The sequence below is a fragment of the Bos indicus x Bos taurus genome, chromosome 4 (assembly GCF_003369695.1).
Source record: "Bos indicus x Bos taurus breed Angus x Brahman F1 hybrid chromosome 4, Bos_hybrid_MaternalHap_v2.0, whole genome shotgun sequence".
NCBI lineage: Eukaryota > Metazoa > Chordata > Mammalia > Artiodactyla > Bovidae > Bos > Bos indicus x Bos taurus.
This window is the reverse complement of record NC_040079.1, coordinates 65045430-65167260: the sequence shown is the minus strand read 5'-3', so window position 1 is coordinate 65167260 and position 121831 is coordinate 65045430. Positions and strand designations below refer to the sequence as shown.

The 121831-nt window shown below is 35.7% G+C and overlaps 1 protein-coding gene and 1 long non-coding RNA gene across 3 annotated transcripts; both read left to right on the top strand.

The window, feature by feature from the left end:
- Positions 1–23162: 23162 nt before the first annotated feature.
- Positions 23163–63784, top strand: PPP1R3A (protein phosphatase 1 regulatory subunit 3A). Of its 2 annotated transcripts, XM_027539577.1 has the most exons (5): positions 23177–23618; positions 23897–23979; positions 58308–58366; positions 58463–58587; positions 60503–63784. In XM_027539577.1, the coding sequence occupies exons 1-5, from the start codon at positions 23508–23510 to the stop codon at positions 62882–62884; spliced, it is 2760 nt and encodes a 919-aa protein (XP_027395378.1). In that variant the 5' UTR covers positions 23177–23507; the 3' UTR covers positions 62885–63784. The 2 variants fall into 2 exon arrangements, with proteins under 2 accessions (XP_027395377.1, XP_027395378.1); XM_027539576.1 differs by having other exon boundaries at positions 23163–23979.
- Positions 63785–105891: 42107 nt separating this feature from the next.
- Positions 105892–106800, top strand: LOC113891886. Its single transcript, XR_003510897.1, has 2 exons — positions 105892–106000; positions 106282–106800. It is a non-coding gene; the product is annotated as an uncharacterized LOC113891886 (long non-coding RNA).
- Positions 106801–121831: the final 15031 nt, after the last annotated feature.

Below are 121831 nucleotides of genomic sequence, written 5' to 3'. Positions count from 1 at the left end.
TTCTCTGAATAAACCAGAGGAGGGACCTCTTAAAGAAGACCAGATCAGCTACATAAAAAGTAAAGAAATTGTATGCTGTCTAGGAATTAAATTTTGTAACCCAGCTTCATATTTTTATTAGAAAAAAATGAAATTTATTCTCCCCAAATATTTAATTGTACATCTATTCTTTTAATATCTTTTATAGCAAATTATATATATATATATATATCTCTTTGTACTAGTCTTCAAGGCTGCTCTACAGAGTACCACAAACTGGGTGGCTTCAGGAACAGAAATTTACTTTTGCATAGCTCTAGAGCTTAGAAGTCCAAGATCAAGGTGTTAGTGGAATTGGTTTCTGGTGAGATGTCTCTCTTTGGTTAATTCTCAGTGTATTTTCAAATGAACTTTTCTTGATGTATGAGCTCTTCCGGTGTCTCTTCCTCTACTTATAAGGACACTAGTCATTTTGGGTGAGGGCCCCACCATTTTGACCTCATTTAACCAACCTAGATATCATATTCAAAAGCAGAGACATTACTTTGCCAACAAAGGTTCGTCTAGTCAAGGCTATGGTTTTTCCTGTGGTCATGTATGGATGTGAGAGTTGGACTGTGAAGAAGGCTGACCACCGAAGAATTGATGCTTTTGAACTGTGGTGTTGGAGAAGACTCTTGAGAGTACCTTGGACTGCACGGTGATCCAACCAGTCCATTCTGAAGGAAATCAGCCTTGGGATTTCTTTGGAAGGAATGATGCTAAAGCTGAAACTCTAGTACTTTGGCCACCTCATGCGAAGAGTTGACTCATTGGAAAAGACTCTGATGCTGGGAGGGATTGGGGGCAGGAGGAGAAGGGGATGACAGAGGATGAGATGGCTGGATGGCATCACTGACTCGATGGACGTGAGTCTGAGTGAACTCTGGGAGTTGGTGATGGACAGGGAGGCCTGGCGTGCTGCGATTCATGGGGTCACAAAAAGTTGGACACGAATGAGTGACTGATCTGATCTTATCTGAACCTTAATTATGGAGAAGGCAATGGCACCCCACTCCAGTACTCTTGCCTGGAGAATCCCATGGATGGAGGAGCCTGGTAGGCTAGAGTCCATGGGGTCGCTAAGAGTAGGACAGGACTGAGCGACTTCACTTTCACTTTTCACTTTCATGCATTGGAGAAGAAAATGGCAACCCACTCCAGTGTTCTTGCCTGGAGAATCCCAGGGACGGCAGAGCCTGGTGGGCTGCCGTCTCTGGGGTTGCACAGAGTTGGACACGACTGAAGCGACTTAGCAGCAGCAGCAGCAGCAGCAACCTTAATTAGCTCCCTAAAGATCATATCTCCAAAGCCAGGCAATCAATGAGGTTGCAAAGAGTCAAAAACGACTTGGTGACTGAACAACAACATTGGAGATATGGACTTTAAGAAGAAGGAAATAGCAACCCAGTTTAGTACTCTTGCCTGGAAAATCCCATAGACAGAGGAGCCTGGTAGGCTGCAGTCCATGGGGTCAGTTCGCAAAGAGTCAAACTGGACTGAGCAACTTCACTTAAAACCATTACAATATTGTAAAGTAATTAGCCTCCAATTAAAATAAATAAATTTATATTTAAAAAAAATTAAATGAGGTCATCAGGGTGGGTCTCTCATCTAAATACAATCACACTGAACAATAGGGCTTCAACATAGGCATTTGGGAGTGGGTAGGGGGAACACATTTTCCTTGGTGGCTCAGACGGTAAAGAATCTGCCTGCAATATAGGATACCTGAGTTCTATCCCTGGGTCAGGAAGATTTATCTCCGAGAGAAGAGAATGGCAATCCACTCCAGTATTCTTGCCTGGGAAATCCTGTGGACAGAGAAGTCCGGTGAGCTACAGTTCACAGGGTCACAAAGAGTCAGACATGACTGAGTTGACTTAGCATGCACTCCTGGGAGGAACACATCAAGTCTATTAATATATCAACTGAAGACAGGAACCTTATCATTATATCCCTAATCCCTAGCATGGTGACGGACACGTTTTAAGACACAGATATAAAGAACAGACTTTTGGACTCTGTGGGAGAAGGCGAGGGTGGGATGATTTGAGAGAATAGCATTGAAACATGTATATTATCATATGTGAAACAGATCACCAGTCCAAGTTCGATGCATGAAACGGGGCACTCAAAGCCAGCGCACTGGGACAACCCTGAGGGATGGGATGGAAGGAAGGTGGGAGGGGGGTTCAGGATGATCCTGATCAGGATCAGGATCATGTACATGATCAGGGTGACACATGTATACCATGGCTGACTCATGTCAATGTATGCAAAAACCACTACAATATTGTAAAGTAATTAGCCTCCAATTAAAATAAATAAATAAAAATTTAAAAAGTACTTAATGAATGAAAAATAAACACAAAAGAAAGTAATACATAAAAAATGCAGTGTAATGTGGTGATTAAGGACACAGACTTTTGAGACTTTTCTTCCAGTTATATCTTTTATTCAAACCTAGTTTTTAAATCTGTAAAATAGGCATAATAATAATAATGCCTCTCTTGAATTGTTACAATATTAAATGAGCATGTCTGGTAAGTTATAAGTGCTCAGTAAATGTTAGCTATGACTGTTATCATTCGTGCTTCATTTGACCAGCCTATTTTTCATTTGCATGTCAGCCAAAACTGACTTCATTCTTGTCTGAGAAGCAGGATCAGAGCACCCTAGGTTGTAATCAAGAGCTGCAGGCATAGGAGTAGAGGGAGCATGTCATGGAGCCATCATTCTGGGCAGTCGTTCTCCAGGGATGGTTGCTGTCTGCTTGGGGGCAATATTTTGGCTCTTGTGGTGGCTAATATTCTTAGTGTTTTCAGGCAAAGTTAGGCTAAATTAATTTTAGAACTGACCCACTTACATATTTTTAAACTTTAGACTACAGCAGCTGAACAGCTAAGTTGGACAATTTACAAACTGTATTATGGCTTTTATGGAGCAGGCCATTCTCAAAATAGGACCAAGAGGCTCGGAAGTCCAAGTGAGTGGTTCTTGACAGATTCAAGATATCATTTAAATCCTTAACGCTTAGTTGTCTGCTGGAAAGCTAACATTTTAGAAGGGGAAGAAAAGAAAACATGCTATAGGCTGTTTGAGGAATAAAAAACAAAAACAAATCAAATATAGATGTCATAGTGAAAGTCACTCAGTCATGTCTGACTCTTTATGACCCCATGGACTATACAGTCCATCGAATTCTCTAGGCCAGATTACTGGAGTGGGTAGCTTTTCCCTTCTCTAGGGGATCTTCCCAACCCAGGGATCAAACCTAGGTCTCCCTCTTTGCAGGCAGATTCTTTACCAGCTGAGTCACAAAGGGAGCCCAGATTTCATAGAACTGTTATCAAATAAATAGAAGTTTAGGAAAGTTTCAATTACATTGAACTAACTTGCCAAATTTTGATTTTAAAATTTGAATTAACTCAGTAAATGTGCAGGCTCTTCAAGTGTTCAGGGAATGGTATAAGACTGACAATGTGAAAATATCTCTATGTCCTCAAAGACCTGAGACTTATATAGAAAGTTTATCCATTCTTCTTATATTACAAAACTCATAACCATATAAACTTTACATGTATATTATCACAAAGAACTAGTATATATAGAAGGAAATTTAAAGATATTAGAATTTTGTCTCATCAACCAAACTAAAGAATAAATTTACTTCATATGCTAGGATTTATTTATTGGCAAATAGTTTCTTCTTGTCAAAATTCTATTAGGATTTGATTTTCTAAGCCTATTAAAAATAATAGGAAAATCAATAATAATTTAGTGAACAACTTATTTCTACTTCAACATCCTTCATATAAAACGAATGAGAACATTCCATTTGACTACTTATTGAAAGAGAAATAAAATCATAATCTATTGACATAGAATCAATGTCTCCTGTTTTGCCTTGGCCTTGCTGTTTTATCTAAAGCAAGTAGATACTACCTTGTGAAAATATTTTGGTTTAAGTACATCCATTTTTAAATTAATCGGTTTTTCTAGTCAACTAAATAGAGTCACAAAAGGGACACTTTAATTCTGCCAACATTTTGCTTGTAGTAAATACTGTGGCCAAAAAATTCTGGAGTTTATCAATAACACCAGATTAATAGCATCTGATTGTGGATCATATCTTGATGGTATGTTACTAGCAACAGTTGTACATAGTTCTAATACAAGGTATCACCAATTCTAAGGACATGAGTTTGAGTAAGCTCTGGAAATTGGTGATGGACAGGAAAGCCTGGTGTGTTGCTGTCCATGGGGTCACAAAGAGTCAGATATGACTGAGAGACTGAACTGAACTGAATACAAGGAATTAAAATGTTGCTTCAAGGATATGTTCATAGTTATTAAATTTATTAGCAGTTATTATCTATATTATGTGAGAAATAGTTCAAAAATACCAATATAGACTAAAATCATTAATTACTAATTATTTATGGAGCTGATTGCCTAAAAGCATTTTTCAATGACAAGACAAAAAATCTATAATTAAAAAGTGGAAGCATAAATGACATTCAAATTTAAAATTACTGAAAAATTAATATAAACACTTCTGCAAGCGGCGGCTGTTTTCATTCTTAAAGGAGAAATCGTGGGATAATAATTCACTTCTTTATTAAAATATCAGTATCCCACATCTTTTATCTCCCTTGCAAAAAATGACGTTGAAAACTAAAATCACATCACTTCTCAACTTTGTGTTTTTATAACTGTTAAAAAGAAAAGTGCTATATGACTTGTAAGTTTGATGAAAAATTTAATCTATACTAGCTGTAAAGTTGCACAAGATATTTTTATAATTTTTTTAGGTAAATGAATTAAAGGTCCAAATGGCAGAAAGTTACCTAAGGACTCTAGAACATCATCATTAAACTCTCCTCTGCCTTGAGCCCTGCCATGTTTTTAGTCCCCAACTTATTTTCAGTTCTGTCTTTGTTCTTAGGACATATTTCAAACTCTATATGAAGACCTTACAGGGAGTCCTGGCATGGAGCATGCCTTCCACATGCTGGGCAAATAGAACCCACTGTAATTATCTCTATTTTATAACGGATGAAACTGAGATGCAGAAAGGTTAAGCCATTTGTGAGAAACCACATATAAGTAAGCATTCTTTGAGATGGAGATAGAAACCTTTAATCAAGAAGAGGTTAAAATGTCACGATTCCAAATCTGAAATAGATGGTCTGAAATGGCAGATTCTTAAGAGAGAATAATTAAAGGAGTTGATGCCTCATTGTCTTTAACGATATTCCTTGCTGTTCCATCAAATCACTGAATAGATAAGAGGTGAGCAATAAGTTTCAAGCTGATCTTTTGTGTAGCCAGATAATTTAGACAAAAGCTTGTAGGGATGGTATGGAAAGTGTATTCACCTGCCTGGCTTCCAAACTCCTCAACTTTCAGTAGAGGGTGAGTGAGTGACACTTAGACACATAGAGTGGATTAAAATGACTCTGTATTTTGATTTCCTTTTTGGAATTTACAGTGTCAGGCCATAGGCCATGTATGCTGATTGTAGTCATTTGAGCCCTGGAAACAGAGATTGCTATGCCACCTCTGAATTTTAGACTGGGCAAATGAACTTTATGTATATGCTATTTTCACTTCACCTATGTTAAGAAGACTTAACCTATAATGCTACAATATAAGATGGCTAGACCTTATTCTTTGCATAGTGATTATAATTTCAGTTGTTTAAGGGTAGAAGAAAATATTACCTTCCAAGCAGGCTAGGACATTTTTATTCACACTTCTCTTCATGTCTGGGAAAGATCTGGATCAGAAACTTGTAAACCTCCCACCCCCAATTTAAATTTTGATTAGTCTCCTGGGGAAAGGAAATAGCCTAGCCCTAAATTTAAAATTTTTACAACCAGGTGGAAGTAGTGGCAGTATGTATTTTTCTAACAATTCAAAGTCTATAATATCAGTTTTTAATGGGTCATTTCCCTTATGCCTTTAAGAAAGGGAAAAGTGAAAGAGAAAGTCGCTCAGTAGTATCCAACTCTTTGCGACTGTACGGACTATACAGTCCATGGAATTCTCTAGGCCAGAATACTGGAGTCGTAGCGTTTCCCTTTTCTAGGGGATCTTCCCAACCCAGAGATAGAACCCAGGTCTCCCGCATTGCAGGTGTATTCTTTACCAACTGAGCTATGAGGGAAGCCTCTTCTGCCTTTATATTATATTTAAAATTATACTTGAAAATGATCTAATGTTAGTATACTTGTCCAAGGATTCATAACTGTTTTCTTTTGTATTCTACTGTTATTTAAAGTTTCTTTTTTTTTCTTTTGAGAAGTCTATATAATACATGATGCAAATTTATCCCTTAGGGCCTCTTACATAAGTCAGTTCAGTTCAGTTCAGTTGCTCAGTCGTGTCTAACTCTTTGCGACCCTATGAATTGCAGCACGCCAGGCCTCCCTGTCCATCACCAACTCCTGGAGTTCACTCAAACTCACGTCCATCGAGTTGGTGATGCCATCCAGCCATCTCATCCTCTGTCATCCCCTTCTCCTCCCGCCCCCAATCCCTCCCAGCATCAGAGTCTTTTCCAATGAGTCAACTCTTCACATGAGGTGGCCAAAGTACTGGAGTTTCAGCTTTAGCATCATTCCTTCCAAAGAACACCCAGGGCTGATCTCCTTCAGAATGGACTGGTTGGATCTCCTTGCAGTCCAAGGGACTCTCAGGAGCCTTTTCCAACACCACAGTTCAAAAGCATCAATTCTTCAGTGCTCAGCTTTCTTCACAGTCCAAATCTCACATCCATACATGACCACTGGAAAAACCATAGCCTTGACTAGACGAACCTTTGTTGGCAAAGTAATGTCTCTGCTTTTGAATATGCTGTCTAGGTTGGTCATAACTTTCCTTCCAAGGAGTAAGCGTCTTTTAATTTCATGGCTGCAGTCACCATCTGTAGTGATTTTGGAGCCCAGAAAAATAAAGTCTGACACTGTTTCCACTGTTTACCCATCTATTTCCTATGAAGTGATGGGACCAGATGCCATGATCTTAGTTTTCTGAATGTTGAGCTTTAAGCCAACTTTTTCACTCTCCACTTTCACTTTCATCAAGAGGCTTTTGAGTTCCTCTTCACTTTCTGCATAAGGGTGGTGTCATCTGCATATCTGAGGTTATTGATATTTCTCCAGCAATCTTGATTCCAGCTTGTGCTTCTTCCAGCCCAGCGTTTCTCATGATGTACTCTGCATAGAAGTTAAATAAGCAGGGTGACAATATACAGCCTTGATGTACTCCTTTTCCTATTTGGAACCAGTCTGTTGTTTCATGTCCAGTTCTAACTGTTGCTTCCTGACCTGCATATAGGTTTCTCAAGAGGCAGGTCAGGTGGTCTGATATTCCCATCTCTTTCAGAATTTTCCATAGTTTATTGTGATCCACACAAAGGCTTTGGCATAGTCAATAAAGCAGAAATAGATGTTTTTCTGGAACTCTCTTGCTTTTTCCATGATCCAGCAGAAGTTGGCAATTTGATCTCTGGTTCTTCTTCCTTTTCTAAAACCAGCTTGAACATCAGGAAGTTCACGGTTCACATATTGCTGAAGCCTGGCTTGGAGAATTTTGAGCATTACTTTACTAGCGTGTGAGATGAGTGCAATTGTGCAGTAGTTTGAGCATTCTTTGGCTTTGCCTTTCTTTGGGATTGGAATGAAAACTGACCTTTTCCAGTCCTGTGGCCACTGCTGAGTTTTCCAAATTTGCTGGCATACTGAGTGCAGCTCTTTCATAGCATCATCTTTCAGGATTTGAAATAGCTCCACTGGAATTCCATCACCTCCACTAGCTTTGTTCGTAGTGATGCTTTCTAAGGCCCACCTGGCTTCACATTCCAGGATGTCTGGCTTTAAAACCACTTCAGTATTCTTGCCTTGAGAACTCCATGAACAGTATGAAAAGGCAAAATGATAAGATACTGAAAGAGGAACTCCCCGGTCGGTAGGTGCCCAATATGCTACTGGAGGTCAGTGGAGAAATAATCCAGAAAGAATGAAGAGATGGAGCCAAAGCAAAAACAATACCCAGCTTTGGATGTGACTGGTGATAGAAGCAAGGTCCAATGCTGTAAAGAGCAATATTGCATAGGAACCTGGAATGTTAGGTCCTTGAATCAAGGCAAAGTGGAAGTGGTCAAACAGGACATGGCAAGAGTGAACGTTGACATTCTAGGAATCAGCGAACTAAAATGGACTAGAATGGGTGAATTTAACTCAGATGACTATTATATCTACTACTGTGGGCAGGAATCCCTCAGAAGAAATGGAGTAGCCATCATGGTCAACAAATAGTCCGAAATGCAGTACTTGGATGCAATCTCAAAAACGACAGAATGATCTCTGTTCGTTTCCAAGGCAAACCATTCAATATCACAGTAATCCAAGTCTATGCCCCAACCAGTAACGCTGAAGAAGTTGAAGTTGAATGGTTCTATGAAGACCTATGAGACCTTCTAGAACTAACACCCAAAAAAGATGTCCTTTTCATTATAGGGGACTGGAATGCAAAAGTAGGAAGTCAAGAAACATCTGGGGTAACAGACAAATTTGGCCTTGGAATACGGAATGAAGCAGAGCAAAGGCTAATAGAGTTTTGCCAAACGAATGCACTGGTCATAGCAAACACCCTCTTCCGACAACACAAGAGAAGACTCTACACATGGACATCACCAGATGGTCAACACCGAAATCAGATTGATTATATTCTTTGCAGCCAAAGATGGAGAAGCTCTATAGAGTCAGCAAAAACAAGACCAGGAGCTGATTGTGGCTCAGACCATGAACTCCTTATTGCCAAATTCAGACTTAAATTGAAGAAAGTAGGGAAAACCACTGGACTACTCAGGTATGACCTTAATCAAATCCCTTATGATTGTACAGTGGAAGTGAGAAATAGATTTGAGGGACTAGATCTGATAGAGTGCCTGATGAACTATGGAATGAGGTTCATGACATTGTACAGGAGACAGGGATCAAGACCATCCCCATGGAAAAGAAATGCAAAAAAGCAAAATGGCTGTCTGGGGAGGCCTTACAAATAGCTGAGAAAAGAAGAGAAGCAAAAAGCAAAGGAGAAAAGGAAAGATATAAGCCTCTAAATGCGGAGTTCCAAAGAATAGCAAGGAGAGATAAGAAAGCCTTTCTCAGTGATCAACGAAAAGAAATAGAGGAAAACAACAGAATGGGAAAGACTAGAGATCTCTTCAAGAAAATTAGAGATACCAAGGGAACATTTCATGCAAAGATGGGGTCGATAAAGGACAGAAATGGTATGGACCTAACAGAAGCAGAAGATGTTAAGAAGAGGTGGCAAGAATACACAGAAGAACTAAGTATGGTAAATAGCTTCATATATATGAGACTGTCTATAATGACTGATTAATACCTTGTGTGCTCAATCACTCAGTCATGTCTGACTCTTTGAGACCCCATGAACTGTAGCTGGCCAGGCTCCTCTGTCCATGTAATTTTCCAGGCAAGAACACTGGAATAGGTTGACATTTCCTTTTCCAGTGGGATTAATACTTTAACATATGTTTATTGTTGCCTCTTTTTAAAGGTTTTTTTCAGAAAGATAAAAAGTACTCTCTTTTTGACTCCAGACAGGCAGTGGAAAAATCACCTCCAAGTGGGGATAAGCAGAAAAATGACATATCACTGTTGTAGAAAACCTTTATCAATTGTGGAATCATCTTTGGATTTTCTTATTGTTATGGAATATGCTAATTATCCCAGTGTGGTTTACTTTGATTAAGAGGATAGATACCACTTCTGTTAAGGGGACTTGATTGATTCTCAGAGTTGCATTTTATAGAACATTCCTGTCTTATGTATAGATACAGTAAAAATGTCTAGAAAATAAGGGTTCAACTGCTACTGATCAGGAAGATACCTTCAGGAAGAGCAGAGAGACCCATTTCAAGCAATTTTCTTAATTATGAAGCAAGATCTACTTAGTAAGTTTGAGGGGAAAGACCACTGATTTGTGAGCCAGCCAACCCAGTGTTGGCTTTGCCTATGCTGCTAGTGCCCTCATAAAAGGAGAGGGGACATCCCTCTTTCCTACAGACCTGCTTCTTTTCACAATAAATTGAAGCAGAGAATCAAAATGCCTCTGGAATCCCTTCCAATTTAACTATGTTCTAGTACACAAACATCTTCTGGGAAGCCTGTGTACTTACAGCTGTGGGAGACGTGATACCATATAAATGCTTTTCTAGCCCTTCAATAGCTAGCTCTCACTCCATCACACGTGAAAATGACTGAGACAATTAAACTGAAATTTTGAGCGAATCCTATAATAGGAAAGGAAAGTGAAAGTGAAGTCACTAAGTCCTGTCCGACTCTTTGCGACCTCATGGACTGTAGCCTATCAGGCTCCTCCATCCATGGGATTTTCCAGGCAAGATTGCTGGAGTGGATTGCCATTTCCTTCTCCAGGGGATCTTCCTGACCCAGGAATCAAACCCGGGTCTCCCACACTGCAGGCAGACGCTTTACTGTCTGAGCCTACTATGCAAGTAAAGGAAACGAGCTCATAATACTGTCTGATCTGAATCTAGTAACAACTATGATATTACCTTCATGGTCTGTTTCTTGGGCATGCGGATTTCCTGATAAGAGTGGAACATCATTCACCACAGCAATCCAGTGTACTTCAACCTGATGCATATTTGATGTAGGTGACTTACCTAAATAATGTGCTGAAAGCTATGGACTAAGATTTTAACAATTAGAAGGAAGTCACAGGCTAATAAACTTTTAAAGAATTAAAAGGATGAACTCTAATCACTGCATACAAAATGCTTGTCTAAATTCACAATGGAGAAGTTAAGCTACATTTTCTGTGATAAATTTTGGTCCCCCTGAAGGCAAGGGAACATTCTTATTCATGCTTTCATAAGGTTAGACTATCGATGGGCTTCCCTGGTGGCTCAGATGGTATAAAATCTGCCTGCAATGCAGGAGACCTGGGTTTGATCCCTGGGTTGGGAAGATCTCCTGGAGGAGGGCATGGTAACCCACTCCAGTATTCTTGCCTGGAGAATCCCATGGACAGAGAAGCCTGGCAGGCAACAGTCCATGGAGTGACAGAGTCGGACATGACTGAGGGACTAAGCACAGAGTATGGATAAATATTTACTGAAGTAAATGTTATGAAATAGAAGTCTTAGGAGGGTCAGTCAATAGTGCCTGTCCCAGCACATGCATGTAAACATACAATGAACAAATAGTCAAAATTCAATATACAAATTTAAGCACACTGCAATAAATTTCATAGGGCATAGAGTCAGAATCAGAAAATTAAAAAGGACCTTGGAGATCAACTAATTGTTTTATGATAGTGAAATTTTGTTTTAATGAGAGAATATAACTAGGAATCATATTCTCATTCCATGGAAGCTGAGGATGAGAAATAATTTATATTTAATCTTTCTGAGGGAATTAATAAATTAAAATAAGTTTAAATTCCAGAAGTGTAAAAAGGGTAGCATCAGATCCTTCCCATCCCTACCCCTTTACACTTTAGGGCCCTAGGAACTTCTTGTGTTCTGTTGGGCTATTTCAGTGTGGTTTGAGAGTATATGTAGGTGTGTGTTTTTTAGATAAACTGATGGGATTTGGGGCTGGGAAATAGGAAGACTGAGAATTAACATCTTTAATGAAACAAGATATGATAATTACAACTCTTCATCTTCTATGGTTGTTATGTACAAGCTGAGCCTTATAAGTTACTGTCTTTAAAGGAAAGTCACACAAACAGAAATAGAATAAAATAAAAATGATAATATCTAATGAATATTGTACTTTAAAAATGTAATATTTTATACAAATTTAAAGCAACAGATTACCTTATTTTTATTTTCACAAAATTACACATCGAGGGAGAATTGATATATTTGAAAGACAGTAAAATTAACTTCCTTTTTTGTTATGATGCCATATTTATGGCACACTAATTATTCTGCCAAGGCCTAAGAGAAAGAAAAATGGATATCAGACATGGATTTAAAAATTGCTGTGAAAATAGTGCAAGATGGAAAATTTTACCAGAGAATTTCATCTTAAAAATTGAGATAAAATTCACACATCTTAATATTCACTCTTCAAAGATATGATACAGTTTTTAGTATTTTCACAGATATGCACAACATCACCATTATATAATATTTTCATCATTGCTAAAAGAAATCCATTACCTATGGGCAATCACTTCCCAATTCTCTTACCCTCAGCCTCTGACAACCACTAAGTTATTTTCTCTCTCAATGGATTTGCCTATTCTGAGCATTTCATAAAAATGGAATCATGCTGTATGTGGTCTTTTCTGTCTGCCTTCTTCCACTTAGCATAATGTTTTCAAGGTTCATCTGTACTGTAATATGTACTTCATTTTTTTCTATTGTTGAATGGCATTTCATTGTATATACCATATTTCACAAAAATATCACGGTTTGTTTAGCCATTCATCTGCTGATAAACATTTTCTTTTTCAATTTTGGGCTATTATGTATAAGCTTTTGTGTAGATAGATGTTTTCATTTCTCTTGGGTATACCTAGGAGTAAATTGCTTGTTAATATGGCAACTCATATTTAACCATTTGAGAAACTGCCAAGCTGCTTTCCAAAGTGGCCATAACATTTTACATTCCCACCAGAAATGCATGAGAATATGTATTTCTCCAAATCCTCAACAACACTTGTTATTGTCTGCTTTTTGATTATTGCCATCCTTGTGGGTATGCAGTGGTACCACATTGTGGTTTTGATTCATATTTCCTTAATTACTAATGAGGCTGAGCATATTTTCATGTACTTATTAGCTATTAATAGATTTTCTTTGGAGGAATGCCTACTCAAATCCTTTGCTGATTTTTGAATGGGGTTATCTGTCCTTTTACTGAGTTGTAAAGGCTCTTTGTGTATTTTGCATATGAGTTCTTTATACATCTATGCAAATATTTTCTCTCATTCTGTAGTCAGTCTTTGTATTTTCTTGAAAGTGTCTTTTGGAGCAAAAAGTTTTTAATTTTATGATGTCCAATTTATTTTTTTCTTTTGTCATTTGTGCTTTTGATGTCATGCTAAGAAACTATTGTCTAATCCAAGCTCACTAAGATTTATGCCTATGCTTTTGTGCAAAAGTTTTCCAGTCTAAACTCTTAAAAGTAAATGTAAGTCTTTGCTTAGTTTCTGAATTAATTTTTGTTTATTGGGAGCCAGGGTCCAGCTTAATTCTTCTGCATGTGGATACCCAGTTTGACCAAGATTAAATTTCACTCAATGGTGAAATATTGCAATCTTTACCACATAGATAAGGATTAAGAATGCTCGTTACAGCCACTACTACTGAACATTGTATGAGATTCTTTTTTTTTTTTTGCTAGTGCAATAAATCAAGAAAGAAAAAGATACAAAGATGAGAAACCAAGAAATAAACTTCCACTATTCACAGGTAACATGATACTGTACACAAAAAGCACAAAATAACCTAAATAAATTACTATAATTAATAAATGAATTTAGTAAGGTCACTAGTTACAAGGTCAGCTTATCAAAGTCAACTGCATTTCTATATACCAGTAAAAGGAAAACTAGAAAATAAAAATGAAAAAATGGAAAATTAAACATTTAGAATGATAGTATGTACACTAGCACAGAAAATTAAATATAAACAAATATAATATAAACAATTAAATATAAACAAACAAATTAAATATCAACAAATATAAACAAATTAAATATAAACAAATATAAACAAAATTAAATATAAACAAATGGATCTAGTAACACATATGAAAGAGCTCCTCACTGAAAACTACAAAGTATTATTGAGAGAAACTTTAGAAGAGCTAAAACTATAGGCCATACCATGTTTGCAGACTGGAAATCTCAGTATTGTAAAAATGTCATTTCTCTTTAAAAATCTATTCAAATAATCTATAGACTCAATGCATGCCAAATAAAATCCTAGCAGAATTTGTTTTTTGTAGAAATTAACAAACTTATTCTAAAGTTTAAATGGGGTTGCAAAGAGTTGGACACCATGGAGTAACTAAGCACATATAGAGAAAAAGAGCAACCTTTCCATAATTATGCTGTACACACTGGATATTTTTATGCAACAAAAATAAATCTTGATTATCCTACCTCATATTATATCCATAAATCAATGCCAGATAGACTGTAGATTTAAATGTGAAAGATAAATCATAAAGAATTTACCTGAAGGACTAACAAATGATTTCTACTTCTTAAATTCCATTCATTGAAAGACACCATTAAGAGTAACAGGACAGGTCACATAATGGGAGAAATAATATGCATATAGACATGCATACATGTATTTCTGGGAAAAACATTAATATCTATATATCAATTTATTGATCAATCAATTTATCTGACTTCAACAGTCACTTCACAGAACAAGACATGCATATGTTCAAAAAGTGAGAAGATGCTTAACTTTATTAGACATCAAAAAACAAAAGTAAGATACCATTTCATAATGACCATGTGACAAATAAAACTATTGACAATACCCTGGGCCTGCAAGAACTCATAGTAACTCAGATCCTCATACATTGCTATTTGGAGTGTATATTGTCCCACCACTTTGATAAATTGTTTGGTAGTAGCTTCCCTCCATGGGATTCTCCAGGCAAGAGTACTGGAGTGGATTGCCATTTTCCTTCTCCAGGGGATCTTCCTGACCCAGGGATCGAACCCAGGTCTCCCTCATTCCAGGCAGATGCTTTAACTTCTGAGCTACCAGGGAAGCCCAATAAATTAGAATATACATATACAAGTTTAGAATATATGTTCCTAAACTGTCTTTAGGGTTCATATATTAACAAACCAAAGGTCTTTCAACAGTAGAATGAATAGTAAGTTATGACCTTTTCATAAAATAGAAGAGGACATATCAAAGAGAATGGATGAATCTCACAAATATTATATTAAGCAAAAGAAACTAGACCAGAGTTTGGTTTCAGAAAAATTAAAAACAAGAAAAACTAATCAGTGGTGACGGAAGTCAAAATAGTGGTTACCTTTAAATACAGCTTTTGAGAGTGGGTATGAAGATTTCTTGCTGGAGTTGGTAATCCATTTTTCAAAGTAGTTGGTTAAGTGGCTAAGATCACTTTGGGAAAAATTCAGTGAGCTGTACATTAATGATTTGTGAGCTTTTAGTATAAATGTAATAGTTTAAAAGTTTTGCTTCAGTTGATACAAAAGACTTTGGTTAAGGCAGTAAGTTCTTATGAGGATATCAAATGCTGCTTCTGAGACAACAATAAAAATAAAACACAAAAACTAATGTAAATTAAACTATAGCACAAAATAATAGAGCTTTTATTAATTTATTCAAGTGGAATGTGATGCCTCACGAAGCAGTGAGTTTGCTGTCAATGGATTTATACAAGGTAAAGACAGAAGCATTCCTGTTTAAGGGTGGGCTTTGGATAAAATGATCTCCAAGGAGCTTTCCAATTCTAAGACAAAATAATGTCAACCTTACAGTGAAGAAACACAACCTCCCAAGTGTATATTCCAGACAATTTGCCAAACAACTGTTTATCTGTGAGAAAATCATTTAAACTATCAAGCTGACTCCACTTAGAAAATGTATTTCTCACTTCCTTATAAGTTTGACAATATTTTGTTATATAATTTAATATATATGTATATATATATATGTTATTAAGATACTGACTTAAACCATAGATTATGCCTAGATTTTTTTAATATATTTTAAGAAAAACCTAAAATAATCCAGTGACAGTTGACTACTCTATTGGTAAAAGATGATTTGCCATGGGAAAATTTAGAATGATGTCCACTATATTCACTGTACCAAGAATGCCTTATGAAAAATTAAGCAAGTTCTGTTTATTGCTCACCTAAATAGTCAGATGAGATACACATAATGTGTGTATGTTTTGATATAAACATCATCATGTATTTTTCATATTCCATAACAAAGAGATTTCTTATAAAGGATTTTGATTCAGTTTTGAATGAACTTCAAGTGCATGAGAAAGAGACTTGCAATTATTCTACTTTTAATTCACAGGACCAACTCCTTTTGGTTGTCAAATAATTATTTGCAGATATCAAAAATTGTTAAATTTTTTGGTTCAGGACTTGCAATAAAAATTGTGTATAGTCAACACAGTAAAATTTAGACATGAATAAATTTAACATATAATTTTAGAGAATTTTCAGATCCTTTGCCTTCCACCTACATATCCAGCAGTGTAACATATATCACAGGTCCTGGCCTGGTTAAATAAAATAATGTATATTTGAGACAAAATTGGCATTGTTGTTGGCTTTGTTACAATATTAAACAATAGTAGGCATCCTACTCTGCATGATATATTCAATTTGAGATTCTTTAAGTTGTTGAAGAAGCATTAAGTATTTATCATCACCCAAAATTGTGCCAAACATTGCATAAAGTATATACCTGTCTTTGAAACTTTGAGAGAAACCCATGGCTAATGCTGAATTTTTGCCTATAGTAACTCAAATAACATGACATAAAAAAGTAAGTCACATATATTAAAATTGTACCCTGTAAGTAGATTGAAAAAACTGTAGTACCTGCATGCTTATTTACGTAGGATCTCATGGTAAAATCTCAGAAACTCTTAATTTTCCAAAACTGAATTTTATATCCTTCCATGTCTTATATTGTTTCATTCTATCTTAACAATTTGTTTAATTCTGTAACAATAAGGAAGGACTAGTATGAAGTGGAGGAGAAGGCAAAAGTCTTCTACTGGTCTGAACCTATGGTGACTCAATGCAAAGAAAATATATTTATGCCTCTAAAATAATGAAGTAGGAAGTGAATCTGAAACTAATACAATTTTTTCTTATGTTTTCCCAACAGCATGCATTGTCTTTACATTTTCTTTACTATGGAAAATATTTAGCCTGAACAAAGAATAGAGTATTCTGCTTAACAAATTATTTTGGCAGATAGAGAATTGCCACATTTTCCACATATGATTAATAGTTTTTGAAAATAATTTAAAAGTTACTTCAGGATTTTACATTATATATATTGACTTTACTATATTGCAGAAGTACAGAATTAACAATAAAAAGGATATTTGAATTCCAGGAAGATGATGGCTTATGTCGAAGTCCTTCATTCTGCTTACCACTCATCCACCCATCCACCTATCTATCCATCCATGCACACACCCATTTTGTATAATATGGGATATATGGAAATACAATGGTACACAAGATGAATAATTCTGCCCATGAAGAATTATTCTTTCATGAAGAAAATTGCACAGTGACTATACTAGATGATTGGATTTAAAAAAATTAGTGCAATATAATTGACATATAATATTGTCCCAGTTTGGGGCTTCCCAGGTGCCTCAGTGGTAAAGAATTCACTTACAAATGCAGGGGACTCAGGAGATGTGGTTTGATTCCTGGATTCGGAAGATCCCCTGGAGAAGGAAATGGTAAGCCCCTCCAATATTCTTGCCTGAGATATTCCATGTACAGAGGAGCCTGGTGGGCTGCAGTCCATGGGATCACAAATAGTCGAACCCAATGGAGTGACTGCATGCACCCTTAAGATTATTAGATAATTGTTCCAGTTTAAAGTGTACAACATGTTGAGTTCATAAATTTATATTTTGAAATATGATTACCACCAAAGTGTTAGCTAACGCTTCTATCATGTTACATAATTTGGTGGTGGTGGTTTAGTTGCTAAGTCGTGTCCAACTCTTGCAATCCCATGGACTGTAGCCCACCAGGCTCCTCTGTCCATAGGATTTTCCAGGCAAGAATACTGGAGTGGGTTGCCATTTCCTTCTCCAAGGAATCTTTCTGACCCAGGGATTGAACCCAGGTCTCCTGCACTCCAGGAGCTACCGACTGAGCTACCAGGGAAGCCCCCGTCACATAATTTAGATGATGAAATTTCAAGTGATCTTTTTCCTTGTGAATTTTATAACCACCATAACTGCATGTTTTTATTTCTTCATAAGCTTTCCATTTATTAACTCATTTGATCCTGTAACAACCTTGGAGGTAGGAACTATTAGTATTGCTATTGTACAGCTGCAGAAATAAAAGCACAGAAAGGTTAAGTAATTACCTAAAGCCCCTCAGCTAATAAATAGAAGCAGGATATAAGCTATACAGTGTGTCTCTAGACACTGTTCTCAAATCCCACAGTTGTATTATCTGTCAAATAGAGGTATGTTAATATGATCAACAATACTGCAATATTATCATCATCAAGAATAACCATAATAATATATACAATTTTTATTCTTTATATAGACTTGTCACTAGGCTCCCCAGGTGGTGCTAGTGATGAAGAACCCACCTGCCAATGCAGGAGACATAAGAGTTGCAGATTTGATTCCTGGGTCAGGAAGATCCCCTGGAGGAGGGCATGGCTTAATCCTTAAAGCATGATTGAAGTAGGACCCTTTAACAGTCCTTTAAAATAATAAATATCCATATTAGCTCTAAAGAGATTATATAATTCATTTTTATAACTGAGACCAGTAATTCCCAAATAGGAGTATAACAAAGTCTGAGGAAGAGAAATAAAACAGTGTAAGATATTATATTTACCAAAGGAGCATGGGTTAAAAAAGGTTGAGAGACTCTGTCACAAAGAAAAATTATTTGGACATCTTGGGAGATCTTTCATCAAATGGAAAAAAGGAAGTTCACAAAAGTTAATTGATTATAAAAGTAAACTAAATCTAGAACAAATGAATTTTAATGACTATCTTTCAAAGAATGATTAATTTGTTAACTATGCATTATAAAACTAAAAGTTGGTGTATGGATGGTATACTATGGAGAATACTGCACTGAAAGCAGAGACATCTGAGTTTAAGTCCCAGCACTGTTCCAAATGTTGGGGTCCTTCACTGTTCTTGATTTCAGTTTTCTTATGTGAAAATGAAAGGGTAGCCCAGAAGACTGTTAAGTGCCTTAGCGTTCTGCTTCTCTATAACTCACCTAAACTTTTGTCGTTTTTTGTAAAAGTATTTTGTAGCCTCCGCATAAGAAAAAAAAAAAAAAAGATGTGATAATTGCAGGATGATAGCTATAATTCTAACTAGAACCTAAGTCCTTGACCCTAAGGCCAACAAAGTAGTAGATTATGCATTATAACCATTCTGCAAACCAGAACCACTTGTGGGGCACCAGCAACCTGGAAGCTATCACTCAGTAGATCTGACAGTGCATCTGAGCCTGTGTAGTTTGAGCATCTCACTCAGTGATTTTTGTTCTGTATCAATTGGCTTCCCTTGTGGTTCAGCTGGTAAAGAATCCACCTGCAATGCAGGAGACCTGGGTTTGATCCTTGGGTCTGGAAGATCCCCTGGAGAAGGGAAATGCTACCCACTCCAGTATTCTGGCCTGGAGAATTCCATGGACTGCATAGTCCATGGTGTCACAAAGAGTCGGAAATGACTGAGCGACCTTTACTTTCACTTGTGAATAATCATTGTTCCAGATTCTCTTTTGACAAAATGTTACTTGAGTTTAAGTTGCAGACAAAGACTTATGCTAACAAGGGAAACAAATGCAATATTATAATTAATCTCAAAAAAACACTATTTCTTTTTTAGTCATCTGTGGATAAGATCAATATTTCTTATGTGACTTGCACTGTATCAGAGCTTACAGATCTTAGATACTTGAACTTATTTTTTTGCTGTGATAATAGAAGATCAAGGAATAGAAACTCAGTTGGCATTGAGATGGAATATTCAGAAAATATATACACACACACATATGCTTAAACATAGTACATAAGCTCATAAAGATACATAAATACAAAACTTTTAATCTCCATTATCTTTTGTTTGCTCTTCCAAATTCATGCACCACTTTTTTCACCCTTTTCCATCCTGCTCTGTGCTCTGGGAGACTGACCTGAATGAACTGTAATAGTACCCATAGCCTTTGGCCAACGGGTAACTGGTAGGATACTGTATGAAAGGATAAGAGTGAATTCAGTGTGTGTTTGCCCATGGATCACTCCTGCTCATCTTCAGCTGACTGTGTCCCTTGACTAAAGATCACCGATCCCCTTCAGCCTGGTGAATAGTTTATGACACTCTGTGCTTTGAAGTTCTGATACTTGGCCCCTTTCCTCATTCCTTGAAAAACTGTAGCAGTTCTGATGCAATTGGCTCCAGTTTACTGCACAAACTCCTGTGGATTTTCTGCATTTACACTTTTAAATAGATGCTTGTAAATAAGCCCTGCTGGAATTATCAAATTTTGCGCATGACGTCTATATTTCCTATTTACAGGGATCCTGATTGAAACAGTCTTTTATGTTAAAGGTACCTTTGAAAATATTTGGTTAACACAAAAGAAGTAAATGTATGGAAACTTGAACTGAAATTTTATTAAATAAATAAACAGTCATAATGGATAAAAACAGTATACTGAAGTAATTGAGGAAAATATAAAACTCATATTATTAAAATTGAGGTAGCAGTGAATATAAGAAAATGAGACGTTGGCCTGATATGGAAAAAAAGTAAGGAGATGTGAATTTTAATTGATACAAACACCAAGTCACAAGGCTGAAACTGATAGAGCTTTCTCCATGCCCCAGAGACACTTGATCTGTGCTACGACATTCATCTAGGGGCAGCTCATTACCAGAATAATATAGGCAAGCTGGAAAGATTCATAGAGGAGTAACAAAATGATAAAAAGTGCTGAAGGATTGACCTATAAGAAGAGATTAAAAAGAGGAAATCACTCTGCTTTAGCTAAGCAGTGACTAAGGGGGAATATGTCAACCATCTATAATTATGCGAAGGTTATAAACTCCAAAAGATAGGCAGCAATTACTACAAATCTAGGGTGTAGTGCTCTGCAGAAAGATAAATTAAGAAAAGGAGATTTTAACTCAAAAAACAGGGCCATTTCCTAATGTAGAGCTATTTTATGTCTTCTAAAGCTAAGTGTTCTATAATATAGCCTTTGAAAAAGACAAAAATGAAACAAATTACAAACCATTACTTACTATTATAATATATGTAGATTCTTTACAATCTATTTCTATCTATCCTATCCACCTAACTAGCTGATCTAACTATTGGTGTGTCTCAGAAATCAACCTTTCACAAACATATATAGCTATTTATTTAGCAATATATTAAATAAATATTTATTTAGTAAGCATCTCATTTAATTGTTAACATTACATTTTAGCAATCAAAGAAAAGAAAATTTAAGCAATGTTCTGAAGGTTACCCAGCTAGTAAGTATCACAGCCAGAGTACAAACCCAGGGGTCTTTATCTCTATGTCTCTGCTTATCATCCTTGAATAGTTAAACTACTTCAGTACATTATTATATCATTTCCACAACAATTCTCCATTCTTGAACAATCCATGTGGTTATCATCCATTCTAGCCATGTGATAAAGCCTAAAGTAGTTTTTATTTCCTTATCCTAGATAGATAATACTTATTTTTAATCTTGCAAAATAATTCCTTAATTCACTATTGTACACAATTCAAGTTATTCCGTAAGTCATAATTATTTATAAAGTTTAAATTTAAGAAAGTATGCTATTGACGTCTCTTAAAAAAATAATCATCTCTCACAATTTATTTGAGTTGAAAATACATTGAAAAAAAACCGTGGTCATGGCTAGTATTTCAAATAATACAGAGACCATAAAGTGAAATGAATGAGTCCTTTTCACTTAAAACCTTCAACCTCTGTGGTTAGAGGTAACTGCTCCTAGTAGTTTCTTTTGTGTATTTCCAGGAATTTTCTATGTACGTATCTGCGCATACTTTCTTTTCTTTCCTTAGAAGTGATTTTGGTTGTCTTTCCACATCAACACATAAATTGGTACTTTATCCTTTTTAATGACTGTAAAATATTCTATTGAATGGGTGTAACATTATTTGTCAATTTCCCTGTTGATGGATATTTAGATAGCTTCTAAAATAATCAGTCCTATTATGAACATATATTTACATTCATCTTTGCAGACTTATCCCTTACTGATAGGGCAAATTTGTAGCTGGAGCATTTTCTAGGTCAAAGCATATGTATGTTTACATTTTTATAGGTATTTCCCAATTGTTATCTACAAAATAGATTTTACATTAATACAAAAATATGAGAGTCTAAACAGGCTGCTCACACTCTAAAATTCACATAGAACCCCAACATGTCATGGTATTCACTTCTGCTTTGTGAGCATAAAATGGCATTTTGCCAAACATTTTATTCTACATAAATATTTTATTCCTGGACCAGGTTTATCACTGCCTACTTATATTTCAAGTCATTAACATATTACTTGTTTATATTTTTCTGTGACTTAATTAAAAGAAACTTGCTAATGTTTGAAATAACAGATTTGACTAATTGTTTGTCTTACACCTTAACTTACACTATTTCTTCCACCTGGAAAATCTACCTCATTCTAACCCTACATGTCTATGTCCTACCTACCCTTCATGATTTCTTTCAAATGATACCTTCTCCATCTAAATCTTGTTTCTTTCCTCAGAACTCCCAGCATCTTATTTAACCATTTAGAGTTACATTATACATAAGTCCATGATCAATGGTGGCTATCATTATTATTAAATACTGGATCTTTCGAATTCTATAAATGCTCTTATTCTCTCCTGCCTTCCTTTGCCTTCTTCAATGGATGGATCGAACTCAAACTACATATTTAGTATTGTGATACTATTTTTATTCTCTTTTAAAATAAATGGTTCAATTTTTAATTTTTAATATCAACAGGTTAAAGTAATATTTTATTCTAAAGTTTCAGATTTTTGAACACAGCAGAAAATGATTTAAGATGTCTCTTTAGAACTCATAAACACACTCAATTTTAAAAATTAAGAGTTAAATCTGAAACATGCTGCCGAGAGTTAATGTGGATGCTATCATATTAAAGGCCTTTGGAGGCAAGCAAGCATAGTTTACACGCCATCAGACCTATTTATAGAGCTGACTCCTTTTTGCAATGTCAACTGTAACCTTATACTTATTTTAAGCCTCAGTGTCTCAAATATCAGCCTCTACTAGTTATACAGTTCTCCCTTATTTGATATCAGAGAGCCTAATGGAGCCTTCTGAAGAACCTAGTCAGATTAGCAAAGATAACTTTTTAGAAGTTCCTAGTTTATCTGATTCTCTTTCTGAAGATGAAGAAGTTAAAGCTACCTTCAGACCTGGATTCTCCCCACAACCTAGCAGACGAGGTTCTGAATCATCTGAAGACCTTTACCTGGACTCTCCACCATCAGGTGCAAGAAGAGTTTCATTTGCTGATACCTTTGGACTCAATCTTGTGTCTGTTAAAGAATTTGATTCCTGGGAATTACCGAGTGGTTCAGCTGATTTTGACTTAAGGCAGGACGTTTTCCACACAGAAGAATATGTTTTATCTCCACAATTTGGCTTGCCTTCTTCAAAAGAAGATCTTATGCAACAACTTCAAGTACAGAAAGCAATACTGGAATCAACCGAGTATCCTCCTGGATCTACAAGTATGAAGGGCATTATTCGAGTTTTGAATGTTTCTTTTGAGAAGTTAGTATATGTGAGAATGTCCTTAGATGACTGGCAGTCATATTATGATATATTAGCAGAATATATTCCAAATTCATGTGATGGTGAAACTGACCAGTTCTCCTTTAAGATATCATTGGTTCCTCCTTACCAAAAAGATGGCAGTAAAGTTGAGTTTTGTATACGTTATGAAACTTCTGTTGGTACATTTTGGTCAAATAATAATGGCACAAATTATGTATTGATTTGTCAAAAGAAAGAACAAGAGCCGGAGCCTGAAAAACTACAGGAAGACGTTCCTAATAGACAAATAAAAGGCTGCTTAAAGGTAAAATCAAGGTGAGGCTATATCTTACATCATTACTTTTCATAATTTTAAAGTTTTTAAAAAAAGTCATTCTTTATTTCACTACCAAGAAATAGCCATACTGTTTAAAAATATAGTCTTGTTATGTATAAAGCAATGGTGCTGGGCTTTAACAAGGTCAGTGATGTTTGGATAATAGTACTGTGTCATCTCTCCTCCAGATATAAGGAAAATATGGGTATAATGTAACAGATAGCACGGGGAGTGCAATATGTATATTTCCTACCTAATGAGCTATAAATTGCTTAAATTCAAACAATGGAATCTAGATTCTTAACATGTAAAACTGTTTATTTGCCATTTAAAGTATATTTATGTTTAATATTTTAAATACTATTGCCGTACTTAAAAACATTTCTGATGAGCATAAAACTGTGTTTCAATATGTACCTAGTGCTCAGAAATTCATAGACTTCCCCTCAAACTTTTCAATGACATTTAGTTGTATAGGGATGTCTGGAGTAACACATATTTAGTTACATTTTAAGAGCTATGATGACTTTAGTGATAAGCTAAGAGAAAGTAGTATATGAGTGGTATATGAATTATCCATAAAACTTTATAATTATAACCAAATGTAACATTATAGAACACAAAGTAGTATAATTTAGTAAAAGTAAATGGAGCAGAATAAAAAAAAATGACCCAAGTAGAAATAAGGATATTAGCTTTATAGATTAGAGATTTGGGATATGACCCTTCATTAGTAACCTTGCTCTCCTGTTAATGTAATAAAATAAAATAAAAATAAATGGGTATTCAGTTCGTTCTCTCTATTGTAGAGTTGGCTCATTTCCATGACAGTAGGTGAGTAGATAAAACATCCAGGAGGAGATGGATGTCTCCTGCTCCTCAGAGTGTCCCAAAGGAAAATCACATTGCTCTACCAGCCACAGGCAAAAGCTTGATTATTTTCTGGATGGTCCATCCTAACTGTCATTAGACCCAAAGATTCTAGTAACTGCACCAGAAATAGTGTAATATGATGAAAAGGGAACTGTTTTAGGAATCAAGACATCCAGATTCTAAGTGGAAATAAATAAAAACATAAAGAATTACACTGGAAAATTTTTAATCTTTCATGCTCTAATGCCTTGATCTATTATATGATAATAAATAATAACCACTAAATGTGCTATTCTAATGCATTAATGAACTAAATATAATGTAAGTGAAACAATTCAATCATATAAAATATTTCTGTTTTCATTATCCTTTAAAGTAATTTAAAGATTGGTTTACCTGACTTTGTGAGTTGTGCTGTCTTTCTCAGTCCAAATAAACTTTCTTAGGTTTTAACTGATGCTATTGAGAAATAATAAAATCATAATCTGTGTGCTAAAATAATTTATGTTTATGAGATCACTCAGCAACATGTTAGCTATGTAGACAAAATATGTTCAACACTATTTAATAAACTAATTTGTATACATAAACATACACATATTAAATACAAATAAAATCATCATCAGTGAATAATGTACAGGCTGCAACTTGGTCTATATATTAGAGAAAAGCAAAATTTAAAAAAGGCACAGCCGTATTGTCAAAGCTCTCATAAAAGAAGGAGTGTTTAACTCTGGATTTTTCTGCAAGTTAGAAATGCAGTTTAAAATTATAAGCATTACAAGCTGAACTATGGTAAAGATAGAGGATTCCTTTGATAGACCAAATTTGACTTGAAAATAAGGACAAAAATGGATAACTGCTAGGCCTAATCTACCCCAGTCTTGATATTATTGAAACTTCTCCTAGTCTAAGATATGTATAACTGGATATATATCCATACCCACATTTATATTCAGAACAGTAATTGTTAGGTTCATAGCGGACACCATTCAAGTTTTAATATTGCTTTGGGGAAAAACTTGAGAAGAACTAAACCACAAAATGGTCTAAAGGCCTGTAAAGTTTCCTAATGAGTTATAAAAATGGAAAAAATCTCTCTCCTTCAAAACCACAAATACATTTTCTGCACTTCTATAACTTAAAAATGACCAACATAATTCAAACCACATTTTGAAAAAAAAAAAAATGCATTTGCCTCTGGAGAAGGCCTTTTGTGCTAAGTTTCAGTCCAACATGAATTTTTACATCTGATTTATATACCACTCAAAATGGAGTGTATAAAGGAAATCCTGACAGATCCTTAGAACAGCATGTGCCATAATAGAATATTTATACAGCTTTTCCATGATATAATTTATATGCAATGGGGTTTCAAATATTCCTAAAACTCACACAAGAGAGCATTATCGAATTTCTAAATGAATATTGCAGTTGGATTTCATTGTGAAGAATTTGGTTAAGGAAAAATAGCACATCTTATTAGTGTTTCTTTACGAAATGTGTACTCGGCTAAAGCAAAAATTCACTAACACTTATTTGATCAAAAAAGTTACAGCTTCTAAAATATCTTCCTCCCTTCAAAAGTTACAGAATTTTGTAATTTAATTTGTAATTTAATTTAGCGGTCAGTTGTTTGAGAAGACAAATGCAGAAGAGAAATATATGTCAATTTTTACTTCATATATGCAGGTAGATTAATAATAGTATGTAATATAAGTCAGAGTTAGACTGAAAATAAGTCTGTCTTAACGTAGAGAGTAGCAACTAAAGTGAATTCCTCTTGATCCCAAAGTTAATTTGCTTTCAGGATCTCAGAGATTGTATCTTCTAAAAGCATCAAGAATCTCTTCTAAACAGTACAGAATGAACTGTGGGAACACATTTAGTGAGGTAGGATTTCTGTTATGTCAGTCACCCTAGGCATGATGTCTTCTCTATGGAAGATTTTTTCAGGTCAGAGTTTGCAAACCTCCACATTGATGTGGTTGTCTGATTTTTTTGTTTTTGGTTTTTCTTTATTCTTATTAATCTATCCCCTTTGGATCAAAAGAAATATCTAGTGGGGGAGGAAAAGAGAATTTGTAACTCATAGGCATGTGACCGAGAGTGACCCAGAGGTATTTAATTGCACTGAAAGGCATGCATCATGAGATACTTGATAAGTGTCACCACATATGTAGTACTGGAGTATGTGTTAGCAAACAAACTAAGCACACTGCTGATCTATGTCCCATGAACATTATTTCAAAATAAGTGACCAAAAGAATTAAATAAAATTGACATAAGTAATATTAGATATATTAGATAAATAAACTAAAAATAACATGCAGAAGCAATATACCTCCAAAGTTAAAATTTGGGTTTCAGAGATAAACATATCTGGGTTTGAGTCTAAGCTGCACTGCATGCTAGCTGTGTGACCTTCTGCAAGTTAAACTCAATATCCCTTCTGTTAATTGTGAATAACAATTAGAATCTAATAGAGATTGTTAGAGATTTCCGTAAAATAATACATACAAAGTTTTGGCCTAGTGTATGGCACATAGTAAGTTATCAGAAAATAATAACTCCTGTAAAAAGCCAAGGCTAACTCTAGTTTTAGGTGGATCTAAAAAACCCTAGGGAGGCCCAAACTATCCAAAAGTTTCTCTTTTCTTTCTTTTCAAAGTTTCTGAAATTTCTGTTTTGGAGAGCAGTTTTCTTTGTTTTTTTTTCAGGATTTTAATCAACAAGGGAAACCCACTGAATTGTCAGTTTTCTTGAGATGTATGTTACCTGATATCTGGAATATCTTAAAGTTGGAAAAGATCTTAATGACTATTAAAATTTTCATGCTTAATAAATTAAAAAAATAAGGACTAGATCAAAAGGGTTAAAAAAGGCTTAATTGAGGCATTGAACAAATGTTATTTATCCCAGTTCATATTTATAATATTCATAATACATAATACATATTTATAATATTCATAATACATATTTATCCCAGTTAATATTCACTTAATAACTATGTGGCTATGGACATATTATTTTACTTCTTAAAGCCGCTATTTATTCATATGTAAAATAGGGGCAATGGTGCTTGTCCAGTCTTGTGATGATTAAGTTAACATAAAATGAGATTATATTTTTAAAGCTTCTAGTAAAGTGTTGGGCATATATATAGCTATCAAAACTCAAATATAATTGCCATCATTATTATCAAATTGTGTTCAGCTAATTTCTTGGTTCTTGGACTTGTGTTATTTCTTCTGACATCATAGTCTTCTTGTTAGGGTTTCAAAATTCATTCCCTAAGTGTTTATTAAGGGCCTGTGTTTCAGGTACTGTGTTGTTAGGCACAAGGTTGGAAACATGACTCAGTGAAGACCAGAGGCCCCAAGGAAACAGTCCTCACAGGGGCTGAGAGCAGAGGGGGTGAGGGGAGAGAACATTAAAGCCAAGCTCAGATTCTTCAGGTAAACAAGGGAAGCCACAGATGAAAAATAAGAACCACTTACATTACATTTTGAGTTTTCTCAAATCTGTGATCAATAACTGGTCTTGAGTACTGGCCAGGGGACTGACCTTTTCAGCATATCCTTTTCCCTACCAACAGCTGCTAAATGTTCCCAACTGTTGGGTACACAGACTGACTTCATATGGTCTTGTATTTTATTAAGTGAAACCAATTTATTATTTTAAGTAATGAAATGGCATGATATAGGTGTTGGATGGTATTTATAACTTGGCCAGGTGAATGCAAATAAATTCCTGAAAGATTTCAAGGCCAAAGGAAAAAAAAAGATCACTCTTCAGTACCTGAAGAATAATAGAAACAGGCACATTCAAGAATAGGAATGAGAGAGAGGCTTTCTAAAGTATGACTTGAAGATTACAGAGAGTTTATCTTTCAGGGTGGTAAACTGTTAAAATGAGGCCAAGAAAAACACTGGAAAATGGTGCCTAATATATGCTCACATTGCATGTTCCAGTCAGAGCTATAGCATTGTGAGACTTCCTTAATTTACACTTACAGTATAATCTGGAGTCCTGGAAATAGTCCAAAGAAGTGTAAATAGCCCCATGAAGCCTTTAGGACTTAATATATTCCATAACCAACCTGTTTTGAGTCCTAACTAATTGTGGAACCCTGGTCTGTTTAAGGGAGGGACCTCTGGCAAGGCCACATGGAAACATAAAACACAGCTGCACAGGACCCGTCAAGAGGACTGTTTGGAAACTGCCGGCTGGTTGACAACAAGGAGCCAACTAGCTTAGAGTTTCCTTGGAGATCTACCAGGGCTTTGTGGCTTCCTGGTCTTATGGGAAATCCATACTCCTATAAGCCTTGACTTTCCCTAGAGTAGTTTTGAACCTTTTCTGAGAGAAGAAGAGGGTCTCATCACTCAAGAGTTTCTCTCAAGCCCTAGCTAAAGGGGATCACTATAGATGCCAGGCCTCAAATGGATCCTCTGGGATCTCTACGAGCCTAATTTCCCACCTGAAGCCCATCTGCAGCCTGTAAAAATGGAGCGGGGGCCAAGAACACGGGGCCAATAAAGCTCCAGGCAAAAGATGATTGTGAAGTGGGACACAAGTTTTTCACCTTCTTCCAATTCTGCTGACCATGACTCCTGTCCTTGTTCCAAGGTTTCACCCCAACAGGCCAACAGGAATAGTGTAAGGGCAGTTACCTTAAGGGCAGACACCTGAAGAGGGCCTGACTGCCCACTGTGTTGTCAGACTTAAAAGATCATACAGATATAGGTATGTGTGTGTTTATATGCGTATGCACACATTTACATGATACACACACACAAAACTCCTCTTCTTGAATACAGACACCTCCAGGACAGAAGGGACTATACCTACCTTATACCCAATTAAAGTCAACTGCACAAATGGGCTTTGAGTTTGGATTGAGACAATGGAAATGGATAATTTTAGAGAAGAGAGCACTATGGGCAGAGTTGAGTACAGAGTTCTGGTAAGAGCTCCACAGAAGCAGGAGGGCCCAGGGGGTCTGGAGTATGTGTGTATATTTGGGAGGGAAGGAGGATTCCAAAAGCAATAAGGCATATTGGAAACAGTGTAAGCAGTAAAGTAGGGCATATTTGGGCTTTCATTCTTACTAATTAGTAGCTGTATGAACTTGGATAAATTACACTTTGTATCCATTTTATTCAGATGTAAAAAAGGGATATAATTTCTACTTGGCAGAGCTGCTATGAGAAATTCATTAGCTAACATATATAAACATCTATCCCAGTTGCTGACACTTTGTAGATACTCAAAATGGCATTGGTGATAAATTCCATATTTTAAAATCTTGTATATGGCTAGTCCTTTGACCAAAATTAATGGAGAAATGTTTTTTTTTCCCCTCAATATCATTCCTGCTACCTAGACCCAGGTTAGTATAAATCCATAGTTTTGTAGCTCAGTTGGTAAAGAATCTGCCTGCAATGCAGGAGACTCAGGTTCAATCCCTGGGTGGGAAAGTTCCCCTGGAGAAGGAAATGGCCACCCACTCCGGTAATCTTGCCAGGAGAACCTCATCGACAGAGGAGCCTGGTGGGCTACAGTTCATGAGGTCACAAAGAGTCAGGCACGACAGAGTGACTAACACACACACACGTTTTAGAATTATGGATTTTTCAACAAGTTTGGGGGCACTAACTAGGGAAACTATATTCTATAGTATTGCTACTATGGGGGAAAAATGATTCCCAAATTCCAGAAACTTCTGGGCTACAAAAAATTTTTGGAACATCAGTCAGAAACTAGGTATTTTTTTTAATGAACTACAACATGTTTTTTCCTTAAGGTAGTTCTTAAGATGGTTCTTTTGGACTAAAAACTGAGTTGGCTACAGTTTCATTTTATCATCTCTGTATATAAACATGAATAGAGAGTGAAATTTAATTTGATATAGTTTTTTCCTCTAAGAAGATATATTATACACCTTTGAATTTTAATCATTTCTCTGCTTTTAAAGCATTTTCTGTACACCACCACTGTATAAAAAGAAAAGGGTCCTCAGGACATAGCTCTCAAATCTTTTCAGGTTTTTATTCTGCTTCTCTAATAACTTTTCTTGGGTAACTGGCACAGTAGTATTATTATCTATTATATAAATAATACTGCAATTTCCTGTTAGTATAGTGGTGAGTATCCCCACCTGTCAATCTGGAGACCAGGGTTCGATTCCCCAGTGGGAAAACACTGGAAACCTTTGGGCTTCCCTGGTGGCTCAGACACTTAAGAACCTGCCTGCAATTGGGAGACTCAGGTTCAGTCCCTGGGTTGGGAAGATCCCGTGGAGAAGGACATGGCAACCCACTCCCAGTATTATTCCCCGGAGAATTCCATGAATGGAGGGGTCTGGAGGGCTATGGTTCATGGGGTCGCAAAGAGTCAGACACGACTGAGCAACTAACACTTTCACTCTCATATAAATAGTAACTGGTTTGGAAACCTTAATCAGACCATCCTGCTGTTTAAAGATTTTATGATAAATAGAAATAAATTGCCACATTGGACTGTTACACAGCACTGTTTAGTAACAGAGACCAACTGTTCATTAAAAAAACCTGTCTTAGGAAATTTCATTGTTCCCTCCCCTTATAGTTAACCCTGAAAACAGTCTGTCTGTATTGCATACCAGTGCTATTCAAATTACAACTAGAAATGGGATTCAAACATCGTAAGACAATGATTTGCCCTGTGTGCAGCTGTGGATTTGAATTTCATTCACTCCTTTTGAAATTTGCAAAGTAAAAAAGATCAAAATATCCCCAAGGTTTAAATCTATAAAGCATGCCAAACTGTAGATGCTTTTACTAATTATGTGAAACAGATTTTATAGCCCATTTAACACTGATGGTACTTTGCTTATTTTACAGAATTAAACCATAATACAAAGCTAACCTATTGATGATGAAATTATAAGAAAAATCCCAAACTGGTTTCACTTTTAAAAATTATTATAGATGTCTTCACACAATTACAGATTACATAGAACTGCTTGGGTAACTTTCAGCTTCATAAGCCATATAGGAAATAAAACAGTATTTTTTCATTTTAATAAGATCTTCTCCTGGTGATTAATCTTAAAATAATATATTGTAACTACTTAAATATCTTGAATATTTTACCAATTGAAAAATCTCACCAAATTTTAAAATTACATTCAGGTACAAGCAGAAAAAAAAAATATGATCCTCAGATGTAATCTTGAGTATGTATATAAGACTATTGTGTTTTAGTGTAAATGAAATTATAATCATTTTTACCAATGCTAATACAGCACTTGATCTGAACAGTCTTCCTTGAATTGTATTGTAGGAGAGGCCATCTAATTCTATCCTTTTCTTTCAGGCAAAATTATTCTGAAAACTACCCAAACCAAATGCTTATAATATTCTCTTATTAAACATCTCCTGGAGAGATTGTATTCTTTAGTAAAGTATTATTTCAGGAAATTCTATATCTTTCATGTAGTCATTCCTGTTGTTCTATGTCTTTAATCTTGTCATTTTTAATGCTGATTCTCAATTGAAATAAATGTTGGAGTTCCTATCCTTTTACTTAAAGTTAGAATTACACTGTTTATGTGACTGATTTCTATTTGCTATGTCAAATAAGCTCAATAAACTTAGATCTCCCCTCGAGTTCCTAACTATTAAACTAATAAGCTAGTTTGTAGTATTTCAATGCAAAAGTCAAAGAAGAAAAAGATCATCACCAAGCAGTGAATGACAGCACTATTATAAGGACTGTGCACTGCCAGAACCATGGTTATTAGGGAAGCTGAATGGATGAGTAGGCTAGCTAAGAAGCGCTCCCAATCCTACCTCCTTTACCTTTGAGTCCTGATTATTGAACTCCTGTTGAAGTCAGAGAAGGGAATAGACTTTATTTTACTAAATTACAAAATTAAAAGTACTTCAGAAGATCATTCCATTTATTCCTCAATCCTACATGTAAAGTTAGCTGTATTAGATTTGTTGAAGCTCTCTTAGACAAATAATGAATAATTTTGAATAATCATTACTATTTTCTAGAAATCTAATTTTTAATTCAATTTCATTCAATAATATAATTTTATGAGTACACTGAAAAGAAAGTTTGAATAGATTTATAAAACTCAAATGTAATACTTCCAACTGAAATTTAAGCTATCTTAAATTTCAATGATTAAATTTAAGTATCATTTTGTAGAAAGGTTAATACTGTGTCTACAAACAGAAGTCATTTGAATATGTTAAAATTGTTGATTGTGTCTATGTGTGTTTACAATTTTTTCCCATATATGATTTTTAATTGGAGGATAATTGCTTTACAATGTGTATTGGTTTCTGCCATACATCAACATGAATCAGCTATAGGTATACGTATGTCCCCTCCGTCTTGAACTTCCCTCTTACCTCCCACCACATTCCACCCCTCTAGGTTGTCACAGAGCTCCAGTTTGAGTTCCCTGAGTCATACAGCAAATTCCCACTGGTTATCTGTTTTACATATGGTAGTGTATATGTTTCCATGCTACTCTCTCCAATGTGTTACAATTTTAAAGGTATTGTTTGAAGGAATTAATATGTACAGAGTATTGGTATAGTCAATCTAGTTGATAATGTATTTATTAAATTAAACATGTGGGTGCTAAGTCATTTCAGTCATGTCAGACTCTTTGTGATCCTATGGACTATCCCTCAGGCTCCACTGTCCATGGGATTCTCCAGGCAAGAATACTGGAGTGGGTTGCCATGCCTTCCTCCAGGGGATCTTCCCAACCCAAGGATCGAATCTGCGTCTCTTATGTCTCCTGCATTGGCAGGAGGATTCTTTACCACCAGCACCACCTGGGTTTCAAAAGTTCTAAACACGTCAATATATACATAAAATGAATGAATAAAATAATCACTTCAGCATGATATTCTTGCTGCTGCTAAGTCACTTCAGTCGTGTCCAACTCTGTGCGACCCCATAGACGGCAGCCCACCAGGCTCCCCCGTCCCTGGGATTCTCCAGGCAAGAACACTGGAGTGGGTTGCCATTTCCTTCTCCAATGCATGAAAGTGAAAAGTGAAAGGGAAGTCGCTCAGTTGTGTCCAACCCTCAGCAACCCCATGGACTGCAGCCTTCCAGGCTCCTCCGTCCATGGGATTTTCCAGGCAAGAGTACTGCAGTGGGGTGCCATTGCCTTCTCCTGATATTCTTGAGCTTCCTTCATATTTGTTTATACATTCAATATCTGTGCTGAGCTTCTAACATGGGAGAAAGAATAAGTAATTTTGCCCACCTGTGTTCAAGTCATCCTTGATGCATTGCTTTTTTGGTGGAAAGTACACATATATGTATACATGAGCTTTTCACTTTTCACAAAGATAGTAATTTTCCAGTATTTTATACTGTTTGTATTAGTAATAATACCTCATTCAAAGCTAACTTTGGTAAATCAAGTTAGGTTTGAGACCATGGCAGTTATACAAATATTCAAGGCATTTATTTACAAATATCATAAAACTCATGCAGTTCAGGGCTACTCCTGTGGCTGATTTATTCATGTTAGGCAACTTGCTTTTGCCCTTTCATGGCTTTGACAAGCTTCCTTAAAATACCTACATTTCTGGCAATATTTTCCCATAGAGTAGCTACCCCCATGATGCAAAATAAAACAACTCCTTAAATAAAAGTGTTGATGTTTGCCATGTTTGCATCTGATGTAACTTACAGGCAAAGAAATTACATTCAGTGAAACTTTACTGTTTATCAGATATCTTTATTTAAGGAAGAAGACTTTTGTCTTATACCCCTTTATATATGTTTAGTCACAGTGTTGTCAATACTACCTTTCCAACAGTGGCCTTTCCCTGCACTTTCAAAAGTTTCAGAAACTTTTATGTGTGTACCATCTTCCCGATTGGACTGCAAGGTCCTTGAGGTCAGTGATAATATATTAGTTTAAGCATTATTCCCCACTGTAACTAACAAAGGGTTTCATGTGGAAAAGCTCTAAGAAAAATACTGATTAAACCTGATAACCATAAAGTCTGGTAAAATCCTAAAGTATTCATTCTAAATAATTAAGGAATGAATTATGCTTATTATAACATTAATGATGAGTTGTTTTATTGGTTTCACAATCTTTAAAACTCAGGGGCCTTCTGGTTATCTCCATCTGGATACCCAGGTGGCAAATTAACTCCGTTATGTCCAAAACCAAAGTTAAATTTCCCCTTCAATCCTAATCCCTCTTCCTTTATTCTATATTTTGTTTAAAATCATAGACATCATTCCAGTCATGCAAATAAGAATTATCAACATAAGAAATGATGATGCGATTTCTCTTTTGCAAACTCATATTAATTCTGCACTCATATTCTATTCCGTTGCCACAGAAGTAATGACTGTGCATTTGATTATAAATAAACATTATTTTAAAAATAAAGAATAAAGTATACAAAAACCATATTTACATATTATAAAAACAACAGATAAGAGGGAACTTTATCTCTGAATATTTGCATATTTGTTGCCTAAATTGACTCAAAATTGAATTTAGAATTGAACATATCATCCATATTAACATCTTGTAGTCAGTCTAAATTTACTTTCAGGTACCAGGATATCAAAGAAAGATCAAATTGAAAAATAAGTTAATACAGTCAATGGCACCCCACTCCAGTATTCTTGCCTGGAAAATCTGACAGATGAGCCTGGTAGGCTGTGGTCCATGGGGTCACTAAGAGTTGGACACGACTGAGCGACTTCACTTTCACTTTTCACTTTCATGCATTGGAGAAGGAAATAGCAACCCACTCCAGTGTTCTTGCCTGGAGAATCCCTGGGACAGGGGAGCCTGGTGGATTGCCGTCTATGGGGTCACACAGAGTCGGACACGACTGAAGTGACTTAGCAGCATATGATACTAAAGGATCATTCAGTCTTCCCTTCTTTCTTGTCTTCTAAAGAACTGACTCATTTTCTTTGGGACCCTTTGGACTGTAGTCTGCCTGGACCCTCAGTCTGTGGGATTCTCCAGGCAAGATCGCTGGAGTGGGTTGCTATGCCCTCCTCTAAGGGATCTTCCCAACCCAGGGATCAAACCTGTCTCCCGTGCCTCCTGCAATGCAGGCAGATTCTTTACCCGCTGAGTCATCGGGGAAGCCCACTGAGTCACTACAATGTTACTATTCTGTAATGTCATGCAATCTTAATATCCCAAATAAATATCCATTAGTCAGCTTTTGGCTTCCTTCATACCATAGGGTTGCAAAAACTCAGACACGACTGAAGCAACTTAAAATACACACACACATGCCACGATCCAGACCAGTGGGAAAATAGAAAAATCCAACAGGTTGAGTAACAAAAGACCAAAAACAGATACTGTATGTCCACTGATCAGAACTGAGTCATTCATTCTTTCTTTTTGCCAGGACCATGGCCAATACTGATTATTCATGTTAGTTCTACCGCTGCTGCTTGCTGCACTCACTGATTCTGACACCTGTGGATTCCGATCTGGCTGTTGTTCTGTCTCCTTTTCTTTACCTGAATGACTTCCTTTGACTGGGTCTTTTGCCTCTACCAGATTCCTCCTGTGTACCTAAACCTAAACACCTAAACCATGTCCTCCCTGTCTTGAGACTGCAGATTCTTTGTCTTTGTTTATTTGAAACCATAAAAACAAAAGCAATTAAAGAGAAATAATGCAGTGTATGTAAATGGTTAACCTTAAAACCTACCTAAAGATAAAATAATGAATCTGCTACATTCTGTTGAGTACTTTAAACAATTACTTTATATATTTTACACTTAAAGAAAAGTTATAGGAATAATATGAAGATGTCCCATATTCTTGTAAAGTATATAATAGTCCAGTTGCATTGATTCTTGTAGGTAAAAGCATTTATCATTGAAAACCATAAGCAATGGTAACTTTCTGATGTGTAGCTAATTACTGATTTTTGCACAATATAAAGTAAATTTAAAATTTTTTGTGAAAATAACAAGCTCAGATGGAAATAGTAGTTATCACTATATTATAATGCTTTCAATTTTTAATTATAGTATTTTTCTCTTTATGATATAAGAATTAGGAAACATATTTTTAGGAAATTAGCATAAATAATTACATATTTTATATGGCAAAATAATAGTAAACCCCATGTATAATGATATATTAATAATCTTTGAAATCACTATCCTCAACTGTCATCTCATAGTTTTCCTAAGAGTCTTACTATAATTTTCCTAATATTCTAAAGAGCTTTATTATATTAAACCTGAAGTTTCCATCCAAAGTATAAATGTATTATTGAAGTAGGTAATGCATGGTATTTTTAAGTAGTTATATTTCATTTTCTCATAAGAAGTGTTTTAATGAAATGCTGAAAATTAAAGTTTTATTATCTACATTTGTTGTCCAATTAACTTTCAGTATGCAAGTATGGATGGGTTCCTACTGAAAATGACATTTGTGAGACTGAATTGAAGAATTCTTGGGGATAGCTTAGCTATTGATGGAGCAGTCTGGAGGGGTAGTCTTTCTTAGTACAATAGAATATACTTGTCTGTGACTAATTGTAACCTCTGAGGACATTAATTTTTCAAAAACCCTCAAAATTATGTTGGTGTGATTATAAGAGTTTTTTTTTTTTCTGTGTTATTCTTCAGTTTCTGGAGAATCTCTTGACCACTTATGGTAATTTTGGACCAATTTGCTTTCATTCTTTCAGTTTTTACCTGAGCATCTATAACATTTATTAGAACTTGTCTACAAAACCAAGTGGGACTCTCATCTTATTCATGGACTGTAGCCCATCAACAGCTTTAAATTTATGATATTTTACTACTTTAACATGTGAGCTTGTTCTTTTATTCAGAAATATCTAATTATATAAACTTAAGGAATGCATGTTTCAAATATCTCTCTTATTATTTCTTAAGTGATATAAAATTATCTTCCACTAGAACCCTTTTATACATTGTAATCAATAAGGCCCACTCCATTTACATAAGAAGAAATTTAGGCAACAAGGGATTTGTTTGATCAAGTTCAGGAAATATATAAGATGAAAAGTTGTTTTGTGATTTAAGTTATTTTGTGATTAAGGTCTCTAATTCCCTGTGCTCCATTAAGCCGATTAATCATAAAGAAATTACGGAGCCCTTGTTTTCTTCTAGTTAGCTTCTATTTTCAAGCATTAATTTGGTTAACAGATAATATTTATGAACATGAGAAGACCGTATGTGCCAAATGGAATAAAACAGACAGAGGAGATCATAGGAGATATGAACATAGATGTTAGAGAAATGATATACTGCAGGCTGCCCTGATTAGAAACAGTATCACAGAGGAATTGAACTTAATCTTGAAATGGGTAGGTAGAGAAGAGTTAAGAGACTGTTTATACAGAATAAAAAATATTTGTGGACACAGGAGCAAATAGATAAGTAGGTGATTTTGTTAATCAATTTGACTGCCTGGAATAGAAAGAATTATGAGAGTCAAACTTGAAGAACAAGGTTGAGAAAGAACTGCACAGTCTTGTTAGACCAAGGATTTTGAATTTAGTTCCTATGCTCAGGGACAAAGTATTATTTTAGCTATATCAATTCAGAAAGTGCATGCAGGATAAATCAGAGAAAAGTGGAGAGAAAAGCATGAACTAGGTCACTGTTCATAAGAAGGGACATAGATTTTCTACATTCATAACTGTTTATTACTGTTTTATATGTATGGAATGTTTAAAATGTAGAGTTTATCCTTTCTCATTTTTAATATCAATAATTGAATTCTGCTATAGGTCATCTTTAATGCAAATAAACATATACATATTATGCTACTAATTATTTTTTATTTAGACACTTCTATACTATTTCATGGCTGATTTATTTTACTATTCTGGTGATACTTAGGGGAAATTTACTGCTATAATTGTTTTTTCACCCAAATTCTTCCTTCAAAATCTAACGTGTATGTTTTAATTTTGTTAAAAAGGTTAGTCCAGGTATTTCAGTCTTTATCCTCTTGGATGGATACGTGGAAATCACACCAGTATGGTTTTTCTATAATACCAAGATTGAGAGGGTATTGATCCTGGTTCAGATGAAAAGAAATGGTCAAAGTATTACTAGCAAAGTTCTAACTTTGCTTTTCAGCTTGCATATTAAAAGGGTGTAGAAAAAAGATTAGTAACTAGAATAAATGATCTTCATACATTCGACAAATATTTATTAAACACCTACTATGTGCCAGGTACTGTTCTGAGTACTAGAGATACATCAATGGAAAAAAAAAAAATGATAATCCCTGTCCTCATGTAGCTTACATTCTAATGGAAGGAAAACTAATAGGTAATAAACATAAATATTAAGCAAATTATCTTGAAAGATGATATATGCAATTGAGAATATAAAGAGCAGAGCAGAACAAGAAGAATAAGAAATAAAGACTACTTCATGATAAGTGATCAGAGACTTGAAGAGAGACAGTCATGAAGAAATCTGGGGGGAGAGAGCTCCATGCTGAACAAAGCAACCACTGCAAATATTCTAAGGATATCCAAGATCTCCCCTTCTGTTTGCATTAGGTTTTCATGCTTTTCAGGTCTCCAGTACATTCTTGGGTTTATTTCCCACAGGATCCATCACTACTCACAAGGTCTCTGAGAGAAGGAGGGAGTACAGCATAGGTACAGATGAAAACACATCATTGGCAGTTTATCTTTGGCATCAACTCTTTTAGGGTCCCTTTTCTGCTTTCTCTGGCTGTCCAAATCTCTGTATCCTATCTTTTAGATCCATCTTTGCTACTGAAGGACTGAGTTGCAATTTTGTCTTGGTGAAGGTGCAGTTGTGTTATTGTATCTATCATGATTTTATTTTCAAAATGTTCCAGTTATCCTAACAATTGACTGCTGTGCTGTGCTTAATCACTCAGTCATGTCCAACTCTTTGCAACCCCAGGGACTGTAGCTGCCAGGCTTCTCTAGGCAAGAATACTGGAGTGGGTTGCCATGCCCTCCTTCAGGGGATCTTCCCAACCTAGGTATCGAACCCAGGTCTCCCACATTGCAGGCAGATATTTTACCTCCTAAGCCACCAGGGAAGCCCAAGAATACTGGAGTGGGTAGGCTATCCCTTCTCCAGGGAAACTTCCTGACCCAGGAATTGAACCAGGGTCTCCTGCATTGCAGGTGGATTCTTTACCAGCTGAGCTACGAGGGAAGCTCCAACAATAGATAATGAGTATTGTAATATTGAATAAGTTTATGTAAATTGATATCTGTGAGAAGAAAATATTCTTCATAAAATCAATGCCCTATACATATAAATTAAGCAAATCATTTCACATTGATGATTTGGAAAGACAGTAAAAGTAATCTTGCAGGTTACTTCACTTTTGTAGCAAATAAGGAAAAAAGGCCTGAATGTATGCAGTTTTGATCTTTCTTTATAAAACATTATTTTACATATTATAAACTCCAAACACATTAAACTATCAGTATTATCCACAGATATATTTAAGTCATTACATTGCATATTCTGTTTTTTTCCATAACTGTCACCTCATCACTACCATTGTCATCTCAAGACTAATTGTCTCTTTTGTGGGATCTAACCAACTGGTGTCCTTGGCAATGCAGTTTATTGTCCTTCCATTTACAATAATTGTTGGGGTAATTTGACACATAGTGCAAATGGAAAACATTTTACCATCCCAGGTTTAAGTCTTAATAAACACCATCAATTTTATAATCAACAATACAGCTGTTAAGGTAGAGAAGATTAATGTTTCTTATCCTAAATAGCATCTAGATTTCCTTCCAGTTAAAAAAAAATCAGTAAATTTAAATTCATTGATGTATGAATTGGTAATATCTGTGATAAATACAAATTAATTGTTTTATAGACCTAACAGGAGCAGAAGTAAAATCTTTATAAAATTTACATTAATGCTAACCTACTTGATTATGTATACCCTCTCCTCCTCCCACCCTACAGAAAATCTTCAGTTCAGTTCAGTTGCTCACTCGTGTCCAACTCTTTGCGACCCCATGCACTGCAGCATGCCAGGCCTCCCCTTCCATCTTAATAGCAGAGTATTGTTACTGAAGGATATATTTTCTCACTATCCATACTTTGATATAGTAAAAGCCAGTAGTGTAAAGCAGTGTTTCTTAAGCTTGGGTGCACATCGGAAGGGGAAAACTAAGGCATTCCTGCCCAGATCCTCCTATAAGACCACACTTTCATTGGTAGGGGTTGGGTTGCAGGCACAGATTTTTAAAAATCTCCTCAGCTGATTCTGATATGCAATGAGTTGTGAACAGTATAAACAAAAGATGAAACACAGATATTTTGAGTTGTAACTTTTAAAAAATTTTTGAAAATCACTTAGTCTCAATATCCACCGAAAGAATAACACTATTAAACAAAGAAAAAATTAGCAAATAAAGTAATTCTGTTGCAAATGTGGCATGAGGGATTTTTAAGCATGAATAGCAACATTAAGGACTGTGGGAATTAAGATACCAAATGTAAGCTTTACAAACAGGGCATTTATTAAAGAAATTTTGTCCTATCATTTGTGATGACTTGGGAAAGAAAAAAGACTCATTAAATAGCATGGTAAAGTCTTCCATTTAGAATGAAATAGGCTTTCAGAAAGTATTTACTTTTTGAAAAGTGTATATTTTACAATTCAGAAAAAAATCAAACTTTTAAATATGGTGTGTAATCTTATTAAAGGATATGATCTTCTTTCAGTCTGATCTCTTTGCAAGCCTATGCACATGCGCAGTTGCTATTGTCTTCCCTGAGTTTGAATTATGGATCTTATTACAGTTGACCCTGTATGGATCCTGTATGGACCCTGTTATGGATCTTAATACAATGAGGATACCAGGGGTGCTGACCCTCTTTGTAGTTGAAAATCTGAGTATAACTTATAGTTGGCCTTACATACACTCAGTTCCTCTGTATCCATAGTTCTGCATCATCAGAGTTAACCAACTGCAGTTCAGGCAGTACTATAGTATTTACTATTGAAAAAACAATTGGCATATAAATGGACTCATGCAGTTCAAGCCTGTGTTGTTCAATGGTTAACTGTATTTTCTTCTATAGGATTCCATACTTCCCCAATCCTGAAAGGTATGGCTGTGATTTTAAATGGCCAGTTTTCATTTATCATTCTTCAGACAGTAAGCTCTATGAAGGCAGTTGATTCAATCGCAGCTTGTGCTAGTGGTTTAATTTCTAGCATGATCTAGCATGATGCCTAGCACAAGTTAACTATTTGTTGAATGAATAAACATTAAATTTTGTCCAACATTATTCTAACTTAGCCTGATTTCCAATCTAAGTTATAATAATGTAGAAGGACAGAATCCTTTTAAAGCCACTTGATAGCTGTATTCTTCAGAACATTAAGTATAAAGTCCTGTGCCGTCATGTTACAAGTGTGGCAGAGATCCCCATCTTTGGAAGCATAACTGCATCCCTGCAGGATTTAGCTCTTGTGTCTGACACCTTCAGCAATCCCAGCCTGTGTCCCAACTTCTTCAGTCATCTGTTCTTTGTCTTTTAGTTCATATTGGTTCTCATCTTGTGCTTCCCAAACATCATACTGCTCTTCTAATCATAGTAGTCTATCTTAGTGAGCCCTTCACACTTCATCTTAGGATTCCCTGGTAATGTATATCGCTTTACTTAATCAGGGATCCAAAAGCTTTCAACTGGGAGAGTCATCTTGGCACAGATGAGCTCCTCCTGCCTACTCCATCTCCTCTAGTGAAAGGCACCAGAGGAATAATACAGTGTTTGTGCTCTAAGCTTCTTAAATCAGTTGGATTTCTTTTCTTGAATCTGTAGATTTGTTTGCATCATCTCTGAATCTGCTTACATCTACTCCAGTCTAGAAATTAGCTAGGACCAATAACTGGTATATGTTTTCTAGCATCACAGTATTGAAATTAACATGAACAAGAATATGAGATGTAGATAATTGCATGTGATAACTACACTTATAGAGACTATTTATTTTAAAAATAATATTGCTTCCTATTTAAAGAATTTTAATCAAATAGATTCTATGTAGTGTATCGGCAAGTTAGCGAAGATCTTAAAGCTAATTTAAAAATTCTACTGCTTGGACATTATCAAAGTTAAGCACTCTGCACTCCAAAAGACACAGTCAGGACAGTGAAAATGGGAGAAAAGACTTACAAATCATGTATCTAATAAGTGTCTTACCCAAAAGAACTCTTACAGATCGATAATAAAAGACAGCCTAATCTGAAAATGAGTAAAGATTTAAATAGACATTTCTCTGGAGAAGATATAGTAATGATCAATAAGCTGCAGTCTATGGGGTAGCAAAAGAGTTGAACACAACTTAGCAATTGAACAGCAACACAAAGAGCATGAAAAAGAACTCAACATAATTAGCTACTATAAAGTAAGTGAAGTGAAAGTCACTCAGTCATGTCCAACTCTTTGCGACGCTATGGACTGTACTCCATGGAATTCTCCAGGCCAGAATACTGGAGTGGGTAACCTTTCCCTTCTCCAGGGAATCTTCCCAACCCAGGGATCAAACCCAGGTCTCCCACATTGTAGGTGGATTCTTTACCAGCTGAGCCACAGGGGAAACCCAGTTACTATGAAAATGCAAATCAAAACCACAATGAGATGCCACTTTATGCCCACTATAATGACAACAATCAATAAGAGAGATAATAATAAGTGTTGGTGAGAATGTGGAGAAACTGAAATTATAGGATTATCATAAATCCAGCCATTTCACTTCTAGGTATCTAACCAGGGGAAATGAAGACACATGTCCATCCAAACACTATGCAAATTGTTCACAGAAGCACTGTCTACCAGAGCCAAAAGCCAAAAGCCAACTCAAATACCTATCAACTGGTGAATGCGTAAATAAAGTCAGTGTATCTATACAATGGAATACTATTCACCAATACAAAATGAAGTATTGATACATCCTACAACACTGATGAACCTCAAAAACATTTTCCTCCATAAAACAGGGAAGAAGCAAAAAACACATATTGCATGATTCTCTTTAGTGTGAAAAGTGCAGAACAAGCAAATATATTAAGACAGAAATAAGATTAGTGGTTGCCTAGGACTGGGGAGAGGAGTAAAGAGTTATTCTAACAGTCACACCCTTTTGGGGGGTTCTGGAAATGTACTAAAATTAGATTTGGGTGGTAACTGCACAATTCTGTAAATTGAACAAATCTGAATTAAACATTTAAAATGGGTGGATTTTGTGGTATGTAAATTTTATTTTAATACAGCTGTTACCTTAAAAAAATATATTACTAATTTTGTGTAGAGATACAGATATATTATGATAAACAGATCTTGATTTCTGAGCTGCACTGCAGAATTTAGGGTTTATAAGTTTAGAAATAAGGGTCTGTTTCTCCTAAAATTTAGTAGAGGAACAGTAGTAAAAGCTTGTTTTGTTTTTTAGATAAGGCTAGAATAAAATGAGAAGAAAATGAATATAGGTTAGCATATAAAGTCCCAGAAAAAAACTGTATTTCCATACATGGTGTGTGTATAAGCTTTAAAAGATACTTGAATACCTTTCCACGACTTCTATAGCTAATTCTATTGTGGGAATAGGAATATAAGTTGATTCCCTTCTTCATAGTATGTTAATTCAAGAACTGAACAGCTTTCACTCTATAACATTTTTCTTATTGTTTCAACAGGGAATGCAGATATTAATTTCATCTTTTTTGCAAAGTGTAAAGTGTTGATGTAATAATAATAGCTAATACTTATTGATTGCTTGCTGTATGCCAGACACTGAGCAATTCAAATCCATTTCTTCACTCATGTGTTACATTGGCACAAACACTTACTTGGCTTACTTAATTGCACTATTCTTTCTTGTGTCCTCTTTCATGGCCTTTCTCTGCTCTCTTTTTCTTTTTTCTACTCCACTACTCTTTCCCTACCCACCTTTAGAGCAAATTATTCAACTGTTGGCTACACTCTTTGTTTCAGAGTTTCACATTTTAAAAGCAAGTGTTTTGTTCACATTGTTCTGCCTTTGGCCAAAGACCAATTTGATATTACAGAAAAATATCAAATCAGATTTTATGCTGAATTTTGATTGATTTAGTCAAAATGTTCAACTGGTTTGTTTATATAAACCTGCCTTAAATCAAAGAAAGGTGGGCTGAAGGGGAGGAGGTCTTTGAAAGTGAAGTGGTAGATTCCACAGGAGAGCAGAATCTTTTGTGAAAAAATCTGCAACAGAGGACAAAAGAAAGAAAATACTAGTTCACAAAAGGTGTGGGTGAAGGACTGGCAAAGCAAACCTATAACAGAAGATGTGGACATTTGTGAGTATGCCTCAGTGCATTGCATTAATAATTTGCATATTAAGAAGTCACGAGTCTTCATGTTAATGAATCCCTAACTAGTCTCTGACACAATAGACTGAGCGTCCCTGGAGGAGTCATTATGGCCCATCATGTCAATGATCCGCATATTAATGACTCCCTTACAGGCTCATCAACAGGTAGCCTCATAGGCTTCCATTGAGTTCTTTTTCATTTGCTTTTTAAATGTACCTTCTCCTCCCTTCCTTTTGTAATCTATTGTGAAGAATTGACAAAAAGGTGCATTAAGATGATTTTAATGTGATGTAAGTTCACAAAAGCATTAAATTTAGAAATAATACATTAAGACTTTCTGAGTCTGCCTACAAAACTTTTCAAAAGCAGTTACATACAAATCCAGTTTGATAATAGCATTATTATTTGGATTTCAACACAAACCATCCAATCTAATTTATCATATTTCTCTTTTCACTGATATATCAATTTATGCTATGATTAGCATAAGTAGAACAGCTAGTTTAAAAATGTTTGTGAAATTGAATTTCTTGAAAATGGAAATGAATTTCAATGGATTTCATATCATAAAGATTACTAAACACTTACTAAAACTATAAAACTAAAAAGCAGAAACTGCTAAGATATAGAATTTTAAAATATAAATGAATTTTAAATTAAGAGAAAAAACAAGACAATAAATAAATGGTCCTAGGATCTAAAAAAAGTATTTCATAACTTATAAATTTAACGTTTAGTTAAAAGCAATCACATGAAGGCAGTACTTTAATATTTCTAACTTGATTTGGCTTGCTCTGACTTTTGTTGGTCCTAATTATTGTATTATTATATATGAAATGCCTGGCCGGATGAAGCACAAGCTGGAATCAAGACTACCAGGAGAAATATCAATAACCTCATATACGCAGATGACACCACTCTTGTGGCAGAAAGCAAAGAGGAACTAAGGGCCTCCTGATGAAAGTGTAAGAGGAGAGTGAAAAAGTAAAACTCAACGTACAAAAAACTAAGATCATGGCATCTGGTCCCATCACTTCATGGCAAACAGATGGAGAAACAATGGAAACAGTGACAGAATTTACTTTCTTGGGCTCCAAAATCACTGCAGATGGTGATTGCAGCCATGAAATTAAAAGACACTTGCTCCTTGGAAGAAAAGCTATGACCAACCTAGACAGTATATTAAAAAAAAACAGAGACATTACTTTGCTGACAAAAGTCTGTCTAGTGAAAGCTATGGTTTTTCTGCTGGTCATGTATGGATGCGAGAATTGGACCATAAATAAAGCTGAGTGCTGAAGAATTGATGCTTTTGAACTGTGCTATTGGAGAAGACTCTCGAAAGTCCCTCAGACTGCAAGGAGATCAAACCAGTCAATCCTAAAGGAAATCAGTCCTGAATATTCATTGGAAGGATTGATACTGAAGCTGAAGCTCCAATAGTTTGGCCTGATGCAAAGAATTGACTCATAGGAAAAGACCCTGATGCTGGGAAAGATTGAAGGCAGGAGGAGAAGGGGATGAAAGAAGATGAGATGGTTGGATGGCATCACCAACTCAATGGACATGAGTTTCAGCATGCTCTGGTAGTTGGTGATGGACAGGGAAGCCTGGCGTGCTGGAGTCTATGAGGTCACAAAGAGTCATACATGACTGAGTGACTGAACTGAACTGAATTATTATATTTATGATATCTGGTGATTTTTTACAAACATAAAAGGTATAATCTCCTATATGAAATACTGTAGAACTGCTCTACTAGTACTTATATTGAATTACACATCATTTCCCCTGATTTACTCTACAGATAAAGGGAAAGGTATTGATATATGCTTGAAACTCTCAAGAGACAGGAATGGGACAAAGGCTGGGGGAAGAGTTGTATAAGATTGCCACTTTGCCCCCACTAAAAAGAAAAGAACAATCACATGCAAACTATACTGTCTTGGGAAACAATACAGGGCACAGATGCTCAGGGGAGTGGCTGCCACCCTAAGTTGGGCAACAGATCCTTTTGGGAGGTGAGGTTCCAAAAGATTTGATTTCACAGCCTGGAAGTCTCATGCTCCTTTGTCTTCCTTCCTGCTCTCAGCCCTTCCGAATACAACCTTTCCACATACACACTGGGAATATCAATTTACATTTTAAATTGTCTTTTTCTTAAAACAGTTTTCAAAACAATATGTAACACAAGTTCTGTAGAGCTTGGATGTCAAAGCTCGGTATTGAACAAACCAAGTATCTTAGTGATACTTATATGTAGATTTCACAGAGAAAACAGGTTTAATCAAGAGTTCCTTAATTGCAATTAGTTGGCTCACAGTCATGACCCTGTGATAATGACATTTTACACAACCACAAACAAATCAGTAATAAATAAAGCCTGAGAATTAGTATCCTTAGGAAAAAACAGATATTAATAATTCTCTGATAATATTTGAAAGGAAGATGAAGTATAAAATCCTTAGAAATTGCTTTGTAGGGGAACATGGAGAATCAGAATGTCAGAATTTTAAAGTAGTAAGAATCTCAGCTGGACAACCATTAATTTTTTGTCATCCATGGATGACAATTACTTCCATTAAGAGCTGAGGTAAAATAAGGACTTTAGACCAAATAAAGTTAAGAATTTTTTCTGGTATCTCTCTGATATACATTCTTTAGTTTTTCCTCCATCACTTAAAAACATTTACATTTCTCTCTTGCTAGAATATAATTGGCAGATTGTGGCAGAATAGTCCCTTGGACCAGGTTTACCTATAAGTTTTGTTTTTTTTTTTTTTTCCATTTAAAATTCATGGATTCTGGTTGTAATTGCATTGCTCCCAAAGCAATCTACAATATTTTTGTTGTTCACATGTGAACTTCCAAGATTTGACTTCATTACAGACTAGATTCTCACATTTTGGTATTCCTTTAGAAGACACTCTAAGGAGATCTCATCTCTATAAAATTGCACATGATGCCCAGATTTGATCACAGAATTAAATCCAAATAATTTTTTCACTCTAATTCATGTGGGATGGGGTGAGCAAGAAAAAAATAGTACCCACCACTTTGACATGACAAAGCAGATTTGAAAATAGCAATCCTTGGCAGAAGACAGAATTAGGAAATGAAGCAACTTTGGAAAAGTAACTTACCAAAGAATTCTTCAACAGGTTATGTTTTTCAGTTGCTTCTTTCTCTGCTATTGAAAGTTCTCGCATCAAGAAGGCATGGCACCATCATCGTCAGTATGTTTTCAAGATCAAGGACTGAAGCAATAGGCAGTGTGCTAAATTTAGAAATGCAGAAGATTTTTGGGAATGTAGCAATTCAGCTTTATGGAAAACAGGAAAGTGACTCAATAAAACCATCTTGTCACTAATGTGGTAGTATATACTCAGTTACCTGAATACTTAAGTCACTAGAGTTTACTCAAGGGTCTTATGTTGCCATGGTTTATGCTTACATTTTAAGAGTAATAAATTAACTTATATCATATGTGTTACACAATATATTTGCTCATCCCAATCACTTGTAGATATTGGTAATGTTTTTTCATTATTAAAAAGTTTTATCTGGACATAGTAAAATAATGGGGGAACAAATTATTGTATAATCTGCATTATAAATTGTACAAGACTAGTTGACAAATTGTAGTGGTAGGATTTCTGTAGGTATTAAATTTGAAATGCTAACTATAATATTTAATTGAGAATGTATCTTTGTATTGCAATGTTAATAGTTATTTCTATTGATTCTTCTAGCATTTATATGTCTTTTGACAATAAATTTTAAAAATTTCCAAATCATATTTCAAAATTATATTTATGGGATGCTATTAGTCATATAAATATGGAATTTTAAAGCAGAAGGCCTACTATTTAATATCAAAACTGAGAAAGGCAAATTTTTTCTATTTTGAACAATAAAGGAGTTGATAGGTAGTGGCTGCCAGGCTGCATAGAGAATGGTCAGCAGGCTCAATCTGGACTCAGCAAGGAAACCCCTTGATCTGTTATCAGTGCTTGCCATGGATGCTAGAGAGGGAGGCCAGTGTGAGAGTATTGTATTTGATATCCCTAATCTAATCCGGAGCTTTCACTTTGAAGATAAGGAATGTGACGCCCACAAAAACCATGTTCTTCAGCATATTAATTATTAGTCCCCAGATTCAGCATCTTAAGGAAATACAAAGTCATTTAAAAATGTTTATGTTTTCTCTTTGAGATTATTTTTGCTTCATTCAATCCAGCATTATCATCAAGGAACTGAATATTAATGCATGTTTTCATCCTGAACTCCTTCTGGCATTGTGCCTTTAAACTTTTTTTCCTTAGACACTTTTGTTCACAATTAGACATTTATTGCTCTAATTGTCTTTCTTTTGATCAAATATTTCTTTTCTGTTTTCAGTTTTATTCCTGATCAAAAGAAGACTACTGGTGTTTTAACACCAAAGGATTAGATACTGAGCCCTTGTAGTTGGTTAATGTATTATGAACTTCACTTCTCATTAAGTACAAGTTTCTGCTCTCCTCCCTCCTCCAAATCATAAATGGCTGTAAAATGTCAGAACACAAGAAAGTCCATTTTTAGCGAAATGTCACAATGAGATTATGAAAATAAACAACATATAATGCATAATTATTTATTTCAGGAAAACCTTTTCAGTATAAGTATCCACTTAGCAACGCCAATTCTAATACTGAAATATTCTTCTTAAGTGTCCCTTAAAAACTCTTAAACGAGGCACATATTATTTCTAACTTAAAAGCTCTCTGTTCATTTATTTTCCTTTGTTCCTTTAGGGAAGGAAGGTAAAGGAAATCAAATGAGAGCACCAGCTTTGAACAAAGAGGGCAGACTTAACATACTTTTTGAGGAGTTCAATATTGACTTTTTAGCTGCTTATCAGAACAAGAGGTGATGCCTAAGAATTCCAAGCTGGTTATCTTTAGTCAGTGCTGAGTACTTTCAAGCAGAGTTGTTATAGAGACACAAATGCAACATTCATGACTCATTTTGGAAATGATCCTTTTTTTATGCCAACTTTTTGATTCCTCTTGGAACAGAGTTACACTTCTACTAACTACAACCTAATCCTGACATTTACCCTGACTGGCTGGGTAATTCCATCACATTAGACAGATTGTGTGGAACAGGTTTCACTCATATTTTAAGAGATATATGAGCTTTTAGCACAATAGCATTACAGAAACTCAGGAAAAATGATATTACTACTTATACTAAAACTACTACATTTTGGCAGTGTTAAAATTAACCATAACTCTAAAAGCCTAAGTGCCACATACCTAGAAACTGCAGGAATATTAACAGGGTGCATAGATTCTGACACTGAATAAATCAATTGGGTAATAACAGAAAGTGTGAATTAGCATTCCCATGCAAACTGTGTTTGGTGAAGACATTTTTAAATAGAAAGGTACATTCACTGATGATCTAGTGATCTTTCTTTGGAGGGTGGCCTTCTGATAGTAAAGGTATGTTTTTAAAAAAACTAAGCAAGTATGTTATCATGGGCTGCCAGTTTTACACTTGAAAGTAACTTGTGGGAAAAATGGTAACTTGTGAATTAAAGACATGAGAGAATGGAGTAAACCTTAAAAAATATATAGATAATTGAAAGTAAAAGGAGAAGCATGGGAATTGGTTACTGCAGCAGTGGAGAACCAGTGATCAGCATGGTATTTACTACATGTCACTAATAATGATAATAACAATAGTGATAATAATAATAATACATTTATTAAACATTTCCACATATTGAGAATTATGTTAAATAATTTTCTTGTGTATAAGGACTAGGCAATAATTGGAGAAAAATGATACACAGAGAGCTTAAATGTTGTGTTGTGATTAAGGCTTGTTGGAGGTTGCATAGCTAGTAAGTGACTTAGTAATTGGTAAGTAACAGGAAAGACAGATTTGAATCCAGGTCTTTCTGCTTTTTTTCACTATGAACTGACTAAAATAAAAGCCAAGAAACGAGGCATAACCTACTGATGCCCTGTTCAGGCACACATACCCTAAAATAGAAAGGAAGGCTGAAAAGTGTCTACATGAGCACCCGAGAAGCAGATTACCCAGCCTGGAAGACATCAGAAGTCAGCCAGCAGACTAATTCAAGAATGCCAATTTACAGAACAGGAGCCGCAGATGGCCACTGACTTAATTCTCCCTTGCTTAGGTCTTGGAAAGGGCAATACTTGGTTTCTAAGAACCAAGTATTCTTGAACTTGTGAACTCAAGAACACAACCAAGGTTAGGTAGAAAGAAGGCATCTTTAAAATCTACATCCAGGCAAGTATGTGTGTATTAGTTGCTTAGCGTGGCCGACTCTGCAATCCTATGACCTGTAGTCAGGCTCCTCTGTCCATGGAATTCTCCAGGCGAGAATACTGGAGTGGGTAGCCATTCCCTTCTCCAGGGGATCTGCTGGCTCAGGGATTGAACGTGGGTCTCCCACACTGAAGGCAGATTTTTCACCCTCTGTGATACCAAGGACACCCCATATCCAAGGAATCGATCAACAAATCACACTTATGCTACCAATTTGATTCCTCTTCACCCTCCTAATTGCCATGACTTTTATCATCATTTGTGCCTGAAATATTGCAGGAGTCTCATGACTTAACCTTCCTGCTTCACTATGGCTTATCCCATCCAGGCTCTCCTAAAGAGAGATCCTTAAGTGTACTTCCAGAGATTGGTCCCTAAATGTAAAACCTACCCTGTCTCTCTCCCATTTAACTCCTCCACTGCCCGCCTTATCACTGCCACCCCTCCTCAAGCATTGATTTAAAAGTAAATAAAGAATTCAGACATTCAGTTCCACTTTTCCTGGCATACTAAGTCCTTTAAACCTGACTTAAACTAACCCCAGTTCTATTCCTTGGCATTAAAGAACAAAACACAAACCACAGCTCAAACCCTCTGAACATCTCTTTGTTTCTAGATGGTTCTCATCTTTTTGTGCTTTCTTACCTTTAATTCTTTGACCACTTCTTATTTTTTCTGCCTGGAATGACCTTATCTTTTTTCTCTAGCTGAGGAAGTCCTACTTCCCATAAACATAAATTTTCCTTTGTGAAAAACTTCCTGATTCCTCCAACTGAGTGCTCTCCTCATTCCTGTTCTTTGTTCTCTGGAAAATATCATATCCCATTATTTATTATAAAATTTATCACATTATAATAATTGCCTGCTGATGTATCTATTTCCATCATTACATTAGAGCTTCCTTGAGGTAATTATATATATACATATATAATTCATCTTGGATTTCTCAGTGTTTATTAGAATGTATGGCATATAGATTTCCCAATGTTTATTAGAACTTAGGGCATAGAGTGGGTGCTCAAGAATGACCTGTCTTAAGATTAAATAATACTAATGACTGACTATAGTATATATTTAAGGTACACTATTAATGAAGTATCCCTCCACAAATGACATATCCTTTTGACTTTTTAATTTCTAAATTTATACTAGATTTAAATTTTTTAAAATTATTTAGGCCCATAGTTAAAAACTTTGCCTTTTAACTTTGGAGGGGGAGGTACTTCAAAAACATTATAAGACAGAAAAATATGCATGCTTTATTAGAATTTTTATGACACTGACTTTTTTTTAAATTTTATTTTATTTTTAAACTTTACATAATTGTATTAGTTTTGACACTGACTAATGAGGAAAGAAAAGAAGAACAATGTTATGATAATGCTGATAAGAGGCAGACAGACAGGAAGAGTAGAAAGGACACTGTGCATTTATTCAGCACAATGACAGACACTTAACCACTAGGAAGACCAGTAAGAAACTCCCCTGCTCAAAAAGGACTCAGGGAAAAGAAAATCTCTTTAACAAGCGCTTCTAGGAAAACTGGTCAACCATGTGTAAAAGATTGAAACTAGAACTCTTTCTAGCACCATACACAAAAATAAACTCAAAATGGATTAAAGATCTAAATATAACACCAGAAACTATAAAACTCTTATAGGAAAACATAGGCAGAACACTCTCTGACATAAATCACAGCAAGAACCTCTATGACCCATTTCCCAGAGTAATGAAAATAAAAATAACAATAAACAAACGGGACCTAGTGAAACTTAAAATCTTTTGCACAATGAAGGAAACTATAAGCAAGGTGAAAGGCAGCCTTCAGAACAGAAAAAAAAATAGCAAATGAAACTACTGATGAAGAATTAATCTCCAAAATATACAAGCAGCTCATGCAGTTCAATACCAGAAAAATGAACAACCCAATCAAAAGTGGGTCAAAGAACTAAGACATTTCTCCAACGAAGACATACAGATGGCTAATAAACACATGAAAAGATGCTCAACATCTCTCATTAGAGAGTACCAATCAAAACCACAATGAGGTATCATCCCATGCTGCTCAGAATGGCTGCCGTCAAAAAGTCTACAAACAATAAATGCTGGAGAGGGTGTGAACAAAAGGGGACCCTCTTACACTGTTTGTTGGAATGCAAACTGGTACAGCCACTTGGAGAACAGTGCAGAGATTCCTTAAAAAATGAAATAGACCTGCCATATGATTCAGCAATCCCACTGCTGGGCATACACACCAAGGAAACTAGAATTGAAAGAGACACATGTGCCCCAGTGTTCACTGCACCACTGTTTACAATAGCTAGGACATGGAAGCAACCTAGATGTCCATTGGCAGACAAATGGGTAAGAAAGTTGTGGTACATACACATAACGGAATATTAGTCAACTATAAAAAGGAGCACTTTTGAGTCTGTTCTAATGAGGGGGATGAAACTGGAGTCTATTAAACAGAAAGAGACCAGCAATACAGTATATTAATGCATATATATGGAATTTAGAAAGATGGTAATGACGATCCTATATGCAAGGCAGCAAAAGAGACATAGATGTAAAGAACAGACTTTTGGACTATGTGGGAGAAGATGAGGGTGAGATGATTTGAGAGAATAGCATTAAAACATGTATGTTACCATATGTAAAACAGATAACCAGTGTTAAGTTCAATGCATGAAGTAGGGCACTTGAAACTGGTGCTCTGGGACAACCCAGAGGAATGGGTGGGGAGGGAGGTAGAAGGGGTGTCCAGGATAGGGGGGACAGGTGTACACCCGTGGCTGATTCAAGGTGATGTATGGCAAAAACCACCACAATATTGTAAAGTAATTATCCTCCAATTAAAATAAATTACTTTTTTTTTTTAAAAAAAGGACTCAGAGTATAAAGGGGAGACTAGAAATTTTCTCTAACATATTTCATTTCTACCATGACTGTATATAGTTCTGGGGCCTATCATCATCAACCATAAAGTTCTTTGCCTTTATTTTCAAATTTTCTAAAGTTGTTTTAATTAAACCCCTTAACTGTAATTGGTCATATAACAGATACTTTGGGTTTTGGAGTGGGATTTTATCTATACACACCCTGTAACTTAGACCAGAGAGCAATCCATTTGTCCGAATATATTACCTGAAACTAGAATTTAACAATTTAGATATTTTAAATGATACAATAAACACCTGTAAAACAAAACAACTTATCATTTCCTCATTCCTCTCCTCTGACTCACCCCACTTTTACATAATCATAATCTTGAAAATCAAGCTTTCTTGTTTACATGAATGATATCCTATGTATTCCTTGATAAATATATTTAGATTATTTCAATAGCTTTTAGCACAATAAAAAAGAACCTACTCTGATGCAATGTTTTAGCACTGTTCATTTAATATTATATGTTGCTAAGATTTATCCATATCATGGTATGTCTCTGTGTATTTTAAATCAATTTTGAGTGCTATGTATATTTCTCTTGTGGTATACCAAGTTTTGTGTCTACTCTTCCATTGATAAACATTTGGATTGGTTCAATTTTATGTAGTTGATGGCGATCAACTATCAACTGATAAAATTGACAGTCAATTTTATCAGTTGAATAAGTATAAAATTAAATAAGTATAAAATAGCATCTCCTTGTGGTCTTGATTTGCATTTCTCTGTTTTTTAATAACGCTGACCATCCTTTATATGCTTATCAACTATGTGCATTTTCTCTCCTCTCCTCTGATTCTATTGAAATGTTTGTGCTTTCTTATTGCATTGTAGAAGTTCTTTATATTTCTTGACATTTATTTTGTGTTGATGCTGTACAATGTAAGCATCTTCTCCCAGTTTAGCTATATTTTTCTGTTATAAAGAGGTCTTTCAATGAACAGAAGTTTTAAATTTTAATAGAGCTAAACTGATAATCTTTTTTTAATTTTAGTTTATTTTCCTTAATTTTAGTTTTTTTTCCTTCTTTAAGAAAACATTTTCTACTCTGAAGTCTGAAAAATATTCATATATTCTACTAAGAATTTCAAGGTTTTTGACATGTAAAGTCTTAATCCATCTGGAATTGATTATTGAATATTTATTGTGCTAATTTCACTTTTTTCCCATGAGGGTAGTCATTTTCCTTATCTCCGTTTACTGAGAGGTCCCTTATTTCACTGATGTCTGACATGCCACTTTTATCAAATACCAAAGTTCTAGATATGTATGGATCTGTTTCTAAGCTCTCAATACTTTCCTGTCTCAGTGCCAATATAATTGTCTTAATAACTATATCCTCATAGAAGTATTGAAACTACATAGAGGTGCTTCCTCTACTATTTCTTAGAAGTAGACCAGCTATTTTTAGTCCTTTATTCTTCTCTTTAGAATCATATCTTCAAATTTTGTGAAAACATGTTTTGAAATGTTGATTAGAAGTCAATTTGTAGATCAAATTTGGAGATACTATCTTCATAATTTTCCTATCTATGAATATGGTATATCTCTCAATATTTTCTAGGTCTTTAATACTTATTGATGCAATTCTATTCTTTTCCCTGTAGGAGTTTTACACATTTTCTATTAGTTTTTTAAACAAATATTTGATATAATACTTAAATTTCATCTATTTTGAATTCTTTTTCTTGTATTTACCTCTAAATCTAAGATTTCCCCTCTATATTTCTGTCTTTACATGTTTTTGTAAGATATCAAAATAGTAATATCCACTTTGATACCTATTTGTCCTCACAGTGAGTTAAAAGCAAGTTCCTTTCCTTTTGATGAAATTATTTGATTCTGAAAGAAAGAATGGAATATGACTGGTGAGAGTCATATTCCATTTATATTCCATGAAGGCTTCCATATACAGAAGCCTTCAAAAGTATAAGTAATGTTCTAGTTCAGCAGAACCATGTCGGGAATTTGGTAAAAACAAAACCAAACCAGAAAAACCTGAGTTCTATGCTACTTCTAAGAGCTTGGCCTCTGTGATCTCTCTATTAGATTTCCAGAGAATTCTGATAGATACCAAGGTTTGAGAACCAAGGTTAACTCTTCAGATAGGTACTGTGTAAACAGAAATTTATTTTGTAATTATCATTTAAGTATATATATACATTAAATATTTTCTTTTACATGTAAAATATATTTCATTAAAATTTTTATGTAGTTCCTTTAAAAAAAGAAATTATTTTAAAAATTTAAGCATTCTAAAGAATTTAATAAGAAAAATGATTAATAACATTTTGTTTAGGCAAAAACATAAAGCTTTAATGATATTTTCCTCTACAAAGGAGATTTTTCAATATTGTTATTAGATGAAAGATAAAGAAAGAATACTTAAATGCTGTTTAATGGTTTATATATTTTAAAAAGTACATAGATTTTCTGGACATAGAGAAAGAAAAATGTGTCAACTTGCAGTTGGAGTCACAAAAATGAATCTTTGTATAATTATAGGTCTGATTAAACAATATAGATTATAGATTAAAACAGTATCACTTATGGTAATATAATATTTTCTAATGAAATTGGCTATGTAAAAACATTATTTTCATTTCGGGGCCCACTTCAAGGTAGAAAATAGTTTTGGCAAAGCTAAAATTGAGCATCATAAATGTTTACAAAGCTGAGTTACTTCTTACATGGTCAAGATGGAAGAATTTGTAATTTTCTTGTGATTTGTCAAAACAAGATTAGCCCTCTGGGGATTTGGATCAACACTGTCCATGCAATGAAAACTAGGTTCTATTATACAAATTCATCAGTCATTGTGAACTCTCTGGATTTCTTTTATTGCAGAAAAATCATTGAGAAAAGTCAGTAGGAGAAAATTCAGCTGAGATAGTACAAGAAAATGTGAATATTGGTCCAATCATTTCTGACAGACTGACTTGTGACATAACTATACACAAAGTGAGCTTTTCACTAACTATTTTCTTGCTATTGTAGTGGGCAAATTTAAATTCTTATACTTCCACAAATACACCTATAAACAGAATACATTTGAAAGGAAAAAGTATTTATCTTCCTCAACAAGTATGCAGAATATGAGATAAAAGCAAGTATAATCTGAATTATTTTAAAGAAAAAAAAATATGCTCCCATATGAATGACCAAAGTCTTGGCTGTAAAACTGGCCTTTGGCAATACACACATGAAGTCTTTAAACTGGGTATAAATTTAGCTGCCGTTTAGTTTCTGTTAAATTTGTTTGTTTTCTCCTTTTCTGGAGAGAGAGAGTTAATATTATGTCAGTTCAACTGGAAGAATTTTGAGTAAAATGGAACACAAAAAAATTAATAATTGGAACATTAGAAAGTAATTTCAATGACCACAACGGACTGTCAGTTCATAAAACTTCATCATTTAAAACAAGAGAGAAATATTTGGACTTTCAAAGTGAGAATTATGGGATAATCTAGATTTATATATATTTTTCCTTTGGCTGTATGTTTTAATATGAGTAAAATAATTTTATTTAGAATTATGGTATTGTGTAAATAATTTTTACATTTTTCTACAACTAATATACTTTATTGCATCATTCTAAGAGATCATTTTAATGAAAAAAACATACAAAGTACTGCAAGAAAATGTGAAAAGTTAAATAATATTTGTTTAGCTTGTAACTGGTTTGAATTTCCTATGATAAAAATGCTATACATTTATAGTCCCTGAAAAAGTGTAACATTTTGTTGTAAATTTAACAGTAAAGAAGAATCATCGGTAACATCAGATGAGAATAACTTTGAGAATTCAAAGGTTACAGGTAATATTTCTTTAATTTTTAAACAGAATATATTTCTTTTGTTAAAGCCTACAACTAGGACAATCTTACATAGGTACAATTATCTTAACTTTTCAGATACATATATCCCAACAATTGTTTGTTCTCATGAGGACAAGGAAGACTTGGAAACCAGTAATCAAAATGTAAAAGATGTAAACAGGGAACAGGATGAACGTAATGAAAAAGAATTAGAGCCGATGGTAAGTATTCTGGTTGCCAAGGTATTAGAGAAGATGAATCCATTTATGCTTCAAAGATGCTGCAATGTCTGCTTTTCAACAGCTTCAGCTAATATAATTTGCAAATGTGAAAGCATAGCCTATTCTGTCCTTGCGTCTCTGGCTTCATCAACAAGGCTAGTGATTTGATTTCAGTATGTTACTTCAGGTCTCTGCAGTGGCAAATTAATGACATTCATTTCTTATCTCTTTACCAGCGGCTCTGAGTAACAGTTTGTAGGAATTACAGAAGAGGTAGCGCTATCCTGATGTGCATTTCTAATCTTTGTGACAAGTGTACACTTATAAAATCGTCTGTAAAATGAGAGGGCTGGACTGGATGATTGTTAGGGTTCTGTCCAGTTCTACAAGTCTGATTCTTGCATTTAGCAGCTTTTTTTTTTTTTTTAACTTACTTCCATCTTCATGAGAATCTCTAAGTTCTATATCATTGGAAAGTATTAAATTACCAAATGAGGATAAAATAGCTTGTGCCACAATTTTTAGACAGGAAACAAATTTAGAACTGTACAATTTAGTATTAAATTTGTTATAAATTTCACGCTTCGTGAACATTCAATCTATTTGGGATTTTTAGGGGGATGGTTTAGATAGCATTTTTATCACAAAGAAAGAAATAGGAGTAAATGAGTCACATAATGCAATTTATCCTTTACTGTATTTGGTTGGAGCTCATATCATTAGGATACATGGATTCATAATCATCAAAGATTAAAATGACATTTGCCTCTTCAAGTGTCATTGCTGAAACAGAAAAGAAATAGAGCTCATCTCTTTCCCCACGACATTCCACCCTTTCTATAGTGATATGGAAGCTGCATCACTAAAGTATGCAATTTACTTTGCTCCAACTTTAAGAAACTACAAAGTTGTCACCCACTGTGTGAATTCTCACCAGCTGAAAGTTAACACAGCCATTTTTTTCAAACCACAGAATATAATGAAAGGACTCTGAAAAATCACATACTTCACCAATACACCTCATTACAATGAGCAGGCGCAAATATAAAGTTTGTTTAGAAGTTACTGAGATTGTACATCCAATAAATGAACAGGGAGCTGTAATTTAGATGCTAATTTGCTCCATGCTGACGTTAATGCATAAAACAATGAAGCTCTATAATAGATGGAAATACAACCAAATCTGTGGAACCCACAGGCATTGGCTTACAAGACAGCTGTGCAGTTGACAAGTAACATGAGCCTTATGTGAGAAGAAGGGGAAAACGTAAGATTTGCATATAATTATTGAGATCATGCAAATGTCAGTTATGAGGAGAAAAAAAAACACAGGCATCTCACTGTTAAATCCTGACAGTTGGCATCACTGAAGAGCTCAAATACATTTGAGTACCAGTTGGCAGAGGGTCATTAAAACAGAATTTGCAGAGACATTAACTCCCTCACTTTTCTTTGAGTGACGTTTTGCTATTAATAGTTTGCAGAGGCTTTGCAGAAAACATATTAATAAGAGAAACTCTAATAGGGGCACCTACAGCAAGTGTAAATGCGGCAAGGGGCATCCAGGAAGCCGCTCTCTAATTGATGAGCATGGAGCTATCAATGTGTATATCCTAAGTGAGGAGAAAGGGCAATGACAAGCAGGAATGGTTGAATAATACAATGTGATATTTGGAAGCTGGGAAGGAGAGTTATTAATTTTGGCCCCTTTTCTTATTAATCTCATTCCTAAGTCATAGCCTACAAGAATCTCCCCCAAACATTCATCTTTCAGAATTTGTGCAAAATCTACAAGTGAAATGAATCAAGGAAATCTACCAGATAATTATTAGTCAAGTTAATGAAACCTATCTAACTTGCTTTGTATATTTAAAAACAATAAAAATCATTATTTTTGTTGTTTTTATCCCTTAAGATAAACCAACACTTGCTAAGAAGTACTGCTTCTGGAGATGAAAAGAATACAGTCAATTTCCCAAATAACGCTGAGAGGTTAGAGAAGAAGCAAATCCATGATGATGTATACACTGACTTGTTTAAAAGGCCTTCGTCTTCAAGTTCATCAGCAGAAAGATCCTTAAAGGGAGATTTTTACCACAAGGAAAAATATTTCTCAGGAAATGAGCACACTTATCCACCTTCAGAGGAATTTACTTCAGATACAGGAGAAATCAAGCTGTCATTGGGAAATACTAGTAGTGATGAGGTAGTACAATTACATATTGGCAGCAAAGAAGTACTGGATGATAATGCTAATCCAGCCAAAGGGAGACGCAGAGTGCAAATGTCTTGTCCCTCTGCAGACCAACTAATGGCAGACAACCTTAACAAAAAACTTGAAGGAGAAGCTAAAGAAATTGAAGTAAAAGATTGGGAATGTTTAAGAGGTGACTTCCGCTTGGATTTCCATTCAGAAAAATCGATAGAAAAAGGATCTTCCAAGAAAGATTATGGCAATGGTAAGAATGAGGAGGAGGAGCAAAAGATATATTTAGGTGTAAGTGAAAAACAAAGCAAAAGTTTTCAATCAGTCTTACATGACCAAGAAAGAAAGATGAGCCACTCTGAAATAAGTGTGGAAGGGATGGGAGCCAGTAACAGAGACCTAACTGCTCTGCCGAGTAAAGACACCAAAATTCATGACCAGTCAATCAGAGCAGATACGTTTCATTCACCAAGGACAAATCTAAGCCTGGAGGAAACTGTGTCAGCAACCTCAGACTCTGATCTCTCGGCTAGCAAAGGCACTGCTCTAGGAGGAATGCCTGGTCAAGCTGGTTCACCAAGAAATGCAAATGTTTTGAGGAATAAGTACCTTTTCCAAGCTGAAGAAGAAAAATCAGTTTGGATTAATCCTGAAGATCAGAATAAGAACACACAGCATAAACAAAGTTGGAATGTTCTGGAAAGTCAGGAAAGAGCAAGAGGGAGTAAGACAACTATAACAGAGCAGTCCAAAGAACAAGCAGATTGTGAAGACACGTGGGGGAAAAGAGATGACACAAGGAGCTTGAAAGCTAATCCTACAGAAGAATTGTTTACCTGCCAAGAAACAGCAAGCTGTGAACTGTCTTCTCTAGCTGATCATGGTATTACTGAGAAAGCAGATGCAGGTACAGCTTATATAATTAAGACAACATCGGAAAGTACTCTAGAATGCATGTCTGCTAGAGAAAAAGCAATAATTGCTAAGCTACCTCAAGAGACAGCACAAAGTGACAGGCCCATCGAAGTAAAGGAAACAGCGTTTGATCCACATGAAGGGAGAAATGATGATTCACATAATACCCTTTGTCAACGAGATACAGTAGGTGTAATCTATGACAATGATTTTGAAAAGGAGTCATGTTCAGGTATTTGTAATGTACATGTAGATGAAAAGGAGAAGGAAGAAACCATAGCTATATACAATCCTGGGGAGACACATGACAGGAAGAAATGTGTCATTGGGAATACAACATCTGGAGAAGAATCCTCACAGGTCATTACAGACAATCAAAAAGCAGCCTCAAAACTAGATTTACATTTGGGAATGTTACCAACAGACAAAAAAATATTTCCAGAAAATAGAGATCATGAGCAGGTCCAAGAATTATCAAAGAAAACAATTATAGATGTCATTATTCATTCTTCTTTAAACTCAGACACAAATAGAACTTCTCAGAATGGCTCTCAGGTTTCCAATCACCATGCTAAAAGTTCAGTGTCATCTCACGAACAGGCCACTACTACAGGGCATGCAATTACTACCATGACTCTCCAATCTATTTCTTCTAAATCAGAATATAATTGTAACCCAACAAGTGAAATCCAGGGTACTGAAAAGCACTCTCATCCTGCATCTCCACTGGAAGAAGTTTCCGAAAGTTCAGGAATAGTGACATCAGATAGTACAAAGGAAAGATGTATAGGCCAGATTGTCAAACAAGGAGAATGCAGTGTGGAGAAACCTCTAGGGCCAACGATTTTAATCAGTGAAGCTTCTGAGAACATAGAAGGGGTAAGGCATGAAAATGAAGGATTAATAAACTCTGGACAATCACTGTACTCTTCAGGCGACAAGGAATCTGACAGCCCTGCTTCTGATAGTCTCCCTGCCCAGGAAAGTCAATCTCAAAGTGAATCTCTGCTTTCAAAATACATCAACTCTAAAGTACCTTACTTCCTTTTGTTTCTGATATTTCTTGTAACCATCTATCAGTATGACTTAATGATTGGCTTGGCATTCTACCTTTTTTCATTGTACTGGCTATCCTGGGAAGGGGGAAGACAAAAAGAGTCTGTTAAAAAGAAGTAACCTCAGCACTATTATTACTCTCTCTTAAAAGATAAGCTATTTAGCCCCAAACGTTTGGATTGGTGAAAGAGACTATTCATTGTTCAAAGAGCCAGTGCAGTTTTTCTCTTGAAGGATCATTTAAAAAGGAATGCGTATGAAGTTTGCTCCTTCATATAAGTAATTATTCTATATAGGACCATTATATTTGGATCATTAAATACCTATATGAATATGAGATCTGAAGCACGTCAAGTTGAAATTAGGTACAGCTGTTGCTCCTTAGCAGGCTATGAAGTTTCAATGCTTCATGTCTCTTCACTACTTAAAGTGCCATTTCTTGCATTCATTTCTTTTGCAGTAAAGCTTCATTTTTTTCCCTGAGCGTATTTTTCCCTCTGTGGTTTTTAAAAATAGATAAAACATGGACAATGACAGAGGACTTTTTTTGGTCTTTGAATATTGACTATGAAATTTGCATTTACCACTGTATCATTTATCAGCACACTTTGATAAATCAAATCTTTCAACTTTAAGTTCATATTTTTAAAAACAACATCCAAGCGTGGATTTAAGTTGAAGAAACACATTGTGTACCTGAATAACAATACACATATATACGTACTATCTCCTGCATACCTACAAAATCAGGACATTTGTAAGCCAAATTTGACAAAGATCAAAACAATTAAGAGATGATCTTTCAGTTTTGCAAAATTTGGGGGATGGCCTTTCTATAAGCAATATTTTTTCTCTTTTAAAGGAAGATTGTACAACACAGTTGAACAACTTTGACATCAACTATTATTCAGAGTTATAAATTTAAATTAAAAGTTCCACAAACATTGCTTCAGAATGAATTTGTACCTATAAAGCATAAAGCATTAAATGATAATAATTAAAAAAAGATTTACAAATGGACTACTCGGTTTTTGTTGTTTTTTTTTTTTGTCTTCAAGCAAATTTTTTAACTTTCCTTACTATAAAACAATAAATTATTCCCCAAGGTGCTTTAAGAGAATAAACAACTAATCGTTGGTAATAGTCATTATATAGTTACCAAGTTGTTAAATGATATCTCAAATTTTAAAAAGTCAAATAGGCAGACAAGGAGATCTTCTGATAGAGAAATGAATATCCAATATACCAGTGACTGGTTGCTGCTATTAGCTATGGCTAAGTATGTGAAATAATGGAATTAATCATTTTAGTCACATAGGTATAATAAAAATATTACTATACAATCAGTTTCAACAACTATTTATTAAATGACTAAAATATGCAAAATCTTGTGCTTTGTTCTACAGTAGAGCACTTCCTTTGATACCCCAAACAGCTAATCCTCAGGAAGGAGGCATTAATAAGTAATTTGATGCTTTTGACTTGGTCAGAAATATGGGACAGAGTCACACTGAGGGAGCCCATTTGGGTGATTTCTTTTTAACAGGAACTTCTTTCATAGAGAATGTAACATTGATCTTCAGAGAGAAAAGGTAATCTGTTTATTAACCTATGAAGGTAATTCAATGACTAACACTTGTATATACCATCCCACACTCCTAAGAAACATGCATGTATGGGAAGACAACACGAGAATGAAGCATTTAAACTGACTTTCATATGGTAGTAGATAATTTCCTTAATTTTCTTAGGTTTAAGATAATATTCTTAATTTCTTAATTAGGTACACAACTATTTCCAAATCCCCTAATTGCATGCTTGACTCAAGTCCCATTGAAATTGAATGCTTGACTTTAACTTTTTAGTTGAACAAATACAAACATCCTGAAGTAGAACTGAGGGCAAATATTTGATTGTTTGAGAAAGCATATTTTCATTAAATACAAGTGGGATACTGTAGGCTGTACTTAGAATATTATCTCTAAAATTGCTCTCTTGATAATTTTGTTGACAGGTCTATATTACAACAAAGTTAAGGTTAGCATTTCTTCAGTTCTGAATGACTTGGTTTTTGCATTCTACCTTTAAGAGTTTCAGTCAATATGCAGTGTCTTATTAATGCAAAGAACACTATATTACTTATGAACACAGGTGTCTGAACTGTAACTATTTTCTTATACATAAAAGAATGTAACGTCTTTAATCTCTTTTATTTGACTTTAACATTAACTTACTAAACCTTGTCATGCATATTTGCAATACTACAAAGAAGTTTCCAAGGACTTAAAATATGTCATGTGTACTTCAGTGCAGGCAAAAAAGAAATAATCGGTGGTTTAACTGATTTTCCAATGACCACTTGTGAAGAACTGGAAATAAAATCATAAGAACCATGAAACTATTGCTAGGTGGAGGGGAGGTAGATTTTTGCAACCCATTTTGGTCACATCACTATGTTGAACAAGAAAAGTGGATCTCAGGAAGAACCGGCAGCCTCTGGTTAATAAAGATTTTACTCCGAACTATCATAACAAGGGTCACCTTTATAAGCTTAGCTGCCTTCATCATGTCCCCTCAAGTATTGGTTAAGAGCCAAAAGAGGATGTGGCATGAGAATAAACAAAAAGAAGTGTATTATTGCACGTCTGTTTCTTTAGTGGGTACGAAATGTGATATAATAACCATCACCTTTTATCTTGCTGGGCTGCTGTCTATTAGGGGCAAAGTTCTAAAAATTAATTGATGAGTCAAGCAGGTATAGGTAGTACAATTAAATACCTTTAAAAAGTCACATCTACATAAGCCACCAACATCTCAACAAACTTTTCAATGTAAGAATAAATGAGCCAATGAGATGACATTCATCTCTCAACCTTCAAGAATATTGGCTTAATACTATATATATATATATATATATATATATACTATCATCATTTTGTAAGAGAGATAGGATCATTTTTTGTATGTTATCATAAACCAATCTTCTGGTTAAATGGAAAACATAAAAGTATCTGGAGTAGATACAGGGAAATACATAAATTTTTTCCCAGATAGCACTCAGCATACTTTCTTAGTAATTTTTTAGTCATGGAATATTATTTTATATTGCCAGGCCTGCTGTCTTTATTAGGCTCAATTTTTGCATATAAATTTTGGCAAAAAAGCAAACAAAACAAAACAAAAAACTAGCAGGAGAACTAGTGAAGATGCAGGCAGGAGAGCAGCCACCCCAGAGTCAGGTCATCTGCTGAACTCTGAAACCTTTAAAATTTTCAGAGTGAATACAGAAATTGAACTAGGCAATAAAGATGGTGGTTTGCTAATTAAGTTCTGTCTTAGCTGATTCTGTGGAACTGAGGAATAGGATCTACCGTGATTCTGCAACAAGGTAAGAAAGAATAGGGAAGCACATGTTCTTCCAACATCTACACAGCTGTACTCCTACATAATAGAACAGCTTAAAAAGTTACTTTTATTTATTTAATTAATTTGCTTAATTTTTTTCTATTTCAGAAATAATTCATAATAAAACTCAGAGATGTAAGTTACTTTTCATCTTTTAAAAATGGATTCAGTCACTAATAAAATATATTTCCATAATTTTACCCAAACCTCTTTAAGAGCTAATCAAATTTTCACTAGCTTTGAACATGTTTTACAAGGAATGTCATTACTATACTGTGCTAAAACCTTATTAAGCAAAAAACTCTTTAAGAAGTTCAGTATTGTTATTTGTGTCAATTCTATATTTGTTAGATACCTACATACTACCTTCATTTGTCAGACATGAAACAATGTATTATATGAAAATTTAAGAAAAAATGAGCTAAGTCTTTTCCTAATATATTCAATTCTTTTGTTCAAGATAATAAAGAGTAGCATGGGTAAGTCAAAAGTGAATTACAGAGAAATCATTTTTGTTTGGCTGAGATGACACCAAGACCGATTTTGCAGCATACTTCAATGTCTAGTTAAGTTACTGGTCTTGGTTGGAATCAGTGCATTGTCCTTATTACCTCATCTGAACCATGCAGCCCTAATATCCATCGCTCTTTGCCTCAAGTCTTCTGTCAGTCAAGCAGCTCACACTGTCCCAAGGACATGCTGTGTTCATCTGTTCCTCTGTGTCTGCTCATGTACACCCCTTTGTCTAGAAGATTTCAGTTAGCTTTCCTCCTCTCCTCCTTCCCAACTCTGTACATTTTTCTATGTACTACTTTAATCCTTTTGAAGTCTTCTACTATTTCAGTTGGTGGTATCTCTTCATTTTCAGGTCTCTTATGACACTAGTTGTTGTGCATGCACTAGTAATTTGACTAATTATCCTAACTGACCGCCTGTTTATTTAGGAGAGGAACATGACTTCTTCCATCCTATCACTTCTCAAGGTCTAGTTTGTAGGAATCCATAGTCAATACTTGTGGATAGAATAGAACTGTAGCAATGTCTTTTTCCTATCCTATCCCTGAAATGCGGACAGGATATTCTGACATCTGATTAGCAAAGCTAAAATGTTTTTGTATTAATAAGCTACCAAATACAATGTAGAAAAAGATAAAGAAAATGTACCTACAAGACAGAGTAGTGCAGTGGATTGGGGATGTGGGAAAGAGAAAAAAAATCTTTTCTCTCATACCTCTTAGCAATTAAATTGTTTTTTATATTAATTCTTCCTGGCACAGGAAACATTCCCTTCATTCTATTTCATGGGAAATATTATATAATTTGCTAAAAGAATAATAATGAATACCGTAATTCACTGGCTAATGTGAAAACTAATAGAACAAGGCGTGTCTTCAAATAAAGAAGCTTAGTAGATTAAAAACCAACAGACATCACAAGGTATAAAGTGTAAGAAACTCAATCTTCCCATCTGCTGCCATGCCCTTCAAAAATGGCTGATCTCTCAATTTCACACCTGTTCTGCATGTCAACTTTTAGGATACGCAAACAGAACAACTAGCAAAGATAGTAAGTGGATTTTTTAAATGGAAACATTTCCCTGATTAGCAATGAGATTATCTATATATAACTCAAACACACACACATATGCATGCACACATACACACACATAAATACACATATTCTAAGATCTAATAAATGACAGTAGTGATAGTAAATGAGTAAACAGTCTACTAATATCATATGGGGTGATATAGTAGTGAATATAATATAATATATAAAAGGTTTATCTTTTCTTTGAACAGACTCATTCTATTATATTTAGATATGAAGTTAATTTTATTGATTGATTGATTGATTGATTTTTGGCCATAGTACTCAGTATATGAAATCTTAGTTTCCCAACCAGGGATTGAATCTGTACCCCTTGTATTGAAGTGTGGAGTCTTAACACTAGACCATCAGGGAAGTTCCTAAATATGAAATTAAAATAACACAAAGCTATGCCTGTTTAGCAGGTAGAGTCTAAAGGAAAGCAGTATATGGCCTAGAAATGTAGTAGCAAGGCATTTAGCAGCCTAAGACCATTAGACCATTTTTTAAACTCAAGATTTTTTTTAAAAAGCCAGATACATGTCTAGTCTATTGTAGAATTCATCAATATTATGCATCAGTTGACTTGGTTCTGAGTGGAAGCAGATTTAAAATTCCCTAAAGATACACTCTATAAAACATAATATCAAACAACAGAGACAGCGGGTTTAAAAAAATCACTATACAAGGTTAGAAATTCTCTTTGTAAACACTTAACCCATAACCCACTTTTAATAATTCTATGTAGGTAACTTTTATGTACAGTTAACAAAAATTTTTAGCATAGAGTATTTATGAATATATCATACATCTAAACCATTTTTATACATATAGTCTACAAATGATATTTGCTACTACATATTAAGTAATTCTTCAGTTTACCCATAAATCTTTGGGAATTCAGTTGTAATTTTTCATTACACCTGAATTTTCTGTGTTTAATGAAACAATTCTAAGCCCTACCTAAGAAAGAGAATAAAAGCTTAAGAAAAGATAATTTATTTCCTATCTTCACAGATATGAACACGTATATTTTAAATATATCTTTACTCTTTGAAAATTGGAAATAAAAATAAGAGATTATAAATGTCATTCATATTTATTTCATAGTCTTTAGTGTTTGAGATCAGGCATATTTTAAGCCTTTTTTTCCTACCATTTGAATTCTTTGGCCTACATGATCTTACTCCCATGTTTAAATTAGTATTTAAGTGCAGCATGTTAATGTTTTATTACATGAATAAGTAAAGAAATCAGTTGTAGCCTGAATCTTTGAGTATAACATCTATATTTGTATCTTTATTGATCTATGCATGTGAGGTTCAACTTTTAATGATAATAAGTAGTAATAGTTATAATGACTATTATTATTACCCTATAATAGCCAACTCTTGAGTGTTAAATATAATTGGGCACTGATTTAAGTTCTTTATGTGAAAAACTCATTCATGTTTTACAACTTAATGAGAGAAGTACTATTACTTTTCCATTTTACAGATAGAAATAGATGCACAAAGGCTAGTTTTCCCAAGGTCATATGCTGGCACAGATTAAGACTCCAACAGTCTTTCCCCAGAGTTGATCCTCTTGAACATGGTACCATGTTGTTCCTTCAATTTAGATATACCAAGTTATCTTAAAAACTGTAGTTATATGTTACCATGCTGCATGGTGCCATACTAGTATATAAGTATATTACATACTGCGAGATATGAGTACACCATATCTCTCCCACAGATGATCATATCTTTGTAATGCTCTTATAAAGGAAGTTTCTAGAAATATTCTGTTCTCATCAATTTATTCAAATGACCTAAAAAAATACACATTGACCTTCTTCCAAGCCACAAGCTGGTCCAAAATCTTGCCTAGTTTGAGTATAGTGAAGATAGAGTTCAATAATTAATTGCAATATCTTGTTGCCAGTTCAACAGTAGAGGTAAGATCTAGGAACAGAAGTGGAACAAAGGAAGGACTATTTGGTCCTTTGAGGACTCTGCTTCTTATGCTCAATATTTCATAAATGTGTTATCTTTTCACCACTATAATTTTTGGTATCAAGGAAATCACAATAAAACCTTCCAAATGTCTGACTGTAACTGATGTATTACATAACAACTACAATGAAGATATATATTGATGTGACTGGTATAGTGCTTATTTATGACTGGTGTCTCAGTGTAATTATTACCAGCATTCCTTTCACTTTCAAAAGCAATGTGATTTGGATGAAAAATGAGGTCAGCCTAAAAGTCCAAGAAAATATCCTACTAATAGGTGTATTTCAGTCTGTGTCCAAGAATAAAGGGGGAACTTCCCATATGAATGCCATCTATAACCTACTGGCAGAATTCCTGTCCTTAGGTTTGTATAATATAATTCATATATACTATTCCCTGGTCAGCCGAGGTAAAGAAGAACAACATTTCTGCAGATTCAGTATTGCAGAGGGCAATTAAAAAAAAAAAAAAAAAAGTAGGGACGTTTTGTAAAGAATGTGCTGGTCAAAATCCATTAGAGAGAAGTCATTTACATTACTGACACTGGATAATCATAACACTTTGGAATCTGATACTATAGCCTAAAGCCTACTGAGACGGCTCAGGATATGATAATTCCATTATTCAGTATAGTAAAAGTAGGACAAGATGGAGGAGACTTATGCCAAAGTTGTGGAAGCCATTGCATGTTACTCAAAATTATAATGGCATATGTTGCTGGAAACTGTATTATGAGTATATGTATTGTTCAAAATTTGTAAAAGGAATAAAATTTTTGTGCATAAACTACATATTACTGACATTTAATAACCATGAAGCAAGACAGTAGTATTTTAACAGCAAAATAATTAAAATATAAACATTTTATATTTTAATTTGGGAAGATTTGGGAGAATGGCATTGAAACATGTGAAATGTCATGTATAAAACGAGTAATATGTATAAACGAGTAATGTATAAAACGAGTATAAATGTATACATGTATAATGTATAAATGAAACATGTGAAATGTCATGTATAAAACGAGATGCCAGTCCAGGTTCAGTGCACGATGCTGGATGCTTGGGGCTGGTACGCTGGGACGGCCCAGGGGGATGGTATGGGGAGGGGAGAGGGAGGAGGGTTCAGAAATTAATAAAAAAAAAAATAAATAAATAAAATATAAACAAATAATCACAAATATCCAATAAGAGACAAAGACATTTTAAGGCAAAATGAGTGTCAGTCCACCTACTTTTGGCCTTTACAATAACCTTCACTTTTGGCCTCACTTCACATAGGTGTGCTGTGCTAACACTGCGAATGATATTGGATCAGCATTTCTTTCACTTCTGCTTAAAGGGTGTGCATTGGAACCTTATCCAAAGAACAACTATCATAATTAAAGCTGCAAAATATATTCATAATGAATGAATGGCAAAAAGCTAGCATAGTTGTCCTTGTTATTTAGTCACTATTTTGTGTCTAACTCTTTGCAACCCCATGGACTGGAGCCCACCACGTTCTCTGTTCATGAGATTTCCCAGGCAAGAATACTGAAGTGGGTTGTCATTTCCTCCTCCAGGGGGGATCATCCTAATCCAGGGACTGAACCCACATCTCCTGTGTCCCCTGCATTGGCAGGTGGATTCTTTATCACCAAGACAGCTAGCAAGATGCATGGTGCCTAAAATAGAATTCTCCAAAGGTAGTCTTGCATCCTGAATGAATATATCCAAAAGTTAACTGTTAGAGTTCCCTGGATCTCAGTTCTTAACTCCTAGAAGAGAGAAATTTATTCAGATGTCCGTTCTAGATGCAATCCATTGTTTCCCAGTAACTGGAGGCAGAGGGTGATAGAGGGACTCACTGTAAAGGAAATGTTTGTGGGTTCTTGAAGGCAGGTAGGAATATGGAATTTGTAATGTGTGTTTCTAAAGTGCCAATTTTTATATTTTATAGATATATTTCTGCCTCTCTTTTTCATTTTGTAGATTTACATGGCCCAAATTTCTATAGATTTATAGTAGGTATTGATACCAGGTAAGGCAAGTTCCTATACATTGTTCTTTAAAACTCTGTAACTCTTGCCCTTTGCTGTTCTTCCACATAAATTGTAGGATCAGCTTATCAATGTTTCATTAAAAACTTAAATTTTGATGGAATTTTACTGAATGTACGTATTAATATGGGCTTCCCTGGTGACTCAGATGGTAAAGAATCTGCCTGCCATGTGGTTCGATCACTGGGTTGGGAAGATCCGCTGGAGGAGGGCATGGCAACCCACTCCAGTATTCTTGCCTGGAGCATCCCCAGAGACAGAGGAGCCTGGTGGACTACAGTCCATGGGGTCACAAAGAGTTGGACATGACTGAGCGACTAAGCATAGCACATACATTAATTTGAGGAGAACTGACATTAAAAATATTTTTTAAATGAAAATATTGTTTTTCCATCCAAAAGAATAATATATTTCTATGCATTTCTGTTCCTTCAATTATGATTTCAAAATATTCTCCATAAATGCATTGCAGGTTTACTATTAGATATACTCCTAAATCTTAGAGGAAGAAATGGCAACCCATTCCAGTATTCTTGTCCAGAAAATCCCATGGAGAGAGAAGTCTGGAGGGCTACAGTCCATAGGGTCACAAAGAGACAGACCATGACTGAGTGACTGACCACCACACTCCATAAATACCTTATGGATTTTTTTTTTTTTTACTATTTTGAATGAACCATTTTTCCTATAAGATCTTCCCTGGGGAAATTATTGATATTTTGTAACACTTGATTTTTATTTGTCACTTATTCAACTACTTTGCCAAAGTTTCTCACTAGTTCTACTAGTTATTAGTTTAATATTTTGGTCATTATGGCAATAATGCATAAAACACTATTGAGTTTTATATGTCCATTTATGTTATGCATCTTGTCAAATTCTATCATTAGTACAACTAGTTTGTGTTATTTTTAATTCACTTCTATTTTCTTTCTCTTGTCTTCTTGAGATAAATGTATATCCTATTTATTTTTAATCCTTTCTCTTAAAAAAAAGTTCATATAAACCAAATATTTTTAACCATGTTCAGTTGTTTTTGAGATAATTACCTATATCTTAAAAACATATATATGTGTATATACATATATACAATATTTAAACATTTTAATTCCCTTTTATTTCCTGTTTCCCATAATTTCCAGTGTAATTTAACACCTTAGTTATTTAACAAGACATTTAATTTTTTATGATTTTTTTAATTGGTATAAATTACGTTACACTATGCTAAAGCCTTTGACTGTGTGGATCACAAGAAACTGTGGGAAATTCTGAAAGAGATGGGAATACCAGACCACCTGACCTGCCTCTTGAGAAATCTGTATGCAGGTCAGGAAGCAACAGTTAGAACTGCACATGGAACAACAGACTGGTTCCAAATAGGAAAAGGAGTATGTCAAGGCTGTATATTGTCACCTTGCTTATTTAACTTCTATGCAGAGTACATCATGAGAAACGCTGGACTGGAAGAAACACAAGCTGGAATCAAGATTGCTGGGAGAAATATCAATAACCTCAGATATGCAGATGACACCACCCTTATGGCAGAAAGTGAAGAGGAACTCAAAAGCCTCTTGATGAAAGTGAATGAGGAGAGTGAAAAAGTTGGCTTAAAGCTCAACATTCAGAAAACGAAGATCATGGCATCTGGTCCCACCACTTCATGGGAAATAGATGGGGAAACAGTGGAAACAGTGTCAGACTTTATTTTTCTGGGCTTCAAAATCACTACAGATGGTGACTGCAGCCATGAAATTAAAAGATGCTTACTCCTTGGAAGGAAAGTTATGACCAACCTAGATAGCATATTCAAAAGCAGAGACATTACTTTGCCAACAAAGGTCCGTCTAGTCAAGGCTATGGTTTTTCCTGTGGTCATGTATGGATATGAGAGTTGGACTGTGAAGAAGGCTGAGCGCCGAAGAATTGATGCTTTTGAACTGTGGTGTTGGAGAAAGCTCTTGAGAGTCCCTTGGACTGCAAGGAGATCCAACCAGTCCATTCTGAAGGAGATCAGCCCTGGGATTTCTTTGGAAGGAATGATGCTAAAGCTGAAACCCCAGTACTTTGGCCACCTCATGCGAAGAGTTGACTTATTGGAAAAGACTCTGATGCTGGGAGGGATTGGGGGCAGGAGAAGGAGAAGACAGAGGATGAGATGGCTGGATGGCATCACTGACCTGATGGACGTGAGTCTGAGTGAACTCCGGGAGTTGGTGATGGACAGGGAGGTCTGGCGTGCTGCGATTCATAGCGTTGCAAAGAGTTGGACACGACTGAGCGACTAATCTGACCTGACTGTCATAGAACGTGGTTGACAGCCATTGTTTGAAGTGATATTTCCTTTGTGATCTACTGCATTGTCAGTGTAATTAGTCTATGTACACATTCTTTTTTGGGTAGAGTTCTCTATGTATTTATTAGGTCATGTTTCATAAATCTGTTGTTCAAAATACATTCAAAGTCCAGAAAATATCTCATGCACCTATGGTCAACTAATTTATGACAGAGGAGGCAAGAATATACAATAGAGAAAAGACAGTCTCTTCAATAAGTGGTGCTAGGTAAATTGGACAGCTACCTGCAAAAGAATGAAATCAGAACATTCTCTGACACTATACAGAAAATAAACTCAAAATGGATTAAAGACCTAAATGCAAGATGGGACACTTTAAAACTCTTACAGGAAAACAAAACACTATGACATACATTGCAGAAAGGACTTTTTTGACCCATCTCCTAGAGTAATGAAAATAAAAACAAAAATAAACAAATAGGATTTAATTAAAATTAAAAGCTTTTGCACAGCAAAGAAAGACATAAACAAAATGAAAAGACAACCCACAGAGAGAGAAAATATTTGCAAAGAAAGTGACTGACAAGGGATTAATCTCCAATATATACAAACAGATCATGCAGCTCAACATCAGAAATGCAAACAACCCAATCAAAAAAAAAAAAAAAAAGTGTGGAAGATCTAAATAGATATCTATATGTACGTGACATGTTAAAGCAAATTAAACAACAACAACAACAAAAAACCTGTGAACTTACTTTAATTTAAAACTGTATATGGTATTCTCCATTTGCTAAGAATTTGATATTTGGAAAGAAGAAAGTACAGTCAGTCCTTTGTATCTGCATATCCATGGATTCAACCAAAGGATGGAAAATAATTGAAAAAAATTCCATGAAATTCCAAAAAACAAAACTTGAATTTGCCACCCATCTTCAACTACATTATATTTGAGCTTTCCTGGTGGCTCGGACAGTAAAGAATCTGCCTGCGGTGCAGGAGGCCTGGGTTGATCCCTGGGCCAAGAAGATCCCCTGGAGAAGGAAATGGTAACTCAGTCCAGTATTCTTGCCTGGAGAATTCCAGGGACAGAGGAGCCTTGCAGGCAACAGTCCATGGGGTCACAAAGAGTTGGATGTGACTAAGTGACTAACACTACAGTATGTATGTATAGACATCTTCCAAAAAAGACATAAGATGGCTGAGATCTATGAAAGATGCTCAACATCAAGAATTATTAGAGAAATGCAAATCAGAAAAACAATGAGATATTACCTCATTCCAGTCAGGAAACATCATTAAAATGTCTACAAACAATAAATACTGGAGAGGGAGTGCAGAAAACGGAACCCTCCTACGCTGTTGGTGGAAATATAAATCTCCGTACAGTCAGTATGGAGAACAGTATGGAGGTTCCTTAAAAAAATAAAAGCAGAGCTACCATTTGATCCAGTAATTCCACTCCTGGGCATATATCTGAAGAAAGCCATAATTGAAAAGATACATGCTCATTGCAACTCTATTTACCATAGCTAGGACATGGAAGCTATCTAAACTTCTATCAACAGAGGAATGAATGAGAAGATGTCGGGGCTTTCCTAGTGGCTCAGCAGTAAAGAATCTACCTGCCAATGCAGGAGACACAGGACTGAACCCTCTGGGAAGATCCCACGTGCTGCAGAGCAACTAAGCTCATGTGCCACATCTATTGAGCCTGTGCTCTAGAGTCCAGGAGTCACAACTTCTGAGCCCACATGCTGCAACTACTGAAGCCCACGTGCCCTAGAGCTCATGTTCTGCAACAAGAGAAGCCAGCACAATGAGAAGCCCAAGCACCACAAGTAGAGAGTAGCCCCTGCTTGCTGCAACTAGAGAAAAGCCTACGCAACAACAGAGACCCAGCACAGCCAAAAGTAAATAAATGAATAAAAATTATTTTTAAAAAAAGAATGTGTGGTACATATACACAACGGAACATAGCCATTAAAGAGCAAAATGATGTCATTTGCAATGATATGGATGCACCTAGAGATTGTCATACCGAGTGAAGTAAGTAAGACAAAGAAAGATAAATATCATACAATATAGCTTATATGTGGAATCTAGAAAAATGGTACAAATAAGCCTATTTACAAAACAAAAATAGAGGCACACATGTATAAAACAAACCTACAGTTACCAAGGGGTAAGGCGGGAGGAATACATTGGGAAATTGGGATTGAGGTATACACACCTATATATGAATTAGGTAAGTAATAAGAACCGGTTATAGAAGAAAAGTTATGACCAACCTAGATAGCATATTCAAAAGCAGAGACATTACTTTGCCAACAAAGGTCCGTCTAGTCAAGGCTATGGTTTTTCCAGTGGTCATGTATGGATGTGAGAGTTGGACTGTGAAGAAGGCTGAGCGCCGAAGAATTGATGCTTTTGAACTGTGGTGTTGGAGAAGACTCTTGAGAATCCCTTGGACTGCAAGGGGATCCAACCAGTCCATTCTGAAGGAGATCAGCCCTGGGATTTCTTTGGAAGGAATGATGCTAAAGCTGAAACCCCAGTACTTTGGCCACCTCATGCGAAGAGTTGACTCATTGGAAAAGACTCTGATGCTGGGAGGGAATGGGGCAGGAGGAGAAGGGGACGACAGAGGATGAGATGGCTGGATGGCATCACTGACCTGATGGACGTGAGTCTGAGTGAACTCTCGGAGTTGGTGATGGACAGGGAGGCCTGGCGTGCTGTGATTCATGGGGTCGCAAAGAGTCGGACACGACTGAGCGACTGAACTGAACTGAACTCTATTCAAGACTCTATAATGACCTATTTGGTAATAGAATCTAAAAAGAACGGTCACGTTTGTCTATTTCATTGTGTTGTACAGCAGAATCTAACATAACACTGTAAATCAACTATTCTTCAATAAAAGTGTAGTTCAATTCTAACTAATATTTAGCCTGCTTTGACAATCATTATTTCAATTTTCCTAATACTATGAAATTATCCATTTTTTCTTGTAATTGTGCTAGTTTTGCTTTAAATATTTAACACTCTTAGCTTTCAGCTGCAAATAAAATGCAAATTTTACCATTTCTTAGTGATTTTTTCCTGTATTATTGTACATGGCATTCTTATTAATAATTGCCTTAAATTATATGCCATCAGATATTAATACTGATGTACTGGGTTTCTTATGACTAGTGCGGTTTTCCTCATCACTTTATATCTCTTGCAGTTATACTTTAAAAATACAACCTATAATCTGTCTTTTAACACAGGAGTTTGAACCATTCATGGTATTTTGATTAGGTAATACATTTGGAATTATCTTTACCATGTTATTTTGAGTTTCTATTTAAAATTTTTCTTTTCCCTCTGTCCTGTACTCTTAAGGAATTTCTTGAATTACCCTTCTAATTCAGTAGTTGTGTCTTCTACTTTGTCTAATAGGAGTTATTTTTCATTTTAATAACAATGATTTTTATTAAATATATAGAATTTGTTCTTTTTCATACTTAGCCATTTTCATTTTTTCTTCTTCAAAGAATAATTCTGTATACCTGAAACTAAATCAATATTGCAAATAGGAAAATATTGTTAAAGAATGTTCAAACTACCGCACAATTGCACTCATCTCACACGCTAGCAAAGTAATGCTCAAAATTCTCCAAGCCAGGCTTCAACAGTACATGAACCATGAACTTTCAGATGTTCAAGCTGGATTTAGAAAAGGCAGAGAAACCAGAGATCAAATTGCCAACGTCTACTGGCTCATTGAAAAAGCAACAGAGTTCCAAAAATATCTGCTTTATTGATTAAACCAAAGTCTTTGTGTAGATCACAACAAACTGTGGAAAATTCTTCAAGAGATGGGAATACTAGAGCATCTGATCTGCCTCCTGAGAAGTCTGTATGCAGGTCAAGAAGCAACAGTTAGAACCGGATATGGAAGAACAGACTGGTTCAAATTGGGAAAGGAGTATGTCAAGGCTGTATATTGTCATCCTGCTTATTTAACTTATATGCAGAGTATATCATGTGAAATGCCAGGCAGGATGAAGCACAAGCTAGAATCAAGATTGCCAGGAGAAATATCAATAACCTCAGATGCGCAGATGACACCACTCTTATGGCAGAAAGTGAAGAGGAACTGAAGAGCCCCTTGATGAAAGTGAAAGAGGAGAGTGAAAAAGCTGACTTTAAAGTTAACATTCCAAAAACTATGCTCATGGCATCAGGTCCTATCACTTCAAAGGAAATAGATGGGGAAACAATGGAAACAGTGAGAAACTTTATATTTTGGGACTCCAAAATCACTGCAGATGGTGACTGCAGTAATGAAATTAAAAGCTTACTCCTTGGAGGAAAAGCTGTGACTAACCTATACAGCATATTAAAAAGCAGACATTACTTTGCCAAAAAAGGGCCTCTTTAGTCAAAGCCATGGTTTTTCCAGTAGTCATGTGTGGATATGAGAGTTGGACTATGAAGAAAACTGAGCACTGAAGAATTGATGCTTTTGAACTGTGGTGTTGGAGAAGACTCTTGAGAGTCCCTTGGACTGCAAGGAGATCCAACCTGTCAATCCTAAAGGAAATCAGTCCTGAATATCCATTTGGAAGGACTAATGCTGAAGCTGAAATTCCAGTACTTTGGCCACCTGAGGGGAAGAACTGACTCATTGGAAAAGACCTTGATGCTGGGAAAGATTGAAGGCAGGAGGAGAAGGGGATGACAGAGGATGAGATCGTTTGATGGCATCACAATTTCGATGGACATGATTGAGCAAGCCCCAGGAGTTGGTGGACAGGGAAGCCTGGCGTGCTGCAGTCCATGGGGTCTCAAACAGTCCGACACGACTGAGTGACTGAACTGAACTGATTGTAAATCAAGTATCCTTTATAAAATATAATTCCTTGATATTTGAAAATAAAAGTATTCCTTTATCACTTTGATTATCTTAAATGGTGATGTTTAAAATCTTTAGTGGAATACTCCATTTGTTTGAAGTGATTGTAACAGGTGTTGATTTGCTGCTGCTCTGCTGTGCTCCCTCATGTCCAACTCTTGGTGGCCTCATGGACTATAGCCTGCCAGGTTCCTCTGCCCGTGGAATTTTCCAGGTAAGAATACTGGAGTGGGGTGTCATTACCTACTCCAAGCGGGGCATCGTCCCGACCAAGGATCGAATCCATTTCTCTTGCATCTTCGGCATTGGCAGGTGGATTTTTTACCACTAGCACCACCTGGGAAGCCCTTTGTTGATTTGCTTTTAGCTACATTTAGTATTTTATTCCTTCATGTGTTTTAGAATTTTGGTTTAATAAATTCATTGTCTCTTTCCTTCTCAGAGTTCATTTCTCCCTATCTCAACACTGTTTGCCATTGTCTTCACCTGGCTTCTTGATCCTCACATATGGAGCATGATAATACCACCAGAATTGGGGACTTCCATACTGTGGAGAAAATAGAAATACCGCAGATTCTGTCAACTTCAAAGTCCCTTGGTTGTTCTGTGCTATTCTTAGTGGGAAAGCTGGAACTTGTTAAAGTTACATTTTAGGTATAATCTGTGTTTTCATGAAAAGGAGAGACCACTTCAATCTGTGGTTTCTAATTGAACATGTCTTTAACCATCATTATCAAATGTTGTTTTCAGTTATTCCAATTTTGTATGTGTCATATCCAGGGATATTGCAGGAGTGGGAGTTAGGAAGGAGAAAAATTCAGCCCTGCATATTAGCTAAAATTGATGTTAAAGGGAGAGGGAAGATATTATGTATATTGGCTGTGTCTGTTTCAATACTATATATTTAGGATTACCATATATCCCAGTTTACTCCAAAGAAATAATTTGTTTAGAAGGCTTAATTGATCAATGCCAATTTTAACATTAGTAAGAGAGAGTTACTGAGTGTATTGTCTTTCATTCTCTTTGATGGGTACTGAGTATCCTAAAATTAATAAGAATTTAGACTTAAATAGACATAAGAAATTTACCTTGATTCATGAACATAACATTCCAGGTTCCTAAGCAAAATTATTCTTTACAGCATCGAACTTTACTTCCATCACCAGACACATCCACAACTGGGCGCTGTTTTTACTTTGATTCCATCTCTTCATTCTTTCTAGGGTTATTTCTCCACTCTTCTCCAGTAGCATGTTGGGCACTTACTGATCTGGGGAGTTCATCTTTCAGTGTTATATCTTTTTCCCTTTTCATACTGTTCATGGGGTTCTCAAGGCAAGAATACTGAAGTGGTTTGCCATTCCCTTCTCCAGTGGACCACATTTTGTCAGAACTCTCCACCATGACCTGTCCATCTTGAGTGGCCCTACATGGCATGGCTCCTAGTTTCATCGAGTTAGACAAAGAGCCTCTTGATGTGAAAAAGGAGAATGAAAAGTGCAAAAGGAGAATGAAAAAGCCAGCTTAAAACTCAACATTCAGAAAACTAAGATCATGGCATCCAGTCCCATCACTTCATGGCAAATAGATGGGAAACAATGGAAATTGTGTGACAGACTTTATTTTTGGGGACTCCAAAATCATTGCAGATGGTGACTGCAGCCATGAAATTAAAAGACACTTGCTCCTTGGAAGAAAAGCTATTACCACCCTAGACAGCATATTTAAAAGCAGAGATATTACTTTGCTGACAAAGATCCAGCTAGTTAAAGCTAATGTTTTCCCAGTAGTCATGTATGGGTGTGAGAGTTGGACTATAAGGAAAACTGAGCAACGAAGAATTGATGCTTTTGAACTGTGGTGTTTGGAGAAGATTCTCGAGAGTCCCTTGGACTGCAAGGAGATCAAACCAGTCAGTTCTAAAGGAAATCAGTCCTGAATATTCATTGGAAGGACTGATGCTGAAGCTGAAATTCCAATACTTTGGCCACCTGATGCGAAGAACTGACTCATTCGGAAAGACCCTGATGCTGGGGAAGATTGAAGGCAAGAGAAAAAGGGGACGACAGAGGATGAGATGGTTGGATGGTATCACCAATTTGATGGCCATGAGTTTGAGCTAGCTCCAGGAGTTGGTGTGCTGCAGTCCATGGGATTGTATAGAGTCGGATATGACTGAGTGACTGAACTGAACTGAAATGTGAAGTTAATTTCTCGAATATTTATGATGGATCCATAAATCACACCATTATATATCCTTTTGTGGATTTCAAAATGTGTAGAGCTTATATTTTAAAATGATCATGTTTGAAAGGGAAGGAAATGATCTATTACTAGAGGGTCTTGGACATTTGATAAAATACTGGTTTCACTATGACCTAAGTATTCTCTAGGGTTTGAAAGGTACCTGGCCAAATTACTGGTGCAGTCACACACCGTTTGTCCTGAAATTCAAGTTCATGCATTTGAATTAGTTGATACTAGTTTTTCTCATATTCCTCCTTCTTGTAGCAGGGAAACTGAACATGGGTTGTGCAAGAGAATATAATGTCATTGAGAAACCTGAGACAGAAAATTCAACTTTTGGATTTTTAGGCTTTCTCTTTGCCACTTTCATATTACATCCCATTCTCCTCTTTTTTGTTTCTATCTTTGCCGCATTGAGTATATTACATATCAAGATGACCTCAGAGATGAAAATATATATACATATAAGTTTAAGGACTACGTCAAGGCAGATTAGTGTTTGCTATGGTTCCACTAAAGTATAATCTCACTGAAATATGAAATATCACTTAATATTATATAGATTATTCTCATTAAATGACTAGAGAAAAGAGATTAAAAAATTATTTCAGTGGCTAAAATCACATTAGCCAAAGACTGATTTAGACTACTCTCATGTTTTAGTTTCAAAAGACATGACCAAATTGAACAACATCAAAATACTTCATTGCAATCTCACTCTTGGATATTTATGCCGCTCTACTGAACCACACCATACAGTATGGAAGAGCGAACAAGTTACCCAGTCCTGACAATTATAAAATTGCTTTCATCTTATTCAGAGAAGGCCTGGTATGTATTTATTTTTCATTACAGGAAAATACATTTTTATGGATTAGCTCATCAAAAACATGCTGTAATATTACCTAGAAAAATGAGTATGGTTCCTCAGATAACAAAACAATTCTTGTATGGGGAAAGACTGGATTAAGTTGGGATTTTACTAGAATATTGAGTAAATACTTGACTTACAGTCAAGGCTACCTGGGGACCTTCAGAGAATTTTTTCCTTCCAACTTATAAATTAAAATTCTACTGTAGATGTGACCAAGTAGATTCCCTGAGAATATTCCTGAGTATATTCCCACTCAGGTCTTTCAAAGTATCCTTCTTACCACAAGAATAGTTTTTAGAATAATTTAGATAAAGTCAGTAGAAAGATTGAGTTCAAAACACAAAAGTTTAGACAACCATATGTTTTATTATGAGAAAAAGTTAGTAATTCTATAGCTATTTCTCACATTATTGCAACTATAACTGACCACAACTATTTCCTAAAGTAATAGATGTTAGTTAATTGATGTGTAAGTTTACAAGTACACAACTCTGTGAAAATGATAATCTGGGAGGCATTGGGAATGATTTTACAGAGAAGCTGGCTCATAAAGTTCTTAAAACTAGAATAGGATTTTGATAGGAGGTGAGAAAGTAAGAAGTGTTTTACCCAAGAAGGTTGAATTAATTTAACTCAACAAATAATTAGAACAAACTATAATATATAGGGTTAACTTCTAATCAGCACTGCTATGTGCTTGGCACTACTCTAAATATTTAACACGAATTATCTAGTTTAATCTATTAAAAAATACATATGTTAGGCACTATTAATATTTTCATTTTATAGATAGAGCCCTAAGGCACAGAGAGATCACTCAGCTATTAAGTGGTACTGCTGCTGCTGCTAAGTCACTTCAGTCATGTCCGACTCTGTGCGACCCCATAGATGGCAGCCCACCAGGCTCCCCGTCCCTGGGATTCTCCAGGCAAGAACACTGGAGTGGGTTGCCATTTCCTTCTCCAATGCAGGAAAGTGAAAAGTGAAAGTCAAGTCGCTCAGTTGTATCCGACCTTCAGCGACCCCATGGACTGCAGCCTACCAGGCTCCTCCATCTATGGGATTTTCCAGGCAAGAGTACTGAAGTGGGGTGCCATTGCCTTCTCCCTTAAGTGGTACTATCAGGATTCAATTCAGAGCAGCCAACTCCAGAGCCCACACTGTTAAAAATGAGGATCCTGGAGTCAACAGCCTGGCTTCACATTCTGGCTTCATGTACAACACTGAGGCTAGTTCCTGGCCCCCCTGGGTAAGTGCCTGGATTGTCATTGTTTAGTTGCTCAGTCATGTTAGACTCTTTGCGACCCCATGTATTACTGTAGCCCACCAGGCTCCACTGTTCATGGGATATTAAAGGTAAGAATATTGAAGTGGGTTGCCATTTCCTACTCCAGGGGACCTCCCTGACTCAGGGATTGAACCTGCATCTCCTGCTTGGCAGGCAGATTCTTTGCCACTGAGCCACCTGGGAAGCCTGGATAAATATTAACTATTTTAATTATGTTAACTATTAACTATTATAATAATTAACTATTATTAATTATGTTAACTACTTTGACTATTTTAATTATGTTTATTGTTATTAATAATGAACTGCTCTGTCATTGCTACTTCTCTATGGCTATATGAAAGTTATTCAATGTACTGTAGATGATGCAAACATGCCAGATTGAAGGTCTTAGTCTTCAACGAACTTTCAGTTTTCTGGGAGCAACAGATATAAACCCAGCAGTATAATAGGCTAAGTATAAGGGAGATTAATTTCAACTGGGAGAGATTAAGGAAGACCCCAGAGGTGGTTTCTGATCAGAACATAGGATGGTTATGCTTACAGTTGAAGACACAAGAGGGAAGGCTCACAGGATGAGAGGACCCTGTGCACAAAGGCACAGTGTTTTAGAAATGTTCAGAATGTGTTTGGAGAATAGCTTAACTCATATTTACTTTACGGGAGGGGAGAGCAGTGAGTGCAAAGGCAGGAAAGCAAGCCTTAAGTTCATGTCTCCTGGAGCCCTGAAGAGGTCTTTAAACAAAGCAGTGGCAGTTCAAAGGCATTTCTGGAACACATTTTAGTAACAAGACACAGAGTAGATAAAAAGAGGGCAGGGTTACTAATATAGACATGAAAACTAATTCAGGCTTGCTGCCACCATTTTATTCCACCTTCATAATTCTAACTAAAATTTGATTAATTTTGTGTGTGTGCTGGACAAGTTGCTTACTATTTTGGTCCTCAGTTTCTCACCTACAGAACTAGGGAGTAAAAATTGATAAATATACGATCATCAGCTTCTAGAAGTCATGGACTCCCTATGCTTGACTTTGTGCCTAAATACTTTCACATGTAATTTTTGTTCATGATATGTGCCGTGCTTAGTCGCTAGGTTATATCCAACTCTTTGCAACCCCATGGACTGGGGCCTGCCAGGCTCCTCTGTCCATGGGGATTCTCCAGGCAAAAATACAGGAGTGGATTGCCATGTCCTCCTCTAGGGGGTCTTCCCAACCCAGGGATCGAACCCAGGGATCAAACCCAGGTCTGCCACATTGCAGGTGGATTCTTTACCATCTAAGCCACCAGGGAAGCCCAAGAATACTGGAGTGGGTAGCCTATCCCTTCTCCAGGAGATCTTCCTGACTCATGAATTGAACCAGGGTCTCCTGCATTACAGGTGGATTCTTTTATCTGCAGAGCTATCAGGGTTTATGATAGTGGTCACAAATATGAATATCTTCCCTTTCTAAGTAAATACTGATTTTATTTAATATTTCTATCCATTTAGCACATAACCCTATATTATTATTATTATTACCTTATTTTCATTTCTTCTCAACTAAAGTTCATTAAAGACCATATTTTATACTTTTATATATGAACACATTGATATAAGCTCAAATAAGTTTTACTTAATTGATTAACAGCAATATGATATTCTATGTTTTGATTATATTCCTTTACCAGTGAGTCAAAAAATTTACCAAATTAAGCTTTTAGAACAAATTCTGTATGTGAAATGAAAAGGTTAATTTATTTTACTATCACTGCTTATGTAAACTAAAAATTTGCCATTATTTCTGTTGTGTGTATTTTTATATCTCATCTTCAAAACTGGGAGAGGTACCACAAAAAAGAGTGGAAGAGGATTTTTTTCCCTCAAAATAAATATACAAATCCACAGAGTAAGAAACAATCACACAAAGGTTACTTTTAAGATTCTGCAAAGTCTAAATATTTTATCTATTCCAAGTAAGGAGAACTGACCTCAAGTTAAATGGCTTCTATTTGGGAACTTTTGTTGTGATTTTTACATTGACCATATAGTCGCATTGCTCTTTGGACTAGAGTAAAACAGTATTCCTTGACATTTGAAGTCTGAATGTCCCCTAGATACTTTAAGATGCTACAGCAAACAAAGTCCTGTTGGTCTGAAAAGCCACAAGAAGTAAATCTTAAAACTAATTATGGTTCTTCTGCTGAGAGTTTCTTCAAGAGTCACTTTCCAATTTCTGTCAAACATTTGCAGTTCTAGTACAAATACATTTATACTTTTTCAGAATCAACGCATATCAACCTCAGGATAGTGTTTGCCTTTCACTGTGAAACAGAGAGAGGTTGTGAAGAAATTTCCAAGGAATTAAAATATTAACTCTTAATATCCTATTTTAATTTTGCAAAAACTTAATGGACCCACTCTTAACCATCATACAGTTACAAAATTATCTGAAAGATTTAGAATGATCTCATTGCCAATTTGGGCTTTGAAGAAAACAAAATCAGGTTCATTAAAATGTTTCATAAAAACTCTCTGAACTGATTGTATTGCCAATCTAAACTTTAGTGGATCATCACTGACCATTCTTTATTCTGGTTACTTTTATTACTTTTCCCCACAGAAAGAGCAGCAATATGTTCCCTGTATTATTTTCCGACCATCACAGCTGAGGCAGAAGTGGCTGTAAATGACGCATCTCCCTCAGGAGTTGTATGGACTTTCAACATTTAAGGTGTCTCTGCTGACACCATTTTTTTGTTGTTGTTGTTCTAGAAAAGGAAGAAAATTGAATTCAGTCCAGTTTGTCTGTAATGCTCATGTCTTAATATTTGTTCAAAGAGAAGAAGCAAAATCAATAAAATGTCTAATTGAGCCATTTTCACAAATTATCAATAGAAACTTATTTAAAAATCAACATTTGGAAAAAAAATCAACATTTGGTACTTAGGCAAATGCCATATATTATAAGAATTATATGAATAAAAAAATTGAATTTGTGTTAGATTGTGAAAGGCAAAGGTTTATTGTCACCATCTCAACTAAATAATTCATAGAAAACATCTCTTGTGGCCTCTAATATATTAACCACCTGAATGAATGAAGGCTACTATTTAGAATTCACTAACATATCCAATAAAATGTGTGAGGTAAGCTCTATTGACTAGGTTTACATAATGCATTTTTCTTTTGACAATCATACCTCTTATGATATTCAAGGATATATCTGCTTTATACAATGTAAATGAATGACTCACTTATTTTGTTCTTGCTTCATTGTCATTTGACTGAACCCCACAGTTATATCCAATAAGAAGTAAGTTAAAAATTTAGTTTCTGTCAACTATTTTCCACTAGCAAACATAGTGACTCACCTTCCAAATAAAAGCATATCAACATGAAAGTTTCCCAAGGGTATATTCTAGGTCATAATCTTTATGTTAATGAATTCCCTACTGAATAGTAAATGGTAAGAATATATTAACTTATTCCTCTAACACATTACCTGTCAGCAGGTAATTATCCATCAAAACCTAAACAGAGAGAGATTGCCCTGTGACACCAGTGACCCCTGCAGGTAAAATTAAGGAAAAAACGTACACTGTAATTGGACAAAAGATACCACTGCATATCTCAGTGTAGCTAGATAATGCCAAAGCATAACATTTACCAGTAACTCCCCATAAGGCTTGTTATTATTATTTTCTAGCTGCCATTGGAGATTTTTAAATCTGTGGAATAAACCAAGCATACATTTTTGTATTTTATTAGCTATTATTTAACTCATTTAACTCATTTACATTTTGCATATCACGACAGTTTCTAGAGAACCTTGTCCAAATACAGAAAAGCTATTTAGAGTTACTTGATTAAGGATTTGAAAGAGATAACAAATAGTCATCTGGTTTATCCGCAGGCATGATAATTAATTTCAATAACCAGCACATGTATTCTGAAGAATTCCCAATGAGATAAATAATATTCACACATTATAGAAAAAGATGGTTAAGTGGCATTTACATTGCAAAGCTGGAAAACATTCCCAAAGTATCTGTTCCTCGGCATTATACTGTCGGACAGGGTGAAGTCAGCTTCAGGAAAGGTCACACAACCACTATGTATACTTTAAGTCTCAACAGCATACATTCAATGACCACTCACTTATTTAACATGTAGGAAATGCTTACATATGTCATGGGCTGCAGCCTGAAGAGATATGAAAAATAGCCAACAATAAGCATGGGGGATTTTTTAAAAGAATAAACCATCACATTCATAGTTTAAATAAGTGCCATTTGATACTGATTGTAATAGACACCAATTCAAACATTTCATATATATAATTGAGTCATTATTTGTAGTACTTATATCAACATTAAAATTCCCCAACAACCTATGAAAGGTATGAACAATTTTTAGAGCTACACTTTTTTTTTCACCTTAAGAGTTATCTTTTTTAAAAATGTGCTTTGGAATTTACTATTGTGTAGTTTTGTCTTTTATATTCTCCATTACCTCATGTAAAATGCAGAAGAATGATGATCTTTGTTACTCTTAGAATATAATGAAGGAGGAGTATGGTCAAATATTGTTTTTAAAAGAGCTATCAGTCAACTATAGAACTCCAAAATCTTAATGTTGTTCCTTAGCCACATAAAAAACAAAAGCAGAACATTCAATATCTTGCTAGTTCCTTGACTTCTGTCACGTGCTAGCAAGCAGACTGACAACAACATAAGTAGTACTAAAAATGCACCAGGAGTTCACAAGGAAACCAAGTATTAAGTGCTTATTAATTTTTCCCACAAACAGTTAATAAACATCTTATATATATAGGCAATGAGATGGAACCTGGGTGTATTGTGGTCAACAAAACAGATATATTCTCTTTATTCACAGGGCTTACAGTCTAAAGGGGGAACTGATAATAACAGGTAAATGAATAAATAATAAAAGGTGTAAAGTCTTCTTAAGGAAATAGTGCAGAAGGTTAGAGAATGACATGGATGGAATCTATATTAAAAGAGTAAGCAAGGAAGGCATCCCTCCAAATTTGAGATGAGGCCAGTACACAGAAGGAATAGCCCTGGAAGAGCAGAGGGAAGACCATGAGTGGAGGACCCAGGAAGGGAAAAAACTTGCTCTTGTTGAGGGACTGTTGATAACTACAAGGTAGCCGGTGTGGCAGTAAGGCATGTGCCGGACAGCAGGACAAAAGAACTGAATCAAGACGAGGCAGCTTCTCATGAACCATGATGAGGAGTCTGAATCTCATTTAATGTGTAATGGACGTCAGGTAGAGATCAACAGAACCTTCCCTTGCTGCTGTGTAATGATAATTCATGGATGGAAATAATAGGAACAAGGAGAGAACAAAGAGGATAGTACAGTAGATAAAAGCTAAATCTTACCATTAGAACAAATTATTTCCTCAGGTTCCTGTATAAATGGATCAGGCATAGGGATATTGTCTTAAAAATACCAGGTTGTCATATTAATTCTAAAATTCAAGGTTTGTATAGCTTGAATTCAGTTTTGGTTATAACAGATAAACACATTGTCATTATTATAATGGTTTATTGTATATGGTTTCAAATGCTGAGTGTGGGCTCTAAAACTAAGTAAAATGATATCCCTTTTAATTAAAAAAAGCAGAAAAAGAATGTATTAATCTTCCAAAAGACTAGGAGAGAAATAATCTTCCAAAAGACAAATTAAGGATGAATTTTTCCCTTTATAATAAGCATAGCCCAAGCATAAAACAGTGATTAGTCAGTCTGTACATAATGCCAAACAGCCAGTCTAGTCACTGAGGAAAAATTAAGAAAGCCAGTTATTTAGCTTCAAGGAGAATTCAAAAGGGTGGGTTTTCTGTATTTAACATGTTATAATAAGCAATTGGCCTCATGTAACTACAAGTACTTCATTCACTTATATGTAAGATGGATAGAAAATGCCAACATAATGGGACTTCTGGGAGAGTTGTATGAAAAGCTTCTTGCCCAGAGCCTGGCACGTAGTAGGCATTTCATTTATAACCAGAGCTGCAGGACCATCTAAAGAGAATCTAAATGACAGATAGAATTAGAGATTATGAGGCCTATGCTAATTCATTAGTACCCAGATATAAATAAACATTTAAAATAAATTTTAAAAATAAAATTAAAAATCTACTTTGTATGACATTAATATAACTACTAGCTTACTTTTGGCTAATGTTATATCTATTTAGAGCCTTTTATATCCAATCTTTGTGTCTTTATCTCATTTATGCAGCATAGAATCAAGTCTGTATGCTTACTTGGTTTTGTTCTTTCACTGAAGTATAACTGACAGACAGATGGGCTTCCCTGATGGTTCAGTGCATCAAGAATCTGTCTGCAATGCAGGAGACACAGGAAACATGGGTTTGAATCCTGGGTTGAGAAGATCCCCTGGAGTAGGAAATGGCAACCTGCCCTGGTATTCTTGTCTGGAAAATTCCATGGACAGAGGAGCCTCGTGGTCTACAGTCCAAAGGATCACAAGGAGTCAGACATAACTGAGCAACTAAGCATGAATGTATAATTAACATATAATGTTAAAAAATTTCAGGTTATTTAAAAAATTTCATCAAACAAATCATAAACTAGGAAACTGTTCTTCAAATATGCTACAATTTTTAAACTATAACAAAGTGAGAAGAATGCTGTAATTGGATTGAGAAGATAAGAAAGGTGGTAAAATTCAAACAAGCTTCAAGTATTCTTACAGTTTTTTTTCCCTTAGTGAAATGTGCTTTTCATCTATATGTATGATCCAAAATATATCAGGTTTAGGAGAAAAATAATTGAGAATTGTATGGGTTAAACTGGTTCCTTCACAGATAGGCAGAAATCCTGAAGTGAAAGTCAAAGTGTTAGTTGCTTAATTGTGTCTACTCTTTTTGACCCCATGGACTGTAGCCTACCCAGCTCCTCTGTCCATGGAATTCTCTAGGCAAGAATATTGGAGTTGGCAGCCATTCCCTTCTCCAGGGGATCTTCCTGACCTAGGGATTGAACCTGGGTCCCCTGCATTGTAGGCAGATTCTTTGCCATCTGGGCCACCAAGGAAGCCTGTAGAAGTCCAAACCGCTTAGTAAATCAGAAAGTGAACTGATTTGGAAGTAGTCTTTGCAGAAAAGTGGCCATGTGACCACAGAGGCAGAGGTGGGAGTGATGTGTCTAACAAGCCAAGGAATTCCATGGCCCACTGGCAGATATCAATAGTCGGAAGAGGCAAGGATGGATTCTCCCCTACAGATTTCAGGGAAACGATGGCCCTGATGGCACTTTGATTTCAGACTTCTAGCTTCCAGAACTATAGGACAATAACTTTCAGTTATTTTAAGCCTCCTCCTTTGTGGTACTTGTTACCACTGCCCTAGGAAACTAACAAGGGACTAGAGCTACACAGAGACTGAGCTGACTGTAAACTTCAATGACAGGTTTTTACTCCATCAAACAAGGGAAGCTAAAGACCACATAGAATGAGAAGGTACACATTCTTAACTTTGATTTTCATCTGGTCCACAGCATGCCTTAGCAAAAACAAAATGAATCCCACCAAAACAGCAAGCAAACAAACAAGCACCCTCCACATGCAGATTAATTATTGTTATCTTCCCTTTTGAGTCATTTATGCCTCATTTTAAGTGATAAATATTTATCACTGCTGGACTCCCGGAGCCTCACCTGCTGTAGAGAAATAAGGTCTATTCCACTGACTTTATGCATCTTTAACAAAGGTGCCATTGCAGTCGCACCCCAGAAATCTCTTTTATTGGTGATGATATATGCAACTAAAAGAACACAATCTGATTTTTTTTCAGACCTAGATACATGAAATTGAGCATACAGTGCTGCAAGTTAGGAGGATCTTGTTTTCAAGGCTGTAAACTGCATATAACTTTGTGAATGTATTCATATGCATGATATTAAAATAGCTATCTGTGTCTAAAATCCTAGATTATAAAAATAGCATCCAGCTAAGAACTGGAATTTTTTTAGCTGATACTCTTTCTGTGACCATTATAGTTTTCTGTGTCCTGTCTTCCCTGCACAGTTTTATTTGCCATCAGTCTTAATTCATTTTCACAAACAAATTAAGGCAGAGAGCCAGATGAGGTATGCAATTCTACTCTCTATCATCCACTTGCCTACGCCTCTGTCAGAATCAATAAATACTCATTCAAAGGAAGGGGGCCAAACAACTCATTAACCCTCCTGCTCACTGCTTCCAAAATATGGGTGGCTTGTTAGGTGCCCTCTGAAATCCACAGTGCAAAGTGCAGCTCTTGAGTCCCATTAAAGAGCCAGCAATACAGGCATAGAGCATGAGGAAAGGGACTTAGCAGTGACAACTAGATGGGTGTATGTGTGTACTGTCATTTATCCACTCACAGCATTTTCCAAATAATACTTTTTCCCTTCATATAAGATATAGGTTGTCTTTGTTTTCAAAGACTCTTCTGAGCCTGATGTCTCTCATTGTTTAAATCTGTCCTTGAACATAAACAACACCCTGGAAATTTCAAATTTCATATAACACTTTTGAAAAGCACATAAAAAGAAAATTCTTCAAGCTCAGAAGAGTGAATAGTAATTGCTGACTTGTTTGGAGTGAATACTGAAGGAGACATGCTGTGTATAAACTCCTTCAGCAATTTATGTGAGGAATGTGGCTATCGACATCATAGAAAGTTACGTGTAATATCAGGGGTTAAAGGAAAGCAGAAAAGACTTTGACTGGATCTACATGCTTAGGTTTCTCTCTCTCCTTGACTTTAAAGTTAGAAGTGTGATGTCTTGAGTTTACTCTTCTAATTCTTTTGTGTCTCCAGTTTGGGGGATTTTATTGTTATTCCTCAAGAATTTTCTAACTCTAAGAGAAGTAATGTGAATAATAACATCATCCTGAACTCAGTAACCTCTACTTTATTTCTTTGGCTTGACTTGGCTTAAAGCCATTGTAGCTGCTGTTTATTATTTCAAAACACCATTAATATTTACTATGCAATTCACTCCCATGTAAATTTTTCTTTTAGAGAGCTTTGATTTAGAGCAACGTATGCATTAGCTGGAAAATATCATATAATTATTTACTCAGAAAACAAGAAAGAGGAAGGTTGAAGAAAGCATATCCCAGGAGATTTAAGACTGACAGATTAGAAGCAGAAAATCTTTTGTCTGAAAAGTAAGAAAATGAGTGTAAGAACTAAGCACAATATACCCCTCATCTTGTCAAAACCAAAGAAGGTACTTTATATGTGCAAAATGCCCAATTCTCCATTCTCAGTACACAACTAACTTGGAAAATAATCAAGTTGAAAATAAAACCTGCAATCATAAAAAAAAAATTATAGATTAAAAACCACTGGATTTTTTCAGAAGTAGGATTTTGTTGCTGCACACATTTAAATATTTATTCTAGTATATTAAATAATTATAACAAGGTTATAATTATATTAAATAATTATAGCAAAGTATAACACGGTGATAATTTACAATCAGAGAATATAAAGCACCAAAATTTTAAGGATAGTGAAAATAATCGTTTCCACCTTCTAATCGTTTATAAAATTCCAAGCTTAATGCTAAATCTTCATTTAAAAATTTCCCTCTAATCCCCACAGTACACACAGAGTAACACACAAAAGTGGTGGAGACAGAGGACTTGAGTAAATATGTTCAGGAGAATTGTAAAGGTTCCGCAGGAAAGTGAGCATCTCAAGGGGTCGTAAAGAATCGGAAAAGACTTTCCAGGAGACAAGAAACAGGTCTTCCTAGAAAAGGATGAGTGAAGGCTTAACTAGCTCTGCAGCTAAAACATGTGCTTATTGCCAGGGAAATGGTAAGATGCAAGGTAAGATACAAAACGGAAATTTCATGAATTCCACACTAAGCAACTTGAATGTTTACTAGGCTTTGTATAATTTTAAAATATACAATTGGAAACAATCTCTTACCAAAAAACACAAGTATAGAACAAAAAAGCCTCTTTTTCCCCTTGAACCACGCGAGAGTATGGTGCTGATCCGATATACCCTTTCTCTGAATTATTCACAGTGTGTCTTCTAAAACATGGATATTCTCCTAAATAGCCATAACACAATTTTGAAATCAGAAAATCAACATCGATACACTACTGTCATGTAATTTTTAGACTCTATTTGAGTTTTCTCGTGGTCTTGTTGATGCTCTTTACAGCAAACACATCCAGTTCAAAATCACCTGTTTCATTTAGCCCTTTCAGTCATTTCCAGTCTGGAATAGTTCTTCAGTCTTTTACTTCAATGAGTTGGCATTATTAAAGATTACAGGCCAGATATTTTGTCACTGTCCCTCAATTTGGTGTCTGATGCTTCCTCATGATTTGTTCCAAGTCATGCATCTTCTGCAGGACATCGAAGAAGAGGGCTGTGCTTTTCTCACTGCATTCTGTCCGGTGATGTGCAATTTTAATTTGTCCTATCAGTGATGATGTTCACTTTGATCACTTGACTAAGATAGTGTCATCTAGGATTCCTGACTGTGAAGTTCCTTTTCTACTTTTGTAAATAATAAATATTTGCATGAGGAGGTAATTTGAAAGTGTGTATATATCCCCTTCCTCACTAATGGTTTTATTTGTTTACTTAATTCAATGGATTATAAGCAGTTACTTTCCTTATTTTGATGCTCAGATAGTTCCTGAGTTGGCCAATAGAGCCCCTTTAAGCTTTCCACTGTATCCTTTTGGCATCTCTCATTATTCTTTATTTTCTGTCACGAGTGGTTCTAAAATCATCCTGCTTTTCCCCTAGTTCTTGAATCAGCCATCTCTCAAAGGAGCCCTGGTTCCTTCTAATGAAGAGTGGCATGTGCCCAAATCAAGATCTGGGCACCAGGTTTGCTCACTGCTGTTGGAGTTGAGTGCCATTGCTGCTCTTGTGCCCTCTCACTGGGCATAGTTAGGTAATGCGCACACAAATACACACACGTGTATGTGTGTATATATGCATAAAGTGTTGTGCTGTGCTGTGCTTAGTTGCTCAGTTGAATCTGACTCTTTGTGACCCCATGGACTGTAGCCTGCCAGGTTCCTCTGTCCATGGGGATTCTCCAAGCAAGAATAATGGAGTGGGTTGCCATACCCTCCTCCAGGGGATATTCCAAACCCAGGGATTGAACCCAGGTCTCCTGCATTGCAGGCAAATTATGTATAGTCTAAGCCACAAGGGAAGCCCAAGAACCCTGAAGTGGGTAGCCTATCCCTTCTCCAGGAGATCTTCCCACCCCAGGAATTGAACCAGAGTCTCCTGTATTGAAGGTGGATTGTTTACTAGTTGAACTACCAGGGAAGCCCATTAAGTGTGAATACAAGCATACATAATGTGGCAAATTGTATTTTCCAAGCTAGCTATAACAAGATCTCCCATCCCAAATGATCCATATAATCTTTTTTACAGTATAGCATTAATGCTTCTCCCATTTAGAAGTGAGAGCCATGCTTGTCTCCTTCCTTGAACTGGTGGTTGCTATGGACTGAAATGTGTTTCCACAAAATCATATGCTGAAGCCCTAACCCGCCATGGTGTAGTGTTTAAAATGGGGCTTTTAGGAGTTAGGTTTAAATGAGGTCATGAGGGTGAGGCCTCATGATGGGGTTTGTGATCTTATCTGGAGAGATACCAGAGAGGGTACTCTGTGTTGCTCACTCTTCCATATAGTAAGAAGGCAGATCCCAACCATGCTGGCACCTTGATCTTGGTCTTCCAGCCTCCAAAGCTGTGAGAAAATAAATCTCTGTCATTTAAGCCACCCCATCTTTGGCACCATGTTATAGCATCCCAAGCTGATTAATACTTAAGACTATAACAGAATGAGGTTTTGGGACTTAAAAGACTCTACAACTTCTCTCCAGTCCTGTTAGGATACTTGCTCTTAGAATCCAGTCAGCATCCTGTGAAAAACCATACAGATACAAGGAAAGGACAGGTGTACATGCTATAGCCCCAGTGGAGACCCCAGCTAACACCAAGCATCAAACTCTAGCCTCTGGATGATTCTAGCTCCCAGCTGCCAAGTTGTCCCCAGCTTTCAAGTCTTTGCACCTGAGCTTCAGGATATAAATTGCCCACATGTGCTCTTTTCAAGTTCTTGATGCACAAAAATCATGAGAAATAACATGACTGTAATGTTTTACATCACTGCATTTGTGGGTAATTTGTGATGCATTAATAGATAACCAGAACACATACTTCCATTATAATGCAACACCACAGGATTCATTCTAGTTATCTCCCTTTCCTAATTTGTAGACCCCTTTCAGAAACTGGGAAACCTACTCTCATTTTCCTTAATATTTTTAGTTGTTTGATCAGTCCTCCTGCATGTAACCGATCCTTTATAGCTTATATTGCCCCTTCTCTTATGTGGATGCTCTCCTGATTCTATGCAGACATTGCTACCCTGAGATGGATCTTCTTTCCTGCTCATGGGACTCAGACACTTGATGCCAGACTGCCCTCACCTTTGTGTAAATAGACGCCTTATTCACCCTGCTTGGGCTTTGACTCTCCATCTGTGCAAAGATGACTGCCTTACTCTGTCTCATTCAATGGCATTGTCATTCACTAGTTTAGGAAAGAGAAGGAAATGAAAAAAAGAGAAGGGAAAGAGAGGGAAAAGAAGAGAAAAGAAAAAAAGGGAAAGAGATGGAAGAGGAACCATATGAAAATTTTGGAAATTTAAAATAGATGACTGACAAGATACAAAATGAATTTTAGAAATATCAGCAAAGCTGTTTTCCAACAGTTTTCTGTTAATTGTTTTTTCTTATGAAATGTTTATCAATTATTGAATAGAGTAACTGGTGGAAACAGGTAAAGATTATCACAGAACCAATGACTATAACTGTGGTCCCTAGGTCAGAAATTTTCTTCATAGAAAAGAAGAAGGAAATATATTTTATTCATTTGTCTCAATTGATTTTGGCTTTCTTACTTTGTTCAAAGATACACATGTGGGGTCAAGTTCAAAATCAAAAGAAAACCTCTAAACCCCAACATACCACATTTCTAGCTGCTTTTTTCTGTATTTATCTACATGTAAGGCTAAAATTAACTAAAGAAATACAGTCAATTTCTCAGTATTGAGTTACTGCTTCATAGTTTTAATACCCACCACAATACCTAGCATATGTGTGCACACTAAGTCACTTCAGCCGTGTCTAACTTTAGCAACCCTGTGGACCATAGCCCGCCAGGCTCCTCTGTCCATGGGATTCTCCAGCCAAGAATACTGGAGTGGGTTGCCATGCCCTCTTCCAGGGAATCTTCCCAACTTAGGGATCGAACCAGCATCTTCTTAGATCTGCTGCATTTGCAGGTTTACCATTACTACCACCTGGGAAGCCCACCTAGCATATAGTAAACAATAAATATATTTCTTGAATGAATGAGACAATATGGTAATAAAGCTGTAGCTCAACAATTCTTTAAAGTTCCACAAACAGGACTGATGCCAGAAATTCCATATGGATACATTCCAGTACATATTCAAGTGATAATAACCACAGCTGGGATCACTTTTAATGCTCTTAACTATTTCTAACATCTCTATTAATATGCAAACCATTTCTTGATTTAACTATTTGAAACATGTATTCAATTTCTGAGAAGATAGACAAGTGATATAGCTATTATATGACCTCAACACCTTGCCTTATCCATTCTCCTACATAATTATAAAGCTATTTTAGTTAAATCAAAGAAGAGCATTTTCATAATTAAGCCTGCATATAGTGTATACTATGGAGCCAAGCTTTTCAGTTTTATTTATTTTTCATTTATCATTTTACTTTTTCATTTTCATGGTGTTAATTCCTGCATTTCTTTTTTCTTACATTATATTCCATTGTCATATCTTTTTCAAACTCTGTCATATCAGAAATTCTATTAAATAACCTTTTCCCCAAATACATCTTTCCATTTTTCCTGCTTCAGTTGGGACTCTATTTCCAGGTCATTTGCCCGGAGGTTCTCCTGGGTTGCATTCAGTTCTCCTGTCTTCCATTCTCTCTCTTTCTTGACTTCTGATGTCACTAAAGCTACTTCTTAATGTCAGATTTAAGAGAATTAAAATTTCTGAGCTCTTACATGAATGAAAATTTGTAAAGGATAATCTTTACATAAAGTCTAAAGAAATTGCTAGGTCACTACATTCAAATACATGCATAATAAAATAACTGTCTTTCCTAGCTCCTTTTCCTTAACTAGTTTGACTGAATTATGGGCAGAGTACTAGTGAAATGATTATAACTACTTTTCAAGACCATAAAAATAACTTGGAATCTCTCTTATTAATAACCTTAGGATTCAAATTTTATTAATATTGAAGCTTGTTATTATATATTAGAATTAATTCTCTTTGGAAATTGTTTTTGTACCTACTATCCATAAAGTGAAGAGGAACTAAAAAGCCTCTTGATGAAAGTGAAAGTGGAGACTGAAAAAGTTGGCTTAAAGCTCAACATTCAGAAAATGAAGATCATGGCATCCAGTCCCATCACTTCATGGGAAATAGATGGGGAAACAGTGGAAACAGTGTCAGACTTTATTTTTCTGGGCTCCAAAATCACTGCAGATGGTGACTGCAGCCATGAAATTAAAAGACGCTTGCTTACTCCTTGGAAGGAAAGTTATGACCAACCTAGATAGCATATTCAAAAGCAGAGACATTACTTTGCCAACAAAGGTCCATCTAGTCAAGGCTATGGTTTTTCCTGTGGTCATGTATGGATATGAGAGTTGGACTGTGAAAAAAGCTGAGCGCCAAAGAATTGATGCTTTTGAACTGTGGTGTTGGAGAAGACTCTTGAGACTCTTGAGAGTCCCTTGAACTGCAAGGAGATCCAACCAGTCCATTCTGAAGGAGATGAGCCCTGGGATTTCTTTGGAGGGAATGATGCTAAAGCTGAAACTCCAGTACTTTGGCCACCTCATGCGAAGAGTTGACTCATTGGAAAAGACTCTGATACCGGGAGGGATTGGGGGCAAGAGGAGAAGGGGACGACAGAGGATGAGATGGCTGGATGGCATCACTGACTCGATGGACATGAGTCTCAGTGAACTCTGGGAGTTGGTGATGGACAGGGAGGCCTGGCGTGCTGCAATTCATGGGGTCGCAAAGAGTTGGACATGACTGAGCGACTGATCTGATCTGATCTGATCTGATCCATAAATATACATACATATATATATACACACACACTAGCAGCTAATTTACAAATAGTTACCTCTGACTCATTTTCTTCTTCCCATTGGTTCCCTCCTCCCCAATACCACTACTGAGAGAATGAGTGTAGGAAAGATTTTGGAACTTTAAAAGAACTATTTAGAAAGTATGAACTTGAAAGGCAAAATTAATTTAGAAGGGCTAATCCTGGGGACATCTGTATGTGTGGTGATCCCCAAGTCACCTTATTATATTTCAAGTCACACTTTGTTAAACTTTTGATGTGCTACAGATTAAAAACTCATTTGGGGTAACAAGAATTCTCCTTTAAAGATGTGAATATTTCTTTTAGAGTTTAGTAAGTGGTGTCAGTTTTCCACACTTTCAAAAGAATTACCTCCCACCTTCAAGCCCCCACTGCCACCCCAATGTTTCTCTGATACCTAGCTGAAGTTAGTAGCACTGGGGCAGAGAAAGTCCAGATAATATCAGTAAATGGTACAGCAGACTCAGAACAATAACAAGTCACCTAAAATATGTATCAAGTGAATGTGACCCTGGCATCACTAGCAGGAGGTAATATTTGTCAGGTAAACCCACAAGAAATAGAAGTGGTTCTAAAAAGGTAAGTGATGTTTGAGGCAGCTGCCCCATCACAGTATGAACTAAATTATCTGTGATAAGACTGGGACTTTTCCACGAATTCCCAGTGGCCTTCTATGACACATAAAATAAAACCATACTCTTTACCAAGTCCTATTAGGCTCTACAGAATCACACTTTTGTTTATTTCTTCAGCCCCACCTCCCACGACTGCCTTCTCAGCTCACTAAACCTCAGCCACACTGGCATCCCAGCTATTCCTTGAATATGCTAAACTTGTTCCTGGTTAGGCCTTTGCACTTGGTGTTATCTCTGCTGGGAATGCCCAACCCCAGACCACCTGGTATCTTTTTCATGTCATTCGTGGTCCAGCTCAGATGTCATCTCCTTAGAAAGCTCTTCCAATTGAAAATGGACACTCTTCATTTCCATCAGCCCCTTTTCCTGAATTCTCTATCTCTTCAGTCTGTTTGTCTTCCTAGCAAATATCTCTTTCTGAAATTATCTTGTTTGTCTTGTTGCCTGACTCTGCCCTGAGTCTATACATTTTAAAAGCAGGGACTTTGTCTTGTTAACTTTTGTCTCCAGTTCCTAAAACCATGCCTAGCTTGTAGAAGGTATTTGAAAAATGTATGCCAAATGAATAACTAAATAAATGAGCTACAAAGAAGATGGAGCACACGTGAAGATGGAACCTCAGCAGGCTAGTCTGAGAGGCTGGAAAAAGGCAGAGTAGGTTAAAACTATGATGCAGTGTTGGAACGAAAGCTCACATCTGCCACTCTGTGACAAGGAAAGAGTTAATCTTGCTAAATGTCAGTTTCCTCAGCTCTGAAATGATAATAACTATTATATAGGTACAATTTAAAGATTTGGTTAGGTGAGATGGTGAATATATAAATGTGTATATAAGGAGAAGAGGCACAGAAGGTTCTCAATAAGTAGTAGCAATTATTACTACCAATATTGGGACAAATGGATTTTTTCATGTTCATTGTGTTAACACTGAAGATGGGGAAGCGTATGTGTCCCCTATTCAATTTCTTTATTTTTATAAAATGTGTCTTTTATAGGATTTATTATATGTTTATAAAAATAACAATAACTTTAGTGTATTTTGCATATAAAATAAAATATTCATATAGTCTTGGTTTTCAGATGTAGCCAAATAATAAATTGGACCATAAAGTATGAATACTATACCTAGCGATGAAATAGCAGTATACATGAATGAAGAGACATAATGGTTGGTCATAAAATATGATTAACCTAGTTGAAACAAAAGGCCTTAGTACCTCACAAGTAGTGATCTCATTAGTGGGTTATAGGAGTTCCACATGAGTGAAGAAATCATGTATAATGATTGCCCATTACATACCCTATTTATTCTTAGGGTGCCTTTTTTGAAGCTTGTTTTTTCTATTAAGTTTAAGCAAGAAGAGAGAAAAGTATGATATAAGAATATGCCAATTATATTTTAAAAGAGCATTATTATTAGAACTTGGTTTCTATTAATCCAAAGAAACTTAACCCTTAATAATAAAGTGAGTTTGGTGTGTATTCCTTACATGACCAAGCCATTTAACATTGCTTTCAAATCAAGATTTTTATGAAGCAGAACCTTTTGATGGGCTATTTCTGTTCCCTCTCTCTGTTTTATTATTACCATTATTGCTTCTGTAGCCCCAGTTTCACCACCATTTCTGTGACTTTGGATAGTATAATTAACCATATTGGGCCTCAGTTTCCACACTTGTAAAATGAAAGGAAGGACACCAATGTGGCCCACCTCATAACTAAAAATTGTGACAATACTTGTGAATGCTGGAAGCACTTGAAATCACGATATGCTATTACACACAATGTGCTCTTACAGAGAACTCAGTACTTTTGTATAATGGGTGTTTAATAAATATTAACTGAATGGGCAGAACCACTGTGAAAAATAGCATCAGCCTTGTTATACAGAGATTCGTGATATAGGACTCTGACTTATCTTTCTTACATGTATTTTATATCTGTAAGTGCCAAATGATAAAAATAGGAAAACCTATGAATACTTACCTCATAATTTCCTCCATTAAAATACTTTGAGGATTAACATTTAGCTATATTTCACCAATGCTAAGATTTTGTTGCTGCTGTTGTTGCTTAGTTGCTAAATTGTGTCGAACTCTTTGAAACCCCATGGACCAGGTTCCTCTGTCTGTGGGATTCTCCAGGCAAGAATACTGGAGTGGGCTGCCATTTCCTTCTCCATGGGATCTTCCCAATCCAGGGATCGAACCCACATCTCCTGCTTGGCAGGTGGATTCTTTACTACTGAGTACACAGTAGGAAATACTTTAAATTTGTATTTAATTGAAAATTTTGTACCTTTTAAACTGGTTGCTAATAGAAATTAGTAATTTAGTAGTTTTAAAATGTATTGTAATATTTTAACATCCTACAATATCTGCTGAAAATGTTCATATTTGAATAAAATTTTGTATTTCACTGTTTAAAACCATTGTGGTATTATCAGAATGCTGTGTACTCAAAACTTGGAGTTAAATTTTTGGACCTGTTAAAATAATCAAAGGATAATCTATGGCAGTTTATGACTCAAGGGTACAAGTAAAAGACTAAGATAAATAAAGTAGTGGTCAATTTTCTTTTAATCCAATGAAGTAAATTAATATAGTTTATCCATATGATTAACTCCAGCCAGAATATTTTATTTTCTATAAACCAAAATTTCAATCTGAACCATCCAGTTACCCCAAACCATTCCTCTAATTTGCCAGTGTGCTATGTTGGTCACCTCTTCAGCAAATTTTAGAGTGTGCAACAGGCAACACATTAGGATCAGGAGAGTAGAAATAGTTGAGCAGTCCTTATGCTGAAAGAGGTCACAGCCTTATAGGCAGTGCTAATAGAAAATAAAAAATTGCATCTATTTAATATAGGCAAAAATAATTTAAAGATTAATTTTTAAAATAATTATCAAAATCAAAATATCTTCTTTGGGTTAGGCTGTTAGCTTAACTCTCCACACTGACGTTTCAAGTGGGTTCATTTAACTGAGCTGCTTAGTAAAGGCATTTTAAGGTAAGATTTCAGGGCACAGACCCTAGAGCCAGACATGGGAGTTTGAATCTCAGGTTTAATACTCCTGTACTGTGTGACCTTATATTATTACTTAACCTCATTGTGTATGAGTTTCCTCACCTGCAAAATGTGGATAATAAGACTACTCACCTCACAGGTTGCAAGTTTTAGCAGCAAAGCACTTAGAAGAGAGCCTGACAGAGTGTAAATTATAAAAGTATAAGCTATTACCAGAAGAAATAAAATATGTATTTAAATAAACCAGAATATGTATAATTATGATATAACACGATAACTGCATATATCATACAGATATCTATATACCTATACATACATATAGATGACAAATAAAGCAATTTGTAATACTAGTAAACTGAAAGTTATGTCTTAGATGAGGAACACGCTGCTTATGTTGAGATGGAATAATAAGGAATAAATGACTTCCTTTTTGTTTATCCACTAAAATTTAAAATTTACCTTTTTATAATGGATATGGGTCAAAGTGAAGTTGTGTTGACATGGATTGGCATATATAAGTAACCATTGTTGGACTTCTCAAATATCGACGGTAAGAAGGAAAGATGTGAATCAAATAGAATATTTCCTAGCCATAGACATGAATGTTTTAATAACTTAATTTAACACAATTTATTATCTTGCACTCCAACACTTAGATCTATTTATAGAGATTAAAAAAAAGTTCTATAGCTCTGGATCTAATTTAAAGCATATGAAAATTCTTAATGTTTTAAAAAATCTTCAGAGAAATAAAGCAGCCTCCTTTATTGAAATAAAATACTAAATCTCTGAAGATCTGAATCAGGTAATGTTTTAATTTTAATGAAATTGGCCTTTGTCTCTGAAAGGGACAAAATAAACAGATTGGCTAGTTCCTGAACCCTGCTACATCCAGAAATATTTCTCAATCCACGTAGAGATCTTCGGAAAGGAAAGCACCCTTGGCAGCTAGTCTTGTAGTAAGTGAGCAGCTCTAAATAGGAGAACATAAAGGCAAAAGGAGCAGTTGAAAAGGAGAGCATCAGAATGCTCTCAATGAAGAATCTCCTTCCTGGTTCATAATTGCTAAATTCTTAGTAAGCATTATTTTAATAGAAAGACTGTCTTTAGTAAACTTTTAATTTTAATTACATAGAATTCATAGAAGTATTACTTATTATACTTATGTTTTCATATTATATTTTTAAGTATTACTATATATTTATACCCTGCAGTTTTTCAAAGTAAGTAATAATTCTTATTCTCTATTGCTATATTCAGCTGTGATTTTCCTGCTGTATTATATTCCTTTTGGAGACTATATATAACAATTTAGTTATCATTTATGGATAGACATTTGTGTTGTTTCTAATTTTATTTTGTATTTTAAAGTTTTTTCTTTTATACACAATTCTATAATCATAATGAAAACATAATATTGAATAAATAAAAGCAATGTGCAGAAGATTAGATGATATCAGTTGAATACAGCATGAAAGCAAGAAAAACTTGGTTATATCTTGTTTGAGGATATACACATATATAATTAAAACTTTTTTTTAGTAGGAAAAGGTTAAATATAAAATTTATGATAATGATTATTGCTAAGGATGAGATGGAGAAAAGCACACTGATTCAATAGTATTTGTAACATCCTTCAAAAATAAGATAGGTTCAAGAAGGCCCATATAAAAATCATTTTTAACATGTAATTATTTTGTGTGTATAAAAAGTCAAATATTTTCAAAATTAGAAAATATATTACATTTGTTCTTCAAACCAACTAACTCTGTGAGGCAGGCTGAGTAGAAACAACTTGCCTTGTTTAACAGATAAGGAAAATAAGATATAAGTGATTTAAGCAGGACCTAATTGATGGTGAATTCTGGAGAGGGATTAGAAACTTTTCACTAATCAATCAAGTAATCAATTCAATAAACATTTCCTCCATTACTCCTCTTCTCTGTGAGACAGTACCATCCATCTAGTGACTCAACTACAAACCAGAGTCATTCATAAGGCTTCCCTCTCACTACTTCTATAACTAGTCATCAATTCTTAATAATATTACCTCCTTAATAGGCTTAAGGAAGTTCTTTCCTCATTATTCCCATGGCCTGACCTTTATATCAATTCTTCTTCATTTTACCCTCAGGTTGGGACAACTACCTTCTTACCTTGTATCCAATTAATAACCGCGTGCTAAGTTGCTTCAGTCATGTCCAACTGTTTGTGACCCTATGGACTGTGGCCCACCAGGCTCCTCTGTCCAAGGAATTCTCCAGGCAAGAATACTGGAGTGGGTTGCCATTTCCTTCTCTAATAATAACCGCAGTTTTATCTAAAACAAATCCACTGTCAAGACGAAATCCAAAGTGCCCCTTTTAACATGTGACTCTGACCCCATCCCTAACATTTTTTAATGTCTCCATATTCTCTCCAGGATGAACTTGATGCTTCTCACTATAGCACTGGGCTTCCCAGGTGGCTCAGTAGTAAAGAATCCACCTCCAATGCAGAAGACATGGGTTCAGTCCCTGGGTGGGGAAGATTCCCTGGAAAAGGAAATGGTAACCCACTCCAGTATTCGTGCCTGGGAAATCCCATGAACAGAGGAGTCTGGCGGGCTACAGTTCATGCAGTTGTGAAAGAGTTGGACATGACTTAGCAACTAAACAATTACAACAAAAACATCATAGCATTACAAAGCCCTCCATAACTTGTCTTCTGCAGATCCACTTCTGACTATTCCACCCACTCAATGCCATACCTCTTCCTGCTGACATCTAGGACACAAACTCTTTTAAAGACTCTCACAGGCCCTGGGAATAATTTCTTTTGGAGATTTACACCTTATCAGACATATTATAGTAAATTGGCATTCCATGTGAAAAGGAGTTACCAGTGACTATAAAAAATGTGAACCATGCTGTAGTTGACTGGTTGAAACAATGCCATGTTATATAAAAATAAATTAAATCATTAATTCATTCAATATTGATTACATGGCTTCTACAGGTCAATCTTTATTTTAGGTACTATAACACTTTAGTGAACAAAACAGGTATGTTTCTACTTTTGCTGAGTCTAGAAAAGTTAAGGAGGCTGTGATTAAAATGAAAACACAAATTTGAAACATTATTGTGGAAAATTTGACCCTGAAATTGTGTGCCTTTTTTCATCCCAACTTTTTCAGAGATCCTGGGAAACCACTTTGAGAAACTATACTAGATCATTGACCAATTCTCTTCCTGGTAAAAGAACTAATTTTACACAAAATATGCAGTAATAGCTTACCTTGAATTTTGTTTTAACTTTCTATTTTAAAGGAGCAATACTTTTAAGGTCCAAATAAGTGGAGCCACATAAGGACTTTGATACAATATTAAAGAATCCTGACCTTTAACACGTAAAATTATAATTCGGAATTTCTTTTATTAATTTTATCTACTCTTTGATGTACATAGTTAAAGACTTACAAGTTTGCCCTCTAAGTGTGTTGTGGACTCAGCCGTTGATGTAAACTGTCAATCAGCCTCTCTGCTCCTCTTTTAGAAGGACTGTCTATATCAAATGGCCATGACGTGTAACAGCTGGTAGATAACACGCTGGGATTACTGCATGCTGCTTAAACGAATGACTTGCCCATATTGCACCCAGAGGCTTCCAGTTTTAAGGTGGGAACATTTACTTAAAACTAGGGGGAAATTACTAATAAGTTGATTTTGCTAATGATGAAATTTTTAAAAACTTGCTTTTTCAAAAAGAAGTGCCATCTCTGTGTAAATTAATGTTAATTTTTGTCAATATTAGGCAGGGCTTTTTTTCTTTGCTTATCTCTGTATAATGTATAGATAATATATTTGAAATTTTACTAGGGTGAATCATATAACATATCATAAAAATGCACAAAACAAATGATCAAAATCAAATTTCTAATAGACCTTTTCTTCCTCAGATTGATGTTCATTCCTTCACAAAGGAAGTTACTCAGAATGGTCCTGAACAAACCAACAGGGGACGCTATTAAATATTTGCCAGCTGGTGTTTCTAATTTATAATGTAAAAGAACTAAAGTGTAATGTATACACTATTTACAGAAATCTGGACATATGGGGGAAAATATGCAGAAACGTATCTGGCACCTAGGACTTTGTTAGAGAAGTAACGGAAGCTGTGAGAGGCATGCAGGTGGGGCAGAAAGAGAATGTGACCACAGAAAAGCCAAAGCAACTAAAATATACATTCTGTTCAGGGTTGTAAATGTCAAGAATGCACAGCTGAAGAAATTCCTGAGATACCAACTCTTGAAAGATTTGTGGATTTCAGATTGTTGATATTAAATCTAAATATGTTGGAATGAAATCCTTTGTGGATTTTTTTTTCATTTTGTGCATTTTGGATACACTTTCCTGATCCATGTATATGATATGTGATCCATAAATGTGTGTTTATTAAAATACAAGAATCTTCTGTCTCTGAGTCTACTGGTTAGTACACATGTATTAGCTTTTCTACTCTGAAGAGAAAGGTAAAATCAGTGTTGTTTAAGGCAGCAATGACTTTAATGAGGGTGAGTCATAGCACTCAAGGAGGCAAACCTATTTATTTTTATTACACAACACTTAACTGGGACTATTTCAAAAAGGCCAAATGACAGACAGGCGCCAAGATTAGATGCATCCTCAGTAGACAGCTGGCATGCCCTGCCAGAAGGAGGATTTAGAGGAGTGTGGCTGGTAAGAAATAGCCAACAATTGGGGGAAGGGGAAGGCAGAGAAAAATAAACTCCCTGAAGAAACTAAAAAAACAGGTCACAGTAATTTCCCTCAGGACTAAAATGTGTGACATGAGCTTTTGCATTAAGTCAGAAATTTCAAGAGCAAGAGGAACTAGGAAAGAACCAGAACCACGGGGAATAATGTTGCTATTGTATTTGGGAGGGCTCAAATAAAAAGTTACTGAGTCCTTTCCAATCTAACTTGCTAAATGGTGTGCCATTTCTCAAAAAGAATTTGCTTCCAGGAAAAGGAAATTAAGCTTGCTTTCCTATTTCAGATTTAATTATAGTAGTGAATTTATTAACTAATCAACTAAAATGCACATGGTAAAACAAACAACAAAAAACCACTTTCTTGCACTGCAGCAAAAAGCATATTCCATGACTTATCAGGTGACAATACCTTGTATTGGACACATGATATCACTGAAGCAAAGTTATCATCGACCATATCCAGAAAGTTATAATACTGTTTCTAACTTCTTCTAAAATTGACTGTCCTGTCTATAGTTAGCGTTTCTAAGAATGTCATTCTCCTGCATTTTAATTAAACAATAGTTTAGTGTATAAGTTTGCATTTGGGTTTGGGGATCTTTACTTGAACACACTTTATTTGTTTTCTAGAAGCAATATAAAAATGATTGTCCAAGAAGTTTAAAATAAGCAATCAGCTCCCTGGGAGTAAATGGTGTACTTCTCTGAGACATGTGCATTCCAAAAGAGGCAAGGGTTTCAATGCACAAAATGAACACAGGAATCACCAGCATCTTCTTGATCTGAACTACAGAAGCTGCAGGGGAAGCTGCAGTTGCATTTTTATAGCCATGCACCCTTGGAAAGAGATGAAGCTCTGCCAGGAGAGCCTTAGGGATGTGGTGGGGGTGTGGGGGTGGGGAGTGATGCTTCGGTATTGTCAGGAATGGATAAATTGTCTGGAACTCAATAAGTGTTGAAATAATAAAGAGTAAAGAAATTAAAAGACGCTTACTCCTTGGAAGGAAAGTTATGACTAACCTAGATAGTATATTGAAAAGCAGAGACATTACTTTGCCAACAAATGTTTGTCTAGTCAAGGCTATGGTTTTTCCTGTGGTCATGAATGGATGGGAGAGTTGGACTGTGAAGAAGGCTGAATGCCGAAGAATTAATGCTTTTGAACTGTGGTGTTGGAGAAGGCTCTTGAGAGTCCCTTGGACTGCAAGGAGATCCAACCAGTCCATTCTGAAGGAGGTCAGCCCTGGGATTTCTTTGGAAGGAATGATGCTAAAGCTGAAACTCCAGTACTTTGGCCACCTCATGCGAAGAGTTGACTCATTGGAAAAGACTCTGATGCTGGGAGGGATTGGGGGCAGGAGGAGAAGGGGACGACAGAGGATGAGATGGCTGGATGGCATCACTGACTTGATGGACGTGAGTCTGAGTGAACTCTGGGAATTGGTGATGGACAGGGAGGCCTGGCGTGCTGCGATTCATGGGGTTGCAAAGAGTCGGACACGACTGAGCAACTGATCTGATCTGAATAAAGAATGACTTTTGATATGGCACTTATAAATAGTTCTGTAGTGTACAAAAAATTGCTACAAATAAAGTTAATTATAGAGTCATAAAAATGTTTTCTAATATGTTGAAATTTGTATAGTTGTACTGTACTAACAATTAGGATTTAGGGAAAGATGGAGGAAATAAATGGTGAAAATAAAATAAAGTGATCTTTTAAAAAATTAAAGCATAAGAGATGTTTATTATGTCAAGTGATGATTTTCTAATTCAGAACTACTTAGAGAATAATTTCTTTGATATGTATTTTTCTTATATATGTTGTATTTTAATGTATATCTTATATGCTTTTAACAGCAACCAAAATTAATCTTTATAAGTTAAAAATTATATAAAAACAATATAATAATTCTTAAACTGATTTTCTGGTACATGAATGGTATGTCATGATTTTATCAAAAGACTAAGATTTTGAGACTATACATCTATTTAATACATAAAACAACAGATTTGTAGCACAGAAGCACATTGATTTAAATTTACAGGGACATTTCCTTAAAAGAAGCAAGCTCATGGTCACTTTGTATATGGAAATTTTGCTCTTCAGACAATCTCTCAGTAAGTAAAGAGAGAAAAAAAGACAGAACTTAATTATTGTGTATTAAAAACCCTTTAGTTTCCTGACTGAAATGTTGGTGGGGCCCAAAGTAAAGTGAAGAGAGAAGAAGAAAGAGTGAAGAGGAGGACGAGAATAGAGGACTTAAAGACAGCATGGTCTAAGTGATGGAAAATGGCTAAGGACTGTGAAAGAATAGGGTCTGATCCTTAGCTAGAAATCATTTATTATGCAATCCTGAAAAGAATAAACCTTGTCTCTGACTCCAGAGTTTGGTACAGACATTGCCTTTTATATGACAATTTAAAATATTTTATATACAGTATAGTAAAATGAGCTTCAGATTGACAAATATTTTTGACATGTACTTAATGCTCTTTTGGAAACTTTATTATGAAAAATTGCAATAACATAAAAAGGAGAGATTAATGAAATTATCACCTCATTGAAACAATGATCAACTCAGTCAGTTTTGTTTTATGTATACCACCTCATCTTTTGCTGCCCAGCTGGTCCTGGATTATTTTGAACCAAATGCCAAATGTCCTATCATTTTATCCATAAATATTTTGGTCCCACAGAGAATTTCCATATCTATAATAACACTGAAGTTTCTTTCATAGGAAGGGGGATAACCACATTTATTGAAGCGTCACAGCAAAGAGTATTTCCAGAATGCTTGAGGCCTGAGGCTTGAGCACACCCAAGGAGTGGACAAGTTGGTTACAGTCAGTCTTGTGCAATATAATTATTCATAGTACTTTTCCATGGTACAACCATATCACTTCAGTTGAAAAGTGACATGTGGACTATTAATTTAACCTATATCTAAATATCAGCATATTGAAAAGAAAGGAGTGTTTGATAAATGAAAAGCCTTGCTTTTAAAGCATTCACTTTGTAACTTGATATGTAGAACAGATTATTTTAAAATTAGTCTTAAGCAAAATAACTATGTGGTGTTAATATCATGACTACTAACTTGACTTTCTTTTGGTTCCAGCCTAATTTAGTGCTATCTGTGGTTATGTAACTATGCTGCCTGAGTGGCCTTAATTGTATTCATTAATAATAGAAGGCAAAATGTTTTTCAGAGTTTTCTCTAGACTTATGCATGCACAGGCACACATACTCTATAGTTGTAATCAGGCATTCCTCTAATCATCATGTGTATGGTGAAGAGAATACAAAATAATCTGAGCTTCAAATTTGCATTTTAAAACAGTGTGTCTTCATTGATACACCTGAAATACATCACTTCTCATCTACCCAATTGTGGTGATTCAAAAAAGCACTACTAGAAAATTTACCTCAAAAAATATGTGAAAGGATAGTTATTGTGTCAACTAACCCAATGTAGGAAGGGGGTGTCTGCTAAGACCAGTGTGTTCTCTTGGCAAAACTCTGTGAGCTTTTGCCCTGCTTCACTGTGTACTCCATTTTGTAATGCCAAACTTGCCTGTTACTCCAGGCTTCCCTTGACTTCCTACTTTTGCATTTCAATCCCCTATGATGAAAAGGATATCTTTTTTTGGTGTTAGTTCTAAAGGTCTTGTAGGTCTTCATAGAATCATTTGACTTCAGCTTCTTCAGCATTAGTGTTTGGGGGATAGACTTGAATTACTGTGATGTTGAATGGTTTGTCTTGGAAATGAACTGGGATCGTTCTGTCATTTTTGAGATTGCACTGAAGTACTGCATTTCACACTCTTTTGTTGACTATGAGGACTACTCCATTCCTTCTGAGGTATTCTTGCCCACAGTGGTAGGTATACTGGTCATCTGAATTAAATTTTCCCATTCCCGTCTTTTTAATTCATTGATTCCTATAACGTTAATGTTCACTCTTGCCATCTCCTGTTTGACCACATCCAATTTACTTTGATTCATGGACCTAACATTCCACATCCCAATGAAATATTGTTTACAGTATCACACTTTATTTCACCACCAGACACATCCACAACTAAGCATCATTTCCAATTTAGCCCAGCCTTTTCATTCTTTCTGGAGCTATTTTTCCACTCTTCCCCAGTAGCATATTGGACATCTACCAACCCAGGGGGCTCATCTTCCAGTGTCATCTTTTGGCCTTTTAATACTGTTCTTTTAAGCCAAAGATGGAGAAGCTGTATATAGTCATCAAAAACAAGACCTGAAGCTGATTATTGCTCAGATCTTGAGCTCCTTATTGCAAAATTCATGCTTAAGTTGAAGAACATAGGAAAAACCACTAGGCTATGCAGTTCAGTTCAGTGACTCAGTTGTGTCCAACTCTTTGAGACCCCATGGACTGCAGCATGCCAGGTTTCTCTGGAGGCTAATCAACTCCTAGAGGCTACTCAAACTCATGTCCATCGTGTTGGTGATGCCATCCAACCATCTCATCCTCTGTTGTCCCTTCTCCTCCCGCCTTCAATCTTTCCCAGCATCAGGATCTTTTCCAATGAGTTGATTCTTCGCATTTGGTGGCCAAAGTATTGGACTTTCAGCTTCAGCATCAGTCCTTCCAATGAATATTCAGGACTGATTTCCTTTAAGATTGACTGGTTGGAACTCCTTGCAGTCCAAGGGACTCTCAAGAGTCTTCTCCAACATGACAGTTCAAAAGCATCAATTCTTTCGTGCTCAGCTTTCTTTACAGTCCAACTCTTACATCCATACATGACTATTGAAAAAACCATAGCTTTGACTATATGGACCTTTGTTGGTAAAGTAATGTCTCTGTTTTTTAATATGCTGTCTAGGTTGGTCATAGCTTTTCTTCTACGGAGAAGCCTTTTTTAATTTCATGGATGCAGTCACCATCTGCAGTGATTTTGGAGCCAAAAAAAATAAAGTCTGTCACTGTTTCCATTGTTTCCCCATCTATTTGCATAAAGTGATGGGACCAGATGCCATGATCTTAGTTTCCTGAATGTTGAGTTTTAAGCCAACTTTTTCACTCTTCTCTTTCACTTTCATCAAAAGGCTCTTTAGTTCTTCTTCACTTTCTGCCATAAGGGTAGTGTCATTTCTCCCAGCAATCTTGATTCCAGTTGTCCTTCTTCCAGCCTGGAATTTTGCAGGATGTACTCTGCATCTAAGTTAAATAAGCAGGGTGACAATATACAGCCTTGATATACTCCTTTCCTGATTTGGTACCAGCCTGTCCATGTCCAGTTCTAACCGTTGTTTCTTGACTTGCATACAGATTTCACAGGAGGCAGGTCAGGTGGTCTGGTATTCCCATCTCTTGAAGAATTTTCCAGTTTGTTGTGATCCACACAAAGTCTTTGGCATAGTTAATAAAGCAGAAGTAGATGTTTTTCTGGAACTCTCTTGCTTTTTCAATGATCCAATGGGTGTTGGCAATTTGATCTCTGATGCCGCTGCCTTTTCTAAATCCAGCTTAAACATCTGGAAGTTCACGTTTCACGTACTGTTGAAGCCTGGCTTGGAGAATTTTGAGTGTTACTTTGCCAGCGTGTGAGAGAGTGCAATTGTGCTATGCAAGTATGACCTAAATCAAATCTCTTATGATCATACAGCAGAGGTGATGAACAGATTCAAGGGATTAGATCTGGTACACAGAGTGTCTGAAGAACTATGGACAATGGTTTGTAACACTGTACAGGGGGCAGTAACCAAAGTCATTTCCAAGAAAAAGAAATGCAAGAAGGAAAAGTGATTGTCTAAGGAGACTTAACAACTAGCTTAGGAAAGAAGAGACATGAAAGGCAAAAGAGAAAGGGAAATATATTTCCAACTGAATGCAGAGTTCCAGAGAAAAGCAGGAAGAGATAAGAAGGCCTTCTTAAAGGAACAATGCAAAGAAGTAGAGTAAACAATACAATGGGAAACACTAGAGATATCTTCAAGAAAATTAGAGATAGCAAGGGAACATTATGCAAAGATGGGCACAATAAAGGACAGAAACGGCCAAGGACCTAACAGAAACAGAGAAGATTAAGAAAAGGTGGCAAGAATACACAGAAGAACTATACAAGAAAGGTCTTAATGACCTGGATAACCATGATGATGTGGTCACTCATTAAGGGTCACCTCCTGGAGTGTGAAGTCAAGTGGGACTTAGGAAGCATTAATTATGAACAAGGATAGTGGAGGTAATAGAATTCCAGCTGAGTCATTAAAATCCTAAAAGATGATGCTGTTAAAGTGCTGCAATCAATAAATCAGCGAATGTGGAAAACTCAGCAGAGACCGCAGGACTGGAAAAGTTCAGTTTTCATTCCAATTCCAAAGTAGCTCAATGCCAAAGAATATTCAGACTATCATACAACTGGACTCATTTCACATGCTAGCAAGATAATGTTCAAAATCCTTCAAACTAGGCTTCAGCAGAACGTGAACTGATAACTTTCAGATGTACAACCTGGATTTAGAAAAGGGACAGGAACCAGAGATCAAATTTCCAACATCTGTTGGATCATAGAAAAAGCAAGGAAATTCCAGAAAAATAGCTACTTCTGCTTCATTGACTACACTAAAGCCTTTGATTGTGTGGATCACAAAAAAACATGGAGGATTCTTAAAAAATGGGAATATCAGACCACTTTACCTGCCTCCTGAGAAATCTGTATGCAGGCCAAAAAGCAACAGTTAGAACTGGGCATAGAACTATGGACTGGTTCAAAATTGGGAAAGGAGTACATCAAGGCTGTATATTGTCACCCTGCTTATTTAACTTAGATGCAGAGTACATTATGGGAAATGTCAGGCTGGATGAATCACAAGCTGGAATCAAGATTGCCAGGAAAAATATCAATAACCTCAGATATGCTGATTATTTCTACTCTAATGGCAAGAAGTAAAGAGAACTAAAAATCCTCTTGATGAGGGTGAAGGAGGAGAGTGAAACACTGGCTTAAAACTCAACATTCAAAAAACTAAAAGATCATGGCATGTGGTCCCATCACTTCACAGCAAGCAGAAGGGGAAAGAGTGGGAACAGTAACGGATTTTATTTTCTTGGGCTCCAAAATCACTGCAAATGCTGACTGCAGCCATGAAATTAAAAGATTCTTGCTCTTGGAAGAAAAGCTATGATACACCTAGACAGTGTATCAAAAAGTAGAGACATCACTTTGCTGACAAAGGTCCACATAGTCAAAACTACGGTTTTTCCAGTAGTCATATAGGGATGTGAGAACTGGACCATAAAGAAGGCTGCATGCCAGAGAATTGATGCTTTTGAACTGTGGTGCTGGAGAAGACTCTTAAGAGTCCCTTGGGCTCCAAGGAGATCCAACCAGTCCATCCTAAAGGAAATCAGTCCTGAATATTCATTGGAAGGACTGATGCTGAAGCAGAAGCTCCAGTATTTTGACCTCCTGATGTGAAGAGCTGACTCATTGGAAAAGACCCTAATGCTGGGAAAGATTGAAGGCAAGAGGAGAAGTGGGCGACAGAGAATGAGATGGCTGGATGGCATCATCAACTCAATGGACATGGGTTTGAACAAACTGAGGGAGATAGTGAAGGACAGGGAAGCCTGGCCTGCTGAAGTCCATGAGGTTGCAAAGAGTCAGACAGGATTTAGTGATTGAACAACAACAACAACCCAATGTAGGGGCTTCCCCGATGGCTCAGTGGGTAAAAAATCTTCCTGCAGTGCAGGAGACACAGGAGGTGTGGGTTAGATCCCTGGGTCAGGAAGATCCCCTGGAGGAGGAAATGGGAACCCAGTCCAGTATTCTTGCCTGAAAAGTCCCGTGGACAGAGGAGCCCTGCGGGTTAAGGTCCAAAGAGTTAGACATGATTGAGCACACACAGATACAATCCTATGTAACTTCCTCTTTCCCTTTGGTCTATTAACTGAAGGATGTGTTAACTCTTAAAAATAGGTTTTGAAGTATTCCAGTCATAACTGGTTAACGTTGGAGATTTCATACTGTGAAGAGCATGACTCAAATCTTTCTTTTCCCATGTTGATTCTTCTCTGTGTGCTTTTCCTTTTTTCTTTTTAACCTTTTACTCTCTTAGCAATGTTAATGATATGATTCAGAGTTATCAATTATATTTCTTAATTTGTTGAATGCATTTGAGAAATTGGCACGATATACTTTATAGGATCTTTATGAGTATGAAGTAAGTCTGCCTGTGTAAATTTCTTTACATGCTGGATATATAATAGTGGTTCAATAAACACTAGTCCTCTCTCCCCAGCACCCTTTTCTATACTGTATATACACAGCCTCTATAGTATTAAATATATATTTGACTATACTTGAATGAACCATGTATTTGCCTTGATATTCTAAGGAAGAATGGCTTTCCTTGGGTAAGGTCATTATATGTCAGATATTGTCCCAGAAACCTGAGCTGCATCTCTTTAACTTTTTCCAATTAAAAAAAAAAATCTCTTTGGATTGCCAAAATGAACAGGGATATTTACTGGCTCTTAAGAAGTATGAGTTACCAGGTTAATGTAAGAGCTCAAGCGTTTCAGAGGACATTTGTCAGGTGGATTAGAAACATCTTTACTAACCAGAAGTTACCATAGTTCTGGCTCTACTAATTAGACACTACTAGGAGTTATAAGGGGAAATTAGCAAGGTAACAATAACAGTAACAGTGAAGTTTGCTTTTCTGATGGATGCAGAAATAAATGTTCCTTCCAAAGCTGTAGGAAGCTCTGGCTGATTCTGCATTACAAAGTCTGCTTGTAAGGAGACACAATACAATGCCCACTACCTACTGTGTCCTCCACGGTCGTTCATCAGCTATGAAAATTGGCTCTGGGTTCATATGGAGATTTCCTGAACAATGTCAACAAAAAAAATAATTTTTGATGAAATATATTAAAAAGTGAGACATGTATATTTAACTTCAGAGGATATTTATTTAGAGACAGTGATTAGCACATATTTTTAAATGATGGTGCTAATCACAAATGAATCCCTTCTCATTAAATTAGGTTTTGAAGGACCTTTGCTTGAAATCTTCTAGTTAACCATCAGGCCGTAGTCATCATTTTAGCCATTTCATTGATCACCATGGAATTAAACCCTCAAATTTGTCTAGATCAGTGTAGATTTACATTATAAACTACAAAAGTTGGTCTACAGGTCCGACAGACATGGCAAAAGATATTAACACTTCAAAACACTGCCAATTTAGTGACCTACTTTTAGGGAAGATTAACCTATAGTGAGGATGTGAAACTAAATTAAATTCCAGTTAAATACAAATATTTTTCTTCACATACTGAGTCATCTGACTCAGACCCCGCAGGGTGCAGTGTTACCTTGCTTGGTGAACTGCATAATTATTTATAGATTTTCTCAACATTAAGCTTACCCCTTATCTAACTTTACACAGGCAGTCTAGTTAGTGACTCTCAGAGAGATACCCTGCTGTATAATATGGTACCACATGGTAGGTCAGGGCCTAGCTGCCCCTTTTTCCATTCTTTGTTGATGGTTTGAAAATATCAGGACAATGACTGCATGCCACATTGGTTTTATAATTCCTAATCTAATGTCTCTACAGGGGTTTCTAATTCCATATAACGTGTATAAAACAAAGAGATAAATGTTACTTATTATTGAGAATGGAAGTTCAAGGCCCTATTGTGAAGCTTTGTACTTATTGATAGAATTCTAAAACTAAGCTATAAAAAAGTCATTTGTTGATGAAGCATTAATGATAAATAACAAGTCTTCAGGAGGCTAAAATACTTAACACTCAAAGACATTTGAAGAATTTTTAAGAATGTGAACTAATGGAATGCAAATTGTATTTCTCATAAAGTACATTGTTAGTTCTACAGTGAAACTCAGTGTTAACTGAGTGAAAATTTTAAGTTATTAAAAGTAATAATTCTTGTGTATTTTATTAAAGCTACTTTTTTAATTAGAAGATGCATATGGTTGCCTTTAGGCCAACCAAACATGTTTCTCTTGTTTAAGAATAGAGTAAGAGAAAAACTTCATAGAAACATACTGCTGAGAACATTTCTTTACTGTTCAATGTAGAAACAATAAGAAAACAGAAGGAAGTGATAATAGTATCATCTAAGGGAAGGCCTCCTGAAGCCAGACAGAATCAGATAAAGCACAGATTACATTGCCCATTCCTTTTGATGGCCATAAAACTACCCTACAGATAGCCTTAGAAAAATTCCTTAGGATAACTGGTATGACCAATAGTCTGAGGGACAGATACCAGAATGCCAATGTACTAATTTGCAGTTAGAATTAGTGCAATCAGGTTGGACTAGATTACTCTAATGGCTTGACTAGCATTTTCTCTCTTGCATAGTCAAGCTACATAAAGAAAGTGAATCATAATCAGAAAGATATTATTTGAGAGTAGAATCTGAACAAAAAGAGTTAATATAAATATGGAATTGTCTCATTCTAACGTGGCATAACACAACATTCTCACAAAGTAAAGGATTTGCCAATAGAACTAGAAAGCAGCAGAGCCCACCAGTTATAATCACCTCCACCCATCTCCACTGGAGGGATAGATCTGTCATATGGACTAGAAATACCTCTCGGCTGAGGGCTGAGTCTTTTTCTACAGAGTGTTTGAGTGGGCATTGCTAACACCTGGCTCTATGACTCTATTTTTATGCTGATCAGTTGCTTTTCTGATAGACATAGTCCTTTTGAATGTGTATGAATGTGTGTGTATATATGTGTGTATATTTGGATTAGAATTAAATCCAAATGCATGGTCTATGAGCCACCCTGTTTCTTTCCAATGATTGGGTATGTGTTCTCCCATCCATTACTTGTTGATTTTACAATTTACTTCTCCATGGACAAGTTCATTTTATTTATTTCCAAGTTCCTTGTGGGACATCTCTGTGCAGGTTCATAAACCTATTAAGAAATGTTATCATATACTTTCTTTCATCAAAAAGTAAATAAATGGCCTTGGCATAACAATTTTGACAACTAATAAAATTGATCTTCTTCAAGTAATGAAGTCTGTTTAGTAGTGCTAAGCAAATTTCTATAATGGCCGCAAAGATTTAGTTAATGAATAATTCGAATTATCTGTGACTAACTATCTGTTGAGTGGTTTATAGCATGTGGGCACTACCCGTACAAATCCTGTATTAATCATCATATAAGCTGATTTACAGCATAAGGGAAAGGGAATTTGATGTTTGTTCCCAAGTTTAGGTTCCATATTACCACCACTCAAACCTTGTCTTGGTTTGGACACTATGATATAAGCATTATAATATTATGGAAGCAAAAAATATTGAACATTTAAAAGTGGAGTGTTAACCAGTATACACACTATTGTATTTAATTTTCCACAAACTGTGCTCCTTGGATTTTTTTAGAAGTATGAGTGGATAACGCTTAATAAGACTGCATGAGTAATGGCTTGAGTGTAGTGCTTTGAATGATGTTCTGATGGTTGCTTCAAGAGGAGTAACTCTGCTTTCTAAATTCTGTTAAAAGAATCAATTTGGTTTCCAAAAACAGGACTCTAATTTAAATATTTCTTAAGACATTTGTCAGCTTCTTCACTAATAACTGATTCCTTATGGACAATATCAGCACTTTAGATGCTACCTTATTAAAACCACAATGCTGGCTGACAGCAGAGAGATTTCTAGCATCACCTGTGGTATTGTACACAAAATCCTGGACGAGGGGTTAACAGATCTAGATTTTAATCCTGACTAACTGTATGATTTCAAATTATTTAATCCTTGGCTATAAGATTCTGTTGGGTTAGATTGTGTCCCCTTCAAAATTCATATTTTGAAATCCTAAACCCCAGGACCTCAGAATATAACCTTATTGGATATTGAGTTTTTACAGAGGTAATCAAGTTTAAAATGAGGTCTTTAGGGTGGGCCCTAATCTATTATAACTTGTATCCTTATGAGAAAAGGAAACTTGGATACAGACATGCACACAAGGAAAACACTACATGAATATAACAATCATATGTGCTCAAGACAGAAGCCTTGATCAGATTTCTTCCTCCCAACGCTCAGAAAAAACAGATCCTGCTGACAACTGGATTTCAGAAGTCTAGCCTCCCAAACTTGAGACGATAAGTACTGTTGTTTAAGTCACTCAGTTTGCAGTACTCTGTTACAGCAGCCCTAGCAAACTAATACAGTCTCTTAGGCCAAAAGGTGATAATGAAATCCTTCTATAACAGCCCTACAAATCCTTATTTTCATCTCTTCTGTGCTAATACAGTCACTATTTTAACTCTGTGCTTTCCAATCATATTTCTGAAATAAAGACCACATACAAGAAAATTATGGGAACAGAACCCTGGACAGCAGATTTAAGGGAGAGTATGTAAGAAATGGGAAGAAGAAAGAAATGGTAAATTTACATACCTTCTGTGTAAAAACTTGTTAATTAATGTTTAAGTCAAGCAAAATTAATTTGAAGGTTTGTATATTCAAAGTTTTTGTTTTGTTAGGTGTTGCTAAAATTTGTCCAGTCTTCTAGTGGTATGAATATCTGCTCTGTAAAACATTTTTAGAGTTGAAATTGTAGGGTTTTATATATGGGAGCAGATATCTTAAAGAAGGGGCTTTCTATATTTCTAGGAAAGCCTAGTCAGCTTTGCTCAGTGTTGACATAGTACAATGCTTAAACCTTTTCTGCCTCATGCATTATATGAGGCAAATATAGTTTCTTACCTCACAAGACTGTCAGACATTTGAGGTCAAGGAGTGCATCTTAAATATTTTTTAAATTCACTATATATAGTGCAGTAGCACAGGACTTGACACCTAGTATAAAGGAAAACAAAACCAAAGAACAAAGTATACTGAGTTTGAGAATGGTTTAGGTCTTGATTTCTTCTCTTAAAATTTGCATTGGTTTTCCTCCAAAAATATTTTGCTCAAAGTGTGAAACAACATAAATCTATCAATTTATACCATTTTGGTAACAGTATAAATTATAATTTTGAGAAATAAAAGTTGCAATATGGTATTGTCACATACCAGCTAGAATCTCCAAAATTTATTGGAATAATCAATCTATCTTTAAATATAGAAGTCCTTGCCACTAATCGTTTATCAGAATGTCAAGAGGAAGCCCAATTGCCAGTCAACCCCTGCCTTCTGGGCTCGTATTTGAAACCACTGTTTTCTTTCTGCAAAGCAGCCCTAATGGTCACTTTTAGCTGCCATCTGTGGATGACTGCCCACTATGCCCTTTATTATCACCATCAGCCAGGATACTCCAAAATGAATTTTGTACATACCATACCAAACACACTTTGCAAATCCATTCAGCCATTCTCCTGTGACCCAATAACCAATAGAGACAGAAACTTTATTTCAGTAGATAAAGATTATAACCAGAGTTTAAGAAGAGAAATAGATTTTTTCTTCTTTTTTTTTTTCAATGCCATTCTCCCAAATCATCCCACCTTCTCCCTCTCCCACAGAGTCCAAAAGACTGTTCTATACATCTGTGTCTCTTTTGCTGTCTTGCATACAGGGTTATTGTTACCATCTTTCTAAATTCCATATGTATGCGTTAGTATACCGTATTGATGTTTTTCTTTCTGGCTTACTTCACTCTGTATAATAGGCTCCAGTTTCATCCACCTCATTAGAACTGATTCAAATGTATTCTTTTTAATGGCTGAGTAATACTCCATTGTGTATATGTACCACAGCTTTCTTATCCATTCATCTGCTGATGGACATCTAGGTTACTTCCGTGTCCTGGCTGTTATAAACAGTGCTGCAATGAACATTTAGGTACACGTGTCTCCTTCAATTCTGGTTTCCTCGGTGTGTATGCCCAGCAGTGGGATTTCTGGGTCATAAGGCAGTTCTATTTCCAGTTTTTTAAGGAATCTCCACACTGTTCTCCATAGTGGCTGTACTAGTTTGCATTCCCACCAACAGTGTAAGAGGGTTCCCTTTTCTCCACACCCTCTCCAGCATTTATTGCTTGTAGACTTTGGATAGCAGCCATTCTGACTGGTATGAAATGGTACCTCACTGTGGTTTTGATTTGCATTTCTCTGATGACTGATGTTGAGCATCTTTTCATGTGTTTGTTAGCCCTCTGTATGTCTTCTTTGAGCTGCCATCTGTGGATGACTGCCCACTATGGAGATGCCCTTTATCATCACCATCAGCCAGGATACTCCAAAATGAATTTTGTATATATCATACCAAACACACTTTGCAAATCCGTTCAGCCATTCTTCTGTGATCCAATAACCAATAGAGATAGAAACTTTATTTCAATAGATAAAGATTATAACCAGAGTTTACTTAAGAAGAGAAATACCTTTTTTCATAGCCTGTGGAGACCTTTACATTCAGTATTTTGTAACAATGTACTCAGACTTTAAGAGATTCAGTTAATGTGTAATTATAACAAAATTGAAAAGATTACCGGTAACAAAAATGACTTATGGAGTAGGTTAAAGGGTAGGGTTGGGGAAGATGAGAAAGGTGGATGCTATAAATGGAAAAACAAAAACAGCAAGGGTCACAATTCACACAGATCCTCGGTATATTATTTCTTGACTGCTCAAATGAAAATTGAATTATGGGGGATTTATAGTGAAGGAAAAACTCTACAAACTTTAGCAGCCTAATTGGTAGCTTTAAAAAAAAAAAAAAAACTGTAAAGGGTTTTAAAA

Bases quoted from the DNA above. Each gene is read 5' to 3' on its own strand.
- PPP1R3A (XM_027539576.1), top strand. From the start codon at position 23,192: ATGGAGCCTTCTGAAGAACCTAGTCAGATTAGCAAAGATAACTTTTTA. The intron at 23,980-58,307 runs GTGAGGCTATAT...TAAATTTAACAG, and splicing joins TGCTTAAAGGTAAAATCAAG to TAAAGAAGAATCATCGGTAA. The intron at 58,367-58,462 runs GTAATATTTCTT...TTAACTTTTCAG, and splicing joins TGAGAATTCAAAGGTTACAG to ATACATATATCCCAACAATT.